At 39.6% G+C, this 112,714-nt stretch overlaps 2 protein-coding genes across 4 annotated transcripts; one reads left to right on the top strand and one right to left on the bottom strand.

The window, feature by feature from the left end:
* Positions 1-19,395: 19,395 nt before the first annotated feature.
* Positions 19,396-73,328, bottom strand: LOC146000491 (putative acetylcholine receptor chaperone). Of its 3 annotated transcripts, none has more exons than XM_083138211.1 (5): positions 73,000-73,328; positions 51,745-51,883; positions 43,231-43,260; positions 34,781-34,887; positions 19,396-21,351 (listed from the first exon to the last, which is right to left on the bottom strand). In XM_083138211.1, exons 1-5 carry the CDS (start codon positions 73,108-73,110, stop codon positions 21,235-21,237), a joined length of 504 nt encoding a protein of 167 aa, XP_082994337.1. In that variant the 5' UTR covers positions 73,111-73,328; the 3' UTR covers positions 19,396-21,234. The 3 variants fall into 3 exon arrangements, with proteins under 3 accessions (XP_082994337.1, XP_082994338.1, XP_082994339.1); XM_083138213.1 differs by lacking the exon at positions 19,396-21,351 and adding an exon at positions 28,225-28,403; XM_083138212.1 differs by lacking the exon at positions 43,231-43,260.
* A 195-nt stretch (positions 73,329-73,523) lies between these two features.
* On the top strand, positions 73,524-108,127 carry LOC146000490 (lanC-like protein 3). Its single transcript, XM_083138210.1, has 5 exons — positions 73,524-74,153; positions 80,789-81,073; positions 84,318-84,533; positions 103,851-103,967; positions 106,808-108,127. The coding sequence occupies exons 1-5, from the start codon at positions 73,649-73,651 to the stop codon at positions 107,050-107,052; spliced, it is 1,368 nt and encodes a 455-aa protein (XP_082994336.1). The 5' UTR covers positions 73,524-73,648; the 3' UTR covers positions 107,053-108,127.
* Positions 108,128-112,714: the final 4,587 nt, after the last annotated feature.

Below are 112,714 nucleotides of genomic sequence, written 5' to 3'. Positions count from 1 at the left end.
AGTAATTCAGCTAATTAATTAATTATAAGTATTATTAATTAAATATGAGTATTATTATTTAATTAAAATATAATAAAACAATGGCAGTGTGAATTTGGAGAAAGTTTTAGAAATAACCCCCTTGATAAAATCCTGCGTACGCTACTGCCTGCACTTGCCCCCTCTTCTCCCATACCTGTCGTAATACGAGGCGCATGCAGAAAGTAAGTTTCCCTACTTTTTTTTTAAAAAAAACAACACAGTTTCAGGAAACCATTTATTAGCAACAGGTACAGCAAAGGTTTAGCTATTTTTCAACATAGCAACCACCAGAATTGAGACACTTGTTGTATCGTAGTATCAACTTTTGGATCCCACTGTCGTAGAACTCTGCCGCCTGTGAATGGAACCAGCGTGTGACAGACGTCTTCAGCTCTTCGTCGTTGCCAAAACGCTCACCGGAGGACAGGAATTTCTTGAGGTGCAAGAAAACGTGAAAATCGCTGGGAGCCAGATCAGGACTGTAAGGTGGATGATCAAACAACTCCCAGCCAAATTCCGTCAAAACAGCTGCTGTGCGCCGAGCCGTATGTGGACGAGCATTGTTATGGACATGGAGGAGCACAACACCTGCACTAAGCATGCCACGCCTCTTTGTTTTGAATGGCATGTTGTAATTTCCTTAGTGTTTCACAGTAATGGTCAGCGTTCACCGTTTCACATCTGGGGAGGAAGTCAATGAGCAAAATGCCCTTCCTGTCCCAAAACACAGTGCACATCACTTTCTGTACCGACAGCATCCGTTTGAATTTTTTCTTGACTGGAGATCCACTATGCCGCCAATGCATTGACTGCTGCTTGGTTTCCGGGGTGAAGTGCGAAATCCACGTCTCATCGCCCGTGACGATCCTGTCGAGGAAATCATTGCCGTCATCATGGTACCGTTGCAGGAATGTCAGTGCTGCTCCTGAACGTTTCATTTTGTGTTCGGGTGTCAGGTTTTTCGGCACCCACCTGGCACACAATTTTTTGAACAGCAGGCACTGCGTGACAATCTCATGCAACATGGATCGCTATATCTGCGGAAAAAGGCTACTCAACTCCGTAATCGTGAAGCGACGGTTCTCTACGATGCGCTGCCGCACCAGCTCAACCAGATCATCAGTGATGAGGGACGGACGCCCACTGCACTCTTCATCATGGACACTTTGACGACCTTCCGAAAACTGCCGACACCAGCGACGCACCATCTGCTTACTCATAATGTTCGGCCCATAGACCCCACAGAGCTGACGATGAATGTCAATTGGCGCAATGCTTTGTGCATTCAGGAACTTTATCACTGACCGAACCTCGCATGCGGCGGGAGAAGGAATACGAGCTTCCATTTCGGACCACTGCTGCCTCGCTACTGGCATGCGGCGGGAGAAGGAATACGAGCTTCCACTTCGGACCACTGCTGCCTCGCTACTGGCGCCTGGCATATGATTGATACGTCTTAGCTCTGCTGCGCATGCGCAATTTACACGGCTCATTATGTTTACTTTCACGGGGAAAAAATAGGGAAACTTACTTTCTGGATGTGCCTCGTATAATACAGTAGACCAAGTAAAATTCACCCTTGTTGAAATGAACCAAATGAACATAGGATACATATGTTACAAATTGTTAGAAGTGACATACATAAAGCACGTTAAAATTATAACAATACCAATGTTAAAGCAAATATGATATAATGTAAAGAAAACATTAAAAACAAAATTGTAGATGCGCAACAAAGAAAAAATTAATAAAAGCAATTTATGAGTGATCAGAGAAAAAAAATGTTTTCTCGAAACCTGTTTCATCTCTCTATTTGTAGATTAAGTTGACATTTTTTTTCTTTCCTTTTTGTAGAGTTGAGCATTCTGTGTAATCAAACGTCCTCAATGCAATAATAATGGCAATCAGATGGCCGAGTTTTTTCATGACGTCCGCTAGATTTGTAGAAATTGTGACAAAACCCAAACTGTTCCAAACTCCCTTCTCGGGAACAAACAAGGACAACAATAATTTGCCACTGGAAGAGTATCCTGTTAATCATTTTACAGTTGTAGTAACTTGTTTGAAAATGCCTTGTGTACAATTTAGTTTTAGTTTTTAATTTAGTTAGGATAGGTGTTGGTTTGCTGTCTTTTCTGTAAAGTTCAATGAACTAAAAACTTTCGTCTTCAGCTGGTCCATCATACAACATTCGCAACCCTACGCTCGCAACATTCGCTTTCTTGTCCTGCCGCTGCGTGCATCTTGGGGCTGGTGGAACAGGTGGATGCGAGCTGTTCCCTCGAAAGCTATTTCACAGTGTTTAGCCAAGGCATTTAGCAGACGCTTAGACTGTAGAAGATTTTTCCAGTTCGTTATGACTGGCAGATGAAATTTTGCAATGAGATAAGGAAACTTACTACACTCAAAACCATCACTACGACACAACTAAACTTGAGTACATAGCAAAAACTGGATGGAAAACGAATTCAGTATGTCTGATATGATCCATATTTTTGTGTGACGTCATCAGTAGAAAATGTGTCACTAATATATTTATTTTGTGAAAGAAAGCGTAACCTCCTTGTTATTCTATGTAATATTGCGCCTTATTAGTAATTTATATCTTTTGTTTAATGTTTATTGTATTTTATGCTACATTATGGGTAATTTAATGTATCTTCATGTTTGCGAAAGTTCACTATACGAATTTGTATTTCTAAACATGTATAGATGTCAGTTTTGTTGTAGTATCCTTTTGTACATAGTGAGTGATTCATCTGTACTTTAATCTGTGTTCTCAAAAATAGTATAAAAGCGAGGATATCGCGTAAGAATCATCACACTTTCGCCACGGATCGTCGAAGCTTTTTAACTTAAAAAGAACTCCTCGGTGTTGTGCATACATCCTGGTATGGTAGTTCGGGGTGCAAGCTAGGCCTATGTGAACATAGGTACGCCGATAGCCATGCATTGATGATATGCACAATACTGCAACCATTCTACGTTAAATAATAAAGCTAGCCTAAGGAGTAATTTGGAAATAAAAGGCTAAAGAGCAAATATTGGCTCAGTTATCATTGCATATCTCTTGGTGTGGTAGTTCGGGGCGCAAGCTAGGTCTATGTGATCATAGGCTTGCCGATAGCCACGCATTGAGTTTATGCGTTTTAGTTGAGTCAATTCATCGACAAAGCAAAATCCTCGTCTTCGTCTCAAGTATATTTGCACTATAATTACAATAAATAAAGAATGAAACCTTTCAGTTTATACATACTGCAGTAATGTGGTTTTATTTCTCTGTGCTGTGAATATTGTCTTTGCCTAACACTACCCCTGTACCTGAGAGGAGTCTGTGTACTTCACCGAGTCTCATCGTTCAACGCTGAGTATTATTAAGTTAATATTAATAGTATAATAAAACGACGCGTTCTAAATAATTGTGCTTAGAACGTATCAAGTGGCAGCTCAACGTGTTGGCTCGATTTTGTAGTGTACAAGGGCAAGTCAATTGTTTAAAGTTGAGATTAATTGTGCAAGAGCACTGAACTTTCATATTTATTGAAAAGCACAGAGTTATTTTGTTTCGATATGGACAAGAAGCATTTGCGTAGCGCAAATAAAAATCTCACTTCGAGTTCAGGACTTAATGTTCCCGATTGTTGTCGGGACATTGATAAAGATAAAACCACATTTGTGTGCAAGAAATGTACAAAGCTTCTACATTTTGAATGTTGTGGCCTAGATATTCGAACTGAAAGCCACGAGTCTACCGATTTGGTTTGTAAAGATTGTGAATTATTGTCTACGGATAGTTCATCTGATCCATTAAATATGTTCAAAGCATTAAAAGCAATGATTGAAGGAATTAGCAATGATATTAGTAAACAGTCTGAAGCACTGAAAGCTGATATTAAACAGCAAGCTGATTCCATTACCAGCTTGAAAGCCGATATCTGCAAACAGTCTGAAACATTGCAGGCTGATATGTGTAAACAGTCTGAAGCACTGAAAGCTGATATTAAACAGCAAGCTGATTCCATTACCAGCTTGAAAGCCGATATCTGCAAACAGTCTGAAACATTGCAGGCTGATATGTGTAAACAGTCTGAAGCACTGAAAGCTGATATTAAACAGCAAGCTGATTCCATTACCAGCTTGAAAGCTGATATCTGCAAACAGTCTGAAACATTGCAGGCTGATATGTGTAAACAGTCTGAAGCACTGAAGGCTGATATCTGTAGACAATCTGACATATTAAAGGAAGATATCCTCAGACAATGTGCGTTGCTAAAGGATGATATCGGTAAGCAGCACGATGAATCTATAAAAGTATTAAGAGCTGAAATAGGCGAGATGGCCTGTGAGATTCAACAACTGAAGTCTGAGAACGAGGAAACTAGGGCTCGATTCTCTGAAGAAATCCGGCAGGCGAGAGAGATAGACTTTGATGACTTCCGGCGCAGCTTGGCAGCCGATGTAAATAAAGCCACGGAAAATGTTCGCACAGATGTGGAGGATATTAACTCGAGATTCACTGGATAGTGCAATAGGATTATCGAAAAACAGCTGACAATAGAACAGATGTTGGCCGAGGCCGAGACTGACAAAATACAGTTCCGGGCTGAGGTCCAAGAAAATATTAGTCAGATTTCAGTAGTTGTGTCTCAAAGAAGCAAGGACGTTGAGGAAATAAAAACTCAAGTAGAACAACTTACGAATCAGTTAGAGAACATGCACGTTACCCGCCAAACGGAAACAGAAACTGGATCTCGAACAGCTGGTCATCCGTCTGCAGTTGCTGAGAGTGCAGCGTTGCCAACCATGAACATTGAACTAAATGAAGCGATGGACAGAGCCGGTGGAGAGAGAACTAGAGAAGACAAACAAGTCTGTCGCCCACGAGTTACTGCTGATTCAAGAGCTAATGAAGTGGCATGTGCTGTTCCACCTACCTTTAGTCTTTCGGGCGATGACAGAGGTTACAGAGAGCATGAATCTCGCAGGGCCCGGCACAGTCTTTATGAAGAAAGGACAAAGAGGAAACGTCTAGAAAGGAAGAAAGATCGCAGTTCCTCCTCTTCCAGCACCACCTCTGACTCTCAGTATCAAGCAAAAATCAGGAAGCGAACACGAAGGCATGGAAATTCAAGGAGCGGGCCAGATGAGTCGCCGCCAAGAACTCAGCGATCAGCAATGACTGGAACTCCAAGGATGGCAGACCTTAATTCCTTGTCGAAGTTCAAGGGAGACCTGGAAGCCCAGAATGCTGAGCAATACTTAAAAGAACTTAATATCAATTTTGATTTAATGCAGATTCCATACGAATACCGATTGGAAATTATTCCTCGGCTTTTCAAGGGCCAGGCTGAGCATTGGTTTCGAGCAAACCAGTTAGAGTTCAAGTCCTATTCTGATTTCTGCCGTCGTTTTCGCAAACAATATGCTTCAGAAGAAGCCAAAGAGAGGCAGCTGACAGCAGTGAGATCTCGCCGATACTTAAAGCAGTCCGGTATGAGCATGGAGGAATATGCCTGGTCTATTTACTCAGCCTACCGCAATCTGTCTGCCCGTTACATAGAACCTGAGATTGTGAATTTAATCATCTCCCAGCTTCCATATAGAGCTCGCAGTCTGAGTCTAGCTAATTCTCCTCAAACTGTACGGCAGCTAGCCGACTTTCTGAAAAGGTTCGAGGTGCTTGAGGAACAGGACAGTTGGAAGCCTGTGTGGAATAGGGAAGGTGCAGGCCAGGGAAATGCTCCCAGACAAAATAGAATTGGAAACCAACAACCCAGAGTCAGACAAGTTATGCAGAACCAGAGGAATGGATATTCCAAATACAACAGGTGGCGTAATCCTCCGAGAAGGGATGGCAGGAACGACTACGCACGTGGGCCGCATCGTTCCAGAAGAACATTCCCGTGACTCTTCACGTAACGCCTCTGAACCCAGTAACTTCAGAGCGACTGCACCTCCGTTTGAACCTTCTGCTTCACGTTTGACGAACGAGCAACGTCAAAGCGTCGACATGACAAGAGACTTTTGTTGGGCACCATCGACTAGTGCTAATCCGAGTGGTATGCAGTCGGATTTAGCCAGTCGCCCAACGTGAATTCTTCGTTCCCGATCACGGTTGGGCTAAAATCTTGGACTTCTCTGGGAACAGATGACAGCGTTATAAATAGTGAAGACAATCATCTTTTTGTTGTGCTGACTCTCAATGAAGGAGAACAAAGTTTTGATAGAGCACTACAACAGGCAGTTAGAAAGGAAAATTTACCCAGGGCTCCATTAATTAAGGCAACTGTAACAGGCGTCGAGTTTATTTGTGTTCTGGACACTGGCAGCGAATGTAATCTCATGAGCTACGCCATTTGGAAGAAGATTAAAGAGAAGCTGCCGTCATTGCAGTTACAAACATGTCCAGATGTTAGGCTGACTGATTTCACTGGGAGAAACAAAACTAGAGTTGTGGGATGTAGACAAGTATATCTGGAGATTGCTGGAAGAAATTTATTGGAGGACATGTTTGTCTTGAGAGGTCTCGAAGCTGACTTTATTTTGGGCTACCCATTCCTCAGGAAATATGAAGCAGGAATTGACCTACAGCGCGAGAAGTTATCCCTCACCGTAGACGGAGTTCCGGTAGAGCAGGACCTCGTGAATAATGGATCTTCGACAGGGACGTATGTAAGAAAAGTCCGTGAAGATTCCCATGTCGATCAGTGGACGGCTAGTCCTGACGACATTCTTCAGAAGGTCAATGCGAATGAGATTTTATGCGAATGGGGTAGATGCCAATTGAAGGAAGTCTTACTGAAGCATAGAGATGAATTTTCCGAGAGACCAGGTACTATTAAAAACTTCCAGTGTGAGATTGAACTCACCACCACAGAACCTGTGTATCGATCTCCATATCCCATACCTATAGCAAAAAGGAAACTCCTGGAGGAAGAATTAGAAAAGTGGAGACAATGGGGTGTTATAATGCCTTGTAATTCCCCTTACTTGAACCCTTTAATTGTAGTCGACAAGCCTGACGGTACAGTACGCCCATGCATTGACTTCAGAAATTTGAATAAAATTGTACGTGTTCCACGGAATTCAGTTGAGCCCATTTCGGATGCCTTACAAAAATTTAAAGGTGCTCGTTATTTTACAAATCTGGATCTGGCTTCTGGATATTTACAGATCCCTGTAAAAACTGACTGCCAACCATGTACTGCCTTCTCCTATAAAGGACGTCAGTGGATGTTTGCTCGAATGCCTTTTGGTATCTCTAGTGCTGTGTCAATTTTCATAGCTGCCATGCATGCTGTATTTGGTCCTGAAACCGAAGAGTATCTAACTCAATATATGGATGACTTGCTGATTTTCGATAAAGAACTCTCCAAGCATCTCGAACATCTAGACGAAGTGTTGCAGTGACTCCAAGAAGTGGGGATGACTGTAAAGCTGCGAAAATGTGAATTTGTCAAAAAGGAAATTACCTACTTGGGTCACATTGTTTCTGGAGATGCTATCAAAATCCACCCAGACAAAAATTCCGCCATTAAGTTATTTCCTAAACCTAAAACTAGAAAGGATGTTCGGAAATTTCTTGGCCTCGCCAACTGGAGGCGGAAGTTCATTGAAAATTTTGCAGCTAAATCTGAACCGCTCACCAAGCTGTTAGGTAAAAATCAACGTTGGATTTGGCGAGACGAGGAAGAACAAAGTTTCCAGCTACTGAAGAATGAACTTGTAAGAGATGCTGAATTAGCACAGCCTGATTTTGAACAGGAATTCTGTATCCAATGCGATGCTTCTGGGAAAGGATTGAGTAGTATTTTTTTCCAAATGGATGGTGAAGAGAGGAAGGTCATTCAGTATGCAAGCCGAAAACTGAAGGAGAACGAACGCCATTACTCCATCCATGAGTTAGAATGTTTGGCCATAATCTTTGGAGTTGAGAAGTATGCAGCTTATTTGAAAGGTAGGCCCTTCACTATCTACAGTGATCATAAAGGGTTGGTATGGTTACAAGATGCCCGTAACTGGAACAGTCGTTTGACTCGCTGGTCTCTAAAACTCCAACAGTACCAGTATAAAATAGTATACGTCTCTGGTCGCCAAAACGATCTGGCAGATATTTTATCTCGGTATCCTGCTAATGATATACCCCACATTCATCCTGAAAATAGCCAGCAGACATTCAGAATAAACTACCTGTGGGCCGAAAGAGGGGAAATAGATGACGTCGACAAGTGGAGAGAGGCACAATCTGAAGATGAGTTCTGCAAAAATTTACTCCAATCTCTAAATTCTCAGGAACCTAACCTCAGATTGCATCGTTCCTATCGCATTCAAGAAGGAATTTTATTTAAGAGAGGATCAGACAATCAGTCCCTTTGGAAACTGTGTGTTCCGGTGGTAATGAAGCAACCTCTCTTGAAAGTAATTCATGATGAAGCTGGACATTTTGGAGTATCCAAGACATTGAAGCGACTTGCAGTACGATACTTCTGGAAAGGCATGAAGGATGACGTGATACAGTACATCCGAGATTGTGAAATTTGTGCCCAGAGTAAACCAGACAAATTAGGGATACTCAAGGAGACCCTTCATATCAGTCCCAAGCAACCTCATGAGATGCTTTCTCTGGACTTGATTGGGAAGCTTCCTCGGTCTAATGGATACCAGTACATCTTGAGCCTTATTGATGTGGGTACACGTTTTGTCTCCGCATATGCTTTACGGACTGCCAGCACCACAGAAATTATAAACATGCTTCAGAGAGGATATTTTGCTCACTATACAAACGTTACGTTTACCCTAAGCAACAGAGGAGCTCAGTTTACCTCGAAGCAGTGGAAGGAATTTACCAAAAGCCGTGGTATCCATCATGTTTGCACAACAGCTTACAATCCAAAGGGGAACATGGTAGAACGAGCAAATCAAGAGATAGTCAGATTACTTCGTTTATTTTGTTATCGAGAACATCAGACTTGGTCGCGATACATATCAAAAGTTGTTTGGTTAATTAATTATTCTATTTCTGAAACAACTGGATATTCACCTGCTGAACTATTCTTCAATCATCCTATACCCAGAGAGATCCTAACTCATTTCAATTGGCCCGAACGGGAAGAAGCCCAACCGGATTGGAAGTCCAAATTATTCTTAGCCCAAGTCAGGGAGAAGAAGAAGCTGTCGATGGATTTAAAACAGAAGGGAAACGCCAAGACAGTGACAGTTGGAGACTTCGTGATGGTTAAAAACCATTCCTTAAGCTCCTCACTAGATAGAACCATTCAAAAGTTATTTATGTTGTGGATAGGACCTTATCTAGTGGACAAAGTGGAAAATAATGTTGTGACATTGCTAATTCCAAGGACTAAAGAATTATATGATAAGGTTAACTTGGATAACCTAAAACTGGTGCGTTTTTCGGAGGATAAAAAGAAAGAGTTTGTACTTTAAAACTAAGTTTCCTCCAGGTAGATAACTTCCTTCCTGAATCTTAGTTTTCGAAAGGAAGGGGCAGATGATATGATCCATATTTTTGTGTGACGTCATCAGTAGAAAATGTGTCACTAATATATTTATTTTGTGAAAGAAAGCGTAACCTCCTTGTTATTCTATGTAATATTGCACCTTATTAGTAATTTATATCTTTTGTTTAATGTTTATTGTATTTTATGCTACATTATGGGTAATTTAATGTATCTTCATGTTTGCGAGAGTTCACTATACAAATTTGTATTTCTAAACATGTATAGATGTCAGTTTTGTTGTAGTATCCTTTTGTAGATAGTGAGTGATTCATCTGTACTTTAATCTGTGTTCTCAAAAATAGTATAAAAGCGAGGATATTGCCTAAGAATCATCACACTTTCGCCACGGATCGTCGAAGCTTTTTAACTTAAAAAGAACTCCTCGGTGTTGTGCATACATCCTGGTATGGTAGTTCGGGGCGCAAGCTAGGCCTATGTGAACATAGGTACGCCGATAGCCATGCATTGATGATATGCACAATACTGCAACCATTCTACGTTAAATAATAAAGCTAGCCTAAGGAGTAATTTGGAAATAAAAGGCTAAAGAGCAAATATTGGCTCAGTTATCATTGCATATCTCTTGGTGTGGTAGTTCGGGGCGCAAGCTAGGTCTATGTGATTATAGGCTTGCCGATAGCCACGCATTGAGTTTATGCGTTTTAGTTGAGTCAATTCATCGACAAAGCGAAATCCTCGTCTTCGTCTCAAGTATATTTGCACTATAATTACAATAAATAAAGAATAAAACCTTTCAGTTTATACATACTGCAGTAATGTGGTTTTATTTCTCTGTGCTGTGAATATTGTCTTTGCCTAACACTACCCCTGTACCTGAGAGGAGTCTGTGTACTTCACCGAGTCTCATCGTTCAACGCTGAGTATTATTAAGTTAATATTAATAGTATAATAAAACGACGCGTTCTAAATAATTGTGCTTAGAACATATCATGTCTCTCGTAGGGAACAGCTAGAGTTCAGCTTCCGTGGCACCATGAAGATCGTTTACCTTCGCGCGTGGTCGGAAATACTCGGCGTCAGACAGCAGAGGGTGGGATAACGAGGGTAGGTGAAGTAAACAAACGTCCAGTCACAGTGAAAGTTCTTCTTCGGCGGCGTGTTGATTTTGGAAGAAAGAAGTGTTCTTATTATGTAATTATAGATAATTTAAATAGCTAAAAAGGGTGATAAGTAGAAGGGAACAGCCTGTTCCCTCTGTTCCATGGAGGGACCGCCACTGCTGTGTCACTATATGTTTCAAGAAGTCATCAGCTTGTTCACTTTATTGTTAGAAAGGCCAATACATTGTCCTGCCGTTTCACTTTTGTGTTCTGAAAGTATTGGGTGTGTGCATAAGTTCGTATCATTTTGTTATGGGTTAGCAACACTGCATTACCAAAAGTTCCTTGTCTGTTATTCCATTGTTATTGCTTAGTTTGTAGTTTTGTGTTCGTGAAAACACAGTGTATTCTAATTCTGAGCACATTTTGTCTATTTTGCACACTAAAAAATATGGAGTTTCAAGTGGACAAAGTTGAACATTTCCGGCACATTCTGCTCTTAGAGTTTAACCGAGGATCAAGTGCAGGAGTAGGAAGTATAATATTTCCTAATGAAGCTGCTCTTGAAACTTGGTTAACTGATTTTTTTAACTCAAAAATAGTTTGTCCTGTAAATGGGGCTAATGCCATATACTGAAAATACAGCAGTTCTATAGGAGAGGCATCAAACTCCTCCCAAACATTGGCAGATGGTCATTGACAATGGAGGCGACTACATTACTGAAGGTGAATGTTGTGACTGTGTATTTTTAGACTACAATAATAATGTTTCATCTTACCACCTGTGCACTTGTGTTAATTAATTATTGCATTCTTGTTAACGTATGTTACGAACTTATGCTACGAACTTATGCACCGACCAAATACATTCGACACCAGGTCGAAGTTTATGAGATATAATTTTGTGAAAAAGTGAAAAATCTGTAGAAAATGCAGTGAAAGTGACATAATAATGAATTGTTTGTTTCCTTTAATTTCTCTTCAAACTGCATGCACCAAATCTTCATTGACTGCAGACGGTTGGTTGCTACGTGGATTGTTGTGCACATTTCTGTATCCTTCGTTGGAGAGTTGCACCCATCTCTGTACCATTCAATCACTCATGGCATGTTCTCCATACACCACAAAAAGTTGATGATAAATATTTTAGCCAGTTTCATGTTACTCACATTCAAGGAATGGATTACAGACCACATTTCACGTGCAGACGGTTAAACCAAGATGAATAAATGCTGTTTCGGATGTCTGCAAATGTGATGCGTGTCTTGCCAGAGAATCAACACACCATTGTGACCATACTGCTGCAGTGGCAAAAATTGCAAATGAAATTCAGGAAATATTTTCTGGACATCCCTCGTATTAGGGACAGGACATTTCATTGTTTGAGAACCAGAGGAATGCAACTCCAATTTATCAAATTTACAGGAAAGAGGAAATAATATATTCTTACGAGTCAGACTTTTAAAAAGAATTGGTAAATTGGAGATACGTAAGTTCATCTTACTGCTAAGAATTAGAAGTGAAGATATGTCAATCTGAATGTAATTAGAGCTCTCTAACGAGATTACGTTAAAGAAAATGGGAAAACCATATTTTTGTAGTTACATTCCTCTGATTCTCATACAATTCTGATGTAATTTTCTTCAATGAGATATTGAAACAACTTGCATGTATCCTTAAGGTGTCGCAGTTCTTGAACAACACAAACACAATATGGTTTTAGGGTAGTGTTCTTCACAGCCCTATGAGCACTGGAAAGTGACAAGTCTGCTTGGGATGCAAGTTTCCTCAGGCTTTTGTGTGTGTGTGTGTGTGTTACGCACATTCCCCTCTGCGGCAGAGGTTAAAACCGATAGGCAACCACTTCTTGTTTGATCACATACACTTCCGGTTTCTCAAAATCAGCACACTAGTCGTAAAACAGTTGCTTTGTGAGATACAGCAGAAGCAGGGTATTTTGCTTGGAAAATCTCTTGCACATGAGTGTAGGAATGAGTAGTAAAATACTCTTGAACAATGTGCATGCACTGCTCCGATGAATACACCATGCTGAATCAACCGGGCACTGTAGTGGCGAAGCATGAGTCCAATTTCGGTACAAAATCATGATTTATGATATAAATGTATGGCCAATACTTAGGCACATGTTGCGTGTGTGTGGTGACTATGGAGATATGTCCCAAAATTGCACTTTTTCACTCAAACCATAAAATCGCCAGTCATAAATCCATAAAATGCTGCACATGATCATTATTGGTTGCAAATGACAGATTGACATGGCATCACTCATCAGACATCTAATTACAACTCTCCAATAATTTCTTACATAGTTTTCTCACTCATAAGTGCATTTTGTAAAAAAAATTAATGCTGCCTTCCACCAGTTATTAATTTATTTAATTTTCTGTATCAGATAAATTTATAATGTTAAGCACTGAAAAATATCTCAATGGATGAGGCTTTATAATGCAGCAAACCTGGTGTAAATATCTCTTACAAACTCTAAGTTTTCAAAGTTTGGGTTGCAGGACTTTTGAAACACACTTTATCTACGAATATAGAGGTATGATTCATATACCTCAGTACAGTGCCTTGAATAGGTAGTGTGGAAAACCACCCAAAAAAACTGGTTCCAGAGGTGGATGACAAAATAGATGGCAGTACAATTAGTACCGAAACTAATTTTCTTATGAAAGTAATACAGCTTAGTGACTGTAGTTTTTGGAATATATTGTGTAGATTTGTTTGTCTTGAAAGGTAGTAAGTGAATTGATGGAAACAGTTATATTTGTGGAGTGATTTGCAGTGGCGTAGCATGGGCATTTCGGGTGGGAACGCCAAGTCCGAAGGAAAGGTCGGCCCTTTTTTGGTTAATAATTTACTTATGGAATTAGTCGCCACAGGTGTTGTTTATTTGCCTGAAGTCATCTGGGTTTGCAATAAAGCATCATCATCCATGCAGTTTTTAGCTAGAAAATTAGATGCCTCACTATGCAACAAATGTTTTGAACTCTGGTGTTTTATACCTTTCGACATGACACAAATCATTATAAAACCTACCTGAATCACAAGCCTCTGGACAACAGTAGACGTCATTGTTGTGAATGATCCAACTAATGATTGATTTGGTTTATTTTACTTCGCTTTTCTACCACTTTTGGTTAATCGCGAATATGAATATGAGTGATGATGATATTGATGAAGGGACACTCACAAAGAACACCCGTGCTCACCCCAGGATTCGAATCACGGGCCTCTGTCATCTTGGCGCGCTGTGCAAAACACTCTGACACGGAGGTGGGCGGATGATCCAACTATCGTACACTCTACTAACATAACAGTGCCGATTAGTAATTCAGACCACTCTTTATTACGTCTTGAGAATGTTGATAAACATTTTAAAATAATTTTGTCCAGAGACCATTCGATGTTGAGTTTTCAAATGAATGCTAAACATTTCCATTGACACAATATTAAGCAGTTACATAATAACTAAAAAATAATAACCCGCAAAACTATTATTTTTTTATTATTATTAAGTGGTAGAGCAGCCACAGGCTGAACTTCTACCACGAGGACTTCAGCAACTTATTTGACAAAAACTGTGTTGATCTTTTAGTTTTTAATGCACATCGCTGTTCGTGCGATAAATTATACAATGCAGTGGCCATTAAGAAGTGCTATATTTCAGTTTGGTAAAGTTATGTCAGTCAATATTGCATATTGTAGCAACACATAGCACGAGTGGCACGAGCGCGAAGAACCGGGTAGAAATTCTACCGCTGTCGTCTGCTTCAGAAGGCAGGAAGGGTCACGTGAACCAATCACGTAGCCCTCTGCTTCATACGCTGGCGTAAGAGAGAGCATTTGGGCGCGTGCTTTAGAGATCCAAGCTTTCCCTCCAGAAAGGCAGCAAGGAATATAGGGGTCCTTGTACGCCGAACCTGCTCGGCGTCCGGCCAGGAAAGGCATTTAAAAAAAATGCTACAACGAGTGTTGTTAGTGGAGCGTTGCAAGCGGATCGCGAGAAATAGCTATTATAATGCCATGAAGGTCAGACATATATGAAATTAGTCAAGATTTACTTTATATTTACAGCATTTACGCATTTTTTAAATATTAAATCTGGGAACGCCGGGCGTACGGGCGTACTATAACGCTACGCCACTGGTGATTTGCAGTCACGAAATGGCATTAATTTGGAAAGAAAAGTAAAATAAATAAAAAGCATGCGTAATACAAGAAGAAACATTGCAATGTGAATCCGGGCGTCAGATGTTGGATTGTGTACTAGAGTTTATTTTTCTATGTTATTAGAATATAAATAGTATCCTGAGAGATATTTCATATCGAGGTGACAAACCACAAGTGTCGCTTAGAAGTGAGCAGTCGGTAATAAATGCAGCCTTTCGACTGCACAGTTTCCTCAAGGAAATTTTAGACCAAAGGGACACATGACAAACAATACGGGGATTTCACACCGAAGTGTCACGGGGCCCTTCGGTCGAAGGCAGCTTTCAGACCAAAGAAACAAACTGCGAATATGACATGTGAACATGTGCTGAACGGTTTGCTGTTAGCTGGACCCTCACAAGCAATGAATGCTATTTTACAATCTGGAAGTGTGTGTGTGTCACTAGTCACAGCAGTGTGAACATCCTGTGTCGCTTGTCCCATTGGTCTGAAAGTTTTCTTACACTCATGTCGATGGCACTAAAAGTTTTTTGTAGGTTTTCTTTTGTCTCATGCAATCATCAATTATCATCATCGGCACGATTAGTTTCAAGTGGAAGAAAAGTGACAGTAAATATAAGAAATACAAATGCTTCAGTGTGTATTTCTTTAAAGGAAATGATGATGATGAATCTAATTCATATACAAAAATTTAGTTACCAAGAGCATTCCACACATATAATTTCTCCCGTATTATTAAAGTCACGATAACAGGACGTGGTCGACTGTGCGTAATGTTCGTTAATATATTCACGACCACTGTACCAAATATAGCAATTATCACATTCATAGAAATGCTTCATGTAAAAGAATCTGACGTTGCAGCGAAAACCCTATTTACTGCCATTATAAGCAGACTAATACCACGTAGCGGTGCCAACACCAGCACCTCTGGTGGATCATAATTCAGAGAAACCGTCAGGGAATGTAGACAGTCCCATTTTCCACAGTACCTATTCAAGGTGCTGTAACCTCGGTATGGTAAAATAATTATGTAATACAATGTAAAAACCTCTTGCAGTCATGTATTAATTTAGGAGATGACTGAACGATTCACATTCTTCAAGGGACATGTGCAATTCTATATTTCATATCAGTCCACTCCTAATATGTGTGTGTATGTAAATTTATAAAGCATCTTGTCATACACCACCATCTAAATTTCACAAGAGGGTTTTCCATGCCAAATCATCACAGCTCCCAACCAATTTCAGATTTTCATGAAATTTGATAGGATCGTAGAGGACATGAAGCAACTTGGTAAAAGTTTAGCTCTTGGTGACAGTGTGTTCATTCAGCAGGGTTTCCAACTTTATAAAAATGTCAAATTTATGCTTACAAGGGCAACAAAAAAAATTCATAACTTTTCTTCCTAATTTTGGTATAACTTGTACAAATGTGATGTGATTCTTATCCCATAACCCTTGTAAGCAGTTCCATAAAAGAAAAATTACACACACACACACCAAAATTCCAAAAGGTCATCACCCATTGGCATGGCCCAAGGTCAGGCCCTACAGTAATTTCCCAGTTACTCCAGCAAAGGTAAATTTCTCCGACATGAGAAAAATTTCAGGAAATTATATGAATTTACATTTTTTTTATGTTCATAATTGGTGCCTTTTTTTTAACATGTTATTTTGCAAAAACTATTCTTGGGACAGTCCTGTGCTCACTGTAGAAGTCTTCACTTGGGTAGGTTGAAATTTTGCAATGATTCTGTACGAGGAAAATTAAACTGACGTTTCAAGAAAATGTTTATTTTGCTCCTTCTTATACCTTATATCTGGTATTAAGTAATGGAAGCAGTACTTACCTCAAGTCATTATAAAACTATATTAGGCAACTTCTGTGCTCTCGTACACTAACCTTTAGAAAGTTCCAAGATAGTGTGACTAAGTTTACACATGAAAGCTTCACTTCATAGAATTTTTTTTCAAATAAACTTTTTACCTTACTTGAACAGTTAATTTTAAACATTTTTAAAAATATATCGTATTGGCCCAAAAAATAAGCTGCACACTTAAAAGTTTCAAGGGGGACAAGAAAAAGACAATAGACAGATTGAGAAGAAAATTTACCAGTAGCAATTTTATTCTACAGGGTGTTTCAAAAGTCACCCTAGATAGTACACTTACTGTTGTTTCTTTCAGGAGGATGTATGATTGGATACACGAATTTGTGTTCCTACGTAAGCTAAGTGGGTGAAACGCATTGACATGTACAGTCACGGACGCTGCTAGGTTGTAATGATTCCATTCAAAGTCAATGCATTCATTACAACCCAGAACTGTCCGTGACTGTACAAAGGGGGGGTCATATTGAATATATTCTGTAACCACAAAACTGCTTTGTTTGTTATATATGCTATGTATGGTGACTTTTGAATCATCTTGTATGTATCTATTGTTTGGAAAACAATGTGTACCTATAGAATTGTCCTTCAACACATTTCTTGTTAGGCACAGTATCAATCATTATTAACTTCAGTAGTAACAAATAAACCAACATTTTGTTAACATACAGTATACAAACACAGCTGTGTCCGAAATATGTAAGAACATACTTGAAGCAAACATCTTTCAAAAATAGTTTCGCAGTTCAGTCTTGGACTGGAAGTGGAAATCTTTCTAATTGCACTTTGACTGCAGCGGAAAATACGATCGGTAGATAAAACTAAAAAAAAATGATTTTCCTGCATTTTAAACACACTGTTTTTCACTATAGAAATCATAGCATTTTAGAAATTTCTTACACAGATTAGAAGAACTACAACCAACATCTGGCTGACTTTCCAGTTTTTTTCATATCAAACAAGTGCACAAATCTAGTAACGAAGACTGCAATCACGCATGCTGCAAGCTATGAGCTAGATTGTTTGTTTAATTGTTGTTTTCGAACTGCACTAGGTGGCGTCACTTTCAACAAGACCATACTTCAAGCTTGCATTTTGGACTTTTCAAAGTGAGCAACATTTTCAGTGCCCTACTATTTAAACATTTTAAAATTAGAAATAAGCACCATTTTTAAACACCATACGATATGGTGAAATGTTATAAAAGCCGAAGTGGGGCCGTTGACCTACTGTACCCCTCGAGAATTAAGTTGATTTTTTTTAATCGACAGACTTCAATGTTTTACGTAATGTAAAAGTGGTTCCAGTGTTAGGAAAGCACAAATAACGGAGATATTTGATCCCAAAGAATGGCCCACATAAGTAAAAACCTGCAATTTCGGAGCATTATTGCAGTTTTTTGTTAGTAAAAACTGTTTGTATGCACACTAAAATAGCGAAAGAACAAGTAGAAAATAACTATCAGTACCAATCCTAACCTAACTACGTAAAATTATAGCTGCTGTTGTAGGAAGTCGTTTTGGGTGCTATATTCAGTTGCAGGAAGCCTTTGGGCTGTTCTGCTACACAGTAAAGTACGAGGTTTATTTTTTAATTAGGGGCCATTTGGCGCATGTGCATTAGTTACCAACATGCCTTGCATGTAAACAGATGCCATTTGCACATTGTGAAACGCTTGGCGTTGTTGTGGTGTACAATGGAAGTGGTGCAGGTGATTGAAAATCCCACCGAGTGTGAGATACGATCAGTGATCAGGTTATTGACTGCGAAAAATGTGAAAGCGGCAGACATTTATCGCCAGTTAAGTGAGGTGTATGGTGAGAATTTCATTATTGAAGGCAAGGTGCGTAAGTGGATACGTCTGTTTAAGGCCATTCACACGAATGTTCATGACAACCACGATAAGGACGCCCCTCAATCATAACGGACTTATTGGTGCACGATACGAGTCAACCGCCATTTGACAGTGTTTCTGCCGAATGGACAAACAGTTAATGCAGCCGTGTATTGCAACTCTCTCAAGGAACTAGCGATTATCACCTATTCCTCCACTTGAACACTTTCCTTGCTGGGAAGCGATTCAACAGCGCCGATGAAGCCAAACAGACCGTGGCGGATTGGCTGTCTGACCTGGCGGCAGATTTCTTTGATGAGGGTCTACGAAAGCTCATCTACCGCTATGACAAGTGTCTAGACAACTATGGGAACTATGTTGAGAAGTAGCTGAATGTACATATGAACAGCCACAGAGGTAATTAAATTTCTTCCTTTGCATGTTTTTGTTTTATTAAACCTCGTAACACGCTAACGTAACACACTTACTTTACTTCACAATAACACATTTCCAAGAGCTAAAATCAACTGAAAATGTTCATAAACAACAAAATCTCCATAAACCATGCAAATCTTTCACTTTCTTAAGGGGGTATGAGGGTCAAGGGTACCGCCAAAGTCACAAATATAAACCACACTTAACTTTTCACAGTTGATATTTGGATAAAAAGTGCAACTTATTTTCAGGTCAATACAGTATTAATTTATTTTTTTGTTGCCGAAAGGGTTTGTTCAAAATCTTGTGAATCACGTCTCAGGTGCACATTAGTAATCTTTAGTCACATTATCTTAGGACATGTTAGTATTGTAAGATATGTCTACTCTTGAAATCTTTCATGCACTAGAAAGAAAAAAAACTACAGAACAAAAAAAAATAATTTGATGCTAATTTATTTAACTTTCAAACAAAAAAAATACATATTTTTAAAAACTAATAAGCTGAAAACATATCTAACTGAAAAAAGCTAAATAAATACTAGAGGAAAAGAACTATGGTAAATAATGACAAGAATAAAAGTCTATTTGGTTGTGAGACCCAAAAACAACATAAACGTAACATGCCATACAGAAGTAACAACACAAAGAAGAATTCAACACATGGCAGTGACTGTAACAAAGTTGTACTAGGTGTAAGTGTGTATGTTCTTGTTGCAGTTTGTATCACAGCTGTTCGCCTACATACAGCACTTATCTTCTGACTAACAAATACATTTGTACCTCAAGTGGTGAAGCTAAAAATCTCCATGAATTCATGACTAGGTATAACATAATACATTTAATTTACTGAGGTACAACAATGAAGAAACACAACCTCAATGACGACTTGTGAAGAAAAAGTTTAATAGTGCAAATGAGTATTTTGAAGTATAAAAATCTCTGAAAATTCACATCTGAATAACAGCAAACCACATTACTCCAGGACACGAACATTCAATTATTCTCTTATGCAGTAGTAACACACAATAAATATTGAAAACAAGGTGCAAATTGGAAGATCATATAGTTGCATATTTAAACAAAATAACTAATGAAACAAAATATATTTTTTAATAAGAGAAAATTAGTCTCCTTAAAATATTTCAGGTCAAAGGTGAATCTGGTATCGGGTTGGTAATCAAGGTAAAGGAAGAATATTTTTGTCAAACCAAAACAGATAAATAAGGGCTATTGTGCAAGTAATTTACCTTATTTACTTCATTTCTCTTTCTTATATAACACTACGATTCATTCTCTACAATGTTAATACTAACGTAACAATATTTGTTTATTTGCTTTCAACAAACTATTTGTAAGAATTACATGGTCACTGAAACCTACTGATTGCCTCAATATAACTTGTTAAGTCCTCCAGTAAATATATGCATATTTTGTATTTTCAAATTTAAAAGTTTGCACATCAAACTTATTAATAATGATAGTTATAATAATAAAAATTTAATTTGAAGACCAAGTATTGCATAATAATTTACACTATCACAATAAAAACATCTACCCTGTCTCTTCATATAATGAATTTCGAATAAAAATTAAACAGCATGTATATACTAAGATGAAAGCTTTCAACTTGCATGTTTAAAATTTTTCACATATAACACAATTAAAAAACAAAAGTTAGACCAGAATATCATGCTTGTTATCAGTGTTCAAAACATTGCAACAAAGAAATCAGCAAAAAATTATGACCTACGGTAGTAGTGGTTACCTATTATAATTTGGTTCACAATTTGAACAATTCCTGCTTAGCAGGTCAAACTCTTACGTCGCATCTTAAAATTATTCCGTCGAGACTAAAACACAAGCTGAACAATATGATTTTCATATTGCTTAAGCAAATAAACCTTGTAGACTCAATATCACTTCTTCGAGATGTATTCACAATACACCTTTGTTAACTGTCTTTGTCAGATAAGCATGATAATGATTATGTACAATGACAATACATGTAAAAACTTTTTGTACAGAGATACACAATGGACATAAATCCTTATTCCTCTATGTTAAGAAGCCAACGAAACATCAAGGAACAAAATAAGTCAAAGAAATAAATTAATTCTTGTTCCACGTTAGCTGCCTCAAAGTATCTTCAAATTTTCGTGTTCATTCTTTCGAGGAAAAAAAAACAAGTAGGACTCCCAATTGTGGGTGAATTTGAGCTGCGCGAATCATATGAGATTCTTCAAAAGTAAGTTGTGTGTCAGTTCGATTACAGGTTTTAATCTTGTTTGTCAAGTTTGTCTTCAGCCGCAGCAGCAGCCTCTGCCTTCGCAAGCTCTTTCCTACGAAGCTGCCAGTCAACAACAAGTCTGCACGTTAACATGAAGAAGAAGACCTTTGGAAAAGAAAGAAAAGATGGATCAATTACTTGAATAGAAGTCAATTAATATGAAGCGTGACAATTTTATTACCAGAAGAACCACATACCGTATTTGCCAGAGTACAAGATGCACCTTTTTCCCTTTAAAAAGTTGTCTGAATATGTGCCAATACTCAGGTTACACCATGAAGAAGAAGGATGTTTGTGAATGGGTCAAAGGTTTATGGAATGCTGTGAAAACTATGATGGTGGTCAAACCATTTACGAAGTGTGGCATTAGTAATGCACTGGATGGTACAGAGGACAATTTGTTGCATGAGGATGCAGTCTGATTTAGAAGAGGTTTCAAGTGACTCTTCATTTAGCTCTGGGTTAAGATATTTGTTGAAAGTAGGCATACATATTACTTTATATTTGAAATATTGTAAATTAATTATAATATTCAGTGATAAAGGTTCTTCCTCAAAAATGTGTCAGCAAATATGGTAATGTTGACTATGATGATGCAGAAGAAACAAGTGGTGCATGCATAAACTACAAATGTGAATATTAGCCTAGACAAGAAAAAACTGGGAGACAGTTTTCGCAAGAAAATGAGTATTGTATTAACACTAAATTGTGTAAAAATTGGCAAGAGTGCAAGAAAAATTCTAGAGCTGCTAAAAATGGTGTGCAGTGGAGTGAGAAATAAAAGCCAAAAGCAGAAATACAGACACATTAGTTGGACTGAGGATTGCATGTGATTGATGGGCAAAAATTCACATAATTATGTATTTCCATGTCATTTTTTAAATTGAAATTAGTCACAGTTGTAATTGTAGTTAGTTCACAACAGATTTATCGTTGATATTATTAAGACATTATTTCCTTTAATATGTTTCTGTGGCACTATTTTTACTTTTGTCTACACTATTGCAACGATCGATCAACTAGAAAGCCCATAGTTGGAATATCTGCCGAGACCTGAAAGTTGTCATTGTTTCTCTTAATTTTGTTGCTATAACAAGGGTCAAGTGGTGTGCATTTCTATTCTTGTTATTTTATGTTGCTTTTGTGCCACCTAATTGCAATGATGAGGATGATCAGATGAAATTGGAATGGGCACTCGCAAAGAATGCTCAGGCACGGTCAAGAATCCAAGAACTTTGGTGGCACTTATCACTCTGAGCCAGCAGGTGTTTGATGCTAAATAAAGCTATTGTTACTACTGACATCACCATGACAATGCTTTGATTATGATGATGTCAATAATTAAAATTTATTGGTTAAAAGAAGTCAATTACCAAATTATATCTTCAATTCATTTATTTTATTTTACTTCTCGTTTTTGTGCCTCTTGGCTAATTTGCGAAGATGGGGATGAGTGATGAAATTGATGAATGGACATTCACAAACAACCATGCCCGAGCGGGATTCAAACCCGGGACCCTTGGAGTTGCAGCACGTTGTGATAACCACTCAGCCACAGGGTCCGGCAATTATATCTTCAACCTTAACTTAAGCTGCTTGTGGCTGTGGGGCTTTTCGTTCTTTCCATAAATAATAATAATAAAAAAAACTGCCATGAAAAACAAAGTTTTATAGATATCTAGTATCAATTGGCAAAGAAACGCTAGGAATTCCAGGGACATTTTTCCAGAGATTGCAACATCATCTAAGTAACTAACTAACTTATTTCGAATGGGCATACAAAATATTTTCACTAACAGTGCATTCTAGGAATTAAATTGTCACTCTTCTTAAATTGCACTGTCAAAAACTAATTTGCAATGATGGTAAATCTGGGTTGCGTCAGCAGAATAGTGTTTACTGATACCTCATCACACGTACCAACCTTTCTGAAGGATATTTTCTGGTCAGATGGTTCTGTGTGTTGGGCACTGATAGTGGACTGTGGGAAACATGGGCAAATGTAATGCTAATTGTCTCTGTTCGCGTAGCAGTATTATAAAAGCATATCTCCCCCCAATAACTCGAAGGTAATGACCAATGAATGGATCTATCTGTAAATACATATTTATTTGAAGCCGAAATCAGTTATATTTTTTATTATCTTTGGACATCATGGCATGTAGACTCGAAAAATTCATTTTCATTTTCCATATCTTTACATATATTAGGTTTTGGCTCATATTTGACATATTTTAGTTATTGTTACATATTATTTCCTTATTTTAGAACATTTCTCAACATATACTCGATATTCGTGCAATAACTACGTCCCTGTGTGACCGAAAGAGTAGGGTAAATTTCTTGAAACTGAAAAGTTTGAAATACACTACCATTACTTCTTGTGATACTGAATGCAGTTTTAGTCAATATAAATCCATTTTAACAGACAACAGAAGGAAATTTATGTTCGAACACTTACAACAAAATTTTGTTATTCATTGTTTTGGAAACAGAAAATGAAAACCCATTTTGTGCTGTTTTACAATTAATGTCAATGTAAGCATACTGTATTTTATGTAGTTCTTGTAGTGTCTTATAATATTAAAAATGTAAATTTTTACAATTTTAAGTCCATATTTAACTCCATATTTTGGTGAAAATAAGTAAATATGTATTTTGATATTTAGCACGTGGCACCGTCAGATGCACTTTAGATATCACATTCAATGAAAAAGGGTTAACGAAAATTATCACTGTGGTAAAATTTGCTGGTGCCATGCATTTCTGTGATTTGTAACTAAGAAACTTCAATTGTAACATCTGGTTGATTGATTTTAAAATTATGGGCATGTCAGCGTACAGGCTATTTATCCCCATCACTAAAACAAAATGGAAGACACAACCCTAACAAGAAAAAAATATGTCTTAAAATCTTTCTCAATCAATTTATCAAACTAATATTGTCATAGACTACTAACAACAACTAAAGCTGTACTGTCTCTGATGATAAAATCTCCACACCCTAGTTAAAAGCTGTGGCTGCAAAGTGGCACTTGACCCACACAACGACAAACACAGGGCAATACGACCCTACAGAGGATTATACTGGCCACAGGTCCAGGCACCAGAGCCTCGTTAGCCTGCAAAAGACAGTTACTGGGATGTACTATGGGGAAGTGAGGATGATTTTAGTGTGAATGGGAATAGCAATGATGATGTTTGAGTTTTAAGTCCACTTTTATGCACAGATAGGCTAATTAGGACTGGACCTACAGTTTAAAGTAGGATCCAAACCAATATGTGCCTCCACCGGGTACTGAACCTGGGACCCCTTGGTTACAAGGCAACGACTTTACCACTACCCTATTGGGGAGGCTAATGGGAATAGAGATAAGTGCTTTTTAATGGTACATTCACATTATACTATTTCCCTTTTTAACACACAGCCAAAATTTAAGCCTTGTTTTATTACATCCATGGCACAATATTGAAACCCTGATAAGTCTTGTGACTGTATATGACTGAAGGTCTTGTTTTATCTCATGAATTCTTTAGAGAAATTGACTATATTCTACTCTAGGCTTACCATATTTTGATGTGGCTCAACCAATGCAATATTGCTATATCAAATTAATCTGTATGCATAATTTAGATGACAATTTAAATATAACATTTTTTTAAAAAAATGGTAAGAATAAATGCATTATTTTCATGTGCAACATCTAAAGATCAAGAAAATAAAACAAATATAAATTATTTCACTATTAATAAGATGAATACTGCAGTTGCAGATAATTACTCAGAATAAATTGTCTTATTTAAGATTTAAAACTTTTAGTAAGGATGTTAAGATTAATCAATAATTGATATTGGTGATGAAGGCAACACTGGTACATGGATAAAATTGCTGATAAATCAGTACACAATTAGCCATTTTGCACTTGTTTTTATGAATCCAAAAGTAAAATTCATTTTCCCCAGTTTTCTCAAAAAATGTCAAACAAACTTCTCTTTCTATAGCAAAACTTGTCAGATCCATGTTAACATTTACAGGATGGTACACATTGTATCCACCAATTTCAATTGGTAAGCCTATCTGACTACAGGTATGCACATGCAGGAATCTCCCATTTTTAGGCAGATGCAAGGTTTGCAATCAGTGTGCCATAGAATGTTGAGACATAAATTGTGGCAGTGAAGGCATTCATCTGTACAGGAGATGAAGCAGGGACTGCGATGATGGTCCACGAGAGTTGCCACTGGCCCATCAGACAATGGAGAATTAAAGGCAGTGTGCAGAATCCAGTCTTCAGGTTGGAGAAGCTGCATCAGTATGCCAGGAAATATAGTGTGAGTTCATGCTGTCCACTGCATCTCCTGGATGAAAACTGTTCGGATGAATGCCTCCACTGCTGAAATTCATGTCTGAACTGGCCAACGTTCCATGGTTTGCAGCTCCCTAGCCATGGGAGATTTCTGTGCACGCATGCCTGCATTTGGACAGGGTTGTTAATTGACATTGGTAGATATAATTTGCACCAGCCTGTAATAAGAATCCCTCAGGTTTCGTCATTTTATATTAGATTGGTAATTATATCAGTAATCAGTAGGGTGACCAACTTTCAGCCTTAAATTTAAGGAGATTTTCAGCTTTTGACATTGCATTTAAAGAAGATTTAGTCTCAACAAATTGTGCCTATTTTTAGCATCTCTGCATTACTTCAGCAAATGTTCATGCATTGGATAGTATTAAACAAATTGAATTAATTTACATTGTCTGTAATGTACAGGTCACAATACAGGATAAATTTTTACATGTTTCTTTATCCTAATCTATATGTATTTGTCCACTGATGCTGCAAAACTAAGCATTTTTTATCTTGTGCAAATTTCAAAAACTCTTTACAACTACTATTAGTTCTGACTTAAATAGTTGTAAGCTGCTTTGAATTTTCTGATCAGTCCATTTATTGCTGATCAACAGTGGCGGCGATTAGAGGGGGCTGTTGCCCCCCCCCCCTCCAGTTTTTGCCACGGCACTATGCTAAATCTTATCTACAAAGGGAAATGTACTGTCTTTGCCTCCCCCCCCCCCCTTTTGGCACCTTGCCAGTTTCTATATTTCGACTTACACATGACTTCCTCTTCATTTTTCTGCCTTTATTTGTAGGAAGTAGCAAGAAGATCTAGCCTTTCCATACGACAGAATGTGTTTACTGCTGTTGGTAGAATCCAACATGTCAGGAAGGTATCACTGTAATTCATATTCAAGCCTCAACTTCAAGTCATCTGATTCGCTTCAGTTTCAATGTACTCTTGGTTTCCTCATACTAGATGTGATAAACAGTTTTTCTACTTAAGCTTCTTTATAAGGACTAAGGGCCTTGGCATGTCCTCTCTTTCAGGTACGTTCAGTTTCAATTTTAACTATATAAACTTTCACACCAAAGCAACCTGCATGTCACTTACAATGTCACTCAAACTGGGCCATTTTCTGAATACGTGGTCTGTTAGGAAAGTAATGAGACTGATTTTCTGTAAACGATGAATTTTATTATTTTTACAAATCAAGGTTATCCCCTTCAAAATAGTTCCCTTAGGCAGCTACACAGCGATGGAGGCGTTGTTTCCACTGTTCGTAGCAGTGCTGGAAGGCTTCTGCTGGAATACCTTTTAGCTCGTCGGTTACGCTCTTCTGGATATTGTCCAAAGTATCAAAATGGCATCCTTTCAAGTGGTTTTTGAGTCAAAAAGTCACAGGGACTGAGATCCAGCGAATAAGGGGGCTGAGAAACCACAGGAATGCTTTTTTTTTGCCAAAAATTCATTGATGGAGACTGCCGTGTGACATGCTGCATTGTCGTGGTGCAGCATCCAAGTGCGTGCAATGTCTGGTCGCACACGTGCAACCCTTTTCCTGGGTCTTGCAAGGACTTCATTCGGTACACGTTCAAATTTAACTCACTACTGATCATTCTCACCATCAATCGACGATCTGACCTCACAAGAGACCTCACTCTTTCTACATTGTCATCCGTTTTTGAGGTTGAAGGTCTTCCCGCACAAGGTTCGTCTTCCACTTGTTCTCGGCCTTCTAAAAAGGACTTCTGCCATCTGAACACTTGTGCCCTAGATAGTGTATGTTCTCCATAAGCCCTTTGTAACTTTTCATAAGTCACAGTGGCAGATTCGCCAAGCTTAACACAAAATTTGATGGCACAACTTTGTTCAAACTTTTGCCAGTCCATTTTCGTAATGCACCTCACAAACACAACTTCACGTCAGATGCTCTCAACAATCGTGTAGCAACTGTAGCAAGTTGAAACTTGTACTGAGTCAACGGCAAGCATTCACCTACCTGCCGTGTGAAGGTGGGGGCAGCAGCGTTGCCGGTTCGTGCACAGTGTTGCCAGTCTCATTACTTTCCTAACAGACCACGTAGCATGCATCGTGTTGCCTCAGTTTATTGGCCATGCACGTATGGGGGAATACTATTTTAAAGACTGAAAGGGCCCGTGTTACTTGTCACCTCAGTGTGAAACCTGCATGTTTCTTGTCCTAGGTAGCTCGTCACTTGTTGCTTTGGTCTGAGAGCTTCTGGAAATGTCTGTAGCAAATTACTGCACATGCCTGACATCATCCCATGAACAGCAACTGTCTCATTGGGCACTGTAATACGATACAGTGCAATCTCACTGCACACAAAGAAATGTTTAGTTTGGAGGTCACACTACAGTTCTAGTTAAGTCAATCAGTCTAATATTCCCTTTAAAATTGCAGAACAAAATCACTTTTCACCATCTGTCACTGCTTATCAGGGAAGCAAGTGTGAGTGCCAGAAAGAATGAAGACAATTCCTGAGCAATAAAAGATTTACACAAAGTCAAGTTTCTGCAAGCGCTGATAGTGGAATGGTTCAAATCTGGTCTGAACAGTGAGATCTTGCACAAATGTTAGTCACTGTAAAACCCAGTACTACACTGTAATAACCAGCCGACACTTCCTAACATCCAGGACACTTGACCCAGACGTCTCCTGAATGTTTCTTGTGTCTGCAGAGGCAGTAAACATGTCTTTGTGTGTAAATTCATACAACGAAATGTTCTCCTTTGCTTGTTCCACTATCTATATCGCCGTTGGACAACTAACAGGTATACCAGCACCATTTGGTTCACCTGCAACATGCAAAGGAGAGTTAAGTACAAAGGCACTACCATTACATGCTGCATTTGTAATGGCACCACATCATTCCAAAGCTGTCACAAAATGACACTACTGATTGGATGACTGGATGCTAGAAATGTGGATGTTAATTTTTAACTACAGTTTTTGCAGGTACTCTTGAAAATCAAGGAAATATATACATAGCCCCACTTGAATTATTTCCATACCTGAGATTTTCCTACATAAATTGATGGTATGTGTTCTTTCTCTGATCCACATGGCAATACACAATATAATTACCTGATGGTTTTCATCTTCTCCATGCCTTATATGTCTATTCTTAGAGAGACTCTCAGCTTATAAGTCCCATACAGGTTCTCTGAGTGAACTATCTTCCATGAAGCTGACACGAGTGTCATTCCCCTGCATGCCACGAAACTGTTTCTATTGTTGTCTAGCTCAAGAAGCTCTCAGGCACACTCATCCCACAACAAAAGTGGATCATATCTACATAAGAAAGTAAAAATCTACCAATACACAACCCTCTGTGCCTGTGTGGCATCATATTAGTATGCCAATGTGGTACATTACAGCTTTATGTGTGTGTTGGAAATTAGTATCGCTTGTTAGCAACACTTGGCATTCTATGGTGAATAATAGGTGAATACTAGGAGTCTCTAAGCAGTTTATCATCTCACTCTCTTCACCCTAGCTATACACAATAGCTGAAGTGTGAGGTCCCTACTACTGCATATAAGAAATGTAACTGGAATGGTTGCCGAGCACACTACCAAGGACAGGATGCGGCTTGGAAAATTGAGTATCGGATGGGACTTTGTGTAGTGGTAGGGGCAAAGGTACTAGCGTGCGTGCACTAGTTAGCCATTTCAGAGAAAAAGTATTTTCAACTAAAAAGAGAGGTACAATTTTATTATATAAAATGAATTATGTTAAATGAAATTATAATTAGAAACGATCTCATAGATCTTTTAACTTTACTCTTTGTATTAATTATTTTTCCTGTGCCAAAGCTGATATGATCCTGATTTTTCCCATCATACAGAAATAGACAGTGGTTGTTAATTCATGTTGTATGAGTCTGGATGTTTTAACACTGTTATTCTTTCATTCCGACACTTCCAATACTTTATTTGTCTCAGGGGATTGGTCAGTGGCCTGGAACATAATTTCAGTTCCTGTTATTTCGTTAATGAATGAGTATCCGTCCACAAGTCCATGATTTGTTTAAATTATTGTTTTAAGTCCACTTTATGCACACACAGGCTAATCAGGACTGAACCTACAGTTTAAAGTGGGATCCAAACCACTATGTGCCTCCACTGAGTACTGAACATGGGACCCCTTTAATAAAAGGCAACGACGAAGTTTATGATTTCATGTGCACAATAACTAAGGACAAGACAGAGTAAGGCTTTGAAGCATCTGGTTTTAAAAAACTATATGTTACTCAACTCATATAAAGGGTCCAATATTTACAATTGTAGTCACATAGATCTTGAGCCAAAGCTGTTACTGAACTACAATTAAAGGTACTTTACTGTTATTGAATTCAAAGGATACAGGATTAAATCTTCTAGAAGTTCAAGTCAACAAGAAAGAATTATTTATATTGGTGTTGCTGAATAACAACGGCAGAAATCAAAGAAAGGCTTTGCTATAAACTATTTTCTGTATATGTTCATTTAGAAATAACTCCTTTGTTGGATTTTCCTCAAGTCATTTCAAAATCTCCACAAGATCCATTCCAACTTCAATTCACAAATGAACACATTCATTTTGTGACAAGAACTTGAAAGAGATCACAGATATCTTGAATAATCATACAAAACAAAGTACTGTATTCTTTAAATTATTTCATAACTAGAGTTGGAAGCGGTTTGAAAAAAACTGGCTTCTTTGGATAAAAAGTGGAGTTTTTTCAGTTTTTTTTTTTGGTTGGGCTTTTGTTTCATTTTCTTTTTCACAAAAGTGTCTCAAATCAATGAAAATACGGGAGTTGGCAATATTTTTCCTGTTCCATGGTTTTTGTTTATCTCCCTACTGTAAAATAGACACTCATTTCAAAATATAAAATACAATTTACAATATAAAATTTGTAGCTAGACATAAACAGTGTTTTCAAGAAAGCTGGCTTTTTTGAATGGGTGGTTCTTTCCAAGTGTTATCTTCAAATTCCGTAGGCTTATTAAATATATCTATGTAGTATAAACATATGTACATAACTAGAGTTGTTTTGTATGTGTTTTTAATAGAACCTAATAGTATGATATGATTTTCAATGTTTGAATTTGTTATTTGAACACGTACATGAAGCAAAAGAGAAAATACTTCTCTACCTTTTGAAAATCTAGTATTAAATCTCTACATTAAATTTTGTGTTCAGTAAAATTACTTGTATTTTGGCTTTCTAGTACATTATGTATACCAGGTGTATAAGCTTAAATCTGCTGTTTTGTAGTCAGAAAAACACATGATTTGTTCATAGAAAGCAACAATAAATTTATTCAAAGTACTTGCCGTCGCGAACTACACATTTTGCCCACCTCTCGGGCAATTTGTGGATACCACGCCAAAAAAGTCCTTCTCTTTCGAGGCAAACCACTCATCAAGCCATGTTCAGACGTCTGCATACGAATCGAAGTGCTGCTCAGCGAGGGCGTGGCCCATCGACGAAAACAGGTGGTAGTCGGAAGGGGCCAGGTCTGGTGAATAGGCGGGATGGGGTAGCACCTCCCAGTTGCGTGTCTCCAAGTAGTTTTGGACCAGTCTTAACTTGTGCGATGGGGCGTTGTCGTGGAGGAAAATCAGCTTGTCATGTCTTTGTTGATAATCCGGCCTTTTATCACACAGAGCACGGTGCAATTTGATCAGTTGTTGGTGGTAGCGGTGGGCAGTGACAGTTTCACCAGGTTTCAACAGCTCAAAGTAGACGATACCCTGTTGATCCCACCAAACACACAGCATCGTCTTCCGGCCGAAGCGATTTGTTCTCGAGGAAGATGTTGATGGTTGGCTGGGATCAACCCACGATTTCTTGCGTTTAGGATTCTCGAAATATATCCTCTTTTCATCGCCAGACACAATCGGATGCAGGAAAGACTTTCTTTTTTGTCTGGCAAGTAAGATTTCGCATGTGTTTTGGTGTCTCTCCAGCTGCCGATCGGTCAATTCATGCGGCACCCATTTTCCGATCTTTTGAACCTTTCCCATGGCACGTAGATGCATGGAAATGGCTGCTTGAGTAACACCCAATTGCTCGGCAAGCATCTTTTGCGTTTGGGTATCGTCCTCGTCCAAAAGAGCCTGCAATTGATGGTCCTCAACCTTCCTGGGCCGATTTTCACGCATCTTGTTGCTCAGGTCAAAATTGCCGTCTTTGAACCGACGAAACCAATCCCTGCACGTTGTTTCCGATACAGCACTGTCACCATAGGCCTCCACAAGCATTCGATGCGATTTGGCAGCCGATTTCTTCAAATGGAAGCAGAAAAGCAGAGCTTCCCGCATATGCTCTTTTTCTGGCACAAAACTAGACATGCTTACCACAGGAACACTATCTGTTGTTGTCTGCACGTGCTGACGATTTGCACTGATTCGTGTTGGCAGATGTCCAACTCATACAAACACCAGGTATGGCGTGCCCATGGTAGCTTCATACGCTCACTAACGCCATCTATGAGCAAACAGCAGATTTAAGCTTATACACCTGGTAATTTGGTTAAATGGCCACTAAACCTGGTCACGAACCAACTAGTGATGTAACAGTTGGGCTGAAAAGTTCGTAGGCTGACTCATAGATGGCGTTACTAGAATTAAATCCATGTGGTTTTTACTTAGTACTAACCTTCAAAAGATACGTGTATAAATTTCACAGCTGCCGGATAATTAGTTCGTGAGATATAGCATTGTGAGTGAAGCAGCTTTTGTTATTGTGAAAAAATGAATAAAAAAGAATTTCGTGTGTTAATAAAGCATTGCTTTTTGGTGAAAAAAAATACTGTTGAAGCCAAGGCTTGGCTTGATAAACATTATTCGGACTCTGCACAAAGAAAATCAACCGTTGAGAAGTGGTTTGCTAAATTTAAACGAGGCGAAATGAGCATCGAAGACGATGCACGCAGTGGACGCGCCAAAGAGGCTGTTACCGACGAAAACATCAAAAAAGTCCACAAAATAATTTTAAATGATCGTAAAGTAAAGTTGATCGAGATAGCTGAGATTATTACATAGCATTGTTGGAGCGTTTAAAGGATGAAATCACGAAAAAACGGCCCCATTTGAAGAAGAAAAAAGTTCTGTTTCATCAAGACAATGCACCGTGTCACAAATAAATGAAAACGATGGCAAAATTATATGAATTAGACTACAAATTGCTTCCCCATCTACCATATTCTCCAGATGGCCCCCAGTGACTTTTACCTGTTTGCAGACCTTAAAAGAATGCTCGCTGGAAAGAAATTTAGCACTGATGAAGAGGTAATCGCCGAAACTGAGGCCTATTTTGAGGCTAAAGTGAAATCGTACTATAAAAATGGCATCGAAAAATTGTATGACCGCTATAATCGTTGTATCGCCCTCGAAGGCAACTATATTGAATAATAAAATCGAATGTCAAAAAAATATTTTTTTACTATGTTAGCCTACGAACTTTTCAGCCCAACTGTTATTTTGGTTGCTTGTTGCAGTGGTTCTCAACCTTTGTGAGACCACAGCTCAGTAAATTTATTTCTTACAAGTCTATGCCCGGAATCCAAACATTACACTTATAAATATATTTCTGATCTTTAAAGTTTATATGGAAATTAATATGCACCCTCAATTAATATTAATATATCAACTATGGCATAATCATAGTTCAATTATGTATAAACTTGCTGTCAAATATAAAATTAGATTTAAATTAGTCGTCATGCCTTGGATGATTATAAAAGGAACCTTCTATCAGAACGCTATAATTTTTTCGGACAGTACTTGCAATTTGTTTTCTGTGATTTACAGGCTAAATTAAATTTTAATCTGATGAAGTAACTAACAATCTTGTTAAGTATGGCGAAAATTCAGACCGACAAGTGTCACTTGTTGCTTCGGTCTGAGAAAACTGTACAGGCCAAGTGACAAGTGACACTTGCAGCTTATGTTGCTTTGGTTCGAAAGGTTGCATTTACTTCTAAGGGTTAGTTTCCAAGAGCCATGTGTCGCTTCCGTCTGAAAGCTCTGTTAAAGATATATGCACAAATTCACATAATACGTATACTTCTGCATTATGCGCTCTGAACAGTAAAGATTTTTAATTGTCCCGAAACATCGAATATTTTGATATTAACATTTGTTTCATATTTTATTACATTTAAATTGATACACAAACATGTAAAAGCTTGTTTTAAGTCTATTTCATCGTCAGATGTGCTAATCAGACAATACGTTTAGTTTGAACCCTAGCTTACCCCTGCCATACGAGAAACTTACATACCGGGGTCTCACAGGCCCACCCTCTTTTTTTATCACTAAGATTCAAGAAACCATTTTATTATTGAATCACTGCTTTCTTTGCTGATTACATAAGCAGTTATTTATTAATTATAATAATTACAAAAATTACTATCATTAATAAAAAATAATAACCAATTATTGCATGTGTCTCACATATATTTTATCATTCACTAAAACTCACAAAATCCTTAATAATTTTTTATTAATGCTTTTTAGTTTGCAGAAGTGTATTTGTTTATTAAAAATAATAATTACTATCATTACCAACCAATTGTACACTGTCACTGGCATGAGTGTCTTGAATAAGACACATTCAAAGATGGCACCTGATATGCCCACCAAGTGCATTTTGTCTCCTAATTACATTTCATTTATGTTTTTATGAACAACAAAAGTAATAAAGAAATATTGGGAACATCCTAGGAAACTATGTAATTTATTATTTTAAAATAGTTGAAAGATCTAAAAAAAAGATGGTGGTAGGCCTGCAAGATCCCCCCCCCCTCCCCAGTTAGCTAGGGTTTAAATTGTATCTTAACCACTATGCAATATGTGTCCACTGGGATTGGCCAATATCTGTCTTTTGGCTACTACATCATGTACATTATTTTAGCTAGTTGTAAAATATGTCACTACAAACATGTAAACTCATAACAGTAACTTCAAGTGAAATAGGTTAGCTGTAATTGGTAAAAAGCCAAAACAGCCAAAATTTCAGTTTTCTTCCCAAAAAAGCCGGCTTTCCATCGGAAAAAACAGTCCATGCAAAAAAGCTGGCTTTTTTGCAACTCTTTTTATAACAAAGACTAACTGAACAACATGAAATGTTCTTTGTCGCTAGAACTACAATAAAAATCCACCTGTTGCCTTTACTTACTAGTGCTGGTGCAATCCTTTCAAATTTATCATTAACCATATAATGTGAGTACACAGCCATCATCATCAACACAACAAGAATTATGTTTGCTATCTGCTTCGCTTTCCCTGAAAAGGAATCAATAGATTAGTTAGGTATCTGAGAAATTGCAAGTGCAAAGAAGACAAAATTTTAGTCACAAGACGTGAAAAAAAAAAAAAAAAAAATACAGTACTACAGAGCAACTGAAGCATCTAACGATATTTAGACTTCACCCACAATAAAATTCATCACCCCTTGTCTTTGGATGGCAAGCTGTTGAAAAATCCCATAAAAAAAAGATTTGGCATTTGTAGGAGTGATATGATAAAGCCTATCATTAGATCAACATATATTTAATAAATTGATTGATTGATTTTGTGTTTTAAATCCACTTTATGCAGAGTAATGCTAATCGGGAATGGACCTAATGTTTCAAGTGGGATCCGAACCACTATGTGCCTCCACAGGGTATCGAACCCAGGTATACATATATATTTAACAAAATCAGAACACTTGAGAAGATGGATAGCAGCACAAATTGAGATACAAGATATGTAATGGACTTTATGTTTGAATCTTTCCTCTTTTATGTCACTTTCTGTGAACTGATGCACTAAACATGATGAGAATGAAGGTTACCTGAAATGGCCTAAAAGAATAAGCCATGACTGAGCCAGGAACATAGTACCTTCAGTGGCAAGATTGTGACCGCTCAATATATCTGACCACTGAGAGATGGCAACATTTGCAACTAATTGACTGCACAAATTCTGGTAAGAGAATTCCTTCTTTTGTGTGGCTTCTATTGAAAAGAACATGATATCTTACACTTTTCACATTAAAAGGTTCTAATATAATTTCAATAAACACGTTACACTCTAAAAGGTGCAAATAGAATAAGAAACTTATGTTTGGTGAGAGAAAGGTGTAATGTAAATAAATCCTTTTGTGTGAGAGTGCATGAACACTCAAAACAGTGAATTCATTTTATCTACAATGTAATATTTTAAATGTTTGTGTGTCTATATACACAGCAGCAAGGCCTGAATAAAATACTTAAAATTAAATGTTTTATTTTAAAAATACTAAATCATACGATGATGTAATGCTAATTCATGAAGTTTGTTGTACTAGCATATACTGTATATATTTTATACACATTTATAATCATACTGTGTGGTAATTATGAGTATTTTCCATTTACACAAAATTCTATATGTATAAATTTCAATGAACTTTGCACTGTACCTGAAATTACCATCGTACCACAACAAACATAGTGTACATTCAAAACACAGCTTAGTGTACACACACACACACACTCAGATGAGGAGTGGTCCCAAAACAAGTTTTCCATTGGCAGAAGGAATGAGCATTTTGGTGATAAATGGCATTATGGACTAGGAGATAAAAACTGGCATATTTTTCAATCCAGTCTCCACTGTCGTCAAAGTACTTGTACGTACCAATGTATCAGGATGAAGAAGTTCCTCTCATAAATGTACACGGTGTTCAGGGTATACCGTGGATATGAATTTCTTTAGTTAATGGTGTACTTTTAATCTGACCACCACCTTGTAAAAGTCCATATCCTGCACATGAACAAATTTCTTGATAGCATTTTTCACACCATGATTGCAGCCAGTACCTCCTTCAAAGCTGGGAAGAAGTGAAAGTCACTGGATGCCATGTCAGAAATAAGGAGGTGAGAGGCAGGCATTTGCATCAGAACCATTGTCGAATGTATTGCTGTTGTCACCGCCATGATGGGTCTCATGTTGTCATCAAGAAGCAGACCTGATAAAGCATACCCTATTTTGTTAAATGGTATCACAATCCTGCTTGTACAGAAGAGATGACTAATGGCAATTCTTAGGGGTCTGAATACTTTGTGATCAAAGTCAGTTGTCACAGCACCCATCACAATTTCACTTTGCAATAGCCCAGGATGCTATCGATTATGTGGTTGATCTTGAGCATGGTCATTGTCCAAAACTGAAGTTATCTTATCCACGGTAATCCATCAGTTGGTATTAGTTCATGTGAATCATTGAACCAATACCAACTGTCTTCCAGGTTGGAACTGGTCTGGTGCACTCTCATGCCCTTCAAGAAACTAATGTCACTGTCATCACACCATTTGCTTTGACGTCATGTTCAGATCATAAATCTAAATGAGTCACTTCGGTACACTTGCAATGCACTCATTCAGGGAATACCACCACTGTCACTTGATCTTTTGTCCACATCTGTAACACAAGTCTGTCATGATGACTGCCACCATAAAGAATATATGGTTACCTCACTGCGGTCTTGCTTGTTTCAGCCTCTTTTGTGCATAGGAAATATAAGCCCTGCAGACCAAATGTTGCATATTGGAGATAGGTGACTGCTCGTAACTGCTGGTGGTGTTGTTCTCCTAATTTGTACATCACCTACGACAATACGGCAAAACTTATATTTGGACTACTCCTCATAGTAACAATATTTTCCTTGCAGAGTGAATATTGTGAATCCTGGTCAGATGAAGTGGCACATTCAGTACAGTTAAAGTGAATATCATTTTATGTGAATAGGAATGTATATAAAGCAATCACACCTGTGACGTGGCACTCAATTTCTGAAAATAAATTTATTATAACACACAGAATCTTTACTTCGTTGCACACAGAGAATTCCAGTTCCATCATGAAGAAGTGGCTATTGTTATCACCCTATTATTACCTGCAATTGAACAAAGATGATCATTACACCATTCAGATGGAATAGAATAGGATAAGCTAGCCAAAACATCACAGTCATTCCCTAATTAGTGTGACTGCAATCATAAAATATACATAGTCAAAGAAATAATGTATTATTAGAATGAACAGTAATTTCAAAAGAACTACAAAATAAAAACATTATGTATGACTGACAAAGTATGTACCTCTTAAAAAGTTATTTTGTCTGTTCAACAAAATGCCAAAATCAATATGAATAATACACCATACACTTTACTCACATTAGCAGTACTGTACTTAAACACTAACAAAAAACACAGTGTAAGGGGTGTTCTTTTTATAAGTATTTCACTTTAATCATATGCATATCAATTTAACAGAGTTTTGTTTTAAAATAGTCAAGAATTACATCAGAATATTAAAATATTTGTTATGTAATCATAAAATCCAGATCTCCACACATATCCGTGCAAAATAAATAGAAACGTTGAATTCTACACCATTTCCGGGATTAGATTCTGTAAGCATGTTGCACAGTAATTTTGCGAACCCCTGAAAGACCAGAGTAGACGAAATTTGACCAGCAAAAAAAACAAGATGACCCTACCAATGGTGAATTATCAAATGAGATACTTCAAGTGCTTTCTTCTGTTCAACGAGTCCATCTTGTCTCATTCAAAGATGTCCTCACATAGAAGTACACCACCAACTAACGACTGATGACTGGACAAATGCACTTGAAGAGTTGGAGGTATAAATAGCTCTCATAGGAGGGTCACTATTTATATTTTGAGCCTAACAATGAAAAAACAGGAATTTGGCATTGAAAACTGCTTTACTGTTTTTCGAAGTATTCTCCTTTATGGTCAATACACTTTTGCATTCGTTCGAACCATTTGTCAAAGCAGTTTTTCCAATCTTCTTGAGACACCTCCATAATATGGTTTTTGAACGCATCAACGGTGTCTTCCGCCGACGAAAATCGTTGTCCACGCAATTTATTCTTGACATTCGGGAACAAGAAGAAGTCATTGGGTGCCAAATCAGGACTGTACAGCGGATGACCCATCAATTCGATTTTTTGACTGTTCATAAAGTTGGTTGTTAGACGAGATGTGTGACAGCTGGCATTGTCTTGATGAAGAATGATGCGACGGCATTTCTTTGTTTTCCGTATTTGAGCGAAGACCTCTGGCAAACAAATTGTTGTGTACCATTCAGAGTTGACCGTTCTACGTTCTTCTAAAGGCACAGTTGCCACATGACCAGTTTTCCCGAAAAAACAGGCGACCATTTGTTTCGATGTGCTTCGAGCGCGAACAACTTTTGTTGGATTGGGTTCATCTTGAAACATGCATACAGTCGACTGCTGTTTACGTTCCGGCTCATATGCATATATCCATGATTCGTCACCTGTTACAATCTTATATACGTCTTTTGAAGCACCACGATTGTATTTATTGAGCATTTGTTTGCACCAATTGACGCAAGCGTCTTTTTGAGTTTTTGTCAAATTGTGGGGGATCCAACGAGAACATACCTTTCTCACAGCTAAATGATCATGTAATATTTTATATATGCTGGTGGAACTAATGCCTATGGTTGCCTCAATCTCACAGTATGTCACATGACGATCTTGCAGTATTGGGTTTTGCACAGCATCAATGTTTTCTTGAACAACAACTGATTTTGGACGACCTTTGCGAATCTCGTCGGTGAGCGAATGGCGGCCACGATTAAATTCGTTATACCAGCGTTTCACAGTGGCAAAGGATGGAGCTTCATCGCCAAATGTGGAAGTAAGTTGATCGATGCACTCTTGTCTTGATAATCCACGTCGAAAATCGTAAAAAATCATCGTACAAAAATGTTCACGAGTTAATTCCATTCTATTGTTGTCGCGGAATCTCCAAGGCAACATAAACAACACAAATCAAGCTATTGACAAAACATTTGAAGTACGTTATGGTCAATAATGCCAGACGATTCCGTGCAAACGTCAAATCGCGCCTAACTTCAATCAGTGTTGCCAAGGCTCAAAATATAAATAGTAGCCCTCGTATATATGAGGTGCCTATTGCACTAGAGGCATATCCGTGGCAGACTTGTGGTCTCCGAAATGGAGGATCGTCTCTAGGATCGATTTCTGAAGATCCAGATACTTTTGTGACTTGATGAGAAAAGGAATAGAGCGGATGAAGGCAGACAAGTTTCATCTGGTGTCTCAACTGTGGAACCAGTCCATAGAGAACTGCAAGAGCTGCTTGCTGCCTAGGTAAAATGTTACTAACGAAACAAGAGCTGCTTCCCAACAAATGCATTGTCATTTTACAAAATTTATCTGCAACAAATCTGATAAGTTAGGCCTCAAACTCTGGGTTGCGACTGATGTTACAAAAAAATGTCTGTAGTGCCTTCTCTTGCATAGGAAAATATGGAAATCATCCTGTAGGAATGCCCTTAGGAGACCATGCGCTGCTTGGTCTGGTGGAACCATTTCTCAGCCAAGGTCAAAATGTGACCATACACAATTTCCTCACCTCCCCCAAAACTAGCAGGAAGATGTTAGAGAATACCACAATCGTCAGCACAATGAACAGGGTTTTGCAGGGAGGTGTCAACAATGAAGATAATGTAACAAGACAGTTTATCAAGAAAAGTGGGATACAAATGTCATTGTTCTCAACTCATTTCATCGACAGATTGAAGTGGAGGCAGCGACAATCCGATTCTACAATGTGACAACAATCGGTGTGGATGTCTTTGATCATAATTCAAAGAAATACACCCCTAAAGCCACTTGTCATTGATGGACAGTGCATGCCTTTTATAATATTCCGGATGAACACATTCTTTACACTCAGGTCACTGGAGCTCCCATGGAAAGACTTTCATTTGGAAGCTGGGAGAAGGCTTTCTGAAGAATGAACGATAAATAAAGGAAAGAGAACTGATGAAGCAGAAATCAGCAACAATACGAAGAAGAGGACTAAACAATGCAATGTCAAGCAGGTAGAACAAATAAGAAGACAGCTCCAGAGCAGCGTGCAGCTTGAGAAAAGGTGTGTGGATCATGTGTAGGAAACAAACAATTGCTACTAAGAGAGCAATATCATGCGAGTGGCTTGTGGAAATTTAGTGTGGGGGGAAGGGGGGAAGTAGAAAATACCTGTACATTATTATATCATATAAAGTTATCAAAATATAACAATGACTACGCTAATAAAAAATCAATATCAGGAAGATATATGTTACAAAAACTAAAAATCAACAGAGTAAGGGGGCTTATGAAAAAGTGTGATGTAGATATCATACCAAAACATGTTCTGCGTTTCAAGTGTATGTAGAAAATAAACGTGTGTTATTACGACAAAAAAATGATCGAAATGTCAAAACTACGTAAATCTAGGGTGGAAATTTTCACCACAGTTCTAGTGTTAAGTGGACAGCTTTTGATCCCATTCTAGATCCAGCCTGGGATGTTCTTTGTGAGAATCTCTCCTTCAACTTCATCTAATCACTAGACTAGATATGTAATATCAAAGTACAATAATTGATAAAATATGTACCTAAATATGTAGTATTAAAGAATATGTAATATTAATAATAGTAGAGTATTCAAGCAATTTCAAGAATTCTGCTGGATATTTATATTATTTGAACATATTCAACATAATTTTAAGGACATAAATTGTTCAAATTAAAATTTGTATCAAATTTATGAACTCAGAAAAAGTACAGCAATGTGTACATATGTAAGAAACCAATTTCGTCAACTATTAATTACTTTTCACATCGCAAATTATTGTAGAATATGTAAATATGTACGAGAGCTCTTTGTAAATTTCGAAACAAATTGCAAAATAAAGAGTCTACAGTAAGCACTACTTTTGTACTTTTTGTACAAACGTACAAGAAAGTAGCTTTCTTATCCACCGATGTCAAGTTTATAAAGATGCTTTGCCTAAACCTAAAAGTGAAACAAAAATATGGAACCAGAGGGTGAAAGGGGGGGGGAGTAACTCAAGCATCTTTCAATAAATAACAGTTTCCATATCTTTTACTTTTTTTTTGTCTTCAGCCTGTCTTTCGACTTGGCAGTCTATTTTATGTGACCGTAAGCACTATGCATCTCAATGACATCACATGAGCTACATTTTCCTCATCATGTTTCAGGGATCGAAAATATAGGGAAAAGGTTAAAGATAGGGAAAAATTACCGAAATAGTTGTTTTATGTAAAGTAAATTAGCAAATATGTAAAATATGTAGCATAAAAGTTATGCAGAATCATGTCAGTTATATAATTCGTTGACATTTACCTATTCAATGTATGTATCTAGAAAGAAATAGAATATGTAATTACACACGAATCAGGGCACTACTAATCACCACCTATCCACATGGTTGCAATTAGATGGCTCCAAACAGACAAGCAGACAAAAGAGGAAGATAAAAAAAAAACTGTCTCAAAAGGCATAGCATGCCTCTCTGAGTTATCAGAAAAGATAAGCAAGCAGTCTTGGTTGAAAAATCCAACTTAGAACATCATTCAGCAGTAAGAAGACACTAAGAAATATACAAGGCAGCAAAAACTGCATGTACGCCATACCATGCGAATGTGGGCAAGTTTATATAGGAGAATCTAGACACCCTCTACAGAAGAGGATAGATGAACACCAACAACACGCAGGGAAAGGTGAAATACGTGGGTTGGAAGTTTAATAGTGGCAACTATTTACTCTCAAATAATACAAATGAGATACCTCTGAAACTTTTATAGCCCTTCGATGTAGTCACCAGCATTGTGTACAACCGTTGCCAGCGATGTAGAAGTCGTAGTATTTCTGTAGCAGTACCTGTTCTGTTGAAGGTTTGAATGGAGCCTGAAGAATCTCTGCAACAGTTTGGAAGCTTCATCTTAGGGATCAAATCAAAGTTACAGGGACTGGTAGAGCAGAGCATCTGCCAGCCCCATCAAGCTAACAAATCAGTTGTGCTACATGCGCCCGAGCATTGTCCTGCAAAATAACAGGAGGATTCAGCAGAAAGTGTCCCCTCTTCTTTCGCAAAGCAGGTCACAGGCCATGTTCCAAAAAAGAACAGTAATACAGCACACTAACAGTCTTTCCTAGAGGTACGGCAAGAATCACCAGAATTTTCGCATTAGTGGGGTTCTAACTACACAGCTTTAGACCACCAACTCCAATGATACTCTATTCCTCTCGTCACTGCGCATACACCTAGTGTTGGAAGGAAGAGTCTTTACTGGGAGGTAGCCTAGGTACGAAACTAGCATGTGGTATAAGTGAGAAGCACCGGTTCCATTTCATGGTGTATCAACAGTGTTGCCACTATTAAATTTACAAGCCACGTAGATAGGTCGAAAATAGCCGACCATGCATGGAATGAATCGCACACATTTCATTGGAACAACATAACACTACTACCCAAACAACTAAACTGGAAACTAAGTAAAATCAAAGGAGCAGTCTTCATAGCAATAAGTCATCCCAGTATTGAATTCAAACTATGGTCCCTTCTCTTCAAAAATCAGAAATACAGCGAGAACAAAAGGTTGTACACAAAAAATCAAATTAATTAATCCAAAATTCAAACAAAAACATGCATTATTAAAGAAAATCATAAAACAAAACTACTGTGCTACAGTATAAACGAAAATAATGGAACATGCAGTGGACCTTACCGTAATAATTGCCATATTTTGTGCCTGATCCTATAGTGCAAACAAAAAAAATCCTCTTACAATAGTAATTAAGCTACCAGTAAATATAATACAAGTTTAAGTAATTACACTGCATTAACAAACAAAATCACTTACACATGTAACAACGTTACTTCATTCTCTATACTACACAGAATGTAGTGTCCACTATCTGCAACAAGTGTTATGGTGTCAATGGAGAAGTTTTAGTTGATGATGGCGCGATATATTTAATATGATTACTGAAGAAATGCAAGTAATATGTATCTTCTTCACTTCTTATGTACACATGTTATCAATGACTGATCAATGAGCAAAATACACTTAAAGCATATGTAATCCCTGCTTCTACACTTGATGCCAAGTGTCTAGTTCATTAATAGAAGAATAAGATATGATGGTTAATAGAAGGAACATCACATGTAGTTATGTACTTTAGTTTAACTATTTATTACTTCGACTACTGCTTACACTTGTAGGCAGTTAATTTCTCATGTTGGATAAAGATCTCAAATGTCAGGGATGATTCAATCCTACACATTCTGACACCAACTATGGTGAGGGTTATTATTTGTTATTAATGTGAATCTCTTGTTATCAGACTATATAACTATATAATTTATCATTGTTAATCTGGTTAGAAGAGTTTGTGCTTACGCATATTGATTTAATGTTGGCAAATAAGCCTTCAGACATTTGTTTGTTAATAAAATATTTGGAAATAATTGTTTGCATTTTCTGAATAAAATACGTACATGACCCTATGATTCCAATTTAAATTTTCTCACTGTCTCTAGGTGTCTGGTAAGCTTCAGTATATCTTTTAATCTAGGTACCCTAGATATTCTGGTAACTTTTACACAGATATAAAAAAGAAGAGGTTATAACAAAGACCTGGATCTTTATGTAGCCAAGACATGCAGAAAATATGTACATACATATGTAAAATAACTCAATGAAATATGTAAAAAAAAATGAATGTATAAAAATATACAATGTTATGCTAGTGCACAAAATTAAAGCAACATGTGATAAAGTTGAGAATACATGCAGACGTGTGTCTCAGTGGACATTAGACTATTGTCCACTTGCAATGTATTTGGTACGGTCAATAAATAACCGGATTAATGTCGTGAAAAAGCGAAATAAAGTGACAGAGCGATGAAACTTATGGGATATGTAGGCCAGGCTGGGGTATGCCACATGTCTGGGAGACGAGTTCCAGACCACCTCACTAGGAGGCAGCACTGGCAGGTGGAGGGATTTTCTGCGAACATATAAAAATAGCGCAAAATCTGCTACAATATTCTCAGCTGCGCCAGTCACTATTCGCATCCATAATGTGTGCAACAGTGACCACTTAGTTAACCAAAATCTCCAGAGATGGCAGCACCAAGCAAGGTACAAAGCCCAGTCACATACACCACCTGGTGGATGACATAATATGCTTCACATGACGCATCGCAGCAAGTTGTACTCCAGAATTGCGAGAGACTCGACAGTTGATTTTGGTGACCAGTACAAGTAGGAGCTGAAGATACATGTTGTGTGGATGGCCAGTAGTATGCTGTAGTTGAATCAAAAAGGACTTCAACATCGGTGAAGAATATGGAACGTCGATAAAAGGATGTTTTCTGGGACTAGTGGAGTGATTGGTGAAGAAATCACGAGACCATTGATGTTGGAACGAACTTCTAGTTGAAGCGGACACAAGAGTTACGAAAGGGAAGACGTAACTTCTACATGGAATGGATGATGCATCTGTTCTATTCATTTTTGGTACAAAAAAGAGGAATTGTGGAGTCGTGAAGCAAACGCCAAGTAAAATGCCGTATTCTCAGGTATGACAAGTGAACTTAATTGATAACTGAATTTGACGCTTGTGCCATTTTACAAGTTCCCCCACCAATTTGATCGTCAGTGATAACACTAAATGTGCACATATTTGACAGTGAATCTATACGACGGTTTAAACACTGCAGTAGATGCGATTAAGCATAGTTCCACGTAAAATTGCCAATGTCATGTGATGTGTAACTATACGTTGTTTACTTGCAAAATAAAGTGATACAGAAGTGTTCAATGTGTAAAATTATGGTAATTGTGGCATTTCCACAATTGTGATTAGCATATGATTAGGTGGCAAAATGAACATGTTTAAGAATTAATTGTAATTTGCATGTGGACGTGAGTTTGTGTAAGCCTTTCTATGACACCTTTTTGACCCTCAACCTAAATGAAAAATTCTTAACACCCTTTTAGTTACCTGTAGAGCATCTAAAAAGAATGCTTGTAATTGTGTTAAAAAGAACGCTTGTAATTGTGTATGCTATTTGAATATATACTTGCGCAATGAGTAACAATAATAAGCATAATTGAGTTAATGTAGCCATATCGATTCTGAGTTGTTTGTAAGTTGATTTCGCTGGACGAAATTCGTATTTAATTATGAAGCCAAATTTTGAATGACGTAGTTTAATTGAGAAATCATCAATGTAATTTTAACACTAATTGTGTTATATTTAAAGTTGTTATTGTTATTAATATTATGATGCAACATGTTAATGTTACAAGAAATTGCTTTTAAGCACATATCAATGAATCTTGTTGTGTCAAGGACACGCCTACCAGTTTTGAAATGCAAGTATTAATCAATCTTGTAATTGTTGAGAAATGACTTGTCAATGTGAAACTACTAATTAATTAATAAAACATTGTCATTATTGTTGCCACTTAAATTTGAAGAATCGTTATTAACCTCATTATTGCAACCAACAAAAAAAGGTACAATCTAGTCAATATATATATATTTGGTGTTGGCAAAGTAGAGTAGCAGTAGACAAGTTGTGATATGCATCGTTGAACGGTGCGAAGATATTTTGAAATATGTCTTGCTTTTCAGGATTGTTGCCATATATTCCTGTATGATCATTGAAGATGTAATTGTTCATTTACGATTTATTACTAAAGTCTTGGGCCCAGATCTGAAGTTCTTGAAGAACTTTGAGGCATCGCGTAACAACGTGACATTAACCTCCACCAAAGCAATTTGTACGTTCTGCTGTTTACTTAAATTAACATCCCGGCATCTTTATTTTTGATTAGCTTCTTAAACGTAACTTGTAGCAAGCAGAACGTTACACAGGAAAGGGAGGTTGTGTAATTTGTCTTCAAGGTACCAGTCAGTCATTCAGTGAGGTGAGGTGAGTTCACAGTGCCAGGTGTCACGAAGGAAGCTCAGCGATCCGTGATACAGTTTTTGACAGTGATACTGTCGCTTCCTTCAGCAGGGTGAGAAAATGAACGTTGCTCTGTACTCTGACATCTTGCGAAATGAGGTGAGATCTGCAACCAGGCGCAAGTGGCATGTTTTCTTGTCACAAGATGTCATCCTACTGCAAGACAATGCACGTCCCCAAGTTGCTGGACACACTATGACCATGATCGCACAAAAGGGTTGGGAATGCTTAGATCATCCCCCTACAGCCCTGACCTATCCCCGTGTGACTTTCATGTGTTTAGCCCACCGAAAGACACCCTACGTGGAATCCCCTTTGCCTCAGACGCACAACTGCAGGAGGCGGTCTTCCATTGGTGCTCACAGCAGCCACGGGACTTCTGGGACAGGGGTATCAAAAATCTGGTGAAGCGGTGGGATGCCTGCCTCAACAACGCAGGGGAGTATGCCAACCAGTATCAAAAGGTAAGTCCATAGAAGATTCATTCCGGTTATTTATTGACTGTACCAAATAACAAAACATGACATAAGCCAACCACATATTAGTGACATATAAGTTACAGAAACTAAAGCAATAGTTTTAGGCATCACATAACATTTACATCATTACCACAACAGACACCACTCTTCTTAATAGTGTGTGCAATGGCTTCTGACAGGAATGACCAAACTCTGTTGGGACACGCAGCACGTATGAGTCCCACACAATGCTTGCACAACTTTCGATGAATGAATAATGTTCAAACAGGCAAAACGAGCAATATACACTTAAAGCCCAGTAGTAGATGTATAACAGTCATTGTTGTGGTAGTGGGTCCTTAAATATGGATCATGAAGTGAAAGACCCAGTGAAATTGAAACTTTAGTTAACATAGTCATCTCCTCTATGTTAAAATGTAGTTTAGTCTATATCACATTGATATATGATAATGAAATAGATGATTGTGGGTTGAAACTTCCAAGATCGATATTTTACATGTATGTATCTTTGATCATTGTCACAGTACAATGATATTCCATTGTACACACTCAAGTGTAGCATGCTCGAGGGAGGGAGACTTGAACGAGTATGAGCAAGAGAAAGAAGTCCCATGCAGTACTCCACTGCATATCTACTGGAGAGTGGTTGATGGGTACTGGCTTGAGGCAACACAAAACAAACATGCTCGATTCAGGTAGCAGAAAGGGCAGTTTTTGCATGTAATACCCTCACCTTTGAGAAAGTCATCAAGCAGCTGTGTTCTACAAGACCAACCATTACCATCCATTCCATAAGGACTACAGCACCTCGGAACAAATGAATATAAGTGGTTAGCACATCTCGCTATGATACTAGAGGTTCCGGGTCCGAATAGTGGCCTGGGCATGCATATTTGTGAGTGTCCATTCATCAATTTCATCAATTTCATCATATCATTACATCTTCGCATATTAGCCAAAAGTGGCACAAAAAGCGAAGTAAAATAAAACAAATCAATCAATCAAATGAATATAAGGTATTGAAACTAGTCTCAGCATATGATGGCAGTTAAACTTTGTTGGTTGCCCTGAGCAATTCCATGCAGAGGTGTTTTCTGAGTCAGCAATATGCCTACCCAAACACAAATAAACACAGCCCAGCTGACGTGCTGATGGCACAACTCCAGGTGGTTCCTATTATGAGTTCATGTTAGTGGGACATGTACTGTAGGTCTCCTGGAAAACAGACCTCTTTGGTCAATCTTTTAGTATACTGTCATCCTGGATACGAAAGTTTCTGTAGATGCTGCAAGGCCCAATGCCAACTATCGTTTTGCAACTAGAACCATATAATGGTCCTCTCCATACATCGCTCAAGGGCAGCGATTCTCAAAAGTGTGCTCCGCAGTGCCCTGGGGCTTCTCACGGACTCCACGACCTTTTCCGTGAAAAATACTTGTCACACTTTAATACTTGCAACTAGTTTCAAGCATCCCGAGTCCCTGCTGCAACTTAGCAGGCAAAAGAAAGTGATATATATATATATATATATATATATATATATATATATATATATATATATATATATATATATAAATCAAATAAGGTAAAAGGAAACACTCACCGGACAGTAGGAAAATTCAAAATTTTCGCTAATTTATAGCATCATCAGTGTGAGAAGAAACAGAAGACGGAACCGGAAGTTGGGGTCCTGCAGAGTTGCCAGGTCCCCATTGAAGAAGAAGCGGTGCGTAGAACGAAAAAAACACTGTTTCGTCACCAGGCTCGTCGTAAACTGTGAGTGTGTAGGATGAGTTGGGAGGGAGGGCGGGAGGGTGGGTGAGGGTTGGGCATTACTGGGTGGCCTTGTTCAGGCCAGGTGGAGTGGTTGCACTCATGGCCGATATATAGGCCCTCTCCCATCTTTTGCGAACAGAGGTGTTGGCTGGTTGGGGTAGGAGGTGGATGATCGCTACCCGGAAGCAGTCGTTGAAACTGATGTTGTGGTGGTTGGTGTGGACGGCGACAGTGAAGTCCAGGTTGTGGGTGGAGGAGCGGTGGTTATTGATGCGGAGGTTGAGGGCCGTTGATGTTTCCCCCAGGTAAAAATCACCACAGATGTTGCAGGTGAGGATGTAGATAAGGTTAGAGGCATGGCAGGTCCCTTTGGGATGGAGGGTAAATTTGCCAGTGGCCGTGTGCACCTGGAGGGTGTGAGAAGTGATGAGGATGGGACAGGTCTTGCACCTGGGTCGGTTGCATTTATGGGCAGGGGGGTGTTGGATGTGTGGTGAAGGAGTGTTGTGGACCAGGATGTTTTGGAGGTTAGGGGGGCGTTTGAAAACCACCCTGGGTTTGTCCGGAAATATGTTTTTGGTTTCGGGATCACTATGGAGGATTGGGAGAAGAGAGTGCAGTGTGTGCCTGATTTTGTTGAGGTGGGGATGATATTGGGTGATGAGTGCAGGTGGGTTGGTGGCAGCAGGTTTCTTGGTGGTAGTGGTATGTGAGGCAGCTCGTGATATTTGCTTGGTGACCAGGATGGAGGGATATCCACGGTTAACCAGGGCCTGGTGTAGGCGGAGGTTATAATTCTGGCGGGAGGTGGGTGAAGTGTTCAGGCGCTGTCCCCTGAGGGCCAGAGAGAATGGAATGGCTTTTTTGGTGTGGAACGGGTGGGAGCTGGAGAAGTGTAGGTATTGCATGTGGTTGGTGGGTTTTATGTGGATGGAGGTAGTCAGGTGTCCTCCCTCGATGTGCACGTCCACATCCAGGAAGGTGATCTGGTTGGGGGAGTGTGTCCAGGTGAATTTTAGGGAACGGAAGTGGTTAAGTTGGTCCAGGAAGGCTGACAAGGATGGTTCTCCATGTGTCCAGAGCATGAAGATGTCGTCGTTGAATTTTCCTACTGTCCGGTGAGTGTTTCCTTTTACCTTATTTGATTTTTACTTAGCCCTTTTGGCCCTCCTTACTTTTATCCATTATATATATATATATATATATATATATATATATAGTGAGAGGTTGCCACGGTTTTTTTTAAGTGCAATGATACCTCTTTTGAAGTAAAAAATTGCTACCATGCGGCGTTTCCCTGCCACTGTTCTTTGATGGTCAATTGTTGGAATTTAAAGCACATGATTGCACCATGACATTTACTCCAGTTTCTCACCATCTCTTCAGTTCATTTGGTTAGTTGATTCAGGGAAAGTGTCAAATCATTAAGTCCGCACAATTGTAGTGGTGTTGGAAGATTTGCCATGGATCAGTGACTAACAACTGAAACTCCAACCAAAAAAAGCTCCTTCCACAGAAGACGGGAAAACTCAAAACTGCACAGTAGAATAATGTACGAGCAGTAGCAGCTTCTGCCTATTCGCACATTCACACCCAAATAAATCTGTAATGCAAATTATTATTATACTTATTTATTGGACTCTATCTCCTTCGAAACATCAAGTGTTCCCACGTCGCTTCACCAAGAGAGATGGTGGAGAAGCCTGCGTTCAGTGATATCAACCTGTGTAAACAAGGCCGCTATCGGGGCAGGAACACAATGGTAGTTTCGCTCGCTATGACGCTGTTGCAGCAGTCGCGTAGAGGATGCTGATTGGATGTTTTGGCTTGAGCGCCATGTGAGGGGAGGTTGCATCATTTAGAAAGGCTGTGACTGCAGCAATCTGTGTGCGAGCAAATGTAGTGTTGCAAACCCATTCCATTGGAGATCATGTGATGGAGTCGATGCAACCCATAAATCATTGCAAATTGAGGGATTTTTTTTTTATGAAAGGGAAATTTCGATGGTATATTGTCCCGAGCATAACAGAGGAAGAAAAGGAGGAGGGGCAACTGAAACCAAAATGGGTGTTTTAAGCATGCCTTTGCTTCATGTATCTTGGTCAAAATAAACAGCCTCTGTGGCACTGTAGCCGAATTATCAACCTGTGGGGAGGGAGCGTGCATCAAATAGTCAGCTGTTTTGCATTGTGTGGCTGTTACTGCATTACAAAATTATTTTACACTGTCAAAAGTTTGTTCCTGTTTCAGTGCAAAGTGTTTGATTTCATGATGAATAGGGAAACTGTACATAGCGAAAGCAGACTTAACGTGTTTGAATTTTTGGAGGGAAGTTAGCTACAAAGCCTGTAGCAACTGCAGTAATATATGGATACGGCAGAAGGGAAGGAAAATTCTGAAGTATGATTACAAAGCAGGGCAGTGTGAACTTAGTGAGTACTGTTATTTGCTTGAGATAGATTACAACTGATAGGTATTAACTTTGTTATTCCTCAGTTTCTTAGTCTGTGGTTACATATGACAATACTCCATACGCATCGGAGAAATTAAGTACTAATTAATTTACATATTATTACGAATTGATCAATAACTATAGTAATATATTCAATAGAAACACTTTTATTATTATATTTCTGAGACACTTGGCTTGGACTGTCTCCCGAATTTACATATTTCTAAATACGTGCCTAGTGATGTGCCTAGTGTTATTTTATACTGGAATGATACAAGTATCGGTATCGGCAAATGGTGGTATCGGCTCACCTCTACATAATATATCTAACAAAAAGTAAAAATTAATATATCATGACCAAAAGAATAGAAAGACATTGTGTTTATTGTAGAAATATCGGCCATATCCATTGACTTACTCATTAATTATATAAGCTTATTTTAAAACAAGGTTTTACAATATGAATCCATGACAGATAAAATACATGCTCTGGTTAAGTTATAAAACTTCTATTGGTAAAATTATATTAGGAAAATCACATATAACTTACCATTAGGAATGAAAGTTAAAGCCAGTCCACATAGAACTTCTAGACTTCCTACAACTCTTCTGTACCATTTTGATGGAATTTTAAAATTTAGTGTCTGTGAAAGTGGGAAAACTTTGGAGTATTTCACATATTCTTTTCTCTGAAAGTTAAAGAAAAAAGCAATCAGATTACAAAGACAATGTATCAAGCAACAAGGGAATTCCACTACAGCCATTGTAGGTTACAAAAAGCAAAACAAAGCCTCAGGTAATGACTTCTAGTCAAAGGCAAATTTATACCACTCAAGGAACAAACATACTAGGGTTATTTTTTAAGTAAGGTCCGTCTTGCAATAAAAACGAAGTAAGTAAGTATTTTTTTTAAAAAAAAAAAACACTTTATTTTCTGAATTTACATACACTTCTCTATTTTTCTACATAATTTCCTTGCGGGTTTAAACATTTATCGTAACGAACTATGAGTTTTTGGATACCCTCCTCATAGAACCCTGCCACTTGTGATGATAGCCAGTTACTCACGGTCGTTTTCACTTCTTCATCAGTGTCTTAACGCTTACTGCCAGGAAGGTCTTCAGATGTCGGAAGAGGTGGTAGTCGCTAGGTGCAAGGTCTAGACTGTATGGCAGATGATCGAATACCTCCCAGCCAAAAGATTCGATCAGATCTTGAGTGTGAACCACAGCATGTGGCCTTACATTGTCATGGATCAGTACGACACCGGCTGATAGCATTCCATGCCGTTTGTTCTGGATTGCTCGATGAAGTTTTATTAGGGTCTCACAGTAAGAAGCGGAGTTAACTGTTGTTCCTTGCGGCAAAAAGTCCACTAACAAAACACCCTACCTGTCCCAAAACACAGTTGCCATGATCTTGCGCTTTGAAAGTGTCTGTCTTGCTTTCACTTTGACCGGTGATGATATGTGTCGCCACTCCATACATTGTTGTTTTGACTCAGGAGTCACGTGGGACACCTATGTCTCATCTCCTGTGACGATATGACTCAAAAACTCATCACCTTCCTCGTTGTAGAGGGTCAAAAATGTTTAAGCACTTGCCAATCTTTTATTTTTTGTGTTCCTCACTCAGCAGTTTAGGAAACCATCGACAGCACTATTTCTTGAACTGTAAGTTCTCAGACACAATTTTAAACAAAACTGACCTTGAAATTTGTGGGAATTCTGATGACAACTTGGAAATTGTGAATATCCTGACCACGTGAATGTGGGTGTCAACTGCCTGCACCAACTCATCAGTGATTACAGATGACCGACCAGCGCACGATTCATCCTTGAACAATCTCACCCATTTTCGCACTTTACTGTCACTCATTGCATTGTCTCCGTAAACTTCACATATCTGGCGATGAATATCCGCAGGTTTCATGTTTCTTGCTGTTAAGAATCAGATGACTGACCATATTTCACAGTTGGCGGGGCGCTCGATTTTCTTAAACATTTTAACGAAGCATACAGACTGACGCCGTGAATGCAAATGGCGTCGGATGCTGCTCAACGAATGTCGGGAGCCTGCGTGTGTACTCATTTCCACAAGCACGTGCAATTTCAAACAGTATTCACAAACAGACCTTGCGCCTAGCGACTACTAACTGGCTATCATCACAGGCAGCAGAGTTCTATGAGGAGGGTATCCAAAAACTCATAGTTCGTTACGGTAAATGTTTAAGCCGGCAAGGAAATTATGTAGAAAAATAGAGAAGTGTATGTAAATTCAGAAAATAAATGTTATTTGAAAAACATTTACTTACTTCGTTTTTATTGCAAAACGGACCTTACTTAAAAAATAACCCACATGTATAATTTAGCACTGTCAGTTTTCTATTCAGGTTGGAAGTGAAGTTCAAAAAAATGGTAACATTAGAAATATATTGTGACCAGACAAAAAAGTTTTACATGCTTTACTGTTTTTGGTTCCCATGTACCTGAATGGTTAGTGCTCTCGCCTTTGATGCGAGCAGTCTCAGGTTCGATTCCCGGTGGGAGTGTCCAAAATTTCGGGGTTGACCTAGCATCATGAGGACAACTGGGAAGCTACATGAAACGAAGTAGAAGGCTCCGATCTCGAAAGCCAGAAAACAGCGGCAATTGGACTCAATGCGCTGACCATGTGTCACCCAATGGGAAAAAGCTGTACTGGCAGGTCTTGGCCCTTATAGGGCTGTTGATCATGAAATTTTAGTTTTAGCTATTACAGTTTCTCTCCTCTTGCTTTGTCAATGCACATGTGTTCATATTTCAAAGTAGGGCTGGGCTGGGCCCAAGTTCTGATTCTTTAATTAAATTTCATCATGGTACACAGACATTCTTTTCATGGGTAAATTTTTATTATGTCTATTAACACATACTTCGGAGTTTTAATGACTATTTACTGCATGTTTGCTTGAGAAATCTTTTTCACTTCTATGTACTCCGATATGATTCTTCTCTTGCAATCAACCATTTGTTTACTGTCATCTTGGTTACAAACTGCTGCAACTTTCTATACGGTGTACATTTCTAGAAGCTATTATGGGCGGGGCAATGCAGAGCGTGTCCTTGGCGACCAGCCTGTGGAAGAAGTGGAACGTTGTACAGTTAGGAGATTGTGGCACACAAGTTAAACACCATGTTCTATATTTTTCTTGCACGCAAAAAGTTTTCATAAAACTCACCACATTAAGGTTTATCGTAAGATAGGGAAAGACAATTTGAACCTGACAGTCCAAGTCCCATAAATTTCCATGCCATACAGCAGGAGTTGTAGTTTCTTGAAGAAAAGCGGGAAACAGCATGTCTCAACACACACACACACACAACCCATTCATTTTCTTTCCGTCTGTTTTTTCGTTGCCACCATGTTGACGCCGCTGAGTTGTGTATTGGGAAAGCTATGGGGATATTTTCAGCTGAATATACACAATGACCCTTCATTGTCGTGGGCGTTCACGAACGTTGCAAGTCTGAGTTAGTCTGAGTTCAGAGTTTTCATAGTAAGGGCGGTGTAAATTATTTTACTCGTATGTCACAAAAAACAGTTGCGAGAGGATTCAATACAGCCCTTATTGATTGATTGATTTGATTAATTTTACTTCACTTTTCTGTCACTTCTGGCTAATCGTGAAGATGAAATTGATGAAGGGACACTTACAAACACCCATGCCTGGGCCAGGATTCGAACCTGGAACCCCTGGCATCATAGCACACTGTGCAATGCAGCCTTATGTTCGATTGTTGTGCAATAGTGTGTGTTCCATGAGTGTTATTTAATTTCGCTCTCGAAACTTACCACCAATAGTACAGGCACCAATAAGTTCACAAGACAGAGATTTAATTTTTAAAATGTATTCTTACTTGAAGGAATTGGCGTCAGAAGAAGTGTGTGATGAAACAGTGTTTTATCAGAGAAGAGAACTTAATGGCTAAAGTGTGTGGTTTAGGAGTGCATACGGTGTTGTGTATTATAAAACAGTAGAATCTCTACCACAGAAATCAGTGAACCTGTATCCAAATCTCCTGGGGAACATGCTAGAAAACAGAAACGAGTGAGACGATGATGACCTTGCAGAACCTCGACAATAAATACCTTGAAACTTCTTTCAGGTATGAGTTTCTATTATATGCTGCAGTGTGTAGAAATATTCACTATATTATTTCACTGTACTCAAATATAATGTGCATGCACTATATATAAAAAATCTGAATATTGGACGCAGCGAATTTTCTGAGTTTACCTTCCACTTTTGTTAGTTTGGCAACAGCACTGGCTGCATATTGGTTGAACTCATGTTCCTTCTAAAAGCGTGCCCCGTATAGGTCATATGAATGTGGCTAGAAGGGTCAAATTTGGGGTTCTTAGTATTCAAATAACATCTCTAAATATTTTCGTCATTAGGTCAGACGGGCAAAGTCTAGGGCTCTTAGCATTACAATAATTTCCCTAATGCTCTCAACACCTCATCATGTTGGTGCTGGTGTCAAGCACAACACCCCTTCAAGCCTCGTGTTGGCAGTAGGCAATGGGATGCTTCGTAGATGGGAAGTTGGGATATTTGAATAAGGTACTATTTGCATCTTCTTTTCGCCAGTAAATTGGACTTTTCAGAACTGCAAACAGTGCAAATTACATTAAGAAATATTCCATTTTACTTTCACAGTCATTTTCACTATTCTGCGATACTTTCTCTTCCTTCTCTGAACGAAAAATGCTTTGTCGATGGTAAGCGCAGATGCTTGTGTAAGGTACTTTTTACGTCTTTTTTTTTGCCGATAAATTGCACTTTTTGGAACAGAGGTAATTAATTTCAACAAAGTACAAATGTATTGTAACAATAGTTTCTAAAATTTTGCAATTCTGGAAGTAAAAAAAAAATTGAACATTTGGAACCATTACCTAGAGCTGGGATGCTAGCTAGGTAGAAAAATGGCACACGATGTCAGAGACCCAGATTCGAGTCCAGAACAAGCTTCCATTTCTCGTAGTTCTGGATGGCATCGAAAATATTGACAGCAAACTTCATTCTAATCTTCAGGGATGACCCAATCTCACTAGTCAAAGGCAAGTTGCAAAATTTAATGCTTTTCTATATGCTCCATAAAGTATTCCTGGCTTGTACATGCAGATCGGACCTGCTCCAAGTACAAAGTGTCAGAAAGTTTGCTGCACGTTTGATTACATGGTGTGATCACACTACTTGATTTACCCTGAACGAAATAGTAACATTCGAAAGATATCTTTTACATGAAGGCCTCGCATGCCAGAAGTACAACATTGACTACGTCAATGAAAGAAAGTGTTCAGCAGCATGGAGCAGATATTGTTACATCATGAGCAATTGCCTCCAGAAACCATAGTGAGGCTGTGAGACTAACAAGATGTGATTTCAATATAACGTTAATGCATTCAACCAATGACAAATCAGGGGAACGGCTCATACCAACAGGAAGTTAAATACAACAAAACATCACAGTAGATCTCATAGTTGCACTCATGCAGCCACCACTGAAATAATCGTGGATGCATTCACCGCTAGCCCACAGAAATTGATACGTTAGTAAGCACAAGCATAGGCATGGCCGGAAATTTTTGCAAGGAAGGTTTGGCCAATGATAAAACTTATTAATATTCTTTTTTATAATAGTAGTTTAGTACTAGATCAAACAGATGAGTGAATATCCAGCACAAATGTTATTTCAATTTATTTATTTTTACAATTCATACAGTTAGTGTACTGAAATTCAGCCATTGCATTTTCTTAACTTTTGTATACCTGATTCAAGAAAAGGCTGCAAAAGTTAGGGGAAAATTTTACTCATAAGATTATGTTGTGTGACCTAAAACTATATTTTTTGGAACTTTGAAAACAGTGGAGCAATTTAGCTTTTTTGGATTAAATGGCAGAATATGGAAATACAACCAGGTTCCTGTATTTTTATTCAATATTTCCAATCTAATGCAGTTTTTACTTTTATTATCCTGTTCGAATAATAACTAACTGAAGTTTAATTTTCTTATCACCATTAAAAATAACAATGTTTCTGCTTTTTGTAAATTGAAATGAACAATACCAATTTCTAGGGGCCCATTCAACCCACACACACCCTCCCGGTGCCCATGTCCACATGAATGAAACGTGAAACGGTAAATGCCACTATTCCGTTCCTTGTAAATCAAACGATGTCAATACACCATATGAGCAAACATGTAGCCACCTTTCTGATTCACCCTGTAGATAAAACCTCTCAAGGCCAAATTCCTATGCAGTTTAATCAAGTGCTACTAGAGAAACTGGAGTGCTGCTGCAGGAGTACAAAGATGAGACAAAAGGCTGAGAGCAGCATTGCCAATTGTAGTCCTGACCAAACACGTAATATAATTTCATACACACATATGGTCTACACCGTGGATTGTGTGAAGCATATGGTCCGAGCATGGTGTGCGTTCACACCCAAAAAAGGCAAAAAAGTTCAAGCAAACTCCATCTGCAGAAAAGGTCATGACAACTGTTTTCTGGGACCGATAAGGTGTGCTTTGGTGGATTTCATGGACCTGGGCAAAACAACCACATTGCAGGCGCACTGTGAAACACTATCAAAACAAAACGAGCCATACAAAACAATGATGAGAGATGCTGCGCTCAGGAACTATTATTATCCATGACAACACTAGACCACACACACTGATGCCCTAACTCTCTAGATGATTGGATGGGAACTTTTTGATCACTCCTCGAACAGTCCGGACCTTCACTTAATGACTATCACATTTTCCTGCACCTCAATGATCTGATGAAATTGATATATTGAAAATGGTAGTGTTGGATTGGCTGTACTCCCAGCAGGTGCACTATGCAGAAGGTATAAAAAACATTGTTCTACGGTACCAAAAGTGCTTGGAAAATAATGGTTACTATGTTGAAAAATGAAGTGGATATGTACGTGTTTGTAATACAGTCTCGCTACAGGTTTTTCTTTCTTGTTTGATGCCTTTCTTTTAAAATGCATCTCGTATTCAGGGGTCAATCCATGGTAATGGTCATGGTGACAGCGTGTGCATATATTAAGAGGCTAAATGAACATTCCCTGTTCATCACTGAAATGGTGGATTCAGAACAGTGATATGAGAGGCAATGAAATGAATTTACCCACGCCAGGAATCCCATTTGCTTATCCTCAGATCAGGAACCGAAAATTGCTCGATGCATCAACAAGATGCAGGGGTTAGGGTTTGGACTTACTAGTCAGCAGGTTCACATCCTTGCCTACAATTTTGCGGAACAAGCTGACCGTAAGCACACTTCTTCAGCCAAGAACAGTAAGAGGCAAGTAGGTGGTGGTGGATGGAATTTAAAAGTCAGTACTGCAGAACTGCATATTAACAAGATGTCAAATGCAAGGGTGCAAATTGCATTCCGTGCAATTTTAGCACTACCCTTTTCACAGGAAATGCCAACTGTAGGACACTGATTAATTTGGTTCATTTTACTTTGCTTTTCTGCCATTTTTGGCTAATCACGAAGATGAGGATGAGTGGTAACATGATGAAATTGGTAAAAGGACACTCACAAAGAGCACCCATGTTAAGACTGTAATTCGAACCCGGGGCCCCTAGCATCATAGGATGCTGTGTTAACCACTCTGTCAGCCTCTCATGTCAAAGTAAATTTTGATGTCATAAAATATGAAACAAATGTTAATATCAAACTATTATATGTTTCAGGAGAATTAAAAACCTTTACTATTGACAACACCATGCAGAAGAATACCTATTATTTGTTTCACAAAGCTTTCAGACCGAAGCGACATGATAAGCTCCACAGGTATCACTTATTACTTGGCCTTGGCCATTTTTTCACTGGCGTTCATTGTGTTGCCTCTGTCGTGTTCGTGCATGCATGTTGAATGCTTGCTAATAGACTAAAAAGGCCCTTGTCACTCCAATGTGAACCTCTCTGTTGCATGTCACTTCTGTCTGAATGCTCTCTAATACATAACATCTGCTACCTCATGGGACGTTAAGATTTGATTTAGTCTGCAGAGTGCAGAGAACAAATTGTGAGTACTGTTGTTGGAAAATGCCGGCTCTTTGATTGGATGTTCTTTTATAAATATGAATGGACCTTTGAGAAGCACAAATTAATGATGTTGCCTTGTAGTAATCAAAGGATAGCAGGTTCAATCCACAGTGGATACACAGTGGCTTAGATCCCATTTCAAACTGTAGGTCTGGTAATAATTACCCAATAAATAATTTTCTTTCTGAAAAAAAAAAAAACCTCATTTTCTTAAATGGACTCTTTTGCCATTTCCTGTCACTCTTACTTGCTTCTACCTCAGTTTTAAGGCCACAATGCACTAGGCCAGTGTTTCTTAACAGCCACTGGATGACAACTAATTTAAATGTAATTTTATATTTGTCAGACTCAATTGAACTATTACTCCTTATGATTATTCCATAATTTATTTTTAATATTTAATATTAATTAAGGGTGCATATTAATTAATTAACTTTATTAACGAGTAAAATTGTTGGTACCAGGGCATCAAATTTTAAGAAATTAATTTACTTGGCTGTGATCTTCCAAAGGTTGAAAACTACTAGGCAGTCAAAACAAAACACAACTTGCTCCGTGACCAGGACTGGGGCCATTTGGCCAAATTATACATGATATACTGAAAAGCCAGAATACAAATATATTTTGCTGAATACAAATGTAAAGAGATTTGATACTAGATTTTCAAAAGATGTGCATGTTTGTATGTCAAATTCAAAAGTTGATAAACACATCATACAAATAGATTCTATTTATAAGAAATATTCAAAACTAAGCTGAAGTGGACAGGTGAAGTTTGAAGCAACTTTTCACATATATAGACCCAAATGTGCATGCAGAATATAGTTCCGCTGAGACAGGTTCTATTTAGACATAACCAGTGACGTGCACTGAGGAGTAGCTAGTCTAGCAGAGATAGATCAATCAATCTCAATTCTCTAATTATTTTCAAATCACAATATTTATTATCTTGAAGCCTCAGTTCATATGCAACACTTCTTTCCATGCGCTTCTCATCCCTCGATGTGATCAGCTGGAAAGGCTGGATACCCTAGCTGGCTCTTCTTCCACCTTACCAGTTCCAGGTATAGACAACCGCCCGAAGCGAAAGGGAAGATTTCTGCCTGTACCTCCCTTGCCACCTCGCCCCCCGCTCCCATGGTTAAAAGCCCGTGGTTTCAGGTCCCCCAGTCTATCTCCTATAGGACAGATAGGGGATAGGTTTCCCTTCAATTCCTTTGTAAATCCTCTAAAGAACTCAGGGGAACATTTTCTGCAGTACTTATGTTCTCTGTATTTACACAACCTTTTCAACGTTGTACAATATGTATGTATAATATGGGATGTAGGTTTATTTGTATATAAATGGGAACGTACGTGTATTATGTGCAGACAAAAATGTTATGGTTTCTTTTCTTTTTTTCAAATATGGAATATATAATGATAAAATAACAAATATTTGCTAACACTCTCTCTCGCTCTCGTTTTAGTAGTGTTTTATTTAAATATACTAATAATTTGGCCTCCATTAAAAAAAATGGGTAAGCTAAACAGTCATAAATACGGATGCATTAATTTGGGCAAGAAAACGTGCGTTCTAATTGTTGTTGTTGGTTTGATTTATTTTACTTTACCTTTCTGCCACATTTGGTTATCGCGAAAATGAGGATGAGTGATGATATAATGAAATTGATGAAGGGACCTCACAAAGAAAAATTCAGGCCGGGATTCGAACCCGTGACGAGCACGCATTCTTGTTCCTATGTGTTGTACTCTGCAGTGAATAATGAAATAATTTGGAATGTAAAATGTATCCCAGAACTAAGAAATCCAAATGAATATTGTTGAAGAAACTACAAAAAAGTGTGTCTTGTTACCTGTTCATCCCTTCTAATATATTTAATTTTTGCCACCTTCCAGCGATAAGTAGCTAATGAACTTATGGAAGTCACGAGGAACAATCACAAACAGAGAACTCTGGACTCCTGATTTCACAGTGCCCTGCAGATGTATTGGGAGGAATTATTTGTATTTTCTTTTTCCTTTCTTTAGCGTTGCTTTCCATCACTTTACCTAACTTCTGCCATGACGATGAACTTTGATTAAATTAAACGGATGAAAAGTGGTTACAAAGGAACACTCATGCACATGCGAGGGATCGAGCCTGGATCCTTCAGTAACGAGATCGTGAGATGAAGAAATGAGGGAAATCAACCAATGCAAAATTTTTGGAAAAACGTTAATCATATGCAAATATGGTGTTTCAAAAATCCAATTGAAATTTACGTACCACTGAGTAAATACGCAGTTTGCTTTACCGATACCCAAGTATCCGAATAGTTAGAGCTTTCCACTCATCTTTTTTGGTTGCCGACCTCCGTGGGGGAGTGCAAGTTGCCCCTGATCGGTACAAGGTGGACGCACATAGTGGTTTGGATCCCACTTTAAACTGTGGGTCCAGTCAGTCCCGATTAGCTTTTATGTACATAAAGTGGACTTAAACACCAAATCAACCAACCGCAGGGTAGTGGTTATCACTGCACGCTATGACACCAGGAGTTCCGGGTTCGAACCCCGACCTTGGCATGGGTGTTTTTTTGTGTTTGTCTCTTCATTAATTGTAGCTATTACCATCTTCGCGATTAACCAAATGTGACTGCGACGCTAAGTAGCATAAATCAAATCATTGATTGATTGTTTCATTTGGTTTGTTTTACTTCGCTTTTCTTACACTTTTGGCTAATCGTCAAAGATGATATGATAAAATTGATGAAGGGACAAACACAAATAACACCCATGCCCAGGTTGGGGTTCGAACCCGGGATCTCTGGCTTAATAGTCAAATCAACGTGTTTTGGATTTTCAAAAGTGGGTGGGATTAACACGTGCTTCTTTTCAGTAGTCCTTCATCATTTTTCAATCCTTTCCTTTCTTTGACGTTCTATTTTTAGGAATACTGGGCCCTGAAGGGGGAGGGGGATTATGACCCACACCAACCTCCCTTGGGCACGCCACTGATTGCTACCCCAAGTGTCGACATCACCGCACGTCACTGGACATAACTGTATACTTGCTACAAGCCAGTTATCTAATTTGTAATATATAGACAAAATAATACATACATTAGCAGGTATGGACTTGATCGGTTGCCATCACTGAGCAGACAAACTTGGAACTGCAGATTTGCCAGTTGGGCAGTCAGGTTGTGCACAAGGAACACGAAGCTCAAGAGCCAGTTGAGGGGAACTGGAACATGTTGCTGAGCACGTGGAAACAGTGTTGCACACTCCACCATTTTAAACATATGTTTATAGTAATTCATTGCTATTTAATCGTGCTTTACAGTGCTGAATCGAGGTCTCCTGTTCAGCGCGAGATTTTTCCTAAGTGTTATTTTGGGCATCATCAGAAGGGAAAAGCTCTTCAAAGTCAACCGAGTTTTTCAAATGTATATTCCTCCTTACGGCAACAAGACCAAAATAAAACAAGGTGTGAGGTGATGAAAATAACTCCAGTGCTGACAGATGTCAGCAAATATTCCACTTAAGCAATGAAGAGTGGTGTTTTTTCTTTCTTTCTTTTTAAAGTGTAATATTAAAACATCAGGCAAGAAGAGGTCCCTGCCATTGAAGAATGGTGGTGTTTAATGATTTATCCACGCAACTGATTCAGAAGAAAGTGCAGGAGGTTTATCATCGCCGCAATGAACCTTCAACTGTCGGCCAAGTGAGAGTGAATTGCCGTCAATGTGTGCATGAACTGTCTCAGTTTGGGTCTAGGAGGAAATGGTTGTTTTTTTTGGCTACACAATGATCTCCGTGGTATTACAAGATATCGCCGTGAGAAGAAACATGTTTATTATTTGAATGAGACGTGCGTCAACGTGGGGAGTACACTGTATAAAGTGGGAGGTTACCACTTTGCAACACCACTGTCAGGCTTTCATTCAATGGCTGAGCACTTGGTTGAAGCAACCGAAGGAGGAGGGGGACAGGCTTATTGTTTCATACATTGCCAGCAATGAAAGCTTTGTTGAAGATGCATGTTCACTGTTCCATGAAAAGAAAGGGGAGGGTGATTACCACCAAGAAATATACATCCTAAGATTTGAATCCTGGTTCAGTGAAGTGATTCACGAACTGAAACCAACAGAGTAACTGCATTGTAAATATCATGAATAACAAATCACGATTCTTTTTTGTGTGTCTGAGAGAGATAAACTTGAAGTGCTTGTGTCTTATAGTAATGGATTTATTGGGAACAATGCAACCAAGTTTTTCATAAATTTATTTATTTCTAAACCAAAAACAATAAGCACCATTAAATTCAAGAGGAGCCTGTCATCTGCTTTTACATTTTTTCTTGCATAGTCGCCACATACACAAACATTACCTCATGTATCGAAGATATTTTGTGATTTATATTAAGCAATGTCACATTTATTATGTAATTTAGGCACAGAAAGTCTTTTAAAAATTGTATGGTTCAGGAGACAAAAACAAGCAAAAATACATTCCATTTGACATGAATGAACGGGCTTTGATGTGATGTGTGGTTGGCAATACTGCAGATTTTCCCATTGTCTGTGATATGGAACAGCTTAGCGGCTGAAGCAAGACTGGCGTGGTTCTCATGCAGCTTAATACATAAACCTGCTGCAAACTTCGGGTCGGGTACCCTATTCTACACCCTCAAATTTTCATTTTTTTTTCTTTCATTGTGAAGATTATGTGATCCTAATAAAAAAAAACTGGAGTGCGGAAAGAAGTATTTACGACTGTACAGCCGTTTAAAGTTGAGATTTTGTCGTTTGAAATTGTTGAGTCAAAATTTCCCACCGATTCCAGGCTCCGCCCCTGGGGTAATTGACTTACCGCCCCCTACCGCTACCATGGCCACGCCTTTATCTATAGTGTCCCTTTTAAAGGCATGTTAGAAATTGGCCTGAGTCACCTGCCCCCAACACTATTTCTCACTGCTTTCCGCATTGACACATGAAGATACCAAAAATGAAGGCTAAAATTAAACCTAAGAAGGTAACTTACCTCTTTTTTACCAAGGCCAGGCACTGAATTGCGGGTCGAAGTTCAATTTGTAAGTCCAAAAATGAAGTAACTCCTACGTTGAAAGTCCTTGTTGTCCTTTTCCACAGAATACCACCCTCCACTCTCTTCCCATCATAAAAATAAGACGTCGCAAATTATACCCATCCCACAAGTCATTTAGAAAAAACAACCCTCCCCTTTATGGCCTGCAGTTGCCAAAAAGAAATAATTATTTCCAATTTCTGAAGTCGCTTAAATGAAATCCAATGTCTGAAATGTCTAATCCGCCAATATATCACACAAATAACATATTGCAATCGCAAATGTTCCCATTGCACAAGTCAAACATAAGAAGAAAAAGAAAAAATCAGACTTGCGCCTGTGACATGAATCCATCATTCGCCACCATAGAAGTTCTGAAAAACCTTTTTGACGTTACGCAAGGAATTTTAATTTCATAAAAAACGTAAGTTTCGTAGCACGTAGATCTAAAAAATTAACTTCCATGCTATTTGCAAACAATGTTTGTTATGAGGAACTAAATATTTTCACGAAAATATTTGAAATGTGCCTGAAATCGAGGGTGTAAAATAGGGCACCGGAGCCCAAACTTCACCTGTAGCAAGGCTTACTCTAGTTATGTGGATATGTATATCATAATAATAACCACTGGCCCAATAGCACTTGGGGGCCAAGGCTACTTACTGACTGCTGGCCTCACTCCCACATGTCTCAGCACAGGTAGGCGATCATCCAACCAATTACAGGGTGGCATGTGGTCAGCACAACAAACTCTCAGTCCTTATTATAGGTTTCCGTAACTGGGTTACGCTCAGGGACATCGTTAGGGGGGGGGGCACATGGGGGCACCGGCCCCGGCAAACGTCCACGTGGCCCCGGGAAACTATTCTGTATTTGCTGGAAATTTTACTTTGATGACAATATTACAAAATAATTCTTCAGTAACTTTTGCTTGCAGTTTGAAACACTTCTTCAATTTTTAGTAGCAAGAACCCAAGCAAGGCATTTCTTTCCTATTTCCCTCTTTCTTGCTTGTTGAACACAAACAGATGTATTGGGAGGGGATACAGTTAATGGTTTTGTGGTCCGCCCCGGTCAGGGAAGTCTGAGACCTATTGAAAATGCACTTTTCCTCCCTGCTGCACACCAGACCCAGGATCCCCCCAAAACCCGCACTTTCTCTTCATCTGGCCCTGCACTGGCACCATGGGCGCCGAAAGGAAGAGACAAACAGGAGGATTTAGCTACGGGTGGCTAGAACTTTCTGGGTTAATTATTTTATGGTTCAGAAAAGATATCCCCATGCGTTTCAAATTCCAAGAACAGAATTCTATTGCTTGTCCCTTTTTCGGCGCGGGAATGAATGACATAGCGGTTCTTCTCACATGCACTCAACCCTCCTGCTAATTACCTGCCCTGCAAAGGAGGGAAAGGCCACTTGCTGAAAATTCGGAGAAACATCGAAGCGGTCGGTTCATCTGTTGATTTGGTGGACAGTTGATATCTGTCAGATGGTTTGATGTAGGATTTGTGGTCCGAGTGGTGTAAACTTCTGTAAACGCTAGAAGATAGCATCACGAAGTGTTTGTGATCTCGTTTTCCTACATCGCGAGTAAAATGTCGAATGAGAAGCTGCCAGATTGTCTTCCTCTGGAGACAATGGATCAGGATCGACTGATCGACCAAATATCCAACATATTGGCATTCTAAAAGAGAGTCTGACTAACACACAAGATCCTGGGTTCGACTCCCAGGGTGGTTGATCTCATGTATAATGAAGGATAAACCACGTTTCAATTAAGGAAGGAAACTAGGTATGTAGCAATTGTTTTTACAGCCGTCTGCAGGCTCTATGAGCATTATGTTACAAAATTTGTATATCTTTCTGACTTTCTGTGATTTTTCTTCATTTAGCCTCCACCTGCAAATGCGGAAGCTGCTGCTGCTTAGGTGGCTAGGTTGGCTAGACATACAAATATAATTAACCCCTAGTAATACAGCGAATAGGGGCCTCCCCGATGGCGCAGTGGTAGCGTCGTCGCCTAGTAATCAGTTGGTCCCAGGTTCGATACCCGGTGGATGTACAAATGGTTCGGATCCCACTTTAAACTACAGGTCCAGTCCCGATTAGCCTTACTGTGCATAAAATGGACTGAGAACAACACATCAATCAACACAGCGAATAATACTTATATAATATAATCATGAGTTATGGAGAAGCAAATTACTTATCAAGCATTTTCTGTTTCTATTTGTTGTGCTGTGGTTAACAATGTGCACTACGATGCCAGGGGTCCTGGGTTCGAATCCCGGACTGGACGTGTGTTCTTTATGATGGTCCTCTCATCAATTTCACATCATCTTCATCTTCACGATTAGCTAGAAAGTGTCAGAAAAGCGAAGTAAAATAAACCAAATCAATAATTTATATATTTCTATATTACGCCGCTTTTCTACCTCTTGGGTTAAATGCGACGATGAGGATGAATGATTAGCCGAAGGAATGGTGATGGGACAGACATGATACAACCATACCTGTCTAATGTCCAAACCTTGGACCTCTGGTTTCGTAGCGTGTTATACTGAGTGGAATTCTTAGGAAGAAAAACTGTAAAAGTAGGGTGAAAAGAAGCAAAGTTGTATGATGCATAAAAAGCCATGTTTAGTTCTTCTAAAACCTTCCAATTATCGAGTTCGTGTTTTAAGTCCACTGTATGCACAGTAAGGCTAATCGGGGATGCGAACCACTATGTGCATCCACCGGGTATCGATCCGAGGACCGCCTGATTGCAAGGCGATGATGTCACCACTGCGTCATCGAGGAGGCCGAGGAAAAATTACAATTAGTCAGTAAAATTAATATTGAGGGACAAGGACTGCGAAGAGTTCTTTCATTCGGTTGCGCGTGGTCATCACATCGAGACCCATAGTTTTGAGAGCAGAATTTGCTTCCATATCGCTTTCAAGTACTTCCCAAATTGTCCTCACGATGTTGGAACAGCACAGAAATTTTAGAACTAATACAAGCAGGCACATACCCAGAGATGGGGCTCGGGGGCTGCAGTCCTTTCCCGAAATCCTACAAATATCTGATTTTAATAATGTGTAGTAGTAATTAAATTTACTTCATGAACAGGATTAAACATCTTGTATATGGTTAGTTGCAATATACCAAGAAATTCATCCTCAGTGCCCCCAACCTTTTCGTCTTTAGATGATGGTTGCCGATAAGGGATAAGCCCCTTCCGAAATCAAATTCTGGCTACCGGCCTGACCACCAGCGATCGGACCTTGAACCTTTCGATTGATTTATTAATTGAACTGGTGTTTTAAGTCTACTTTATGCACAGTAAGGCCTACAGTTTAAAGTGAGATCTGAAAAACTATGTGCCTCCATCGGGAATCGAATCCGGGCAGGTTGTTGAACCTACCGAACGAAAGACGAGAGCGTAATTATTTGAGCATGTGGGAACTTTGTTTTATCCAGTGGCATCTTATATTCAGTTTTCCACACATAAATAAGATTAATTTTAAGAAATTAGACGTGTGCATATAATTTGTTATCGTCATCATTTCCCAAGTGAACAATCAGAAGCCATAGAAGACTCGGGCCCGCCCTTGAACTAAGAGGTACCGGATTCGATTCCGGTATGAACTGTATACATGAGATGCCTAGCTTGAACTCATTACGCACACATTTCATATTTGCACTGTTGCCAATACTTATAAACCTGGTTCCAGCACTTTATATCTAAAACCACTGAAAGGGGTTTTATCTACTTCTCAATTTTCTTCCTGCAAATTTACAAATCTAAAGACTAATAACATTGTTCTTGGTGTATCAGCCATTAAGCTAATGAGTTCATTCTGCATTTAGTTTCCCGAATAATGGCTGTGGATTTTGCGAGAGTATATCCGTAGACTGTTTGGGTCCAGAAGAAAATGATGTTCCTTTCCAATTTATTGATTGATTGAGTTGGTGTTATAAGTCCACTTTATACACAGTACGGCTAATCGGGATTCTACAGTGTAAAGTTGGATCCGAACCACATGAGCATCTACCGGGTATCGAACCCAGAACCCCTTGATTACAAAGCGACGATGCTACCATGCGCCACCGAGGAGGCCCTTGCTCCTTTTCTATATATATATATATATATATATATATATATACACACACACACACACACACACACATACATATATAATGTATGTATACAGTATAGGCCTATATGGTGTATAAATAGTTTGTTAATTTATAATAGTTTGATAGAAAAAATCTTATGTTTGGGCCCCCCCAAACTGATCAACCTAGCTACGTCCCTGGTTACGCTACTAATTTGTAGCTGCCCAATTTCCTCACAATGGTGGGTGGCCACCGGTCCCATACACAGGCTGAAATCTCAGGAGAAAAGTTGTTACGTTTCCCAACATGAGACTTGAACCTGTGCGCGTCCAGTAGCCCGAGCCCAAAGCCTGACACCTTAGACCGCATGGGTACAGTGCAGAACGGATATGTATATATTTAATAGGCCTATTGAAATATGAATATATCAGTTGGAAAAAACTGCCCATTCAAAAAGTTGGGTAACAGTTCAGATTGTTCTATGATTTCTCCTAGCACAAAGACTAATTATCGTAGAATTTTGGAAATCATTGTCACACGAAATTTGAACCTTCCTTAAAGTAATGAGCACTGTTTGGACTCAAAAAAAGTTATTTATCTTGGGGGGAAAAAAAACAATTTGAAAATTACCTTATGGACTTCTCATGGACTAGATATTATCCGTCAAGAAGCGACAGTAAATATAGTAGAAGCGTGGAATGAATGTAGAAGTAAATCGGAACCTTAGTAGAATGCATTTAGGGACTTTATTTTAATGCTAAGGGAACCAAACCTAATCTGCTTAACCTAACCACGAAAGCATATATTGAACAAAACCGTAAGTTAACAGATGTACATCGAAATCAAACCATGTAAAAATTGCGGTAACACTTTACTGTAAGGGTGACGGATTTCTTACTTTTAACAGGAGAAAGTACTCACGCAAATCATTTTCTGTAGCATTGTGGAAGTTCGTGAATGTAGTTTTGATCCATTTTAATGCAAATGCATGTTGTTTTCTGCGAAAATCTGTGTCCGACATGTTGTTTCTGCTGCCGCCATTTGCTTTCTGCATGAGAGCACAATGTTCCGTGTGTTAGATGACATAAACCCCGTAGTCAGTGTTTCAAACTCGCCGTATTTTCACTATAACATGACGTGTCGAGTATTTTTAATTTTTTTTTTTAACTATGCTTGCCTAACCTAACGGAAAATGGTTTGTGGGGCTAACGTCAATGGTTTGTGAGGCTAAGGTCAATGGTTTGTGAGGCTAACGTCAATGGTTTGTGAGGCTAACGTCAATGGTTTGAGAGGTATTAGCATAATTTCAAATCCGGGCATGAAAGTAGATATTTTCTGGTGAACAAGGTTGCAACACAGCATGAATCGACAAAACACTCTCAACGCGCGATGAACCAGTACGCTATCGCCATAATGTGTGTGACAGAATCGAAATAACGAGTAACAGTAAGTACTTGTAAATGAAAGAAATGGACATTATTTTCATTAGAAATTCATTATTTCACCTAAAGAAATGTTCCGCATTCCAGAATAGTATGTTAGCAATGTAAAAAAGTGTGCAATAAATGATTTATAGGTGTCAGTCACCCCCTATAGTATAGTAGTACCAAAATTGCATTCGTAGCATGATGAAATCGCAATAAAACAAAAGGAACTTGGGCCAAAAGTTGGCATTTTTAAAACCAATGCAGATGAATTCCATATGGCAAGTTTCATTTTAAATTTAGATATGAGCATGTTTTTACAGTAGAGATAAACTAAAACCACAGAAAAAGAACACTACTGCCAAGTCATGTATTTAATTGATTTTTACACACCTTTGGGGGAAAAGGTGAAAAATGCTCAACCAAAAATGCTACGGAAAAAAAACTTTTTTTTTATTAAACAAAAGCTGTTTTTTTAACCACTTCCAACTCTAGTTCTAACACAAAGATACAGAGTGGCCAAGATAAAAGATATACATACGTGATATAAAAAGAACATTAAGCAAGTAAGAGCTGCATTTATGTTACAGGAAATTTTTTCGCACGTTGCGTGATGACGTGTTGATATTTCTTACCGCTAGGGTGGCGCTCAAGCGGTGTCACGTGATGTCGAGCAGCGGTTGAGTGATCAGTGCTGTGTTGTCAGTAGTCGGTTTGAAGCATGTTGTGAAGTGCTGAAGAATGCCTTTGTCAATCAAACAAAGTGTTCATTGTTGAAACGTACTTCGGATGTAAATCGTTTAAAACTGTAAATGAAAGGTTCACGATAAAATATCCAGAGACAGCTGCTCCTGTGAAAAGTGTTGTGCAGAAATTGATCACGAAATTTAGAGCAACAGGTTCAGTCGCTAACGCCAAACGTAACCGTGTAAAGACAGTTTGTTCGCCGGACAATACTGAACGTGTTCACGAGGCTATGGTAAGGAGTCCACGGAAACCAACTAGATGTCTCTCCTCCCAACTAAACATCGAACGAACGTCATGCCAGAACATACAAAGTAAGAGTGATGCAAGCATTAAAACCTACGGATTACGGACAACGACAACACTATTGTGAATGGTGCTGATGGTTATCTGGATCCTCATCTTTACTTCCACTCAGATGAAGCATGGTTTCACCTTAGCGGGTATGTGAACTCTCAAAACACACGCTATTGGTCAACAGACAATCCCAGGGAATGCTTTGAGGTGCCTCTGCATTATTTGAAAGTAGGCGTTTGGTGTGCTGTTTCAGACCTACGGATTGTAGGCCCCATTTGTGTGAACTTGCAAGTATATGTAACGGAATTGTTGCAACCATTCATAGCGCAGCTAACGGATGAAGAACGAGAGTATGCATTTTTCCAGCAAGATGGTGCTATGGCGCATACTTCACGGTTTTCAATGTCATACGTCCATGAAGCTTTCGGAGAAGAACGTACAGTTTCCGCAGGTTTATGACCTCCCAGATCGCCCAATCTGTCGACCTGTGATTTTTATTTGTGGGGTAATTTAAAGGGTAAGGTCTACAGTAATAACCTGCATACAATTGAAGAGTTGAAAAAAAACATTCGCAATGCAATTGCGGAAATCACACCAAATGAATTGGCAAAAGTTTCCAGAAACATGTTGAGACGTGCTGAGTTGTGTATAGAGGTTCATGGTGAACATTTTCAGCACCTCCTGTGAACTATTGACCTATTGAATGTTCAGTACGTTGTTTTTCATAATAATACTTTCCTATTCTGTATATACAATAAATGAGTGAATTGTCTGTATGTTGTTTATAAGACATGGGGCCTCTTTTAGTTTGGCCACCCTGTATAAGTAGGGATACAGATCACAGTGACAGTGAAAAACTGTGACCACGCCCCCACTGTTTGATACTCCAATTACTTGGACAGATAGCACTGTACCAACAGTTCTCTCTTTGTCTATGTGGAGAAAATGATTTTAAAAAAACAAGATGAAGAACAGGATAGTTGTTTTGATGACATTTCTATGGCAAGGGCTTCATCACTGCAATTTAACTCAGTAAACCACTATTGATAAATGCAACTAACACCTGTAGGATGATCTAAAAAGTTCAGAAAGTGGTGCATGTTTCACCAGGTAAGAACAAAAATGATTCTGCCACTAGAAAATGGGTTGGTTGATAAAAAAAATGTCATTTGTAAAATACTGTTTGTCCTGTGTGTTCAAGCTATTGTGTGGCACTTGAAAAGTTTTGTTTCAGTAATCTTAACAAGGAAAAACTACTAAACGCTATTTTTACAATGTTAATTCCTATTTAAAAAATGAAATGTTTCTTCTCAAATAAATTGCATATGCATGTATTTCAGGCTAGTCCGATTTATAGGGGACACCGGTGAGATGGTAGCATGAATGCCCTTGTGGCAAGGGAAAGAGTTAACAATTTGGTTCATCAAACATTTCAAATTAAGCTTCCAATGATTAACGACAGTTTTTTGGCATTCACATTTGGTGAGACGCGATTTTCAACGTAAGTTCCATATAAACAGCATTCACTGCGTTCATAATTACCCGCTCACATTCTTCGAACCTTCAACATTCCATCTGGTGAAACATAGATTCTCATTCTCTACCAAAAATTTGGAAATAATTCAGTAGTATACGGCATGGACATTTCTCAAATAATGCCTTATATCTATTGACATGTATTCTATCTTCTGGCAGCTTCCATTTCATTCTATTTTGTTCTGCAAGCAAGTTTTAAAATAACTTCTTTTCTACACTGGTACTTCTTAAACAGTCACCGTGTGTTTGTGCACAAGCCAACTAGGCAGCTCGCCAACACCTAGCTAACCGCAGTTGAAAAAGAATGATTTCCATCGTTCAAAACTCCGCATGTAAGTTAATATTATATTATAATGGAAACTAAAACTACATACACATAAAAATGTTCTGCAAAATAAGGCTATACCTCTGCTGACAAACGCTCATCCCGGTTCCAGCATATTCAGTGTGAAAACGTGAAAACACTACAAAATACGTGCATTAACAAATTAACAAAAATTAAAGGAAGATTGCTTACCAAATCTTTATGAAGGTCTTTGCTAATTTTGGGGGTTATTTTCATTGTTCCCACAAAAATAAAAAATAATCCTAAGAGAACGGACAAGCTCTTCAGCACAATCGACCCCATTGCATACAATCGAAATCGCAGTCTTCAACTAGCAAACAAAAAACAAAGGTCCATACACTATTTCAAACTTTTGCGTCCTCCAAGTAAAATAAACTATCATACACAATTAAGTTTCATAGCTTTTCAAGCTACAATAACACTCTGAAGGGAAATCAACATCAATTCACTTGACATTCCCAGAATTACTCATTGTAGGATCATTTCTCCATTTCAAAGTCGTCCAGCAGACAGCAGCATTGTCGAAAAAATCAAGAGTGCCAGATGAAAGGACTAACTAATTTAAAATAACAAAGAGAATAATAAGGAATAATTAAAATATTCAGATCTTATAATGTATGCTATATTATGTTTTCAAAAATTTTATAGATGTTTATGAAATAATATAAAAGTCTGGCGTCAACATGGTACGGTAATATGGCAATCCTGCACGAGCATCAAAAATGGTGGTGCGCCACTAACATGTACTGAATACCGGTTTGTTTACCGCAAATGAAGGTCTATTTTGATTTGTAAATTATGAATTGTTCTTGGCGTTTCGATGTTAAAAGCATCTTTTCACTTTAGATGTAGAAACTGGATCAAGAGTTTTGAATATTTAACAGCGTTTTCAATTATTAACTCCAAATCTTTTGGATCCTTGACTGTCGATTCCTTCGATATGTCTCACCCAAAGCGCTATTTTTTGAATCCATTAAGTGATTATCAAGGCCAAGTTCAGATACTTTCCGCGGACTGGAAAGTGAAAATTCACCAAGTTGCGGGTACTATCGTAAGTAGAAGGCCACCTTCGTCCACCGTAGATAATGACGGAGGATTGTATGTGGGAACCGGAGGAATAGCATATATGTTCTACAAATTGAGTCAGTCGCCGCATTTTGAACAACAGAGAGGAGAATTCCAAAACTATGCGGTAATGTACATTCGTTCTGCATTGCAGTATGTGGAAGACAAGCGTGTGAGAAATGACCCATCGCAGAAATCAGCGTTCCTCTTGGGAAATGCTGGAGTTTTTGCAGTTGCAGGTGCAATCTTCAAATCTGTAGGTAAGAATATTGAACTAGTAGCAAATATATTGATTGTGTATTACATTAAATGGGTTTTCTATTTAACGTTAAGCCTAACTTCAAATTGCAAGATGATAATTTGGTACTACTTTACTATAGGTGAGACACCTATAAATCATTTATTTCACACATTTTTACATTGCTAACGTACTATTCTGCATTGCGGAACATTTCTTTAGGTGAAATAATGAATTTCTAACGAAAATAATGTCTATTTCTTACATTAACGAGTACTTACTGTTCTTCCTTATTTCCACACACAATATGGCGATAGCTTACCCGTTCATCGTGCGTTGTGCCAGTATTTTGTCGAGTTGGAGTGTGCATGCAGTGTTGCAACCTTGTTCGCCGAAAAATACCTAAATTTAAAAATAAAAAAAATAAAAACACTTGGTAAAAAATTACTATCCGTCGGACACCTATACCTTCTTCGTTTCGTCAATTTTTGACATTCGTACTTACCTATCTGCTTCGCGGAACATTCCTTAAGGTGTATTGTAATTGCAATTTTTCACATTACGATTACTTCTTTCTCGTATCTGTTCGCTTGCCTGAGACACAATATGGCGCGAACACCTTCCTACATAATCGCGCACCGTGCTTGTGTTTTGTCGATTTTCATTCATTATGCAGTGTTTCAACCTTCGGAACCCAAAACAATACCTGTGAACAAAGCTCATCTGATATTTTTTTTTTTTAAACTTTTTCGCATTGTTTTACGAAGAAAATTGTAAAGTTTCGTGGCGCTATCCGAGAATGGTTTTTGGGGCTATCCGTTCCAGAATCTGGGAAATTTAAACTAAAAAATTATTTTCGTTTGAAATTTTTGAGTCCAAATTTCCCACCGATTCCAGGCTCCGTCCCTGGGGTAATTGACCTATCGCTAACACTGCCCCGCCTCCATTCACACGTCATATTAGGCATATACCCACAGCCCATTCCTTCTAACGAGTAGCTTACATTCACTGCCACAGTTTCGACATTCTTTTCCTTTCTTCACGATCTCGTGTTCAATTAAATTCACAGACAGTTCGAAACACTGGATACCCATTGAACATGAACAAAACACAATCACAACGCGTGATGATGATGTTACAGGGTGTACGTGCCAAAGGCTATTGTCCGTCGGAGAATTAATTTTCAACAAAGAACATGAATTTCCGCTATGAAACATTCCCACATCACACAAAACACCTTCCAGATGTTAGACAATGCTACAGGAAGTTATTACCGTAAGTAGTTTCTTGTGTAAAAATGAAGAAATCTGTCCGATGTATAGTAAATTAGTACCAGTAAGCTAGACACGATGTTTGTAAAATATGATTAATAAGTATTTACAGAATCCAATGTATTCATTACGGAAAATCATCTTCAAGTTACGGCTAATCAAATCGTAGTTTCGACTTTTCCTACTACTGTGATATAGTACGTGTCCTTTTTCCATCCATGTACTTTTTTACGTCATTGGATGTTTGATATTCTAGAGAGAACAAATAAAATAATGGTCCCATAAGTCTAATGCATTTCTCCTTGCCTCCTAAGGCCATCCTGGCAGTGTTGCCAAACCTGATGTGCATGAAAGAGCTAAATTGTACCATTAATAGAGCTAAGGATGACTTTCAAGGAGCTAGATTAACGAAGGCTGCATAAAGTGCCTCCTAGGGTAATTTTAGGTGTGAGAGAGGTGGGAGTGCTGCTTTACTGATAGCTTTAAAGTTTAAATTTATTCTTCATTTCTAGATTTGGCGGCATTGCCCATCTCAATAATCCACTGATGCTCATATGAAATCGAAAATAAAGGATTCCCGGATTACAATATTTTCATCTTCACCTTAGCCACGGCACTATAAAAGTAGCTGGGGAGGTTAGAGGGGGAGGGTGACACAGCCACCCTATCACGTCACATGCAAAATGTACACTCATGGCAAAAGTTGGTCTTTGTGAGCTGGACCAGTGGGACAGGTGCCACAGTTCACAGCCAAACAAGTGCACTAAAGAGCCAGATTTGGCTCCAAAATAGCGAAGTTGGCAAAAGTGATCGGCATCTGCAGCAGCGAGAAAGACCTAGGGGAAATTGTCTCTCTCTCCCTTAAAGCAGGGGTGTTAGTGTTGAATGTTAAAGCCATTGGAGTGGTAAGACAGAGGTGGAAGAAAGAGAAGGGGAAGCCCGTAATTCAATTTTTTCCCCCAGATTTCAAATATAGTGGACTCATTTTAATTTGAACTCCAGGGGGACATGAAATATATTCAAATTAAAAATACATTATGAAAGACATGAATGAAAGAAAAGGGTAAAGAATGCATAGGTCTAGTTTTTAGAAAAACATAAAAGTGATAAAGTAACACTATTATGGTTATGATAAATAGTGTGACTATTACCACTGTAAAATGGTTCAACATTTAGGGACTAGTGTAAACTAAGATTGTCCATCTATAACAAAACTACTGTACCACAGTGTAAACAAAAATAATGAATGCACAGTGAACTTGACCATAAAATTGCTATATTTTTTTCCATGGGCCTACAGTGCAAGCCAAAAACAATTCTCTCAATAGTAATTAAGCTACCAGTAAATGGAAAGCACTGTATTAACACAAATCAACGCATTTAACAACATTAGCTACCTGTTCTCACCTAAAGAAGTTCAGTTTATTTTCACACGGTTAACAAAATTTCTATTTTCATTTGAGAAAGAGAGTTATTGTGTGAAACAAGTCATTCCTAACGTTTGCTTGAGATTAAATGTGCCACGCTTCACATTGCGAACAACGTACCCTGACTGATCACAAGTGACATCTGAGGGCATATAAGATGACTTGCACAAATCATAGGCTAGCGGGGATTCAAGGATAAACACCTCCACTCAAAAGGGGTGGACAATCTCATGTTATTGAGAAGAGGGTGGAGCCTGTACACCAGCAAACAAACTTTCTCTTCCCTTCGGCTCTCTCTGGATGGATAGCTGTCTTCAAATTATCCAAATAAAATGTTCAAAAATTTGATTTACATATGAATTTGTAACATTGGTTTCATTATGAATTTCAAGGGGAATAAAATTTGACCTGAGTTCCTTTTGTTTTATTGCGATTTCATCATGCTACGAATGCAATTTTAACATGGTTCGATTTCAATTTACTTCTGTTAACACATACTGCGGAGTTTTAGCGATTATTTAAGATTTTGTTCAATATATGCTTTTGTAGTTAGGTTAGGATGGCCAGGTTTGGTTCTCTTAGCATTAAAATAAAGTCCCTAAATGCATTCTACTAAGGTTCCGATTTACTTCTACATTAATTCCCACTAGTCTACGATACTTACAGTCGCTTGTCAATGGAAAATACATTGTCCATTGGAAGCGTGCATGCTTGTGTAATGTGATTTTTAAGTTGTTTCTTTTCAATATAAATAATTTTTTTTCGAAATCCAAACAAGGCTCATTACTTTAAGGAATGTTCAAATTTCGTGTGACAATGATTGCCAAAATTCTACGATAATTAGTTTTCTTGCTAGGAGAATTTGAAAAAAATCATAAAGCAATTGAAACCATTACCACACTATTATAGCTAGTTTCAAAATATGATGTTACAAACCTCAAAACTCACAGCTGAATCTGCAAGTGAAATAGCTTAGCTGCATTTAGCAAAAAATAGGCCACAGTTTCAATTTTTCTCCCCAAAATCTAAATTTTTATGGAAAAAGCACCCATTAAAAAAAACTTTTTTCTTCGAAACACTAGATCTTAGCAAAATAATTACACTCCTACTGGCTTAGGGTGTTATTATTTACATACTCCAAGTAGATTAGCACATCGCGTACAATGCCAGGGATCCCAGGTTCGAATCCTGGCCTGGGTATGGATGTTTGTGAGTGTCCATTCATCAATTTCATCATATCATCACTCATCCTCATCTTCGCAAATTAGCCAAAAGTGGCACAAAAAGCAAAGTAAAGCAAATCAATCAATCGAAGTAGATTAGATTTAGTAGGAATTTTCACACTTTTCATGTCATAGCACTGCTTTAGACAGGCACCCAACCTACTTTTCATGAAATAATTCCTCACAAAATTAACACTTTGTGCATCTTTGAATGCTGAAATATGTTTCTCCGAATTTCAAACTTACTTCCACACTTATTTGCAGTATTCTCAATATCTTTGTTAACTTTCTGCAGATTTACCTGAGTTACCTGCTGGATTCTTTGATGCTTCTCTGAAGGGATTGGCTGAGTAAACATCTTGTAAAATTGTAAGAAAATATGAAATGAGATTTGTTTGTGGTTTATGCAGAGGGGGAAAATATTACTGTTAGCTTCACAGTACTTGTACCTCCTGAAATAGCATATTTGGGTGGAAATATTATTGTAGAAATGTGACCCTGAACATAAGTTACTGTGTGTGTGAGGGGGTTGAGGGTTTTCCTCTTTGAAGGTATCTTAACTTGTGAAGTGCATGAAATATTGCTTGTTCAGATTATGTTCACAATATGGAACTGACATTTGGACTGATACAGTACTACAGGGCACGAAATTTCCGGTCGCCAGGTCGCCATTGGCGACCAAAAGTTTTGGGTTGACGACTAAAATTTCGTTGTTTCAAATGTGTGTCAAAAACGCCTCAAGAGTTCACCTCTTGAGAGAAACGGCAGAAGTTATAGAAGAAATTCTAAAACTCAGTGATATCCACACTATTAGGTGGTTAGCCAGCAAAGAACGTGCAGTAAGAGCTCTCTTGCAATCATGGAAAGCTGTTGTGACCCATCTTGAACACATGGCCCATGGAAAATACAACGATGGTGCTAAAGCTAAGGATTTGCGAAAAGTTTGAAGCAATTTAAATTTGTTAAGCTTCTGTACTTCCTTTTGGATTTCTACAGGAAATTGAACCCTTTAAGCCTGCACTACAAAATAAGAATCTTTTGATTTCATCTCTGAAAATAAGAATTGAACACTGTATTTCAGTTTTGGCTGACCTGGAATCTAATGTTGGACCAAGCGAACAAGATTTCTTGGACCATGTATCCATTTCAGGGAAGATCAGGGATGTGCAGCTCACAAACATTCAAAACGGAGAGCGAGAGTTTGACTGTTAGAGGAAACGTAATTAACAATGCGAAGGTGTACATCACAGAAAGATTGCAATCTATATCAACAGATGCGATTGCATCTCTGCATGTTTTCGACACCTTGGGTTGGCCTCCCAAAGAAAATATTCTTCAGTTTGGGATAGATGAAATATAGAAGCTCTACATATACTTGAACCCGAGCCTTTATAATGAGAAAATGGATGTTCTGTCAGCAGATTGGACAGAATACAAACTTTTGTTTTCTTCTCCAGCTTTGAATCAGATGCTGGAGAAGATCCACAGTGCAGAGTGTTTGGCAAGATTCCCCAATTTGCTCCAGAGTTTGACATTTTGTGCTGTTCTACCAGTGAGCACAGCTTCATGTGAGAGAGGTTTCAGCTGTCACAACAGACTCAAGACTACTTACCGGAACTCTCTGAAGACTGAGACACTGGATGATTTGCTCAGAGTTTCCGTAAACGGACCCCTCCCCCCTTCCCTGTCAGAGTTTGACCCAGCAGCTGCGATTGATAAGTGGTACTTCAGTGCAGAACGACAGCGCTACACAAACATTAATTCCTAACTTTTTAATAATTGCTCATATATTTATTATTTATCAATATAAAATAGTGATTTTAGTCCGGCGACTGATTTCAAACTAGAAATTTCATGCCCTGCAGTACTATGTGACTGTTTGTGTAAATACTATGGAATTCATTTTTTTACTTCTTTGAAGCCATTATTTTGCATGGTTCTTTCTACTGCAAGTAAGGAAAAGGTTACCCAAACAATTATTTGACATTCAGCTTGTCCCATGAAACAGTAGGAATATTCACATTATGTACTGGAATGAATTCAGGAATTCTGGTACTTTAGTATTATACGGACTGCCTCATTTGTCTACGTTAAATTATATTCCCCTCGCAAACATGAGTCATTCGGTTAGGTTAGGTTCCATAAGTGGGAATCGTATCTGGCAGAATATGATTTGGATGTAGTCCGTATAATACTAAAGTACCGGAATTCTGCATAGTATATCAAGGTAACTGTCTGGCAGTTTTCCTTATGTTTACCACTTATCAATACTTTCAGTAGTAGTTTAAGTTCCACCTCAACTCTATGTACATCACACGAATAAAAAAGAAAATATTACCCTAATGAAACCTAACCAGGTTCTATTTGTAGTAATAAAAACACGTTGCCATTTAATAAAGTATAATTGAGTTGAATAATCTGTATCACAGTTTTCATAATTTGTATATTTACAATTAGTGTACTTCAGAATAAATTTGTTCTTTAAGTCCACTTTATGCAAAGATAGGTTAATCAGAACTGGACCTACAGTTTTAAGTAGAATCTAAACCACTATGTACCTCAATGGGTATTGAACCTTGATTACAAAGTGATGACGTTACCACTATGCCATCATGGAGACCAGTATTCATTGTTGGTTTAATGAAAGAATAAAGGTGGCAGTTATTTATTGTAGCAGTTGACTGTATATTTTGAGTAGTTGACTTTCCTTATTGTAATTTATGTTCTTTTTTGTAGGTGAAAATGACCAGGCAAATCATTACTTCAAAATGTATGCGGATGCTGCACAAAATTGCAAGCCTGTGAATTTTCTTCGTAGTGGTGGTGATGAGCTCTTCGTTGGCAGAGCAGGATATCTGTGTGGAGTACTTTGGTTAAAGAAAATTCTAGGGAAGGAACTAATACCTCAACAAGACATATTTGATATATGTTCTGCCATCATTCAGTCTGGGAGACAATATGCCCAGAGCAGGAGGTCACCTGCTCCACTAATGTATGCATACTATGATACAGAATATTTAGGTTAGTATTTGTTAAGGTTTTTACTAATTGTCTTTTCTGTTTTAATCTACTGTAATAGACATTTGAGTCTCACAAATGTTGTTCATTGTGCATGTTTGCAGTTTTGAAACATCAACAATCATCATCATCCTTTGCCGTTTCCTGCCTCTGGCTGGGTCGACATAGAAGTCAAGCCTCTCCTTTTTTTCCCACCACTCCTCTCTTTCCATGGTATTCCAACCTTGTCCTCTTCTAACTATCTCCGCTATCTGCTCTTTCCACCAACGTCTTGGTCTCCCCCTTGGCCTTATTCCCACTCCTTGTGCATTGTAAGCTCTTACTGGTAGTCTTTCTGCATCCATCCTCTTCATGTATCCGAACCATCTCATCTGTGCCTGATCTATCCTATCCTGAAGCTTCACCACTCCCACTGTCTGTCGGATCTCCTCATTCCTTATTCTATCCTTTCTAGTCTTCCCCAATATACTTCTTAAAAATTTCATCTCCACTGCTTGCATCTTTCTTTTGTCTCTCTCTGTCATTGTCCAAGTCTCTGCTCCATATGTAATTATTGGCACATAGTATGTGTTGTATGTTACCTTCTTGCATTTCATAGGTACATCCCTGTTCCATATTAATCTTTGCATGCTTTGATGTAGTCCACACACTTTGATATAGTCCACCACCCATTTGTCCTTCTGTTTACCTCCTCATCTATTCTTCCACTTCTCTGAATTATGCTTCCTATATATTTGAAACTCTCCACTACCCTCAACTCTTCAGTGTCCATCTTTATTCTTGGTTGATTTCTGGTTCTGTTTCTTGTTATTAACACCTTGCTCTTTTCTGCACTGAATTTCATTCCTGCTCTTCTGATTTCCTCATTCCAACTATCAAGCTGTCTGTACTTCTTCACTGTTCTCCCATATTACTAAATCATCAGCAAACAACAGGGCCTTCATCCCTTCCTCTCCTATCTTCTTCTTCACCTCTTCGTTAATTGCATCCACTTAGAAAGAGCACTTAGTCCATTACTTATACAGAACCACTCTCTTCTTCACACAGCTCTGGTTGGCCTTGCATGTGCTCTACACTCTACACACTATCTCTTCCTTGACCCTTTTGTCTTAGAGCTTTCCAAATCTTTGTTCTGTCCATGCCATCGTATGCCTTTTCTATATCTAGGAATGCCATAATCAAATCATTTCCATACTCGTAGTGCCTTCCTCTCATGTTCAGCTCTGTCACTTCCCTTATTCTTGTCTCTAATATTTCCTCATACACCTTTGCTGAGTGGTACATAAGTGTTATTCCTCTGTAGTTTTTACATTCCTTTCTGTCCTACTTCTTGAATGTGGGAACTGTTAGTCCCTTTGTCCAATCTCTTGCATTCTCTCTCTTGCAACACTGTTTTCACTACCCTGTACAGCCACTGTATACCAATCACTCCAGCTACCTAGTATCATTTCCACTGGCACTTCATCTACTCCACGTGCTCTACCTCTCCATTCTCTTCAGTGCTTCTTCCACTTCTTTTCATGTGAGATTCAGTTTTTCCTTCACTTCTTCCTGCTCATTTCATTTTTTAATGTTCAGCAATTTCTCGAAATGATTTCTCCACATTCTCCTTATTTCTTTATCCTCTTCTATAATGTTTCTCCTTTCATCCCTTAGCGTACAGCTGTCTCCTCTTTCTCTTCTCCTCTCTCTCACTAATCCATACAATACTTTCTTGTTCCCATCTACATCTTCTTCTAGCACTTTGGCCGATTTTTCCACCCACTTTCTTCTTTCCTCCTTTACTACTGTTCTTGCCTCTTTCTTCTTTTCCACGTACTCTTTTTGTGCATTTTGTGATTTACATTTAAACCATTTTCTAAATGCATCATTTTTGTTTGTCACTGCCTCTCTAGTTCTTTCATTCCACCATGGTATTTCTTTCTTTTCTTGCTTGTCCTTCCACATACCTTTTCGGCTGCCTCTACTAATTCTTTTCTAAATCTTATCCATTCAGTTTCTACTCCTTTGGGTTCATCTCTTGGCACTTTTGTTCACAATATTTCTTGATATTTCTCTTTTATCGTCATATCCTTCAATTTCCACACTTTTATCCTTCTCTCTTGTTCCTCCCTTCTATCTTTTATTTTCTATCTTCTCACATCTCCTACTAGTAGCCTGTGGTCACTGTCTTAAGTTCTCACTGGGTATTACTTTAATGTAATACATCAACAATATGATATCTAAATTTTTTATGGTAAAATGTTATACTGATACATTATGATGAAACCATTGGTTCATCAAATGCCATGCGGCACTCTGCACTCTGCATCTAATTATCCTAGTAGAAACTATGGATATTTTGCAATTTTCATTAATTATATCCAGTATTCTGTGGCATATATGGACTTCATGATTAAAAGAACTGCCATATTTATGATCTGATTATTTATCTTACTTGGAATCATACCTGTACATATATTTTTAAGCAAAATTATGATACAGTTACAATGAAATGGTTATATTACCATTTTTTTTATTCTGAACAACTTAACAATTCTCAGTCATCAAGCATAGATACTGGAACGCTGCTTAGGTGGCCAAGCACATGGAGTAATGGACTAACGATCTCATCACCAAAGATTGTACGTTCAAATCCTGGCTTGAGGACGGCAGTTACTTTATATCGTTGGGAATTTGTAAGGGTATCAATTTCAATTTTCCCTTTTTTAAAAAAAGTGGTTCTTCTTAATGGTTTAAATAACCACTTTTTTATAGATGCAAAATAATATAGGGTTATTTTAAGTGGTTTTTATTTTATTTTTTGTGCTAAAAGTGTGGAGCGACTATTTATGTAAAGTTGTGTGTGTGTTTATCTTAACTTGAAAGTTCTGGGAATCCAGGACGAAACATTGCCAAAGAAAAAAGAAACTGTATATTATTTTGCTTCCATTCATATTGGTATCAGGTCAAGGTAGTATTGGCTGAGCACAAGTAAATGCGTAAGGAAATATTTCAAATCTTTATTTTTGTGTTAGAACTATAAGGCTGAAGTTCTTGAAAGGTCTGTACATACAGTGAAACCTCGATTTTATGTTTTTCAGGGGACCAAGGTGAAAGAACTTAAAATGCAGGAAAATGTAAAATCTGGGAAAATTTTCTAGCATTTTGGTCCATTGGGATCATGAAGATTGAATGTGTAATGCGAGAAAATGTAGAATTGGGGTTCCACTGTATTTTTCTATTGCTAAATGTGTCAATATTGTAGGTGCAGCCCATGGAATATGTGCAATTCTGCAGATTCTGTTGAGTTTTCCTGAGTTCCTGAAAGCAGACAGCAGTGCTGAAAGGGATGTCAGAGCGACGGTTGACTTCCTGCTAAGGCTGCAGACTCCAAATGGAAACTTCCCATGTGCAATGGATGAGGTGCAGATAAGACGGCCTGAGAGTGAAGAACTGGTTCACTGGTGCCATGGTGCACCTGGTAAGCAGAAATCTTCTCCTGTATCTTTATACAAGGTGTGACACAAAAGATATGGAACGACCATACTTTTCACATTAGTTTTCTGGGTGGTTGTCATCTTCTGAAGTTGATCACCCACTGGGATGCCGTAAACGTGCCACCCCCGAACCTCCGAGTGGAAAATTCCATGGGCCTTTCTGAGAGTTGTCCGCCTATGTACCACACTGCCACATGGAACATTTATCCATGCTTGGCTACATGATGCTTGCTGGAGCTAAACGAAGAAATGTGAAATTACACAAGAAGTCATTTGGAGACACGGCAAACAGAAAATTTCTACTCTATAAACCTGTACGGAAATTCCACGCTTCGGTTCCACACATTTCTCTGTAGTGGGCGTTACACCATTTGATTTCAGTAGAAGCAGCCAACAGAAGTTCAGTTGCCACATTTCCCTGCATTTCATTAGGCATTAAGCTTGAAAGGTCCTTCAGGAAAAAATCAGTTTTTCTTTTGTTCTCTTCCACCAGCATGAAATTGGTTCCCTTAAGAATAGATTTGATTTTAGTAACGAGAAACATTCTGAGCAAGATCTGGCTGTAAGGTGGGTGTCAGGCATGTGACTTGTTTAACCTCGCAAACACTGCTGCACGGACCAAGTCCTCTAGGCTAGTCCATTCTCGTGGTAGAAGATCTATCCATTCACTCACAACTCTAGCCATTTTTCCTCACTTCTTCACAGAGTTTGGTCAACGTCATTAATTAATTATGTTGCTGTAAAATTCAACCTTCAGTCTTTTCTGATCACATCACAAACTCTACCAATGTTTTTGTCAGTAATTGAATTGCAAGGTGAGTCATGGTCTTCCATACTTTCCCCTCCCCTCCAAAAACTGTGCCATTCAAAAACAATACTCTAAAAAAAATTGTTGCATATTTTGAAAACATGATACATATCGTATTGCAGGGGCACAGAATCCATTGCATGCTATGGCCAGCTTGTTCACCTGGCCTCAACTGCATCAAAAATGCACGGGCACTCCTGAAAACAGCTATTGCCGTTCACCCCAACTCACCACAGACACTCCCAACAGCTTCCCAAGGCTGCCATATAGGAATGGGAGCTTATTCCTCAGGATGTATGGACAACCTGGTGCAAGGCATGCCACTTCCTGTTAAGAGGTGCATATGTGCAGAGGTGTCGCCTGAAGGGGGTTCACGGAGCACATGAACCCCCAACCAAAAATGGAAAATTTTCAATTTGTTTTCTTTTGTGCACAATAAAACACTACATTTCAAGATGTTTATTTTACAAAGCAGCTTTTTTCGTTCATAAAGTCTTCACAATGCTTCAACTTTCCCAATTTCCCCAACTGTTGACAAGAAAAACTCACCAGGTTAGGCAGCGAGAGCCCAGGGCACATCTGGCGCTATGAACTTCCTCTGCCGTATTCTTCCTGTGTTGTTGTACCTCTACCGAAGGAGCCGAGAGAAACCAATGGAGATCGGAGCACATGTGCCTTCCGAAGGAACACTCAACAGATGGCAGCAACTGTTCGGAGAATGCCGATAGCGGCGGAGGGTTGAGGTATTTTATTTTTCCTTTCGTTTAGCTTCTGTGTTGGGGGAAAGTAAGCACTAGTTAAGATATAATGCAAGAGCACAGTTTGCATTGTTATAGTAATTCCTAAGATTTCCATGTTTTAGCCTAATATCTTTATTTTCCAATACATTTCACCAAAAATTAAGGCTGCAAACCTACTCAACAACTCCATTGCAAATAGTTGTCGTGCACCCAAAACTTGCATGGCGAAGGTTGTAAGTTCTAAAACACTATATCATCAAAATGAGCAGATTTTCACTTAAATCGATAGTTAAAATGCGTTCCTTTAACCTTTACACAATGAACATGAGTCAGAACGAAAGAAGACAAGACACTGTTAGCAGAAAATAATATTTATCTTGGTACACATGTAAAACGAGTATGGATAATTACCAGTTGCATTTTTGGAAAATAAATTATAATTGTTATAAACTCATACAGATGAGCTTTAAAACAATAATTTTTAAGTATCGCGAGTTGCACTTCTCATCATGAAATTTGAGCATTGCCAGAGACTTACGAATGAAATATAGGAAAGCTGCTGTGAAATTACAAATAGCTATTTAAAAAATATCACATATTCGATGGTATCATGATTAGCTAAAATGAGACCGGGGGTTAATTCTTAGGAGCAAGGAAAGGAATTTCAAAAACTAAAATAAAGAGAAAAGTAATTGTTTACTGGTTTGGTTTACTTTACTTCACTTTTCTGCCACTTTTGGCTAATCGCCAAGATGAGGATGGGTAATGACATGATGAAACTGACGAAGGGACATTGACAAAGAATATCCATGCCCTGGCTGAGATTTGAACCCTGGAACCGTAGTGTTGTAGGATGCTGTGCTAACCACTCTGCCACGGAGTTCAGTGAGGAGAAGAGTAAGGAATTTCAATAATTCAAATTTGCAAAAGATTGATTGATCGATGTTTTTTTAAGTCCGCTTTAAGCACAGGAAGGCTAATCGGGACTGGATCTACAGTTTAAAGGGGGATCCGAATCAAATTTGCAATGTAATTTTTCCATGTTTTTAAGGGAGTCTTCACAGGCGACAGGGGGAGGGAGGTGTTAAGCAGACACAATAATTCGTAATAAATTAAAATTGGCCTGTATTTTGTAAGTGCATTTTTGCTAAGCACTCTGGCAGAGTGTCTACACAGTGTGCTACAAATACAAGGTCCCAGGTTCATATCCTGGAGAAAATACATGCTATTATATTCATACTTTTATGCTGCTTTTTTGACATTTGGCAAAGGCACTAGAAGATAAAAGAAGAGAAATCTTAGCTTCGAATTCTTGGCTGAAATTTCGTCTCTTGTATGCTCGATTAACCAATGTCACTTAGGTTCACTGTTCTCTTCTCTGTGATGGTGATCAATAATCGATTTCTCTGTGTTTTTGTAGCCCCCTCGGTCTGGGGGGAGGGGGTGTAAATTTTCTCTGATTTTAGGCTGGCTGTGAACACCCAAGGATTTACTCCACACGACGCCACTGCATATATGCTAGGGAAGGGCCCATTGACTCTTGAAGACTAGGAATGACCATCAGCAATGGCCGTTGGAAATGCTGACAGTAATAAAGCACCTCGGTTGTTTCGGTTCGCTTTGTAACAGTATTACTGTATCCCTGTCCTCTTGTTTCATGTAAAACACTTCACCTTTGCTTTCAACTTTTTGGTTTCTCCCTTATTCGTGGCATATCCCATTTCCTTCAAGACTTATATTACATTCCATTTTGTAAATATCTAATTATGCAATATTTTTTTGAGCTCTCTACATGTGTTCTGGACATAAAGCATTCTCCTTCCCTCATAAGTACCAGTCATCATCTGAAAAGTTACTGTTGCCAACTTCTTAAGTTTCACCAGGAACTTGATGTTTTAATGATAGAGTCAGTACATGATCCTTTTTTCTATTAGTTTTTATGCATGTTAAATATGATGGGTTTTTTTAACACCAATGTATCCCCTTTCTTTATGCAGTTTTAAAGTTGACATACTACTGGCTGGCCTACGTGACTGGAAACAGGGTTGCGGAAGGCAATTAATTTTAAAATCCTTTTTCCTCCAAGTCATGGTGGAAATTTCCAGTTTACTGGTCATTCTCTGGAGGGCCTATATAAAGGATCTGGCAGAATAGCGAGATTCTAACGTTTCTTGGACAAGAGGGGAGACCTTGAAGGTTCTCTCGACGTCGGTATAGAGTGGCTGTGGCTAGCTTCATGACTAGCGGCCGATCGTGCATAAGCAGTCCATGTTATTCTATTTGAATCCTTTGGCAACAAGCCAACATTCAGTTCCTGGAGAAAATAGTTATTTTCCTTTAGTGGCTGATAATGTATTGAGAGTCCACGTATTTATTCTGAATTGTTTGGCAAGAAGCCAATGTTCAGTTACTGGAAGATATTATTATTGTTTTTAAAGAAACTTGTTTTCGAGCCACTGAAGAAACCACTCCTTTTTTACCTCAGATAGAGTATTTAGTTAATTGGTTCATGTCATTTCTTTAATGTGGGGGTTATTTCTTATGTAATTCTTTGTGTATATATATATACACTTCACTCTCTTCTCCCCATTCTCCACAGTGATCCTGAAACCAAAAACATATTTCCCGACAAGCCCAGAGTGGTTTTCAAATGCCTCCCCAACCTCCAAAACATCCTGGTCCACAACACTCCTTCACCACACAACCAACACCCCCCTGCCGATAAATGCAACTGCCCTAGGTGCTAATCCTGCCCCATCCCTCCCAAGCCATCCCACACATTCACTGTTTTCGGTGAGCCTGGTGGCTTTTTTTTTTTTTTTTTTTGTTCTACGCACCACTTCTTCTTCGATGGGGACCTGGCAACTCTGCAGGGCCCCAACTTCCGGTTCCGTCTCTTTCGTCTCACACCGATGATGCTACTAAGCTAGCGAAAATTTTGAATTTTTCCACTGTCCGGCGAGTGTTTCCTTTCTCCTTCTTTGATTTTGATTTTTTTTGGCCCTTCTTGATTTTATCCATTATATATATATATAAATCAAATAAGGTAAAAGGAAACACTCACCGGACAGTAGAAAAATTCAAAATTTTCGCTAATTTATAGCATCATCGGTGTGAGAAGAAACAGAAGACGGAACCGGAAGTTGGGGTCCTGCAGAGTTGCCAGGTCCCCATTGAAGAAGAAGCGGTGCGTAGAACGAAAAAAACACTGTTTCGTCACCAGGCTCGTCGTAAACTGTGAGTGGGTAGGATGAGTTGGGAGGGAGGGCGGGAGGGTGGATGAGGGTTGGGCATTACTGGGTGGCCTTGTTCAGGCCAGGTGGAGTGGTCGCACTCATGGCCGATATATAGGCCCTCTCCCATCTTTTGCGAACAGAGGTGTTGGCTGGTTGGGGTAGGAGGTGGATGATCGCTACCCGGAAGCAGTCGTTGAAACTGATGTTGTGGTGGTTGGTGTGGACGGCGACAGTGAAGTCCAGGTTGTGGGTGGAGGAGCGGTGGTTATTGATGCGGAGGTTGAGGGCCGTTGATGTTTCCCCCAGGTAAAAATCACCACAGATGTTGCAGGTGAGGATGTAGATAAGGTTTGAGGCATGGCAGGTCCCTTTGGGATGGAGGGTAAATTTGCCAGTGGCCGTGTGCACCTGGAGGGTGTGAGAAGTGATGAGGATGGGACAGGTCTTGCACCTGGGTCGGTTGCATTTATGGGCAGGGGAGTGTTGGATGTGTGGTGAAGGAGTGTTGTGGACCAGGATGTTTTGGAGGTTAGGGGGGCGTTTGAAAACCACCCTGGGTTTGTCCGGAAATATGTTTTTGGTTTCGGGATCACTGTGGAGGATTGGGACAAGAGAGTGCAGTGTGTGCCTGATTTTGTTGAGGTGGGGATGATATTGGGTGATGAGTGCAGGTGGGTTGGTGGCAGCAGGTTTCTTGGTGGTAGTGGTATGTGAGGCAGCTCGTGATATTTGCTTGGTGACCAGGATGGAGGGATATCCACGGTTAACCAGGGCCTGGTGTAGGCGGAGGTTATAATTCTGGCGGGAGGTGGGTGAAGTGTTCAGGCGCTGTCCCCTGAGGGCCAGAGAGAATGGAATGGCTTTTTTGGTGTGGAACGGGTGGGAGCTGGAGAAGTGTAGGTATTGCATGTGGTTGGTGGGTTTTATGTGGATGGAGGTAGTCAGGTGTCCTCCCTCGATGTGCACGTCCACATCCAGGAAGGTGATCTGGTTGGGGGAGTGTGTCCAGGTGAATTTTAGGGAACGGAAGTGGTTAAGTTGGTCCAGGAAGGCTGACAAGGATGGTTCTCCATGTGTCCAGAGCATGAAGATGTCGTCGATGAAGCGGAGCCAGAGGAGGGGTTGGAGGGGTTGGGTAGCCAAAAACTCTTGCTCAAGTTGGCCCATGAAGAGGTTTGCATAGGATGGGGCCATTCTGGTACCCATGGCTGTACCTCGGATCTGTAGGAAATTTTGGTTTTCAAAGGTGAAGTTGTTACAAGTGAGGACAAGGTGGGCTAGGTGGGTCAGGAAGTTGGTGCTGGGGTTGTGAGGTTTGGGTCTGCTATTGAGATAGAATTCTATGGAGCGGAGGCCATGGGAGTGAGGTATGTTGGTGTAGAGGGAAGTGACATCAATGGTGGCAAGGATGGTATTTGGGGGCAATGGTGGGAGGGTGCTGTTTTTCTGGAGGAAGTGGTTGGTGTCACGGAGGTAGGAGGGCAGAGCTTTCACAAGAGGCTGGAGATGGGAGTCAACAAAGGCTGGGATTCGTTCTGTAGGTGAGTTATAGCTGGACACAATGGGTCTGCCAGGGTTGCCAGGTTTGTGGATTTTGGGCAATAGATAGAAGGTGGGGGTGCGGGGATTGTCGGGTATTAACATGGCGGTGGTACGAGCTGTTAGGCCTTCAGGTGGGCCGCGGGTGTGGATGAAGTTCCGGATTTTGGTGAGGTGTTCGGCGGATAGGTCAACTGTGGTGGGTTTGTAGGTGGAGGGGTCAGCCAGCTGGCGGTTGGCTTCCGCCAGGTAGTCTTGAGAGTTCAAGACCACCGTGGTGGACCCCTTGTCAGCTGGGAGGATTTTGATGTTGTGGTTGTTGCGGAGGTCTCTGAGAGCTTTCTGTTGGGGGGGGATTGAGGTTAGGTTGGTTGTGAAAGTTATTTAAGAATGAGCTGTCAGAGGTGGTGGAAATGACGGCAGTGATGTATCTTTCCAAGGGGTGGTTGGTGGGCAGGGGGGTGGATCTTGGGAGGAGGGGGGGCTAAATTGAAAGAGGCTCGGGTGGGTTTCACTGGTAGTAGTTTGGAGTGAGGGATTTTTGGCCCAGAAATGTTGCCATCGGAGGCTGCGAGCAAATGTGTGTATGTCAAAAAGTAGGCGGAATTGGTTGGGGGGAGTTGTGGGGGAGAAGGTGAGGCCTTTGGATAAAACAGCTATTTCATCAGTGCTCAGTTTATGGCTGGATAAATTGAGTACAGTCTGGTTGTTTTTGAGTGGGTTAGGGTCATTGGTGGTCATGGATCTGGTAGGGGTGGGTTTGTCCGTGGACTGGTTGTTTCCCAAGGTGCGATGTATGGGAGTGCAGTTTTGGTTTTCAGGGGGGGGGGGGGTCTGTGGTGGTGTGGGAGGGGTGGGCAATGGTAGAGGGGGTCGGGTAATAGCGGGCATGTTGGTGTGGGACTGAAATTGGGCGGCAGTGGAAGGGGAAGGGTGCAGCCAGTCTGAAAAGCTTGACGGCAGAGATTGGAGAGTTTTTGGAGGTGTTTAGTGTTAAGATCACTGGCAATGGAATGGGCGGTGTGCCAGAAGGAGTCTATTTTGTGATGGTGGTTACCTGGGGTCAGCAACAGGATTTTGGTAAGGGATTGAATAGAAATGGACAGTTCTCGGGCGCGATTTAGCTGGGATCGGTACATGACGTGGGTCAGTTCAATAGCGAAATTTCTCGCTAGTGGAAAATCGTGGGTTTTATGCTTGGGGGCATGGCGGAAAACGGCAGTTTGGGTGTGAGGCTTTTGGGTGTTAGGCCTAATATCAAACATGAGTGCAGGAAGCGTGCATGGGACGTAGCTTTGGTGTAGGAAACAATAAGAGATCGCAGGCGGTTCAGTTGATAGGAGTTATACGTGAAAGGATTCATACCAAAAGTGGATAATAATGGATAAAAGCAAGGAGGGCCAAAAGGGCTAAGTAAAAATCAAATAAGGTAAAAGGAAACACTCACCGGACAGTAGGAAAATTCAAAATTTTCGCTAATTTATAGCATCATCGGTGTGAGAAGAAACAGAAGACGGAACCGGAAGTTGGGGTCCTGCAGAGTTGCCAGGTCCCCATTGAAGAAGAAGCGGTGCGTAGAACGAAAAAAACACTGTTTCGTCACCAGGCTCGTCGTAAACTGTGAGTGTGTAGGATGAGTTGGGAGGGAGGACGGGAGGGTGGGTGAGGGTTGGGCATTACTGGGTGGCCTTGTTCAGGCCAGGTGCAGTGGTCGCACTCATGGCCGATATATAGGCCCTCTCCCATCTTTTGCGAACAGAGGTGTTGGCTGGTTGGGGTAGGAGGTGGATGATCGCTACCCGGAAGCAGTCGTTGAAACTGATGTTGTGGTGGTTGGTGTGGACGGCGACAGTGAAGTCCAGGTTGTGGGTGGAGGAGCGGTGGTTATTGATGCGGAGGTTGAGGGCCGTTGATGTTTCCCCCAGGTAAAAATCACCACAGATGTTGCAGGTGAGGATGTAGATAAGGTTTGAGGCATGGCAGGTCCCTTTGGGATGGAGGGTAAATTTGCCAGTGGCCGTGTGCACCTGGAGGGTGTGAGAAGTGATGAGGATGGGACAGGTCTTGCACCTGGATCAGTTGCATTTATGGGCAGGGGGGTGTTGGATGTGTGGTGAAGGAGTGTTGTGGACCAGGATGTTTTGGAGGTTAGGGGGGCATTTGAAAACCACCCTGGGTTTGTCGGGAAATATGTTTTTGGTTTCGGGATCACTTTGGAGGATTGGGAGAAGAGAGTGCAGTGTGTGCCTGATTTTGTTGAGGTGGGGATGGTATTGGGTGATGAGTGCAGGTGGGTTGGTGGCAGCAGGTTTCTTGGTGGTAGTGGTATGTGAGGCAGCTCGTGATATTTGCTTAGTGACCAGGATGGAGGGATATCCACGGTTAACCAGGGCCTGGTGTAGGCGGAGGTTATAATTCTGGCGGGAGGTGGGTGAAGTGTTCAGAGCGCTGTCCCCTGAGGGCCAGAGAGAATGGAATTGCTTTTTTGGTGTGGAACGGGTGGGAGCTGGAGAAGTGTAGGTATTGCATGTGGTTGGTGGGTTTTATGTGGATGGAGGTAGTCAGCTGTCCTCCCTCGATGTGCACGTCCACGTGCACGTGGACACACTCCCCCAACCAGATCACCTTCCTGGATGTGGACGTGCACATCGAGGGAGGACACCTGACTACCTCCATCCACATAAAACCCACCAACCACATGCAATACCTACACTTCTCCAGCTCCCACCCGTTCCACACCAAAAAAGCAATTCCATTCTCTCTGGCCCTCAGGGGACAGCGCCTGAACACTTCACCCACCTCCCGCCAGAATTATAACCTCCGCCTACACCAGGCCCTGGTTAACCGTGGATATCCCTCCATCCTGGTCACCAAGCAAATATCACGAGCTGCCTCACATACCACTACCACCAAGAAACCTGCTGCCACCAACCCACCTGCACTCATCACCCAATATCATCCCCACCTCAACAAAATCAGGCACACACTGCACTCTCTTGTCCCAATCCTCCACAGTGATCCCGAAACCAAAAACATATTTCCGGACAAACCCAGGGTGGTTTTCAAACGCCCCCCTAACCTCCAAAACATCCTGGTCCACAACACTCCTTCACCACACATCCAACACTCCCTGCCCATAAATGCAACCGACCCAGGTGCAAGACCTGTCCCCTCCTCATCACTTCTCACACCCTCCAGGTGCACACGGCCACTGGCAAATTTACCCTCCATCCCAAAGGGACCTGCCATGCCTCAAACCTTATCTACATCCTCACCTGCAACATCTGTGGTGATTTTTACCTGGGGGAAACATCAACGGCCCTCAACCTCCGCATCAATAACCACCGCTCCTCCACCCACAACCTGGACTTCACTGTCGCCGTCCACACCAACCACCACAACATCAGTTTCAACGACTGCTTCCGGGGTAGCGATCATCCACCTCCTACCCCAACCAGCCAACACCTCTGTTCGCAAAAGATGGGAGAGGGCCTATATATCGGCCATGAGTGAGACCACTGCACCTGGCCTGAACAAGGCCACCCAGTAATGCCCAACCCTCACCCACCCTCCCGCCCTCCCTCCCAACTCATCCTACACACTCACAGTTTACGACGAGCCTGGTGACGAAACAGTGTTTTTTTCGTTCTACGCACCGCTTCTTCTTCAATGGGGACCTGGCAACTCTGCAGGACCCCAACTTCCGGTTCCGTCTTCTGTTTCTTCTCACACCGATGATGCTATAAATTAGCGAAAATTTTGAATTTCCTACTGTCCGGTGAGTGTTTCCTTTTACCTTATTTGATTTTTACTTAGCCCTTTTGGCCCTCCTTGTTTTTATCCATATATATATATATATATATATATATATATATATATATATATATATATATATATATATATATATATATATATATATATATAGCACAGGAATAGGATCAGAAAAGGTGCCAGAAGGGTGGATAAACACTAATGATGAAGGAGACAGTAAAAAATTACCACACGAAGAGAAATTATTCTATATTTCGCGATGTATGTCGCATTTTCAAGTTGAAGAAGAAAGATCGGCGTTACGAAGAGTAGAGGCACAGAATACTGACCGTAGCGTCTCTACGATCAGTGTTGCCAGAAACAGTTGATAGATGACGAGAAGTTCTTTCACCAGTGTTTACTGTAAGGTGGGTGGGTAATTTTGGGGAGGAGAGGAAAGGGTTACTGGTTGGCTAGGTTGAGTCCGGGGGGTATAGTGGCGTGCGTGCCTGTTATGTAGGCCTTTTCCCAGCACCTGCGGAAAGATGTGTCAGAGCGGGGGGGGGGGTAAAAGATGGATGATGGCAACACGGAAGCAGTTATTGAAGGTGGTGTTATGGCTGTTGGTGTGGATGGCAACAGTGAAATCGGAGTTTTGGGTGGAGGAACGTTGATTATTAATCCTTAGGTTCAAGGGGGTGGAGGTTTCGCCTATGTAGAAGTTGCCGCAGATTTGGCGGATGAGGGTGTAAATTAGGTTGGATGAGTGGCAGGTGCCCTTAGGGTGAAGGGTGAACTCGCCTGCCGCTGTGGGGATCAGGAGGGTGGGGGGAGGTGATGAGTATGGGGCAGGTCTTGCATCTGGGTTTGTTGCACCTGTGAGCTGGGGGAGTGGTGTGGATGGGGTGGGAGTGTTTCGGACCAAGATGTTTTGGAGGTAGGGGGGGGGCGATGGAAGACGACCCTGGATTTATCCCGAAAGATGTCCCTCGTATCAGGATCACTGTGCAGGATGGGGAGGAGGGAGTGGAGGGTATGTCTGATTTCGTAATATGGGGGTGGTATTGGGTGATCAGGGTTGGAGGGTTGGTTTTAGGTTGTTTGGTGCGGTTGTGGGAGTTGGCTCTGGTGATTTGTTTGTTGATGAGGGTGGAGGGATAGCCACGGTTGGTTAGGGCTTGGTGCAGGCGTAGGTTGTAGTTTTGGTGGGATGAGGGGGATGAGTTGAGGCTCTGGCCTCTGAGGGCAAGGGGAATGGGATGGCTTTTTTGGTGTGGTAGGGGTGGGAGCTGGAGTAGTGGAGATACTGGAGGTGTTGGTCGGTTTAATATGTATGGAGGTTTCCAAGTGGTCTCCCGCAATGTGGATGTCCACATCTAGGAAGGTCACTTGGTCTTCTGAATGGAACCAGGTGAATTTGAGGGTGGTGAAGTCGTTAAGTTGGTTTAGGAATGTTGTGAGGGAGGGTTCGCCATGTGTCCAGAGGAGAAAAATGTCATCTATGAATCTGAGCCAGAGGAGTGGTTTCAGTTGCTGGGAGTCAAGGAATTCCTGTTCCAGCCTGCCCATGAACAGGTTGGCATAAGAGGGGGCCATGCGGGTACCCATGGCTGTGCCACGTATCTGCAGGTAATGTTGATCACCGAAGCAGAAGTTGTTGCAGGTAAGTACAAGGGTTGGCTAGTTGTATCAGGAAGTGAGTGCTGGGATTGTGGGGTTTAGGTCGGCAGTTAAGGAATGATTCTGTGGCACGGAGGCCATGGGCATGGGGAATATTAGTGTAGAGGGATGTGACATCAACAGTTTGTGAGGATGGTGTTAGGTGGTAGGGGTGGTAAGTTTTGGATGATGTTAAGGAAGTGGTTGGTGTCACGGAGGTAGGAGGGCAGGGCTTGGATGAGGGGTTGGAGGTGAGAGTCTAGAAAGGCTGAAATGCGTTCAGTGGGTGAATTGTAGCTGGACACAATGGGTCTCCCGGGGTTGTTCGGTTTGTGAATTTTCGGGAGGAGGTAGAACATGGGGGTGCGGGGGTTGTCAGGTATGAGTGAGGAGATGGTGGAATTGGATAGGCCTTCAGGGGGTCCTCGGGAGAGGACAAAATCCCGAATTTTGTCAAGGTGTGTGGTAGATGAATCAACCGTGGTGGGCTTGTAGGTTGATGAATCAGAGAGTTGACGGGAGGCTTCCGCCACGTAGTCAGAGGAGTTCATGACTACTGTGGTGGACCCTTTATCGGCAGGGAGGATTTTGATGTCCGGGTTGTTGCAGAAGGGACCGGAGGGCTTGGTGCTGGGCTGGGGTTAGGTTGTGGTGGGAAGAGGAGTTTTGGAGGTATGTACTGTCAGAAACATTGTTGACAACAGAGGTGATGTATCTTTCAAGAGGGTGGTTGTTGGGAAGGGAGGGGGGGGCAGAATTGGAGGAGACTGGGATGTATGTCTGAGGGATTAGCATTGGAGGGGGGATTCTTGGCCCAAAAATACGTCCACCTAAGTCTGTGGGCGAAGGTTTGTATGTCAAATAGTAGCCGGAAATTGTTAGGGGTGGCGGCTGGGGAGAAGGTAAGACCTTTGGAAAGAACGTCAATTTCGGTGGTTGTGAGGTTGTGGTTGGAAAGGTTGAAGACGGAGGTGCAGTCAGTGGGTGGAGGGGGGTGAGGAATGTCAGTGTGGTGGGAGCATCTTTTGTCCGAGGACTGGTGCTCTTCTGTAGTGTGGTGGGAGGGGGGTGCATGGTTAGAGATGGTAGGTTGGGGTGGAGTGGGTAGAGGTAAGGGTGGATCTGGAAGTAAGGGACATGCAGTTTTGTGGTGGTGTTGTGGGGGGAGGGTGCATCCTGCATTCTTGCCCCCTAGCGAGAACTTTTGCTGCCGAACTAACCCTAACCATGTACAGATCACAGCTCCACCGGACTCGAGAACTCTCGATTTCCATCCAGTCCCTCACCAAAATCCTCCTACTGACCCCAGGCAACAACAACAACCAAATCAACACACTCTGGAACCTTTCCCAGTCCATAGCCCACAACCTCAACCAGAAACACCTGCAAAAACTTTCCATTCTCTGCCGACAAGCCCTGAATGCAGGATGCACCCTCCCCCTCCCCTCCCACCACAACACCACCACAAAACTGCATGTCCCTTACTTCCAGATCCACCCTTACCTCTACCCACTCCACCCCAACCTACCATCTCTAACCATGCCCCCCCCCCCTCCCACCACACTACAGAAGAGCACCAGTCCTCGGACAAAAGATGCTCCCACCACACTGACATTCCTCACCCCCCTTCACCCACTGACTGCACCTCCGTCTTGAACCTTTCCAACCACAACCTCACAACCACCGAAATTGACGTTCTTTCCAAAGGTCTTACCTTCTCCCCAGCCGCCACCCCTAACAATTTCCGGCTACTATTTGACATACAAACCTTCGCCCACAGACTTAGGTGGACGTATTTTTGGGCCAAGAATCCCCCCTCCAATGCTAATCCCTCAGACATACATCCCAGTCTCCTCCAATTCTGCCCCCCCCCTCCCTTCCCAACAACCACCCTCTTGAAAGATACATCACCTCTGTTGTCAACAATGTTTCTGACAGTACATACCTCCAAAACTCCTCTTCCCACCACAACCTAACCCCAGCCCAGCACCAAGCCCTCCGGTCCCTCTGCAACAACCCGGACATCAAAATCCTCCCTGCCGATAAAGGGTCCACCACAGTAGTCATGAACTCCTCTGACTACGTGGCGGAAGCCTCCCGTCAACTCTCTGATTCATCAACCTACAAGCCCACCACGGTTGATTCATCTACCACACACCTTGACAAAATTCGGGATTTTGTCCTCTCCCGAGGACCCCCTGAAGGCCTATCCAATTCCACCATCTCCTCACTCATACCTGACAACCCCCGCACCCCCATGTTCTACCTCCTCCCGAAAATTCACAAACCGAACAACCCCGGGAGACCCATTGTGTCCAGCTACAATTCACCCACTGAACGCATTTCAGCCTTTCTAGACTCTCACCTCCAACCCCTCATCCAAGCCCTGCCCTCCTACCTCCGTGACACCAACCACTTCCTTAACATCATCCAAAACTTACCACCCCTACCACCTAACACCATCCTCACAACTGTTGATGTCACATCCCTCTACACTAATATTCCCCATGCCCATGGCCTCCGTGCCACAGAATCATTCCTTAACTGCCGACCTAAACCCCACAATCCCAGCACTCACTTCCTGATACAACTAGCCAACCTTGTACTTACCTGCAACAACTTCTGCTTCGGTGATCAACATTACCTGCAGATACGTGGCACAGCCATGGGTACCCGCATGGCCCCCTCTTATGCCAACCTGTTCATGGGCAGGCTGGAACAGGAATTCCTTGACTCCCAGCAACTGAAACCACTCCTCTGGCTCAGATTCATAGATGACATTTTTCTCCTCTGGACACATGGCGAACCCTCCCTCACTACATTCCTAAACCAACTTAACGACTTCACCACCCTCAAATTCACCTGGTTCCATTCAGAAGACCAAGTGACCTTCCTAGATGTGGACATCCACATTGCGGGAGACCACTTGGAAACCTCCATACATATTAAACCGACCAACCACCTCCAGTATCTCCACTACTCCAGCTCCCACCCCTACCACACCAAAAAAGCCATCCCATTCCCCTTGCCCTCAGAGGCCAGAGCCTCAACTCATCCCCCTCATCCCACCAAAACTACAACCTACGCCTGCACCAAGCCCTAACCAACCGTGGCTATCCCTCCACCCTCATCAACAAACAAATCACCAGAGCCAACTCCCACAACTGCACCAAACAACCTAAAACCAACCCTCCAACCCTGATCACCCAATACCACCCCCATATTACGAAAATCAGACATACCCTCCACTCCCTCCTCCCCATCCTGCACAGTGATCCTGATACGAGGGACATCTTTCGGGATAAACCCAGGGTCGTCTTCCATCGCCCCCCCCCCCTACCTCCAAAACATCTTGGTCCGAAACACTCCCACCCCATCCACACCACTCCCCCCAGCTCACAGGTGCAACAAACCCAGATGCAAGACCTGCCCCATACTCATCACCTCCCCCACCCTCCTGATCCCCACAGCGGCAGGCGAGTTCACCCTTCACCCTAAGGGCACCTGCCACTCATCCAACCTAATTTACACCCTCATCCGCCAAATCTGCGGCAACTTCTACATAGGCGAAACCTCCACCCCTTTGAACCTAAGGATTAATAATCAACGTTCCTCCACCCAAAACTCCGATTTCACTGTTGCCATCCACACCAACAGCCATAACACCACCTTCAATAACTGCTTCCGTGTTGCCATCATCCATCTTTTACCCCCCCCCCCCCCCCCCGCTCTGACACATCTTTCCGCAGGTGCTGGGAAAAGGCCTACATAACAGGCACGCACGCCACTATACCCCCCGGACTCAACCTAGCCAACCAGTAACCCTTTCCTCTCCTCCCCAAAATTACCCACCCACCTTACAGTAAACACTGGTGAAAGAACTTCTCGTCATCTATCAACTGTTTCTGGCAACACTGATCGTAGAGACGCTACGGTCAGTATTCTGTGCCTCTACTCTTCGTAACGCCGATCTTTCTTCTTCAACTTGAAAATGCAACATAGATCGCGAAATATAGAATAATTTCTCTTCGTGTGGTAAGTGTTTACTGTCTCCTTCATCATTAGAGAGAGAGAGTGTGTGTGTGTGTGTGTGTGTGTGTGTGTGTGTGTGTGTGTGTGTGTGTGTGTGTGTGTGTGTGTGTGTGTGTGTGTGTGTGTGTGTGTGTGTGTGTGTGTGTGTGTGAGTGAGTGAGTGAGTGTGAGAGTGTGAGTGAGTGAGTGAGTGAGTGTGAGTGAGTGAGTGAGTGAGTGAGTGTGTGAGTGAGTGAGTGTGTGTGAGAGAGTGATCCACAAAATAAATAAGTTGTTTTATATATTTTTAAACTGAACGTCTGGGTAGCATTGAGATAAAAGAACTGAGTTTTTCCCTAATATTCATGGTAAAGAATATGGTAGTTATACTTTGTCTTTAATTCGATTGAACCATTTTGTTAGGTTTCATTGTGTAATGCAACTTATTTGCCTGGGATGTAACGAAAATACGTAACAGGTCGAGCCAGGGTTGGTTACTCTCTTCAGAGCAAGTAAAGCAAAACAATGTCGAAACATTGTGTTCAGTTTTCAAATCTACCACAACACAGTAAGATGTCTGCACACAACCAGGCCTCACTGCATCTAATTGAAGTTCAAACATGCACCAGGAGTCACCAATAAACCATATTGCAAAACACAGCAAGCCGATTGTGGTTGTCACATATTTCTTCAGAGTTGTGGTTTTAGCCCTAGGTCTTTTGTGTCATGCCTTGTATAGATTGGAAACTGTTGTAAACACTTTTTATGCCAAATCAGTACAGTTACATTTTTGTGAATTTCGTCAACACTGTAATAGTATTAATTAGACCTAAGCGTACACTTTGTGCCAATATTCATTGCACACACACACAGACACGCATACATACCCCAAAGCTTGACAATTTCAAACACACCCTCCATTCTTTCCTTCCCATCCTTTACAGTGATCCTGATATAGTGGAACCACAAGGAAAAGAGCTTGTGCAGAACTGCATCACACTCGCGGCTGTAGGGGGAGGAGGCTTCAGTGCAGTCCGAGCCATTGTTGCCAGGCCTATTGATTTCTCGAGAGATTTCCTTAATAAACTGTTGCTATAGAACCACCAAGAACCTGCTGAAAACCTCATTTCCTGCTCATCTTACTTGGGCGTGGAGGGGAGAGGTGAGCTCCACTCAGCCAATAAAAGTGCTGTTTGAACTGTGAAATTATGCCAAACGCTAATCAATTGTGCTAGGACATTATTATTATTACTATTTTTAGATGGTTGTATTTTATCCCACCCCAAAATCTATTTCTATTTTGGTTATTTAATGTCGCTTTTGTGCCTATTGGTAAGTACAACTATGAGGATGAATGAGGAACCGATGAAATGGCATATGAGATGACACAAACACAGTCACACATCCATGCCTTACTAGGTAGAACCTCTGACTTTGTAGCATGGCTAATATATTTTACTATTTTTCTAGCATGTGGGGAGGGAAGCATAAGCATAAGCATTGTTGCCTTCAATTATTGAGGAAGGCATCATGTATAATTCACCAATATGTTTCAATGCATTTTTTCATTATGGTGCAGGACGTCCAAGATGAGGGGGAATTAGCCCCCTTGCCCATGAGAAGGTCGTTCATTCACTACTATTAGATCATCAGATTTTTTAGCATATCTTCTGGTTTCCCAAGGAACACACTCCCGATTTTTTCAAGTCTTACCTGGCAATACTACCCCAAGACCAGTAGGGAAGATGCACAAATGCTTTTGACCGAAGGTTCTTTTCTTTGTGTTCAATCTGTAGTAAGGGTGTCTTCCCAGATATACCTAGAGACATATTTCATCGATCTCCCAACTTCAGAAATATATTAGTCTGAAATATGCGCACCCATATAATATAACAAAGCAAGCTGAAAGACCTGCCCAATTTCCTTAACTTCCTCCACCCTTCATTTGCACGCTGCTGTGAGGAACTTCACCCTCTGCCTCAAAGGCACTCGCCTCTCCTCGAATCTGATATATACCAGTGGAACCTCGATTTCACATTTTTCAGGGGACCAAGCTGTAAAAACTTAAAATACGGGAAAATGTAAAATCCAGGAAAATTTTATATCATTTTACTGTGGCCCGATCATCAAGATTAAATGTATTATGCGAGGAAAATGTAAAATCCAGGAACGTAAAATTGGTGTTCCACTGTATTCTCATCTGCCTGGTTTGTGATGGCTTTTACCTGCTCAAACGAAAAATCTGAACCTCATAATGCTGTACCACCCACACCAACAGCCACAGCTACAATTGTTCAGAGTAGCCATTAACCACCAACACATCCTTTCGGAAATGCTGGACCATGAGCAATCATAGCCCCTGGGATCAACTTAGCTATGCAGTAACCATCCCAACCTATAACTCCCTTCTCTCCTCCTCAGAACCCAGACACTTATTTCTGAATTTCCCATCCCACCCTATTGGTGTAGGTCTCCTTTCATCTAATGACTCTTGCTTAATGTGACCAGACATCCGGTATTAGCTGGCACAGTTCCTTTTTTTACGTCCCTGTACCAATTTTTTTTAATGTAAAAACAGGGATGTCAAAATGTCCCTTTTTTTTATTACAATGACTTATCAATACTGCAACAAAACGCCTTCTCTACTATTACTATGAACATTAGCTTTGTAACGTTCAGTCCTTCCAATCTAACTACAGTGCTGAGTGCCATTTATATCAGAGGTCTGCACAGCTGCAGTTATGGGGGAACATAAGAAGCAATTGATGTGCTGACTTGTTGATCTGTGCCCTGGCAAGAAGCAGTCGAGGAAAGGTATGTTTTGAAAACACACTTAGCTACTGTTGGCAGTAGATTGCTGTCTTCAAACATTTGTGACATTTATTCCTTTATATAAATACCGCCAACAATTCAAAATTGCAAATGCACGTGCTTCCGTTGAAAGAAATTCAGTGGTTCTGGTAGAAGACGATTCAGTGTTCTTAAGTTCTTAACTTATAAAATACACAAAATATTATGAGCAAATTGTGTATACAAAAACCTGCGAAAAACTAAATATGCCACCCAAAGGAAAGTGTGTTTTCAATACAGACCTGCAGGAGGAATCTTATATTAAGAAAACAATTTCTGGCTCAGACATTCCCAGTGAATGACTTCTAATTCTAAAAGACTGCTTGGTTGGAGTTCAGCGCACATCACCATATTATGTAAGTTTTCAAGAATAAGTATTTGTGACAAAACAGTTTTTATATTAAAATGTGTACATTTTGACATTCCATTTTGTCCCCTTTTTTGCTTCAGGAAAATGTCAAACTGTCCTGTTTTGTTGTTTTAAAAATCTGGTTATCTTACTGTTGCTACCTTCTCCTGATGGAGAAGATAAGGATTTTGGAAGGCACTCAGATTTCAACTTCTGTCCCATGCAGCGCAAACTGCATTCTTGCAAGTTAATGAGACTCAGATGCCTAGACCAAGAGTGAGTACAATCCTCCCATTTTAGTTTAGTCATTCCCAATGTTGTTGTTGTTATATTGTCATCTTGCAATTTTGAATTTGCAGGAGTGGTGTACCTGATGGCGAAAGCCTACCTGCATTGGAAAGATGAAAAATACCTTGAGTCATGCTTAAAATGTGGAGAACTAGTGTGGAACAAAGGTCTTCTAAAGAAAGGTCCAGGTAAGAGATGAATGTTATTCTAACCCATACCTTTTTTTTACCCAAAATTGGATGCAGCTTATACTGAATTTTAAAGCAATTTATCCTTAGCTATATCATCACTAAGGCTTGGAAGTTTGATGAAAAATTATATATTTTTTTTCTGAGCCTTGAAAACAATGCTAAACCTGATATCAGTCCATTTCCCATAAGTTAGAACCAGAAAACATTGTTTTTATTTTGCATTTGTCTTCATTTTTTGTTTATTTTTCTTCTCACCTGTTGTTTTGTGAATTTTAAATGCATTTGCTAGCATAATTTAGGAATTTAAATTTCCTGACGTCCAATTATCAAGTTTGCCATTAATCGAAAATATGATCATTGGAAATGTGCAATATTATTTTTAACTGAAAGTTTGTCAATGTGTTAAATAATAAATTGTGGTACATTTATTTTTTCTCAAGCACTTAAAATACTTCGTGTAAAGACTACTTTGAGGTGTCCTTGCCAGCCATTAAAATTGTTTTAATTTTAAGTTTTAGTCACAATATAAGAAAAATTATAATCTGATGTACGCAAAACACAACTGTATTTTCAGATTCTGACTGACTACTGTACAGTGATCAGAACGCTACATTTTAAAAGTAGCTTCACTACAGCTACAGCTACTCTTCCAAAATGTAGCTTTGCTACAGCTACAGCTAAGCTACTTGCTACTTCGCTACTTTTTCATTAAAAAAAAATATGGGTATTCAAAAGAAGCAGTTGTACTTACTAGAAAATAGATTCCGTTATTTATTATTATCATACCCATCATTCTATCATTTCGATAGCAGTATTGCCGCAGTAACCTATTGTTACTAAAGTGTTTGAGAATGATGTGTGCGTATATAAGTGGCAAATTAATTCAAATTTGATAGCTAAGTATTACCATTAGGGTGTTACTCAAATCTGACATGTTTTTCAATTAACATATTTTTATTCATGTTTTTATATCAACATATTTTTCTTGAAGATAAATAGCTGTTGGCTGGATTATATTGATAAATGTAATTTGGTTATATTTATATCAGAATTATTTATATATCAATTAAATAAATTACGTGGATATCTATTATCTGTGATCAGGACATTTATCATCTAGATTATTCGTATTGCCATTATTTAGTAATAGACATGGTCTTTTTAAACCTCATACACAAATAAGTGTTATTGTTGAATTGTCTTTGAGACTGTTGTTGCATATAAAATTTACCTCAAAACTACCAAGAAGAAATGTAGCTGTAGTGAAATTTTCGCTATAGCTACAATTTTTGAAATGCACCACCGCTACAGCTAGAAATTTTGTAGCTAGCTACAGTAGCATTGCTACAAGTAGCGCACTACTTCTGACCACTGCTACTTTATCGTGCAAGGCCTACTCTGAAAGCAGGTGAATGACTTACACAGAAAAGTCTTGAAATAAAAAACTAGATTAGCACTTATTTCCTTTTTGCCCCTTTGCATCAGTAGTTTAAAACACCAAACAACAGGTTTTGTCAAATTATTCAATTACTCTGTTGTAATTTATGAAGAAAATCAAGCTTTCATTTTAAGAGCGAAAATTATTTTAGGTCATCAACTTCCAAGCCCTAATCATCGCATATCCTTTAAAAACTAAGTAAAACGAATATATTTATTTGTACACTAAGAACACTTGCTCTTCATCAATTTATTTGAGCGTAATGTACCACTATCAACTTAAAATTTTGAGATTTCACTCATTCATAGTCAGTACTTGTTTTGCTGCACAGTAACCATTCAACTTGCATAATGACATGAAAAGAAATGCTAACAACTTCAACCACTTTAAGGGCCTCCCTGATGGCAGAGTGGCAACATCGTCACCTTGTAATCAAAGGGTCCCAGGTTCGATACCCAGTGGAGGCACATAGTGGTTTGAATCCCACTTTAAACTGTAGGTTCAGTCCTGATTAGCCTTCTGTGCATAAAGTGGACTTCAAACTCAAAATCAATAATAATAATAATAATAATTCTGATTCTGATATAGTCCTTGACTGAAATTCAAAGAAAACTATTTTCCCCATAATAGTATTGTCTTGTAAAGAACCTGTGGCGTATGCAGCACGTAGGCTATACATGCATAAATATGGTAGTTTGAGTGGCCTCCCCGATGACACAGTGGTAGCGTGTCATCACCTTGTAATCGAGGAGTCCCAGGTTCAATACCCAGTGGAAGCACATAGTGGTTCGGATCCCACTTTAAACTGTAGGTCCAGTCCCGATTAGCCTTACTGGTCATAAAGACATGTGAAAGAATTTTAAGTAGGATTTGCTTTCTCTGCATGTAAATCCTGCAGTAACCATTACAGAGGATCACATGCAACTTTTTTTGCATTATTTCAGAAAGTTTTAAATATTCACAGGCAAAAAAAAAGTGAAGTGCTCCCCTGTGCTTAGCACCATGCCATGAAGGGGGTGTGGGGGTAATGCCCCACACTTTCTTGATTTGGTCATGAGTGGGGGTGATGTGATCAGCATCACGCCCCTAACCGCCTTTACCCCCAAAGGTTTCCCCCCAGGTACCCATGTCATTCGACGCTAGAAAAGTTCCCGGATTTGAACAGGCCGGGGATCGAACCCGGGACCTTGAGCATGGTAGTCAGACGTGTTACCGACTGAGCCACCGCGGCCACAGGTGAAAAATGAAAATATTTGCTCATGCTTCAGATATAAACCATGAAAAAATATTGCAAATGTTTACACCTGTTTGTCAAGGAAATGATATGTACCTATAGTGAACTTCAAATTAACTGTTTCTATGTACGAAATGTGTGGAGTTTAATTATTCGTTATTACAGGCATCTGCCATGGTGTTGCTGGCAATGGGTATGTCTTCCTCGTATTGTATCGCTTGACCAAGGATCCCAAGCACCTTCACAGAGCAGCAGTTTTTGGCGATTTCGTCTTTAGTCCAGAATTTAAGCAAGCTCGTACGCCTGATTCTCCGTACAGCTTGTATGAAGGCTTCGCTGGATCTGTTTGTTACTTCTTGGACTTGTTACAACCTAATGAAGCTGAATTTCCATTCTTTGACATATTTTAAAACTGATAACATACCCCTTTTGATTGTTTGTTTTCTTAAATTACAACTATATGACTTCTTGATTTATCTGTGCCTCACTGTTCATTACATGTGGCTATCAGATGGTCAGATTTATTTATGCAGATCTCGTGGTTCTCAATAGGAAATCTTGCAAAATGTTCTAGTTGTATTATGAAGACTGACATCTCATTTTCCACTCTTTTTATTAAGTGTAATGAAATGAAGTTATTCTTTGTGTATAACGAGTGAGTTATGTGTAGATATAATCTTTAGCATTTGCCTTTAGTACAACTGTTAATATTCTAGTTTCATCAAGTTGTGTAGAAATTTTGTACATTTTTTGTGTGTCAATTTGAAGATTCTTCTAGTACAAACTGGCCATTGTAAATATTGTAATACCTGTACTATTCTTGTTTCATAGTCTTGAATTTCTGTACATCATTTTTCCTTTTAAAAAGGAAAATAAATATATATGCAATAGCTATGAAGAAGTTTCTATTTATACTTAATATTGTTATTATTTTAATAGTCATTATTCAAGGTTTTTATTATGTAAACTTTAGGAAAAACTCTGTGTGTCTGGCATGTACTTTTCTGATTTTGTTGATTATGGAATCTGATATGCGATGGTGGGTTGGGCTTTTGTGTGTGTGTGTGTTAGGTGATGTAATTGAATTGAAATGTATTTATTTAAGTGCTGTGAACAGATTTACACCTTTATACAACACCGTGTATTTAACATACATGCATAAAACTATTTTATAGAGTAAGGTTAGCTTCATAAAAGAGGCTTAGACTAATATACATTGAATACACAAGTCAGATTTTTTTAAAAAAAATTATAAATAAAAGTTAACACATAATTGTTCTTAAAATAGCCTACATTATTGTCAAATTTAATTTCCATAGATTGGGACATTTACCTGTACTCACGATACCAATTTGTCCATCCAAGAGTTAGATTTCAAAACTGTAGTTGCAATTACATTATGATGTCGTCTGGTATTACAATGAAGCATTTTCACACAGAATTTATCCAGATTTGTTTTACTATCTATTACACCTGCTACGATATTTTATATAAACTGTTGACAGAATATATTTCTTCTACATTCAAGGTTACATAATTTAAGTTTTTTTTTTACTTACGTTACTGTATTCATAATTGACATAATACATTTTAAAATTACTATACATAAATTTACAAAATGTGCGTTAAACATTTTCAATTAGCAATGTATTACTTTTGAAATTTAGTGGATGTCATATTTGACAAGCATATTCTAAGGACGTCCTAACTATAATGGTATACATTAAGATGAAAAGTTACAAATTACTACTTGCTTTCCATTTTCGTATCAGGTTTCCCATAACAGTGAGGCCACGGTGGCTCAGTCGGTAACGCGTCTGACTACCATGCTAAAGGTCCCGGGTTCGATCCCCAGCCGGTTCAAATCTGGGAACTTTTCTAACGTTGGAAGCGGCCTCGGTGCCCACCCAGGGTCAAATAACATGGGTACCTGGGGGAAACCCTACGATTTAAAGGTGGTCAGGGTCGTGATGCTGATCACATCACCCCCACTCACGACTGAATCAAGAATGTGTGGGGCGTTACCCCCACACCCCCTATATGCCTTCATGGCATGGTGCTAAGCACAGGGGAGCACTTTACCTTTTTTACGTATAAGAACATTCTGTCTTGAGTTTACGGAAGTTTGCAGTTTCTTTCCTATGCCTCGTGGTGTTATACGTCACTGGTGAAGGTTCGAGAAAATTACCACGAGGAAGCGATGTTGCCAAGGTCTTCTGCATGCCTACTGGAAATTGACGGATAGATGGAAGTTTTGAAAGGCTACTTCCCTGTAACTTAGATCTCGTCATTAGCAGCTGTGATTTATAGTATTGGAGGGATACGAAAATCTACAGCTGTTTGGGCTTTCTGAAGGACCATTCTAACCAGAAGTAGGTAGATGTGGCAACTGTGTAATCGTGAACCAACATTCAAGGTAGGTGACGTGTTTCACCTATTATCAGGATTTCTTGCATATCAGAAAGTGCATGTTGTTCACTCTCGAAAGTGTTTAATGAGAAACGAGGGTACAGATACGTAATGTTCAAAATTACATTTTGGTTAATTTCATGACAAACATCAGGTAATCATACTATTTTCATTATTACGAACAAGACATTAAATAAAAGGGTCATAGTGGATGTTAGTTAACTTTTGAGAATTTTTCTGTGTTGCTTTGGGCAGAAACGAGCAACTGAAGACCAACTACGATTTCTCTCTTTTTTCTAGTAAAATTTCTGTCTAAATCAAATGAGCATTTAAATTGTTGAATAGGGCAAAATTGTCGTAGGTTCTTTGATTAAACCAGATTATGATTATCTAGATAAGAATCTGTGTGGGTTAATGTTGGAAATAATTTGTTATTTTTCGCTGGTCAAAATATTGACATGAATGGATGAATGATCAGAACAAGTAATAATCAACCTAAATGAACGTAAATGAGTAACCTTCATGGTTGTATGTCAATTATGTTGAGATATGTTTGTTTGTTGAAGATTATTCCAGATTTTTACATTAGTACGTATATGTTACACATAACTATAGAACAAATTTTGTGAGAAGCTTGCATTTGATTTTTATAATATCCTTGTTACTTAATTTTGAGAGAGAATAAATATTGTTAAAATTAAGGTTTTTGAGAAACATTCTTCCATCCTAAAATTATGTTTCAGAAAAAAGTATAAAAGATTGGAGGGGCAGTTTGTGGATGTAACGCATTTTCCGATACACGAGAAAAGTGAGAATGTAAATTGTTTTTTTGGGTACACATATTAGTGAATATTTAATAACTTGTCTGTCAACCTTGAGATTGTTCTTTTTGTACTTTTCTCCCCCCCCCCCCCATTTTTTCTATTGATGAATCATAGGATCTTGATACTATTGAATAAATTTCCATTGGTTCTAATATTAGGGATAGGTTCTGTACGAACCCTGAAGTGTACTACAACCCTGGTGCAGATACTTCAACATAAAAATTTGTGCGTTCTGCTATTTAGTTCAATTAAAATCCATGATAGCCCTCTGGTCCAGGTTTATCACGCTCGAGCAGAACGTTACAACACTATACATTACGTTTTTCTGGTATACCTTACAAATTTAGTTTTATTTACATTTGTTCTGCATTCATTTGTTTATGTAATTTAAATCCTTCTGTAACAAATAACAATCATTAATAGAGTTTATTTCCTTATACATTTTGGAATCATCTGCATATAATAGGAGATTCCTACTTGAGACAGAATGTTCCATATCATTTATGAAGAGCACGAACAATAGTGGTCCTAGGGATGACCCTTGCGGTACAACACTCTTCATGTTGGCTATTTCTGAATAACAATTGTTAATTTTAACTTTAAATATTTTGTCCAAGAGGTAGTTTCTAACCATTTGCCATAACTATCTGAAAATCCAAGTTTATATAATAATATCTCATGATGTACAGAGTCGAAGGCCTTTCCTATATCAAAATATAAGACATCAACCTGACTCCTGTTCAAAAATGACTGAGTTATGAAATCTGTGATCACACTTAAGTTGGTTGTTGGGGACTTGTTCTTTATAAAACCATGTTGATGTTCGTTTATTAGAAATTTGGTTTGAAAACTGATATACTTATGTATTATATTTTCAAATATTTTCCCAAAAGAGTCAATTATGGCAATGGGCCTGTAATTTTCAATACCTTTTAGAACTTGAACCACAACACTGGTATTCGCGTAGAAAATCTCTACCCAAATTATATCTAAGTCATTAAAATTTATATTCAACTTAATATTTTGTTTAAGGAAAATAACACAGCCACCTCCATAAGACATAGTGAATTTGCAAATTTCTATCTTTATGTATTACTTGATATTCTGGTAAAATATCAGTAAAACAAGATTGATTTTCATAAAATCAAGTTTCAACAAATAATAATACAAGGTAAAAAAAGGTAAAGTGCTCCCCTGTGGTTAGCACCATGCCATGAAGGCATATAGGGGTTGTGGGGTAACGCCCCACATTTTTCTTGATCCGGTCATCCGACGCTGGGTGGGCACCGGGGTCGCTTCCAACGTTAGAAAAGTTCCCGGATTTGAACCGGCCGGGGATCGAACCTGGTGCCTTTAGCATGGTAGTCAGACACATTACCGACTGAGCCACCACAGCCACATAATAATACAAGGACTAAAAAAAAAAATGAGAAAATGGTAATATTCACCAGCTGTTTCGACCTGTCTCCTTCAAAGTACTCCCCTCCACCGTGCACACACACCTCCCAGTGTTTCTTCCAGCCTGGAATGCCTGCTGGAACTCCGGTTTTGGAATGGCCTGTCGGCCCCTTAGCGAATTCTCCTTGATTTCTTCTATTGTCTGGAATCTTTGACTTTTGCGGGTTGATTTCAACTTTGGGAAGAGGAAGAAGTCGGCTAGTTCCAAATCAGTGGAGTAGGCCGGTCGAGAGTCCACTGATGTCTGGTGCTTTGCCAAAAACTCTCGGACAACAAGTGAGGAAAGGACATGTGCATTATTGTGACAAATCATCCAGGACTTGTTCTACCACATCTGGGGCCTATTGTGCTGCACCTTTTCATGAAATCGTTGTATGACTTTAAAGAACACTGCACTCACTGTGGAACCATCCGGCTCAAACTCCGATCTCCTACCACTCGAAGAACATGATCAACATCATTTTAACATGGGATCTACTCATTTGTCATTCTCGATGGAGGCTCGACCTGATCTGAAATGTCCGTACCAATCGTAACACTGTGTTCATCTGAAACATTCCTCGCCATAGGCTTCATGTAATATGTCTTCGTAAACTCTTTGAAAGTTTTCTGAAATTTCACATATACTCGCTTCTCTTCCCTTCCAGTTACTTCATAGTTGGGTAACTGAAAATCATGGCAGGCACTAAACGCACCAGCACTCAAAGCGATCTACTGCATTACTGCAGTTAGCAGCAGCTTTGAAACTGGGCCAAGTTAATAACTAAGGACACCATTATGCACCACCACTGTTGGTTCTCTTCTACGAATTTATACAAACTTTACATAAGGAGTTTGGTTTCTTTTTGAACAGGCCTTGTATATCATAGGATTCAGACTGTATATTATTTTGTAGAGCATCAATTTTGGTATTTAGAACTTACATTTTGATAATAACAAACAATCTATTCATGTTTTATTAGGTGCATCCAGAAAGTAAGTTTCCCTGGGGTCGTGCACATAAAGGAAACATTATTTCATTCATTGATTTATTGGCACAGATACAGCACTTGTCCAGTTACTTGTCAACATAATTCCCACCGGAATTCAGGCACTTGTTGCGATCCGCAAGAGAGACAAAGAGACAGACAAATGAAAATGAAATTGAATGACTTCGTCTACACGGCTGGTCCAGGGATACGTGCCTCCAGGTTACGTTGCCGAATAATAGGAAGGATGAACCTAACCTACTCACCCACTTTGGGCTTGATTGAACCTACGAAACGACCTGGCTATGCAACCTGGACACACCTATCCCCGTGCAGCTCTACGCTGTCCTCCAGTGACCATTAACATGGAGGATGTCCCCAATAGACCAGCATCCATTCCAAGGAGTGATTGC

The sequence above is a fragment of the Lepisma saccharinum genome, chromosome 16, assembly GCF_977018435.1.
Source record: "Lepisma saccharinum chromosome 16, izLepSacc3.1, whole genome shotgun sequence".
NCBI classification, from domain to species: domain Eukaryota; kingdom Metazoa; phylum Arthropoda; class Insecta; order Zygentoma; family Lepismatidae; genus Lepisma; species Lepisma saccharinum.
The sequence above is the reverse complement of the archived record's forward strand: the minus strand, read 5'-3'. Positions and strand labels throughout refer to the sequence as shown.

Coding starts and splice junctions, on each gene's coding strand:
- LOC146000490 (XM_083138210.1), top strand. CDS start 73,649: ATGTTAAAAGCATCTTTTCACTTTAGATGTAGAAACTGGATCAAGAGT. Junction 74,154..80,788: donor TGCAATCTTCAAATCTGTAG/GTAAGAATATTG, acceptor TCTTTTTTGTAG/GTGAAAATGACCAGGCAAAT. Junction 103,968..106,807: donor TCTTCTAAAGAAAGGTCCAG/GTAAGAGATGAA, acceptor TCGTTATTACAG/GCATCTGCCATGGTGTTGCT.
- LOC146000491 (XM_083138211.1), bottom strand. CDS start 73,110: ATGGGGTCGATTGTGCTGAAGAGCTTGTCCGTTCTCTTAGGATTATTT. Junction 51,884..72,999: donor AAGACCTTCATAAAGATTTG/GTAAGCAATCTT, acceptor TTTAACTTTCAG/AGAAAAGAATATGTGAAATA. Junction 43,261..51,744: donor TTTAACTTTCATTCCTAATG/GTAAGTTATATG, acceptor TTTGCACTATAG/GATCAGGCACAAAATATGGC.